Source organism: Antechinus flavipes, chromosome 5 (assembly GCF_016432865.1).
Source record: "Antechinus flavipes isolate AdamAnt ecotype Samford, QLD, Australia chromosome 5, AdamAnt_v2, whole genome shotgun sequence".
NCBI classification, from domain to species: domain Eukaryota; kingdom Metazoa; phylum Chordata; class Mammalia; order Dasyuromorphia; family Dasyuridae; genus Antechinus; species Antechinus flavipes.
The window spans coordinates 200,878,716-200,985,183 of NC_067402.1; the positions used below are offsets into that span (position 1 = coordinate 200,878,716).

General features: G+C 35.5%; 1 protein-coding gene across 1 annotated transcript; it reads left to right on the top strand.

The window, feature by feature from the left end:
• Positions 1-557: 557 nt before the first annotated feature.
• FBH1 (F-box DNA helicase 1) lies at positions 558-98,256 on the top strand. The gene is made up of 21 exons (XM_051961854.1): positions 558-573; positions 16,345-16,503; positions 26,504-27,066; positions 28,279-28,409; positions 29,238-29,373; positions 31,697-31,887; positions 39,441-39,533; positions 39,724-39,818; positions 49,753-49,921; positions 50,875-51,097; positions 71,662-71,749; positions 71,831-71,917; positions 73,045-73,181; positions 76,568-76,667; positions 76,752-76,873; positions 78,527-78,602; positions 89,324-89,521; positions 90,115-90,240; positions 91,658-91,764; positions 93,398-93,529; positions 94,909-98,256. Coding segments are annotated over exons 1-21 (3,105 nt in total). The 5' UTR covers positions 558-572; the 3' UTR covers positions 95,080-98,256.
• Positions 98,257-106,468: the final 8,212 nt, after the last annotated feature.

Here is a 106,468-nt window from a genome sequence, read left to right on the forward strand (position 1 = left end):
AGGTGCTTAATAAATGCTAGTTGACTGATCCTGAGCAAGTGACTTTTCTGTACTTCAGTTTTCTCATCTGTAAAACAAGAGAATTGCCACTGAGATCCCTCTAGGACTATAAGATCGGTCCGGCCTAAGACCTTCAACTAAAAGGAACCCGAAGGATTCTCTTCTGCGTTTAACATTAGAATAAGAAAAAGAGACGAGGCTTGTCATTGAGTAGGCAGGCTGCTTCGGCATTTCTATTGGTCTAGAGGGCAGTCAATTAAGTCTATAGGGGTATTTTAGTTTAGTTTAGTTTTTTTGGTTTATTTCTTTTTTTGCACTTGCTAGGGACGAGGGGTGGGACTTTAGAGAGGAAGTCACAGGAATTCCGAGTTCTACTTTGTAGCGGTTTGGGAAGATTGGAACCAGGCCGGAAGGAGCGGAAGGATCGAAGGGGCGGAAGGGGAGAAAGGGCGGAAGGGGAGAAGGGCCGAGGGGCGGGGCTGTCAGAGGAGGAGGAGGAGGAGAGAAGGAGGAGGAGAAAGAGGAGGAGGAGGCCTCTGCGCGGCGGTAGCAGCCACACTCCGAAATGCCCAAGTCCGTGAGAGCGGGTTCATTGCGGGTGCGGGCGGGATTTGGGGCTGAGGAAAGAGCTGGAGAGAGTAGCCGAGCCCATCCCTGTTGGGCAGCCTTAGAACTTGAACAATGACCGCCGCTTCCCCATCCTATGGATGGGTTTGTTTATTCTAGTTCTGTGAGCTGTGTGACCTTAGAAGAGTCACGTTCCCTTCATGAGTCGGTTTCCTTATCTGTAAAACGAGGGACTTAGATTGGATATCAAAGCGGGGGGAGGGGGGGGAAGGAGAACCCTTTTAGGTCCTAACATTTTAATTCTGTGTAAGACTAGATTTTGGGGAAGGAAAATACACTGATTTTAGAGAGGGGGATATAAAAAAAGGGGGGGCGGAGAAAATAAGAGGGGGAGGGCAAAAAAAGGGGGAGGAACGGAGAAAAGAAGAGGAGAGGGGGAGGGATGGAAAGAAGAGGTGGAGGGGAGCTCTAGGGAGAAAACATCACAAGCACTTATTAAGCTTTTAGAACGTTCTGGACTTTGTGCTAAGCCCTGGGAATCCATGTTCGTGTAAAAGGAAAAAATCTTGCCCTCAAGGAGCTTACGTTCTAATGGGGGAGGGAGCCAAAACGTAGCTGGGGAGGGAGCTGGCCAGGATGAAAAATGCCGGTTGGCAGGCTAGGCCCCGCCCCCAGATGGAGGCTGGTGAGGGTGGTGTGCAGGGCCAGGAGGCCGCCGGGACTGAGGGAAGCGCGGGATGAGTTTGGCGGAGTTGTGCTACCGAAACTGGAAAAGTGAAAACCTGGCCGGGTGGAGCAGAAGAGCACAAAGATCGTAACCCATCGTCTGTTGGAGAGAAACGCATCTGACGGGTCCTGGGACCTGGCTCTCCCTGCCTTTCGTCCATCTTTCCTTCTGCTCCTGCTGCTGCTCTCTCTGGGGGGCTTCTCACAGTCACCCTTTCCCTAGCAACATTTCTCATTGTTCGATGAGAGGCGGAGGGAGAGAGAAGGCACTTGGGGATAAGTTGCTGCGTTTATGGAGCAGTCCCTCAATTAGTAGGTTCCAATAGTTGGTTAGATTGAGTTAAATAAGTTTGGGAGAAGCCTGAGTTCAGTTTTTCATTTTTCACTTTGTGACTCTAGTTGGGCACTTTTTCCTTTACTCATCTGTGTTTAAAAGAAAAAAAAAAAACACAAAACTCTTTCTCTTCCCTCCTTTTCAAAAATCTTCATTATTGCCTACTGAATAGATATTAAAATTGATTTGATGCCATTTTTTTTTCTTTTTCTTTTTTTTTTTTTTAAGGTATTCTCTTTCCATAGACTGGACTATTGGTTTATCTTACCCCTCTCACTGTGCCTTTTATTTAGCCTAACCCCTTTCCCCCTCCAGGAAAGACCCTTTCCAGTCCCCTTACTAACATCCATTCTTTTCTTCAAGCCCTAGTTCAGCTGCCATCTCATTTCCCGTCTTTTCCAGTCTGTCCAACGTGTCATAGCTGGCAGTAATACAGGTGTTTATTGAGCATTTAAATACTAGATATTGTACTAAGTATTGGGACATACCAAAAAAAAAAAAAAAAAGACTGTCCTCAAAGAACTTATATTCTAATGGAAATCTCCTATTGGTGAGTTCTTCCTCAAACTTTAATTTTGGGGGAAAGTTCCAGATCATTCATCTCACATTCCTCATACTTAGCACTGTCCTTATTGGGTACCTTCCCTTTCCTTTTTAGGTTTTCCTTTTGTTTGTCTTTACTCATTAGAGGGTATGCTCCTCCTCCTGGATACCTGCAGCAGGCTCTGCTGCGGTAGGTGCTTATTTGTTGCCTGTCTAGAAGGAAGGTAATCTTAGAAGGGAAGGAATTATTGGGATAGGGGTGGAAAACAGGAAAGGCCTTTTGCAGAAAGTGGTATTTCAGAAGCTGAATCTTGAAAGTTCAAAGTGAAGAGGGAGATAATCTAGGGATGGGAGACAGTAAAAAGGCACAGAGAAAGAGCAACTTCTGTCATTTTGAGACAAAAAGACTAGTTTAGCTAATATGCAGAATGTGTGTAGGGAAGTAATACATGAGAAGACGAGAAAGATAGGAAGAGACCCAATTGAGAAGATGTTTAAAAGGGCAGACTATCTTATTTGATGTGAAAGGTTTATTAAATTGAGGAGTAGGGTGATGAAGGCAGACATGTGCTTTAGGAAAAATCACTTTACCAACTGTGAAGGGTGGATTAGAGTGGTGAGAGAATTGAGATGGGGAAACTTATTAGTGTTTTTTTTTTTTTTTTTTCCAGTACTTCACTGTAGAGGTGGGGAGAACTTGAACTAGGGTGGAAGCTGCATAATTAGAAAATTGGGTATTATTTCAGGAGAAATTATGGAGATAGAAGATTTGGCAACTGATTAGCTAGATAGAGTGAGGGAATGAAGGAGCTCTGGGGTCTGGGAGGATGATGGGGTTCTTCACAGAAATTAGAAATTAGAAATTTTCTCTCCTTGTGAGAAGGATGAGTTGGGGGGAGGGTAATGAGTTGGTAGTGAATTTTTTTTTTTTTTAAGATATGCTTAGTTCAACATATCTGAAACATCTAGTTCAAAATGTTCAGTAGGCAATTGATAATGCTGGACTGGTGCTCAGGAGAGCTACTGTAGCTGGATGAAGTAAGTAGACCTGGAATCATTGTTGGGTGGTAAAGACTGTATGAATCCTGGATTTGGAATCCAGAAGATGACTTCAAATTAGACCCCACATAACTTGCAGAGTTTGTGACCTTAGGCAAGTCACTTAGTTTCGCTGAGCCTTAGTTTCCTCCTTTGTAAAATGGGGATAATAAGTTCACCAATCTTATAGGTTTGAGGGTCAAATGAAATAACATGTGCAAAAATAAAAAAGTGCTATATACATGCTAGCTGTTACTTGTATAAAGGTAATAAATGAGAAAGAATTGATGGGGGTATAATGAAAGAATGGCGAGCTAGGAGACCTAGGCTTCATCAACAACCATTTGTCATTATGATAGTATTACTTTCCTCATCAAAGTGTAAGCTTCTTTTCCTAGTTATCCTCAGCATTTATTATAGAGTCTGTGGTAGGTGCTTAATAAATGTTTGCTGAGAGTAAAAGGGAGATAATTGTAACCTTCCCTGTTTATCTCACAGATATATGAGTAACAAACAAGATAATGCGCATGGAAGTAAAACTGTCTGTAAATAGATTATTACTATTTTGCACATAAAGAGCCACTGTGAAGTAGATAGGGAGGCTTTTGGATAGGACTTTTGAGATGATTTAATCTAATCTTTTGTGCAGCCAGATAGACTGATGTCAGGAAGACTAATTTTCTTGAGTTTAAAACTAGCCTTAGATAGTAGCAGTGACCCTAGGCAAGACCATGAACCTTGTTGGTTTCAATTCCTTACTTGTAAAATGAACTGGAGAAAGAAATGGCAAACTATTGCAGTGTCTTTGTCAAGAAAATCCCACACAGGATCTCATAGTCAAAAACTGAATATCAATCTTATCTTATTTTATAGATAAAGAAATTTGGAGGAGAAATGCCTTGGCTAAAATAGTAGTTTGTGGCAAAGTTGGAACTCTGTATTCCTAGTTTAGTCCTTCCATTGTGCCCCAGAGCTCCATAGAGATAGTTTTTTTACTGTCTCTGTCCCCAGGTCTTGTGTTTTTTCTTCATAATACTTAAAGGCCCTACCCTTGGGCAGGATTTTTTCCCCTCCAGATTCAGGCCTCCTAAAGCTCCCATACTCTGTCATCCCCCCATCAAAGTTTCGTTGACTTGTGTATGTACATCCTCCTTGATTGTTTTTTAATTTCTAAGACATTGAGCATCATTTATCAATAAGTCACTCTTCTTAGCACTAGGGTAGATGCAGAGATGATAAAACTTTAAAATGCTACATAAATATGAATTTGTATTGTTGTTGCTAATAATAACTTTGGGATAGGGAGTTAGAATTAGATTTATGATTTCATTGATAGAAGGAAGTCCCAGATGAGGAAATGTCAGCTATGAATATATTGTCTGCAATTTAGAGTCTTAGAGAATTTCTCAGAATACCGCTAGACTAAATGACTTACCTTTGGTTATGTGGCCAGTGTGAGTCAAAGATGATACTTGAGTGGTTGGTCTTGGACTTTGAGACTAGTTTCCAATCCACCATTCCAATCGCCCCTCCTAATAAAACAAGATGGTAAAACTGAACAAAAAGGCATTGAAAGCTGAGTTCTAGATCTGGATCTATCACCTACTGACCAGATGACTTTGTTATATCACTTGTTTTGGAACACTTTTTTCTTACATGTAAATAAAAGGGTTCAAAATTAATCTCTTAAGGTCCATTCCAATTTTAGCATTTTATAATTTTATTTTATACAAGTCATGCTTTCAAGCAATTTATAATCTGGATTGAAAAGATGACTTGTATACAGATAACATAGATAGTATTTGAAAGTTCTGTGAAAAGTACAAAGTACTTGCGAAATTTATGAGAGAGAGAAATTGCTTTTTGCTTATGGGTTCTGGAAAGAGTTCATCTTAGAAGTAAAATTTGGGATTGGGCCTTGAAGACTAGACTAGGAATTGGAAAGGTAAAGTCTAGGTTGGATTTTTTTTTTTTTTTTTTTTTTTGAGTAAGGCTAGTGGGAAGGAAGTCATACCATGTTAGGGAACAGGAAAGCATAGGGGATAATCAGGGAGCAGTAAATTGTACACAGCCTTTGAACTTCTATTAAAGTGTGTGTGTGTGTGTGTGTGTAATTTTTTTAAACATTTCATTTTTTATTCAATTATATTTTAGAACAACTTTTAACATTCTTTAAAAAACAAAACTGAGTCCCAAATTCCCTTTCTCTTTTCCCTCCTGCCCTCTTGAAAAGGCCGTCAATTTAATATAGATTGTACATGTGCAGTAGTTGTTAGGTGACCCAGTGAATAGAGTAGCAGGAGTCAGGAGGATCTGAATTCAAATGTGGCCTCTGACCTTAGGTGTTTGTGTGATCCTGGGCAAGTTACTTAATCCTGTTTGCTTCAGTTTCCACATCTATAAAATGAGCTGGAGAAGAAAATGGCAAACCACTCCAGTATCTCTGCCAAGAAAGCTCCAGATGAGGTTCCAAAGAGTTGGAAATCACTGAAACAACTAAATAATACATGTGCAGTTATGTAAAACATTGCCATATTACCCATGTTGCAAAAGCAAAGACAAAAAAAAATCCAAGAAAAATAAGTATAAAAAAGTGTACTTCAGTCTGCATTCAGACTCCATTAAATCTTTCTCTGGAGCAATTTTCTTTCTTTCTTTCTTTTTTTTTTTAAACTTTTTATTGACAGAACCCATGCCAAGGTAATTTTTTACAGCATTATCCCTTGCACTCACTTCTGTTCCGATTTTTCCCCTCTTTCCCTCTGCCCCCTCCCCCAGATGGCAAGCAGTCCTTTACATGTTAAATAGGTTACAGTATATCCTAGATACAATATATGTGTGCAGAACTGAACAGTTCTCTTGTTGCACAGGGAGAATTGGATTCAGAAGGTATAAATAACCTGAGAAGAAAAACAGAAATACAAGCAGTTTATATTTATTTCCCAGTGTTCTTTCTTTGAGTGTAGCTGCTTCTGTCCATCCTTGATCAATTGAAACTGAATTAGCTCTCTTTATCGAAGAGATCCATTTCCATCAGAATACATCCTCAAACAGTATCGTTGTTGAGGTATATAATGATTGGAGCAATTTTCTTGATAAATCCTTTGGAATTGTCTTGGATCATTGTATTGCTGACAGTAGCTAAATCTTTCACAGTTGTGCATACTTCAGTGTCACTATTATTGTGTACAATGTTCTCCAGGTTCTAGTCACTTCATTTTGCATCAGTTCATATGAATTTTGACAGGTTTTTCTGAAGCCATTCTTTTATTTGTTATATACCACAATAATATTCCATCCTAATCATGTCTCACAACTTGTTTAACCATTCCCCAGTTGATGGAGATACCAACAATTTCCAATTCTTTGTTACCATAAAAAGAGATGCTATAAATATATTTGTAAAAAGGAGTCCTTTTCATTTTTCTTTGATCTCAGATATAGACCTAGCAGTGATATTGCTGGGGTGAAGGGTATGCTGTTTTACAGCCATTAAGTCATGGTTTCAAATTGCTGTCCAAATTTTGTGAATCTGCAGAGTTCCAACAGTGCATCGGTGTCCCAGTTTTTCCACATTTCCTCCAGCATTTGTAATTTTCTTTTTCTGTCATCTTAACCTGTTTTATAGGTATGAAGTGGTACTTCAGAATTGTTTTTATTTACATTTCTCTACTCAGTAGGGATTTAGAGAAGGACTTATTAAATTTTACCTCTTTATGCCTGAGAAATTTTTATGCAACTCTGATAAATAGCTATACAAATCTAACACTTACTAATTGTAAATGATAAATTTATTTTAAAACAATTGTTTGGTATACATATTGTATCATTTATTAAAGATGAAAGCAAGTTTGCATGGATATGCTTGTTTTTACATAAAGAATTAAATCTTGGAGAAATATTTGATACTGCAAGACTTGGAACCTTCAAAAACTTTTTACTCTTGCCACATTTTTCATGTCTCTCTTCATTCCCATTACTCACCCCATCATTTCTTCATAGTTTAAAAAGCTTTGATTTAGAACAGTTTTTCATATCTCTATAGATAACTTTGATTTCCTCTGAAAATCAAAACGACGACTTCAGGATCCAAGGCATACTGGTCACCCTTGTCTTTTTGTCCCATCTTGTCTCTGTAGGTGATTACTTGTTCATATCCTTTGACCATTTATCAATTGAGGAATGACTCATCTTATAAATTTGACTCAGCCCTCCCTCTATTTTTGAGAAATAAGGCCTTTGTTAGAAAAGCTTGGTTGTAAAATTTTCTTAGTTTCTTGCTTTTCTTCTAATCTTGGCTACCTTGGTTTTTGTGCAAAACTTTAAAATTTAATTAAAATTATCCACTTAACATAGTTTGTTGTTCTCTAAACCTTGTTTGGTCATAATTCTTCCCTTATCCATAGTTCTGACAGGTAAAATATTCCATACTCCTTTGCTATATATATGAAATCATGCACCCCCATTTTGATTTTATCTTGGTATATGGTATAAGCTGTGGATCCATACTTAATTTCTGCTTAATTGCTTTCCATTTTTCCCAGAAGTTTTGTTAAATAGTAATTTGGTAATTTAGAATAGCACTGAATAAATCAATTTAGGTAAAATCATCATTTTTAAATATTTCTGCTTACTCCTGAAATTAATATTTCTCCATTTATTTAGATCTAATTGTGAAAATTGTTTTATAATTGTGTTCATATAGTTCCTAGGTTTTTCTTGGCAGGTAGACTGCCAAGTTATTTAAATGGAATTTTTCTTTCTAGCTCTTACCGTTGTACTTGGTTATAATATATAGAAATGATGATTTCCTTTTTTATTTACTCCTAACAGGAGTTGGCTTTGTCCAGTGGTATGACTCTGACAGAGCCCAGCTGGATATTAGAAGCCGAGATTCAGTTTCTGGTTTCCAGTGCAGATTGGGAACTGGCTTTGTCTCAAGATGCAGCCTTGGTAGACATTAGAGATTGTACTAGGTTTCTCTAAGAGCTCCATATTGCAAGTCAGTAAACACTTATCAGGTGCCTACTACCTATGCTAAGCAAGTAATTGAATATCTTTGCCATTTTCTCTCTTTTTAAAAAAGTTAAACATGTTCTGCCATTCTCTTAATGTCACCTACTAGGAGTTGACATTATCCCTTACTATAACTCCATTAGGCTTGGGTTGATATTATGGTATTTTTATGCTGATCCCAGTGCTCACCCAATCAGAAAACTCGTAGATTCTTTTGTAATTCAGGAGTAAATGGACAAGTTTTCTGATTTTATTGAATGTTTCTTTTTTATCTGGAGTTTTATATATATTATATATATACATATAATATATATATATATATATATATATATGTAATCTTTACTTGAGTGTTTCTCATTATAACTGGGCTTTGTTTGACATTTTTTATGTCACTGTTTTTGCAAGAAGTCATATAGGAGGAAAAATTCCATGTAATATTTAAAAATAAAAACAAAAACCACACACATCATACTTTTTTTTTTTTTTTGATGGAAACTCACCAGAATTTATTGACTAAAGCTGTTATTTCAATTTGTACAATTTTATACAATTTTTGAACCGACTATTATCAAGTTGCAGCTGTGTATTTATTTTTTTCTTTTTCCTTTTTTTTTTTAATAGCCTTTTATTTACAAGTTATATGTATGGGTAATTTTACAGCATTGACAATCGCCAAACCTTTTGTTCCAATTTTTCCCTTCCTTCCCCTCACTCCCTCCCCTAGATGGCAGGATGACCAGTAGATGTTAAATATATTAAAGTATAAATTAGATACACACTAAATATACATGATCAAACCGTTATTTTGCTGTACAAAAAGAACCAGAGTCTGAAATATTGTACAATTAGTCTGTGAAGGAAATCCAAAATGCTGACAGGCAAAAATATAGGGATTGAGAATTCAATGTAATGGTTCTTAGTCATCTCCCAGAATTCTTTCACTGGGTGTAAGTGGTTCAATTCATTATTGATCCATTGGAATTGGTTTGGTTCATCTCATTGCTGAGGATGGCCAGGTCCATCAGAATTGGTCATCATATAGTATTGGTGTTGAAGTATATAATGATCTCCTGGCCCTGCTCGTTTCCCTCAGTATCAGTTCATGTAGGTCTCTCCAGGCCTTTCTGAAATCATCCTGTTGGTCATTTCTTACCGAACGATAATATTCCATAATATTCATATACCACAATTTATTCAGCCATTCTCCAATTGATGGGCATCCACTTAGTTTCCAGTTTCTGGCCACTACAAAGAGGGCTGCCATAAACATCCATGCACATATAGATCCCTTTCCCTTTAACATCTCTTTGGGATATAAGTCCAGTAGTAACACTGCTGGATCAAAGTTTGATAACTTTTTGAGCATAGTTCCAAATTGCTCTCCAGAATGGTTGGATTTATTCACAATTCCACCAACAATGTATCAGTGTCCCTGTTTTCCCACATCCCCTCCAACATTCCACATTATCTTTCCCTGTCATTCTAGCCAGTCTGACAGGTGTGTAGTGGTATCTCAGAGTTGTCTTAATTTGCATTTCTCTGATTGATAATGACTTGGAGCATCTTTTCATATGGCTAGAAATAGTTTCAATTTCTTCATCTGAGAATTGTCTGTTCATATCCTTTGACCATTTAATAGTTGGAGAATGGCTTGATTTCTTATAAATTAGAGTCAATTCTCTATATATTTTGAAAATGAGGCCTTTATCAGAACCTTTGACTGTAAAAATATTTTCCCAGTTTCTTGCTTCCCTTCTAATCTTGTCTGCATTAGTTTATACATCAGACTTTAAAAAATTTTACTTTCAATGTGGAAAAAGAAACAGTGATGAATTTAGATTGTGCAGCTGTGTTTCACTTTGAAAAAACCTGAAAGATAAAATCCTCAAATTTACCAAAGGTTATTGGTAATTTCACTTCAAAAATCTTAGTTTGACTTTCCTTGGTAATCTGATTGCTTTCCTGGGCTTAATTTTCATTTCTTTGAAAATAACTCTCAGTTCTGCCTACCTAGCTCTGGTTTTACTTCCTGAACTCAAATCTCACATTCCCAACTACATATTTCAAACTACATATATATCCTATAGATTCAAACTGAATAAGTCCAAGACAACTTAATCATCTTTCTCCTTGTGCTCTGGTTTGCCTCTCCAGACCACAGCTTCTCCCCTTCCCCCATCTTACCCTCTTCCAGATTCCCTCATTCTGCTGAAGGTGCCATCTTCCCTTCTCAGATTTTCAGCCTTACTATTGTCTTTGACTTTCTCTTTTTACCCTTCCACATTCAGTCAGTTGATAGTCTTGTAATTTCTCTGTCTTCAACATCATTTAAGTTTTCCATTGTTCTTTATTCCTATTTTTCGCCACCTCATTTAGGCCTTCATCTTTCCTCTTTACTAGCTGACATTCACACATTGATTCCCTCACCTTACCTTAGGCTGGCTTCCTGACACCAACAGAAAAAAGTCACAACTACACAGCTGCTACTTGAACTCATTCCAAGTCCAAATGTAGTCTTTTTGTGGGGAAGATACATTATTCACACTTTGGTATATATCCTCTTTGGCTCTTGAGTTAATGAAGCAGTGACAAAACTCTTAACAGGGAGCTGAGAAAGTAATTATACTATGGTAATGATTTATAGTTTAGAAAATTTAAATTTAAGCTAGGGAATTGTTCAGTTACACAGTCAGTCACTGTGACATCATGATTAAAAAATAAAACTTGAAAACTTTTATTTACTATTAAGAAAAAGCAAGAATAATAATAATACAATCAGGTAACATAAAGCAAGTATGGAAATGTTCAATACATTCATAAACTTGGATCACGCTGCCCAGTGCATATAGTATTTCTCTCCTTGGAGATGAGTGAGTGGGCATTTTTAGAAACCTCACACAGGGACAGTAGGAAAACTCCTGTACTTGGGTGAACAAAACTGTATTGCAAGTCTTGATGTCTTTGGTTGGTTTAGGAACTGTCACGGAAGCCACCTGCTAGTGGCTGCTGGGGATCTAATTCTGACCAGCAGAATAGATCATGTCATGTGAGAGGATGATAATGATACGGGGCTGAGAGGCAGCTTTGCCTGTTGCCTCTGATTTATTTCATCTCTACACAGAATATATATTTTCTAAGAACAGCAAGATTATTAATGTTTAAAGAAAAGCATACATTCTTTCACAAGCAACATCTGTGTCAGTAAAAATGACTTCCAGGCTCTTATCCTGAATGCCAATGTGGGCCAGAGTGGTTCCTAAAGTCGGCCAGTTCTGTTCAGAGAGTGAGATGATGATTACCAAAACATCTTTTAGGTTTCTCTAATGTGCTGTGATTCACAGCTGGGGATGGTGGGGAGAGGGACTTTGGAGAACCAAGCCAGTGCAGTTCCCTTGAACCTTTTTACAGGATTTTCTGGGTTCCCCAAGTGCAGGTCTCAACAAGGAACAATTTGTACTACACAATGCGTCTTCTCTTTTAATTGCTCCACTTCACTTCTGGTTTTCTTCTCTTGTGTTAGACATTTTTCAGAATTTTGGCTCACAGTGACAGGGTCCTGACAAAGATGTGATATTGTGACATAGAGTTTGCTTAATCTAGAGAATTGCAGAGTTCCTTGGTTAACTGAGCAGCGGAGACCAGCCTATCACTCAATATGATTAAACAAAATGGAATTAAATGGAAAAAGAGGACTCATACAGCAAAACTCCTCAGGTTGGCTCTCTGGACAAGGTAGTCATGCTCGGCCACTTCTTCAGTCAGATTGGAACTTCTTACCCTAAAGCAGCAGCTTGCCATTTCTGCTCTGAGCCTCTCAGAGGTTTCACCTCCCAAGCTGTAGGTGGAGCTAGAAGGCAGTTGCTCACACTGCAGCCTGCTTTGGCTATTGTCCAGTGAGCTTCCCAGCGTGCTCCAGTCTTGGCTCCGGTCAGACTGTAAAACAGCGGCTCTGAACCAGTCAGCAGGCTCCCACAAAACCAGCTGAAGTTTTTCTGACATCCGATTTTGTTGATACTTTAATTCAGCCTTTTTGCAACGGACTTTTTCACTTGTCTCATATCAGAGATCCTGGTGATTAATGACTAAACTTTCTCTTATGAGGTAAAACTCACAAAATTCCACCTTTTTGTCAGACAAACCAACAGTAATCTTTCCATAGTCTACAGTTATTTGATTTACCTTTTTATCAGGAATAATGTCTGGAGACACTTGGGCCTGTGGTGACTTGCTCCAGGGTCACACAGCTTTGAATTCAGGTCTTCCTGCTTTGTTGGCCAAGGGCTCTTTTGCTGTCCTATCTGGCTGCCCCATCTTCTGATACTTTAAAGAAGTAAAGAAACTTAAAGAAATATATGCATATATATTTTTATATACTTTATATATATATTTTTTAAAAAGACCAAGTCCAAGAACCTTTGTTTTTACAAGTTGGTTTCAGTCTTTTTTTTTTTTTTAAACAAAAAAATTCCTTTTATGCAACTTTCAGCAGGCAAACTGTTGATGGATTTATTTATTTATTTGTTTGTTTTACTGTAGGGATTGTTTTATTTGTATTTATCTCCTTGCACAATCCTTGGAACACCCAATGTTTTAATTTCTTTTTGGAGATCATGATGTATAATAATAATTTTTAGCTATTTTATTGTCAAAAAGATTTTTTCCTTCGGGCATTAGGGAGGAGCTTGGTATCATTTAAAGTCCTACTTGTTTCCCCAGTACAGCGATCCAGTCTGCTTTTTTCTTCTTTAGTTCTTGGTTTTTAGCTATTCTGTGTATTCCTTAATTGGCTGCTGATCTAGGAATGAGTTAATTACTGTTTCATAGCTTTAGTTATTTTTGACACCTGTAGTTATGGGCTTTATTCATTGGGTGGAAGTTGTTATGGGCTTTATTCATTGGATGGAAGTTGTGCATTTTTCTTTGGATTCTTAGAATTACATAATTAAAGTTTTATAATTAAAAGAAACCTTGGCCATCATCTTGTTAGTTGTTTCATAAATCTCATCATAATATTTGTGATATAGTAAAATTACATTTGTTTTAACTGAATGTGTAGCTAACTGAGGCAATTTGAAACTTAAGAGAAACCTGGATTAAGAATCAGAGTATACTCCTACCTCTATTCATGTGACCCTAAGCCAGTCAATTAATCTCTGGGCCTCTCTAAAATGAAGGGTTTGTAACTAGATTCCCTCTAAGCTTCTTTCTAGCTCCAAGGCTGTGAGCTCACTGTGACTAGGTAAGTTTCTTATTATTGTGTTGTCCATATTTCCATCCCCATTAGTTGTATGATTTGCAGCTGATTAGGTTTCTATAGGTAACATTAATTCATTGATGCAAAAAGAGGTTTCATTAAGCCCATAAACTTTTTTTTTTTAAATTTTAATAGCCTTTTATTTACAGGTTATATATATGGGTAATTTTACAGCATTGACAATTGCCAAACCTCTTGTTCCAATTTTTCCCCTCCTTACCCCCACCCTCTCCCTCAGATGGCAGGATGACCAGTAAATGTTACATATATTAAAATATAAATTAGATACACAATAAGTATACATGACCAAACCATTATTTTGCTGTACAAAAAGAATCGGACTCTGAAATATTGTACAATTAGCCTGTGAAGGAAATAAAAAATGCAGATGGGCAAAAATATAGGAATTAGGAATTCAATGTAATGGTTCTTAGTCATCTTCCAGAGTTCTTTCGCTGGGCATAGCTGGTTCAGTTTATTACTGCTCCATTGGAACTGATTTGGTTCATCTCGTTGCTGAGGATGGCCAGGTCCATCAGAATTGATCATCATCTAGTATTGTTGTTGAAGTATATAATGATCTCTTGGCCCTGCTTGTTTCACTCAGCATCAATTCATATAAGTCTCTCCAGGCCTTTCTGAAATCATCCTGTTGGTCATTTCTTATCAAACAATAATATTCCATAATATTCATATACCACAATTTATTCAGCCATTCTCCAATTGATGGGCATCTACTCAGTTTCCAGTTTCTAGCCACTACAAAGAGACCTGCCACAAACATTCTTGCATATACAGGTCCCTTTCCCTTCTTTATGATCTCTTTGGGGTAATAAGCCCAGTAGAAACACTGCTGGATCAAAGGGTATGCACAGTTCGATAACTTTTTGAGCATAGTTCCAAATTGCTCTCCAGAATGGTTGGATGTATTCACAATTCCATCAACAATGTATTAGTGTCTTTGTTTTTCCACGTCCCCTCCAACATTCCGCATTATAAGCCCATAAACTTTTAAAAACAATAAACTATTTCCTGCTTTTGTAATATTTAAAGACTTTAGCTTTATTTTAGAACCATGGGTCAGAAGAAACTGAAGGGTAAATGGCTAGTAAAAGTGCCCTTAGCCAGGGATGGGCAATGTCTAGCCTGCAAAATCTTTGCTAAGGCAAATGCAAGCAAGGAATGAAAGCTCGATAAAATGACCTCCCATTGCTTGAATTATATAAGTTGGTAATTTTGTATGGCCTGAAAGTAATGTTATCAATATACAAATGGCCATTGGCGGAAAAAAGGTTCTTCACTTCTTCCCTCGGCATAGATAATATCACTTCACAATTTAAACTTACATATAACCTCAGTCAAATTTTTGTTTAGAGAATATATTGAATGATAGATATGCTAGTGTTTGATAGATTGATAGTTGTTTAGAATCTTCACAAAACAATTGCCTAGAACAAGATTATATATTATAGTATAACTCTTACTTTTTTTTTTTTAAAGTCTTATACTTTACTAGCCAGCCCCTGCAGAAAAAGAGTAGAATATCACAATATGTATTCCCAAAGTTTAGCAATCACTAACAAGTTTTTATTGAGTGTTTTGTACAAAGTACTGTTTCAGTCTTTGTGGAAATACAAAGAAACATTATATAGAGCTCTACTTTTTATTAGATCTAGAGTCTAAAAAATCTTATCCAATACTCTGGCTTTTGATAATATAGAAGGGTCTGGGTAGGTTATTTAAGTATTATTGTGAGTTGGTTCATTTTTAATTGTTTTGAACAAACTAATGATTTAATGGTAATAAAAATAAAGTAGATAATGAAAATTCTTGAACAATTGAAAAAGTTCATTTTAGCTAACAGCTAACACTGATTTGATTCAGTCTAATCAGTATTTAATAAATTAAGCTTTTTACAGAGTATTGTTTTAATTGTTGGGGGAGATGTAAAATTTTGATAAAAATATGGTTCCATTTATAGAAGCTTATGGCCTAGTAGAATATCAATCATTACACAAATAGCATGACTACGAAATAATAAATGTTACGTACATTACAGAGTTGTAAAGCAAAGCATTTTGTGATGTCCTAATGAAAAATATTATGGTTGAAAAGGATTATATAAGAGGTGACTTGGATTGGGCTTTAAAAGATGGGGAGTAACCATAAGTCAGGAATCCTTAGATTTGTATATGTCATGGAACTCCTTTGTCAGTGCTAAAAGCTATGCATCCCTTTTGAAGATGTTTATAGAACATGAATGCATTAATTGTAATGACTGGATTTGGAAAAAAAAACCCCCAAAAAGACTGGATTTGGTTCTAAAAAGAAATGAAAATTGCATCCACCTTTCTTTGCAGAAGGAAGAAACAATGGACATGAAACATTGCATATCCTGGCAGCCAGGATTAGTTTTTATAGAAAAAGTATTTGTTCAGAGATCAGTGATCTAGAGCTGTGAGAGAGCTCAGAGGTCATCTAATTTAAACCCCTATATTTTTAAGAAGACAAAAATTTAATAAGGGGAAAAAATGTATGTGTGTGTGTATGTACATATGTTTGTATACATGTGTATGTGTACATGTATATATATATAACAATACCAGTAGTATTATAACAATAAAAGACAAAGTCAGCTATCTTCACTTTGCCATATCTCAGCTTTCTTGAAGTGCTGGGAAAATGATGCTTTAGACATCAAACGGTCAAAAGATTGGTACTTGGGACAAGGAGGAAAAGGAGTAGGACAAACCACAAACTGGATAATTAGCTGCTGGGTAACTGAGATTTGATAATTTTTGCTTGCTGAGTTAGTGATAACTAATAAATATATCTTTTTTTTTTTTCTCACCCTTATTACTCTCAGTGAGACGATCTAAGCGGAGACAACTCACAGCCCTTGACTGCCGACACTTGGCCCAAAGCAGAGAAGGTTCATTTTCTCTGACTCAGCCTTTAAGTCAAAGGTGGACAAGCAGAGATCTGAACTGGAGACTCTGTCCTAAATCCGAGAAAAGAAATAGAGGTATGTATATACATTAAAAATTAAAAGAACATGTAAGAGAAATCTAGTTGCATTTCACTGTGACAGGAGAAAACATCATGTTTTGATCATTCTTCCAGGCTGAAAGTCCAGAATACTTTTTGCTTTTACTTGGCCTTAAAGTAAACAAACAAACAAATAAATGAAAACTTCATGATAGCAAAGACCGAGGTTCAGGCATTTACAGGAAATTATTATTCAAGAAACTGATACAAGGATTTTATGATTAGGCAATACAGCAAGCAGACAAAGTATATGCACGTATTCTGTAGTAATATAAACAATAGGGTTTGTCAGGAGGATGTAAGAAACTCATTTAGATGAAGAGAGGGATACATGTTACAGAGGAAACATGCTCAAAGTTGGGGTTCAGGTGGTAAAATTATAAATGCTAAAAATAGACTTGGTTGGGATCAGATAATTTGTGTCAGATGTAAGGTGGCATTCCTAATCTGACCCAAATGTGGTAGAGAATTCTCAAGGTAGAGAGTTACTTTATTGGCATCAAGACTACTTGGCCTAAGTGACTCCGTATTGGAATCTTATCATTATAACTATAACATTAAATTATGTAAGGTTTACAGTTATCCACTCTTTCATCTCCTTTACCTGCCAGGCCATCAGGTATCACCCATCCTTCCAAAATGTTTTTTTGTTCATACAGCAACTTAATTTAATTTAGATTATAGGTGATATAAGTCTGTATCACTTCTTAGTTAGCCTATTGTGATAACCTCCCAAGTGTTTTCAGCAGCTTTTTTTATTTTACTCTTTCTGTCTTTTCTATATGTTGGAACCAGATTAATCTTCTTTTTAAAAAATTTCATCATGTTTCATTGTTTGAGAATCATTCTTCATTCTGGCAATAACAACTTGGCTCTATTTAATCATACAACTTTGAAATTCTGCTAGTCTCAAACATGTGGCATAATGGAAAAACAATTGGATTTGCATCTTATCTCTTCTATACTTTGTGATCTTGGTCAAGACCTCCTTTGATTCTAAATTATTTCATCTGTAATAACAAGTATAATGTTGAGACAGCAGGGCAGTAGAAAGAGCACTGGATTAGGAACCAATAAGACCCGAGTTCAAATCCAGCCTCAGATACATATTCACTTTTTGCTTTTGAGCAAGTCATTTAATGTTTGCCTCAGTTTCCTCATCTGTAAAATGGGAATAATTACTTCTGTTTCAGGGTTATGGGGATCAAATGAGATACAATGTAAGCTCTTTGCTAATTTCAAAGCACTATAAAATGCTAGCTATTATGATTAGTCAGTCAGTCAGTAAGCACTTTTATGTCCTAGGCACAGTGCTAAGCCCTTGGGATACAAAGAAGGGCAAAAGATAGTCCCTGCCTTTAAGAAGCTCCCAGTCTGAAGGGGAGGGAGAGGACTTTTTTTCACTTTTGTGTCCTCAATATATTAAGAGAAGACCCTTTGCTCCAGCCAAGTTGCTATCCATTATCGATTGAATATGCCCAAATCCTTTATGTTTTTGTTTATATTGTTGTTCTGGAATGCTTTCCTTCCTGTCCATCAAGCTGATTTTGCCCCACTTATAAGAACTAGTCCAAGGTCCATCTCCTTATTGAAGTTTTCCTTCCTACATTGGTCTTTCCCTAAATGGAAATAATTGCTGTCTGTGCTTTATAAGAAAAAAAAATTACATTTATAATATTCATTAAAGTTTCAGGCACTTTTTTATGTACATTATCTTAGAGGCTATTATGGTATGGTGTATAGAGAACTGAAATCAGGAGAAGATATCAGTCCTTCTCTGGCCTAATCTGTGTTCTTAATAGGGTGTTTGGCAACTCTGTAAGACTTCTACAGAGTCTACATTCTACAGAGAATGTGCTAATTGTATCATTAGAAGAGATTTCCTTATACCAATGAAATCATAGGTTCAGTCTCAGTTCTATTTTCTCATTTTTATATGAATCCTATGGTAATGAAACTTAGGTTCAAAGAAATTAAATGATTTATCTGTAAACTCACAGTTAAACTCAATTGTAATTTTAAAATTCTTTACTGTATATAATTCTTGTATTTCAGAATGTGTATAATTCTTGTATTGTAAGAAGTGATACAGACTTATATCACCTATAATCTAAATTAAATTAAGTTGCTGTATGAACAAAAAAACATTTTGGAAGGATGGGTGATACCTGATGGCCTGGCAGGTAAAGGAGATGAAAGAGTGGATAACTGTAAACCTTACATAATTTAATGTTATAGTTATAATGATAAGATTCCAATACGGAGTCACTTAGGCCAAGTAGTCTTGATGCCAATAAAGTAACTCTCTACCTTGAGAATTCTCTACCACATTTGGGTCAGATTAGGAATGCCACCTTACATCTGACACAAATTATATAATTTCTTGTATATACTGTATATAATATCTTGTATTCTTGTATTAAGAAATATATAATTTCTTGTATATACTGTATATAATATCTTGTATTCTTGTATTATTATCTTAAGCTACATTAGTAATTCCTCATGGAAAAGGACTATGGTAGTACACATATATATAGACATGACACACACATGCATTTACTAAGTGGAAGAAAATATTAATTAGTTTTGATTAGACATACATCAATTCTAAACCTCATTTTTTCAGACAGTTTTGACTGACTTAATAATTATTATTCTTAGAATAGAGCTTTAATTTAAACATTTCCCCAGATCACATTTAAAGTCCATTATCTAACCACTACATACCTGTCAGCTTGGCTAAGATGACAGGAAAAAATAATGATGAATGTTGGAGGAGATGCGGGAAAACTGGGACACTGATGCATTGTTGGTGGAGTTGTGAACGAATCCAACCATTCTGGAGAGCAATCTGGAATTATGCCCAAAAAGTTATCAAACTGTGCATACCCTTTGATCCAGCAGTGTTTCTATTGGGCTTATATCCCAAAGAAATACTAAAGCAGGGAAAGGGACCTGCATGTCCCAAAATGTTTGTGGCAGCCCTGTTTGTAGTGGCTAGAAAGTGGAAAATGAATGCATGCCCATCGATTGGAGAATGGTTGAGTAAATTGTGGTATATGAATGTTATGGAATATTATTGTTCTGTAAGAAATGACCAGCAGGATGAATACAGAGAGGCTTAGCGAGACTTACATGAACTGATGCTAAGTGAAATGAGCAGAACCAGGAGATCATTATACACTTTGACAACAATATTTTATGAGGATGTATTCTGATGGAAGTGGATTTCTTTGACAAAGAGACCTAACTGAGTTTCAATTGATAAATGATGGACAGAAGCAGCTACACCCAAAGAAAGAACACTGGGAAACGAATGTGAACTATCTGCATTTTTGTTTTTCTTCCCGGGTTATTTTTACCTTCTGAATCCAATTCTCCCTGTGCAACAAGAGAACTGTTCGGTTCTGCAAACATATATTGTATCTAGGATATACTGCAACATATCTAACATATATAGGCCTGCTTGCCGTCTAGGGGAGGGGGTGGAGGGAGGGAGGGGAAAAATCAGAACAGAAACGAGTGCAAGGGATAATGTTGTAAAAAAATTACCCTGGCATGGATTCTGTCAATATAAAGTTATTATTAAATAAAATAAAATAAAATATTTAAAAATAAATTTTAAAAAAGACCATTATCTAATTGGAAACCTATTTGCTTTTCCCAGAAAAGCAATTAAAATTTCGTTGAACTAATATCTTTTGTTTTTGTAGCACAGTAATGACAAGAAGTAAAACCTTACTTCAGCCAAACTAACTAATACAACAACTTTCTCTTGTCTGATATTTAGGTGACAATCCACACACTCTGCATTGAAAGGAGAGAAAAGTGTGTTTTTTCACCTCTCTTCCAGGGCTGAGATTAGTTAATATCGTTGTGCAGTATACAATGGCATTTTATTCTTTTTATTTACATTGTTAATATTACATATGTAATTTTCCTTATTTTTAAAAAACTTTTTTCTGCTTTAGTTTTTTAAAATTTTCCTGTTTCTTTGACTTGCTCATATTTATTTCTTACAGTACAATTTGTTTAGTCTTTCTCTAGTTGGTAGATACTAATTTTATTCTTACGTTTCTACTACCACAAAATTAAATTTTATGCAAAAGGGAAGAGGTCATGGGGGCTATATATTAAAAATTTCTCCCTCTGACCTTCTAGAGATAGTGAAATCTTTGGGATAGAATATGAATGTTTAGTCAAAGAGTAAAGATATTTGTTACAGCAGTCTAAAGAAGAGACATGATATCTTGAAAAAATTTTAGGCTTACTTATTTTTTTAATCATTGAAAATTCCTTAAAAGAGACAACTCATCATCTTGAAATCTAGTTAAGTTGTATAACTCTTGTTTCATGGTGAATGCTTTAAAAGATATCTTTGGTTGGAGGATATCTGAATGGTTGGAATTGGAAAAAAATATACACTTTAAAAAATTTCTAACTTAGCAGTAGAGAGAAAAAAATTCCAACGGCCCTTGATGGTCATTACATTTTTTTTGGTGGGGGTTTTAGTATTTGCTTTAAACAAAATCTACTTTCTCATCATATAGTCAACAAAACCCACTTCACTTCTGTATTCTGAGCCCGTCATCTCCCTATTATGAGACTGATAGGATAGTGTTTTGAGACCCTGCTTACTGCACCTCTGGAATAAGGCAGTGTCTCCCGGGGTGTAAGTTCTCCTGTTGAGCTTTTCTTTCTATAGTGGGGCTTATAGCACATGTCCTCGGTATAGATGTAGTGGCCAATAGAATAAGTCCTTTTCTGGATACCCAGCCTTTGTCTAAGAAAAGGCTGGCTGGCCAGTCAGAGGGGCTGAGGAAACAACTCTGTAATGAGTGGGAGCACTGTGAATGACATGTAAGACTATCGGAGTGCTTCAGGGCAAACTCTTATTGAAAGCAGTGGGGAAGGGGGGAAGGAGAGAGACCCTGGCACACAGTGCAGCTGTGCCCACTGTCATGTATGAGGGTTGTATTCCATCAGGAGCACGGAGGCCATTCCCTTTCGATTTCCATTCTGTCCTCAGGCTGAATCTGGCTTTTAATTTCCTCCTCCCCCAAACTCCTTTCTCTCCTGTTTATTCAAGTGAAATGCATTTCTGTGTCCAACTCTGTTTTACTATCAGTTTTACTTCTCTTCTGCATTTGTTCTTCCTCCTTGTTGGTACAGATGTTTGGTACTTGATTTTGGGAGATAATTTTTTTTTTTTACTTTACTTTTTTCCTCCTCTTTCGACTCCCCTCACTTCCAAGTAGTTCTCTTCTAATACTCTCTCTCTCTCTCTTTTTTTTTTTTTCATAATATCAAGACATAACAAAGCTATTCCTAGGCCTCGTCTAATTGGATTCCCTCTTTGGTTCCTTATAATGAATGGATTTAGGTCACATGAATTAATTCCCCATTTTTGAATGTAGATATTTAATGCTTGTTTAGTCCTTTATCATTTGTTTACCTTTTTATGTTTTTCTTCACCCCTGTGTTTGAACTTCAACACAGCTCTGGTCTTTTTAATTAGGAATCTTAGAAGTCTTCTACTTTAAGGTCCTTTTTTCCCCCCTTATAGCATTATACTCAATTTTGCTGGATAAATAATTTTTGTTTATAAGCCTGTATATCCTTTGCCTTCTGGAATATGAGTTCTCTAAGTTCTCTGCTCTTTATGTGGTGGCTACTAAGTCATATGAGATCTGACTTGCCCCTCAGTTCTTGAATTCTTTCTTTCTGGATACTTGTAGTATTTTTTTAATTGACTCAAGCTTTGGATTTTGGCTGTGATGTTCCTGGGAATATTTCTTTTATTCCCATTTTTTCTTTTTTAATGTTTTATTTGTTCCCAATTACATATGAAAACAATTTCTAACATTAAAAAAAAAATTTAAGTTCCAAATTCTCTCCCTTCCTTTTGCCTTTCCCTTGAGAAGGCAAACAATATGATATTAATTATATATGTCATACAAAACATTTCCCTATTAGCCACGTTGGAAAAAAAAAGCAAGGAAAATAAAGTAAGAAAAGTATGTTTCATTCTGCCTTCAGAATTCCAAATTAGTTACGGTCTTTTCATCAGGAATGCTTGAAAGTCTTCTATTTCGTCAAATGGTTTTTTCCCCCCCTCTAAAGGATTATAATCCTAGCTCCTTTGCTCTTGAAATATGAATGATTACATTCTAAATCCTCCATTCTCTTTAATGTAGAAACTGCTAGTTTTAGTTTTATGCTGACTGTGACTCCACAGTATTTGAATTGTTTCTGGCTATTTGCAGTATTATCTCCTTGACTGAGGAATTCTGGAATTTTGCTGTGATATTCCTGGGAGTTTTAATTTTGGGATCATTTTCAGGAGGTGATTTCTAGATTCTTTCAGTTTCTATTTTGTCTTATGGTTCTAAGGTATGAGGGCGCAGTTTTTTTTTTTTTTCTTGTTAATTCTTGCAAGATGACATCTAAGCTCTTTTTAAAAATTTTTAAATTATGACTTTCAAATGGTCCAGTAATTCTTTTGTCTGTCTTGGATCTATTTTCCAGATCATTTGTTTTCCCAGTGAGATATTTCACACTTTCTTTTACTTTCCCCCCCCCCTATTCTTTTGATTTTGCTTATTGTTGTCTCATGGCATGAGAGCTTCCACTTGTCCAGTTTTAATTTTTAAGGAATTATTTATTCTTCATGAGTTTTAGTACCACCTTTTCTATTTGGCCAGTTCTAGTTGTTTTCTTAAGTGAATTTTTGTATAGCTTTTTCATGTGGCTAAATCTGCTTTTTAAGACGTTCTTTTCTTCAGTGGATTTTTCTACCTCTTTTACCATTTGGCCTATTCTCTTTTTTTAAAGCTGTTTTCTTCTTCTTCTTCTTTTTTCTTCTTCTTCTTCTTCTTCTTCCTCTTCCTCTTCCTCCTCCTCCTCCTCCACCAAGTTGTTGACTCTCATTTTTTCATGATTTTCTTACATTACTCATTTCTTTCCCTAATTATTTTCTTTATCTCTCTTATTTACTTTTCCCTATTTTGGGGGTACAAGGTAAGGAGCTCTTCTAGGAATTGGATTTGAGATCATCCATATTTTCTTTGAGGCTTCAGATGTAGCAGTTTTGGCTTGTCTTCTGACTGTCACCCTGTCACCATAATAACTTTTTATAGTTGGGTTCTTTTAAAAATTTGCTTATTATAGCCTATTTCTTGATTTTTAAGTTGATATTAAAGTTGAACTTTGTTCTAAGGGCAGATAGGTTTTTGTACAGCTATTTTCAGAGCTAATTCTGGAGTTCTGAATTTTCAGTTTTTTAAAGGAGAGTTGTTTACTACTTTCTTAGTCTATGCTGTATTTAATGAACAACTACAAGCCTTCTTTTCCCCGCCTGGAATTTTGACTAGGAATCCCTGCTGCCCTGTAGTCACAAGCTTTGGTGTGCCAGTGCTCCTCCTTGCTCTGAGACCAAAACTCAGGATTTCGATCCAGAATTGTGTTTGGACAATGCAACAGTCTTACATCCAGTACCAGCAAACAGAGTCCTGTAATATCTTTCTGGCCATTTGTCTTATGGACTTATTATGGTCGGTGGACTAAACGTTGGGGACTGCTACTGGTGATTCAGTTGCCCCAAAGGCGGCCTGATGCTGCCTTGCCCTGGTGTTATCTGGGCTGGAATGTGTTGTGCTCTCACCGTGGTACAACAGGCTTTTTCTGCCAACCTTTTAAGTTGGCTTGGACTAGAAAATTGTTTTACCCTGTCCTTTTGTTGGTTCTGCTATTCCAGAATTTATTTTGAGGTGTTATTTAAGTTGTTCAGAAGAGAATTTGGGAGAACTTAAATCAATGCCTGTCTTTCCTTCACCAACTTGGCTCTTTTACCCGTTGGTATTTTTTTAAAAGAGGTAACCAATGGAATTTCTTTTTTCTTCCCTTCTCTCCCTCTTCCCTCCCCTTTTTATTTCCATTTTGTTCTGGGGTTCTTTGATCTGGGTGGTTTTATTTTATTAAATTTTAAAATTAGATGTCTAGCTCTTGACTCATACCATTCACATGGTCCACTGATTCTTAATTTTTGTTTTTTTAAATCTTAATCTTTTTCTGATCTTTTGACTTTGTTTTAAATATTCTAGTTTTATGGCATAACTGGCTTCTTTTTGGTCATTCTAATTTTCAGAGAGTTTGTTTCTTGGGTGAGGTTTTCTTTGCTTTTCAAATTCTCTCTTCCTTAGTTCTCATATCTTTTCCCATTTTTCCTCAAGTACTCTTATTATTTTAAAAATATTTTAAACTCTTTCCAAACACTTGTGTAATTTCTTCCAGGAATTCTAGTTGAGTTTGGACCCAAGTTGTATTTTTGCTTTAGATATTTTGGAGTCATTCTTTTTTTCTGTATTTGTGTTTTGAGCTTTCTTGCTATCATAATAGCTCTTTATGGAGAGTTTTTTTTTTTTTTTTCCAACCCTTCTCATTCTTCTAGTTGCTTCCTAACTTTAGGCTTGATGTTAGAGCTAGATTCTGAAGCACTTTGGAGGGAAGGTCTAGGCTGTTTCTGTTGCTGCTTTCTTATATTATTGAATGTTATGTTATTCTACAGTCTTAGAGATAGACTGGGGACCTACAAGCTTTTAGTGCTTCTAGAGTGGTCTGAGGGCAAAGTGATTGCTACCCTCCCTGATTTGAGTTCTGCAATTTTTTTTTTCAATCTGTACAAAAGTAGACTATTGCTGGATTCTGCCCTTCTCACTCAGCTGGAAAGTTTTACTGGTTCAGTGTGGCATAATTATGGGCTCCAATTTGTTCTGGGATTCTTCTTTGCAATCTGGGGTTCCTCCTTGCAGTCTAGTCTGAATGCTGGAGGTGAGCCCTTATTTTTAGCCTGAAGTATGAGCCACACTGTTGTTTCTGTTATCATTTCTCTTCAGCTCTCCCCAGGTCTGTAACCCAGAAATGAGTAATGAGTGTCAAAGTTGGCATCTGTCCCTGTTGTAGTGCCCTGCTTTGGGTCTTGTGGAGTACGGGTCAGCATTTTCCTGGTACTGTGGTGCTAATTCACAGTGTTCCACAAACGTCATACTGCTAGCCTGACCTCAGTTGTGCATAAGGCATTCCTGTCTCTCTCTATGCTGAGCTTGGGGACCAATTGATTCACTGGACCTTTTTCTGGATTTTTAGTGTGATTCAGTTTATGTATATTCTATATCTGTTTAAAGGAGTTTTATGAAAAGGAGTTCCCACACCATTCTTATCATTTCTCCATCTTGTCACCTCCACCTCTCCAATACATCTCTTTTGATGTTTAACAAGAGCTGGTGTGCTTTTATGAACCCTAGTGATTAGGTTTTTTCTTCTTAAAAGACCCTTTAAGACATGATTTTTGTACAACAGGAATAAATCAAAAGGGCTTAGGTCTTGGCTTAGCATGGGGTCAGTGTATGTGGCTCTAGATCTATGAATGTGACTGAATATAGATTTTACATTCTTTTTTTTCCTTCAACATTCAAGTGCTCAGTTTGTATCATGTTATTTAGTATTTATTTAAATGTTCCTTAGTATGTTGACAGTATATTATACCAAACAATACATAGTAGTGCTCAATGAATATTAATTTTTCCTTCATGTATATCTTAAGTGTCTCTTCCTTAAAAATTGTTTCATTTTTATCTTTGTATCCTCAGGAACTAGGAGAGTATCTGGCACATAAACATTTTATTGACTATTTGACTGACATAAAAATGATTATTTGTTGACTGACTAGATCTGTTTGCATCTCAGAATATGTCCACCTGTACCTAAAGTCCATATAGCCATATACCATGTAAATAGTATATGGATTTAATGTTTTCCAGTCAGTCATTTCTAATCTATCCTCTAATCCTCTCCATTAACATAGAGAATTAGTAATTAATTTGTTTGTGTAGCTAATTAAGTAACTGTAGATGTTCTAGAAGTAGAATGATAAGTCATTCATTTAGTTTCTTTTTTTCCTTGGTTTCTCCATGCAGCACAGGGATTTCCGAGACGAGTGACTGATTTCTTTCCAGTTAGTCAACGATCATGCACCAGTGACATGGCAGAAAGTGGCTCCATTGATGAAAATAATGCTGCTGCTGATGAAATGGCCTTTGCTTGTGCTTTGCCGCAAGAACATGAAAGGGAATCTAACTTAACTCCTTTGGGGTCTGTTGTGACTTCTAGAAAGCGATGTCTTTCCTTTGACCAGGAAGGAAACCAAGTCACAGGAAGAGACCATTGTGGTGGTGTGGCTAAGAAAAACCCCAAGGACCAATCCACAGCTCCTGGGGAAATGAAATGGGAAATGAATTGTTTATTCCAAGTCCCATTAAATCCTGGACAAATTAAGCAAGAAGATGAGGAAAATGGTCCCGAACCTGACCTTTATTATGGGCTTCTTGGAAACTTGCCCTCTCAGGAGCCCCAGAGCCACATCTGTAGTCTTCCCAGTGAAGTCCTGAGACACATCTTTGGTTTCATCCCTATGGATGATCTCTATAAGAGCCTGAGCCTAGTATGCCAGCTTTGGAGAGAGATTATCAGTGATCCCCTGGTAAGTGCCTGGAAACTTGAAATGAATGAAACTATGTTTATCTTTAAAAAGCACATAATAGAGTCTCACCAGAAAATTTTCTCCATTGGTTGCTTTTCAGGGAGGATCCTTGGACCTCAAATTTATGTTTTTCTTTTTCATTATTGGAGTAATCTGGTCCCTATTTGGGGGCTATTTCTTGAGATGGAGGCCAGGAAGGGCAACCCAAACTCTCCATAAAAGTTTTGTAGATAATAATGTGTGATAAGACATATCAGTTTTAAATAGTTGATCTTGACTAATACAGAATTTCTTACCTTAGTATTAGATTTCTATCTTGTAACTTTTTTTGTGTTCTAATAACTTGACTAACTTTGCCTAGTCTCTGACAAAGACTTGTAGCAGATTTTGCTGAATTTATATCTTTTGCATGCCAGCTTATGGGGAGACAAGAGGATAAAAGTGAACTTGATGAGATGGTTTCAAAGCACAAAAGATTTCAGGGAAATTAGCTTAGATTTAAGACTCTTGAAGAAATAGGAGTTTTTGTCATCTTTGCATTTTTATCTTTTTGGAGCTTATTCTGGCTCAAAACACATACATTATTTTATATTATGTTTCCTTGACTCCCTGAATCTGGTACTTCTTTCAATTGATGTGAATTATTTAATTGATCTGGAAAGAAGTGATCTTTTGAGATATTCTTCATTCAGCTCTGACGGCTTTTTGAAAGGATGTCTCTGCTTTTCACTTACCTCTTAAAATATAGCCTACAACTAACACTTTCTGTTTTCTGATAGGTATTTTCATGGATGAAAATAAAAAAACTATATTTGGCTAATGTGGAAATAAATTTTGCATATCTTCATATGTTTAATGCATATCATATTTCTTAACTTCTGAATGGGTAGGAGTAGAGAAAGGGAGAAAATTTGGAATCAAAAAGAAAAATAACAATGCCTTGTTTCACAATGTTTTTGCTTTCAGAAACTTTCATGTCTCATTTTATCTTTTTAGTAGTCCCAGAAACCTTAGGTTCATTTCTCCATTTTACAGATGGGAAAATTGAGGTAATGAGAATACAGTGAAGATTATACAAGAATACCAGAATTAGAATTAGGACTTCTGACTATTTAGTAATAGGGAAGTCATACTCAACTTACGGTTTAAGTTGTAGGTTATCTTGTTGATATCCCAAGCTCTCTTGTTATCTCTGAATTCCTTATCTCACAGTTTATTCCTTGGAAAAAATTGTACCATCGTTACATGATGAATGAGACACAAGCTGTCAGTGAAGTGGAAAATATTCTTTTGAACTATGCCATATTAAAAGAGGAGAACCTGTGTGTGCTGAACCTGATACGGTGAGTTACTTAGCTATGTCAGGGGAAAATGGGATCTTGGACTAGTTTATTCTCCTACAAAGTTAAACCAACAAAAATGCAGAAAGTCTTAAAACTATGCTCTTTTCTTCTATCCCTTTCCTTTTAGGCTATATATTACAAAATATATTGGGAGAATACTTTAGTCTGAAATCTTTTTTAGAATTACCTAATTGCCTGACTGAAAAAAATCTTGCCATTACTTAGTCATTGTCCTAGTCAGAAAACTTTTTTGGAGGGCCACCCTTAATTTTTCCAACCCATTTCTAAAACTAAGTCAAAATTCAAGAAGTTTCTCTGTTTACTCTGAAGATAGAATTAGGGTAGTGACTTCTAAGAGGGACTTTTGCTTAATTCACTGGAGAATAGTATCAAATTGAGGAAATGAAGAAGTCTTCAAATCAAAGTATCTCTTCAATTTCACTTCTTTTCAGAATGAAAGAAGAATACTTTTGAGAGATTAATTAAAGAGGGTTTTAGGAAAATGATTGTCCAGGATATGTCAAAAGTTGTGGCAATTATTCTCTTTATGGAAACAAAATGTTGAGAGAACTTTTATCTAAGCTCTGTAACTATGCTTCATCTTATTGTAAGTTTTGTCTCTGAGAATATTATATTATAACTTCAAAATGCCTTTTATGAGAAGGTTTGTAAGGGCAGATTGGATTTCTATCCCTTTGACTTTTTCTAAGCAGAAGTGCTTAAAATGAGCATAATTTAATTACTAAAATGTTTCTGATAGTTTTGTATTTATTCCACAGACACTATGGTCTGTTTTATTAACTCTTTTTTTTTTTGGCTGTCCTACAGATACACAGTTGGTACCAAATATGTTCAGCATGTCAATTTTGAGGAGGCGAGGTGTTGCCTGAAAGATCATCCCCTCTTTCCTCAGGCAGAGGCGTGCCTTTGTCAAAAGATGCTTGATTTGTATAGTGCTCCTGGGGTATGTAAAGGGACTTTGGGGAGTTATAGGCAAAGATGGTATTGCTTTCTCTGAAAGAGAAGAATATATGTTGGGGAATGAGTTCTGTTTAAAACTACTTTGTGTTTTTATAGAATCTTGCTTTCCCTTTATTTGATTATTTTTTGATACTGTAATCTAAGAGTTGGTTTTCTCTGTGCCCCAGTAAAGGAGTGTGAGATCATAGAATTATATTACTTTAGACCTGAATTTTAAAAGACTACTAGTGTCTTAATCTAATGCCATAATCCTTTTTGTGGTACCTCTGATAGCTATTCATCTAACCTTCACTGGAATCCTTAATTCTGTAGTGATAAAGAAATCATTGCCTTTTGGGGCAATCTTTGTTGGATAACTTCAGTTATTTGGAAGACCCCAAGTTTCAGTTTTGCTACTTGGCACTGAAGACTTTGAGGTTGACAGTTATAATTTGAGAGGGATGAAGCCCATCAGTAGAAAATATATTGTTTTTGGGTCGAGTTGGGAGAAGATCATTCAATCTCTAGTTTTCTTTTGTTCAGCCATTTCAGTTGTGTCCAACTCTTTGTGACCCCATTTGGGCTTTTCTTGGCAAAGATGCTGGAGTGGTTTGCCATTTCCTTCTTCAGCTCATTTTACAGATGAGGAACTTGTCAATCTCTAGTATCCAGAGTTAATGGACTTGATTGCCAGTTTACAGATAGTCTATCTTCTGTGTGATATTGGGTAAGTTATTTAACTTTTCTTAGCCTGTAAAATGAGAGGGTTGGACTAAATAAACTCTAGAAGAACTAGATGATTCCTTCTAATTCTAAAACACTTAGTGATTCTGAGATATGAGTGTTCTGTAAATTAAATATTTGTCCTTGGCCACACAGTGAATGGCAACAGATTGCCCTTAGCATGTGTACTTCTGATTCTGTGGTTCTTTTCATTTGGATTAGAAATTTATTCTCAAGTGTAATTGTGAAATATGCATGTAGTCTTATCACACAATTAGTCTTAAAGCAGAATAAGCTGCCACATAATTGGTTCTATTCTGTTATTTATGAAAGAAATTGTTGATGATACCAGTGGTTAGACAATTGTTTGGTGTTAACACAAAATATTTGCTTTACAATGAGTTGGTTGCTCTCTCTGCAAATGTTAGTCTTTTATTTAAAAAGAACCTTAATTTAAAAAATGTTAATAGGGGTGTGTGTGTGTGTGTGTGTGTGTGTGTGTGTGTGTGTGTGTTTTAGTAAAAAATGGGAGGGAACATGCTTTAAGTTAAACTTTTATTTTTAGGGACTGTCTCAGTTCTTGGCATATAATACGTTAGTACATTTTTTAATTTAATTTGTTGACTGTTATGTCTATATTGAAAAGCATAGGATTTAATGTGGCAGGGTAACTGATCTTAACTTGCATGTAAGGCAGCCAGATGGTGCAGTGGAGAGAATGCTGGTTCTGGAGTTAGGAAGATTTGAGTTCAGATTTAGCCTTGGATACTTCCTGACTATGTGACCTTGAGAGGGTCACTTAATCTCTCTTTACTTCATTTCTCAACTATAGAGTGGACATTCTATAGCACTTACTTTGTAGTGTTGTAAGGGTCAAGTGAGATAATATTTGTAAAGTATGTAGCACAGTGAATGAGGCTCACCGATACTGTAGAATGCTTATTCCTTTTCCTTCCCTCTTCTTATGTTGCCTGAACCCATAAGTTTGTTGAAGCCAAAGATTTTTCATAAAAAGGCTCTTTAATGTTTGTGGAAATGAATTGGGCACAAAATATTGTTCAATTCTCTTCAGTCACGTTTGACTCTTTGTGACTCCATTTTGGGGTTTTATCGACAAATAGTGGAGTGGTTTGTTATCTCCTCCTTTAGATTACTCATGAGAAAACTGAGGCAACATGCCTCACACAGCTAGTAAGTCTGAGGCTGGATTTGAACTCTGGCACTCAATCCTGTGCACCCCGGCTACCTCTTCTGTGTGGGTGATTGTTGACTGGCCTCTTATCTGAAAGTCCCAAAGATCTGCTGAAATATAGTAACCAATGAATTAATGTTTTCTAGAGACATAAAACCATGAAAGCAGCCATCTATTGTACCACTAAAGTCAGACTCTGAGAAGAGGAGGTCAGAGCTGAAAACTGTTGCTGGACTGAGCACTCATTTCTTTCATGGCTGAGTTGAGATAGGGCCATCTTCCACAGTTTGTAAAATTGATCGGCAGCTGATGGTAGCACACCAACCTAGCACTACTTTGTAGGTTGACTCACTTGGCTTTCATTAAATGCAGCATGTATCCTCTTTTTCCTCCCTTGTTCTCTCTTCCACAGGGGATCAGTGTGTGGGCCTTAATTGCAACGATCATACTTCTCTCCAACAGTATGAGTGACATTCAGAGGCTGATAACCTGTTTCAAGAGGCCTGCTTCCCCGGTGACCATATTAGACGTCACGGAGACTCTGTACTGTATGGCGGTACTGCTGCATGCCATGAGAGAGAAGGGGATTAAGATTAGTAACAGGTGAAAAACAAATGGGGGGAGAGAGGGAAAGGAGGGAGGAATTAAATTCTAAAGCTGAGAGAACCGAGTTTGTATGTTTGAAATTTTTCAGCCTTGTCTTTCATTTAGTGAAAGCCTCCTTTAAACATGGGGAATGGAGTTTAGAACATCAGGAGATTTTAATGATTTTTCTTTTGACTGTGGTATAGTATACTGGACATTAGTCCAAAGATTGAAGAACAAGTTCTAGTTCTAACTTTTATTATGTGACTTTGCCAATCCCTCTCAGGTTATACATTTGTAAATAGAAAAACAGTATTTTTCCCTGCTGCAAGATCATTACAATTTTTCTCATTTTCATTTTTTCCCTATCTGCTGTCTCATATTTTATGCCTTCAGATATGCTTAGGTCTGCCTAAAATCTTTATTTGATTATGCTACCTCCTTAAACTGTTCTCTTGTATTTGTAACCTCTATTATCCTTTTAGTGGCAGACTTCTGGAAGAAAATTATTTTATACTCACTGCTTCTTTTTTTCTTACTATCATTTCCTAAAATTTACAATTTTTAAAATGAGGTTATCATATACAAATATAGACATTTTAGTACTGTCATATTTGAGATTTAACAAAAGGGTATAATCTGAGGTAGATCTCTGCCCAGGATAGCATTTATTTGTATGGTCATGCTATCTATAAGTAAATGGTCAATGGATTACCTTCATTGTAGGTTTTGTGGAGTGTAGAACAGGGTAGATGGCATCATGGGATTAAAAGCAACATGATTGGGTACAGAACTGAGTGCAGGAAACAATATGATTGATTGAACATTTGGTAATGGAGGCTAACAATGACCTTCCTTCTCTCATGAGACCAAGAAGTGCTCTTTTTTTGAGATTAGGGACCTAACCCTAAAATGCAAACCAGATTTTTTTTTTTAAAGGAAATGTCTGACACTGGATAGTTTTTTTTTTCTTTTTTAAAAATTTCAATAGTATTTTATTTTTCTAATTATATGTGAAGATTTCAGCATTCATTTTTGTCAGATTTTGAATTCCAACTTTTTTCTCCCTCTCTTACCTTCCTCTTTCCCAAGACAGAAAGCAAACTGGTATAGGTTATACATGTACAATAATTTTAAACATATTTCCATATTAATCATGTTGTAAAAGGAAAATCTGAACAAAAGGGAAAAACCATGAGGAAAAACAAAACAAAAGGTGAAAATACTGTGTTTTGATCCACATTCAATTTCCATAGTTCTCTCTCTGGCTGAACGTGGCATTTTCCATCCCAGGTCTATCTTAGATCACTGTATTGTTGAGAAGAGCTAAGTCTGTCATAGTTGATCATCACATTATCTTGCTGTTGCTTTGTACTATGTTCTCCCGGTTCTGCTCGCTTCATAAATTAGCCTGCTCATTGCTTATAGAACAATAATATTTCATTACATTCATATGCTATAACTAATGGGCTTCCCCTCAATTTTTAATTCCTTGCCACCACAGAAAGAGATGTTACAAACATTTTTGCCCATGTGGGTCCTTTATTCCCTTTTATGATTTCTTTGGGATACAGAACCAGTAGTAATACTGCTGGATCAAAAGATACACATAGTTTGATAGCCCTTTGGGCTAAAGTTCCAAATTGTTTTCCAGAATGGTTGGATTACTTCACAACTCCACCAGTAGTGCATTAGTGTCCCCGTTTTCCTACATCCCCTTCAGTATTTATCATTACCTTTTCCTGTCATCTTAGCCAGTCTGGTTAGTGTGAGATGGTACCTCAAAAGTCGTTTTAATTTGCATTATTCTAATCAAGTGATTTAGAGCATTTTTCCATATGTCTTTAGATAGCTTTAATTTCTCCATCAGAAAATTATCTGTTTATATTTTTTGACCATTAACTGGGGAAATGACTTGTATATAAATTTGACTCAGATGTTTATATATTTGCGAAATTATCAGAAATACTGGCTGTAAAACTTTTTTGCAGCTTTCTGCTTCTGTTGTAATCTTGGCTACATTGGTTTTGTTTGTGCAAAATCTTTTTAATTGAATGTAATCATAATTATCCGTTTTGCATTTCATAATCAAATCAGATATCCTTGAAGCAGAGTTTTATTAATGGCTTATTAAAATTTTATTGAAGTTTTTTAATTTTCAAAACATATGCAAGGATAATTTTTTCAATATTGACCCTTGTGTTGCAACTTCCCCCCTCCCTTCCCCTCGATGGCATATTATCCAATATATGTTAAACATGGTAAAAATATTTGTTAAATCCAATATAGGCATACATATTTATATAATTATCTTGCTGCACAAGAAAAATCAGATCAAAAAGTAAAAAAAAGAAATGAGAAAGAAAATTAAATTCAAGCACACCACAACAAAAAAGAGTGAAAATTCTATGTTGTGATCACCCTCAGTTCCCACAGCTCTCTCTCTGGGTGTAGATGACTGTCATCATCACAAGATCATTGGGAGAGGCCTGAATCTTCTCATTGTTGAAAAGAGCCCATGTGGAAATGAATATAAACTGTTTGCATTTTTGTTTTTCTTCCTGGGTTATTTATACCTTCTGAATCCAATTCTCCCTGTGCAACAAGAGAACTGTTCGGTTCTGCACACATATATCGTATCTAGGATATACTGTAACCTATTTAACATGTAAAGGACTGCTTGCCATCTGAGGGAGGGGGTAGAGGGAAGGAGGGGAAAAATCAGAACAGAAGTGAGTGCAAGGGATAATGCTGTAAAAAATTACCCTGGCATGGATTCTGTCAATAAAAAGTTATTTAAAAAAAAAAAAAAGATATTGTGGAATGCCATTGAATAAGGAAAATGTGAAGACTGAACTAATTCTAAGTTCTAGCTGACAGAAATGATTACTTGTTTGACCATCAATTGACTTATCTGTGTATCAGGAAATTACTGTGTACTGATGTTGGTTTAAAAAGCTTCATTTAAGCAATGAATCAAAGTTCTTTTGATCATAATTTAATAAAGTTCAACAGATTCATGTTAAAAAAATATAAAATTTTAATTAAATTCTTCCTTAAAAAAAAAAGAGCCCATGTGATGGCTTTTTTTGGGGGGTACTACCTCTTTCACTTTCTACTAACTCCAGTTCCTTTCTTAGAACCACCTTCTCCATTTAACCAAACAAGTATAGTCAGTCAATCAAAATAAGTCAGTGCATTTATGTCTGAAAATAAGTTGCATTTTTAAAAATAAAAATTAAAAAGAAACTTCTACTCCTCTTATCTTCATTCCTTTACAGCTAACCTTTTCCCTCTGTTCAAACAGTCAGACAAAAAAACCTCAAATTGAAAATGTCTAAAAAAATTATGTCTCAATGTATGCCCTCACCTCTGATGAGTCTTTTGGAATCATGGTTGGTCATTGTGATTATCAAAGTTCTTAAGTCTTTCAAAGTTTATTGTCTTTACAAAATTGTTATTGTATAAATTATCCTCTTCTGCTTATTTCATTCTGCATCATTTTAAATAAGTCCTCTCAGGTTTATCTGAAACCATTCCATTCATTATTTCTTACAGCATGATATTATGAAATGTCCAATATGATGAAATACTTTGTTCAGCCATTCCCAAAATGATGAGCATTTCCTCAATTCCCAGTACTTTGCCACCACAGAGCTGCTATAAATAGTTTTGTACATATGAATCCTCTTTGCTTTGATCTCTGGGGGTCATAGTTCCAAATTTCTTTTAAGAATGACTAGATGAGTCCACAGTGTTATCAACAGTACTTGCTTTCTTACAGCCCCTTCAGCATTTTTTATTTTCCTTTTTTGTCAACTTTGCCAATTTGAAGGATGTGGGATAGAAGGTACTTGGTAATATAAACTCTTGATGTATTTGAGGTGGTGTTTACTACCCTTGTCTTTTTTTTTTTTTCTTGATGTATTTGAGGTGGTGATTACTACCCTTGTCTTTTTTTTTTCTTTAAATTTCAACTAAATCTAATAGAATTTGTTCCATTCCCTTATCTCAACTATATATTTGTGTCTTTTTGTTTCAAGTACATTTTACATACAACATATTGTTGAATTCTGCTTTCTAAGTCATTCCACTGTCCTTCTATATTTATTTTCATTCTGTTGACATTCACATTTATGATGCCATCCTGTTCTCATATATTTTTCTTCTCTTTGTCTGCCAACATGTCTTTATGAAGAAGGTGGCAAGCGAGGTTTGTCAGTGCTCTAGGTCTGGTATAATCTGATTCTTTTCCCCTTTTCTTCTCTTCTTTTTCTCTCACTCTGGGCTCAATAATTGGTTCTTATCCTTTATTTTAAGCCTCTGTTCAAATTCCACCCTCCTTTAAAGGTTTTTTTTGGTTTTGTTTTGTTCAAGATTAATCCTTTCCTCTTTCTTTGTTCTCCTCTTTACTTCCTATTTTTTGGTTGTGACATATATGTGTTTTCTCTCCCTTTACCAGTTTAGATAAATGAGGTTCAAATGTCCCCTTATCCTCTCATTTATTTCTCCCTGTTAAAGTTATTGACTACTTGCACCCTAATGATGTGAGATACTTTTTTTCCATCTTTACTCTTTCTGTCTCCTCTCTTTTTATTCCTCTTTCCTTTCCTTTACATTCTTCTTTTAAGTTCATAATAAAATAGAACTACACTCAGGCTTGTGTCCAATTGAGTCATCTAAATAGACTCTCTCTAATGTGATTTCCTGATGGCCTTTTCTTAGGCTGAATGTTCCTTGGTTATTCTTTTTTCCTACTTTTACCTGATTGATCCTCCTTAATTTTTTTTTTTTTTTTTGCTGGATTAGTCAGCAAGTATTTAATAAGGGCCTATGTTAGAGCATAACAACAAAAATAACCTGCCCTCAAAAAAATTTAAATTCTGTAATGGGAAGCAACAACAACAGACACATTTAATAAATTAGAGAAAGGAGCTATGCCTGTGATTTCCTTATTATAGGGAACTTCCTCATTATTATGAAGAAACCTTTACCAATGCAGATCATCACCTCTCTACTGTATGTAGGGAATTGTCTGGAGCACCATCTTCACAGAGCCAGTTTGTTTCAGAAGCATATTTGAACGCTGGTCTTTTTGCTCCTGGGATCAGGAATTTATATCATCTACCTTTTACATACATAACTACACAAAGTAAATGAGAGATAATATGTGTATGTTGTTTGTAATACTCACACCTGGAGGTTATTAAGTCAAACTTCTTGGAAGGTGAAACATTTGATCTGAGTTTTGAAAGGAGACTAAGGAACCTGTAAGTCAACGAATGTTAAGTTAATCAGCTCCTTTGCGGTAGGCCCTAGAGATATGTTGGGTACTAGTTGCTAATGATATGATGATGAGAATGAAATGGGCCCTGTTCCAGGAGCTTACTGAGGAAGACCTGCCTGCCTGTCTGCCAGTCTGGCTTGGGGAGAGCACAATGTTGTGTGCCAAGGATCAAAGGCCAATTTGGCTGAAATGTAGGCTACACGAAGAAGAGAGTGCACAGTAAGCCTACCAGTGCTGGATCCAGGCTGTGGAGCTCCTGATGGAGAGGCGGGCCTTCTTCCTGGAAGTGATAGACCCTGGAGGGTTTTGTTTGGGGGAATGGCATGGTCAGATTTCTTCTGCTAGGTCTCTCAGTAGAGATCGGACTGGAAACAGCAACTTGAGGCAAGGAGAAACATCCTTAGAATTCGAGCAGCAGTCACAAGAATAGAAAGAAGGGAGAGTTTGAGTGATGTTATAGAGTGGGGATTTATAAGACATGAGAAGTAACTGAATGTGGACATGGGGGCAGTATGTCAGGAGTCAAGGGCAGAATTGAAGTCTGGGTAACTAGGAGGATGGTGAGGTTTTCTTTCTTTTTCCTTCAATGATGGTGTTTTCAACAAATATAGGGATGTATAGAAGGGAGTGAATTTTTTGTGAAAAGATAAGTTCTCTTTTGGACATGATTGAGATACCTATGATCTATCCACTTGAAAACCCTATAGGTCCTTTATGAGGTGACATTACAACTCGGGAGAGAAAACGGTGTTGGCACAAATCTGGGAGTTTAAATAGAGATATGAGCTGTTAAGATCATTCACAACGTAAAAGCAAAAAGAACAGGATAGAGTTTTAGGAGCAGACACTCAGAAACAGACTCAGTATGGCTCATAATCTAGCAAAGGAGACTTTTCTCTCTCCCTCATCCTCCCCAGTCATAATGAATCCTTGACGCCATTTTTTTTTGAAGTTTTAAATAATAAGGTGACAATATGTTCCAGTTGATATAATTTCTTGCCTTTGAAAAATGCAGACTACTTTAAACAAGGGATTTCATTTCTAAATACATACTACATGAAATGTAGGTGCATTTTAAGACCCATTAAGATAAAAGAGAATTGGATGAAAATCATCTAGGATGAGACTCATTTTGCATCCAATCTCCTTTCTAATATGGTCCTTGTAACCATTTGTCTGTTTACACTAGTAATATTGACACTAGCCTCTTTGGCATCTTTGCCTTCATTTCACTCCATTCTCTCCTTTCCACAGCTATCAAAACACTTTTTTTTTTTTTTTTACTGTAAAGATAAGACCATGTCACTCACCTGCTCAGAAACTGTTAATGTTTCCCTATTGCCTATAGAGAAAAATCTAAATACCTTTTCTGATTTTTGAAATCCATCCTGTCAATCCTGTGCTCATCTATGTCTTTCTCTAAGAAGTCTTCCCTGATCACCTCAAGTCAAAAAAGACCTCTTCTCCCTAAAGTTTCTTTAGAATATTTGCCTGGATAATTCTGTTTTTTCTTTTATCTTTTGCTTTGTATGTGGATTAGTGTGTGAAAGTCTTATCCAAAATGTCCTTCCCTTTACCTTCAATTAGATTTTAAGCCTCTGGAAAGTAAGCCCTGCCATTTTTTTTTTTCATTATTGTGTCCCTGTTGACTCTCACAGAGTCTGAAATTCAATAAACAAATTTTTATTAAACACTTGCTACAGAACAGTGCCAGCATCCCAAAAGTTTACATTGTACATAATATTCGTTTAATAAATATTTGACAAAATTGTTGAATTTGTTGCATTTTTAGGTATAGAGTCTACATTTCAGATCTGTTTTATCACCAAGTTGTCTTGTAGTGTCATAGGGTGTGTTGTAGTTACAATTCCTAGAGGGTTTCATTTGTTTAGTTTTCCCTTTCATGGTTTTAGATAAGAATAAATACATTGTTTCTAGCATTATACTTTTGGCCATTTTTTTTGTTGTTCAAATTTTTCATATTTTTTTGATAGGTTGTGTTTTGTTCTGCTGTGTTTAATGTTTTTGGGGGGCATTTTGAAAATAGTATATTTTTAGATCATAACTAGAAAAAGAGTTAATATTAAATAGTATTTTATAGAACTTTAAATCTTTAAGGGATCTTAGAGAGCCTATCTAGCTAGACTTGTTTTTTTCAGTGAGAAAATTTAAGTTCAGAGAGGACCAATGACTTGCAAAATGGAGTCATAGGATCCAAGTCTTCTGGCTCCCAAACTTGAATAAATCAATTAATTGATTATGTCTTTTTTTTTTTTTTAATCAGGATTCATTACAACATCTCGTGTTGCTTATACCTTCAAGAGAATTCGAGATTTCAGGCAATTGGGGTCAAAGAAGAAACTCCCACTATGCAAGGGTAAATATTTTTTTCATATTGAAAGGATTTTAATGTCAATATATGTTCACAAGCCTCCTGCTTATCTGCGTTTGTGTGTGTATGTGTGTGTGTGTGTGTATGTGTGTGTGTGTGTGTGTGTGTGTGTAGAATCTGTGTATGTTGTTATTTTCAATCCCTTCCTTTTTTAGTTTTTCTCTATTGATTTCAGGAAGAAAGTGATCATTCAGTTAACACATGAACAGAAAAAAATCCTGAACCACGAGATCAAACCTCTCCAAGTGATGAAAATTATGGCTTTTGCAGGTTAGAGAATTTGCTTTCTAATCTTCCCTTTCTGCCCCACCCATGTCTTCCAGGTTTAGGTATGCAGTCATGTATGTATTCTGTACTCTTTTTTATGTGGAGGATAGAGATCTGTGTGAATAGATTTGTAATTCCTATACAGCCCCATTGTTAGTGTGGGGTGAGCATTTATACCATGGACATTGGCAAATGCTACATATCAGGGCTTGATTTATTGTATTGCTGATTTTGTAGACTTAAAGTGGTGATGTTTTACAGGTTCCTTCAGTTTCCTATTTTCCCTTTTTGTTTATATTTGTTAATTTATCCAAAACTGAAACATTAAAGTCTCCTATCACAGTTGTATTACTTTCTGTATCTTTTTGTGACTTAGATAATATTTTCTTTATGAATTTGAATGCTAAGTTTATTACTGATATTGGCCTGTTAGCTATGATTACTTTCAGCATATTTTCCTTGTCCATCCCTTTTTTTTTTTTTTTTTGAAAGCTTATTTTTACTTGGTCAGATAGCAAGTTTGTAATTCCTGTTTTTTTGCTGCTTTGTCAATTAAAAAAATTTTTTTTCTCTACTCCCTGGTTTTATCTTGTGTATGTCTTTTGTTTTTTAAATGTGTTTTTTATAAACATCATGTTTTGTATGATTTTGTTTTCTTATCCAATCTGTCACTTGTTTTCATTTTATTGGATTGTTTAATCCAGGGGTCCTCAAACTACGCCCGTGGGCCAGATGCAGCAGCTGAGGACGTTTATCCCCCTCACCCAGGGCTATGAAGTTTCTTTATTTAAAGGCCCACAAAACAAAGTTTTTGTTTTTACTATAGTCTGGCCCTCCAACAGTCTGAGGGACAGTGAACTGACCCCCTATTTTAAAAATTTGAGGATCCCTCTATAATCCATTAACATTTTCCTTCATTTGTCTCTTAATATATTTTCCCACCCAAGGTTTTTGTTTTTTTTCTCCCCTGCTGTAAGCATAGTGCTATTTTCCTTCAGTTACTTTGTTTCTTTTTGGCTCTTTTTCTCCTGATTTCCTTCTTGTTTGTAATCTCTTTTCCTTTAGTGTTCCTAATTAGTTTCTTTTTCTCTCTTGCTTTTATCTGTTTATATACTTTTTCCTCACTTTTTTCCTTTTAGTCAAGTAGATTTCTCCTATTTACTCTTCCCTTCAACTTGTCCTGTTCGGTTTTTAATTTCCTTTTTTTGTGCTCTTTTCCAAAAAGAATTTTTCTTATTCTTTATTACCTATCCTCTTTATCTACTTTAGAATCTTCTCCTCTGATTCATGACTCCTATGATAATTTGGTCTCTCTCTATTCTCTGTATATATCTTGTAATCAGAATGTTCAAAGTAGTAATTTCTGGCTTTTACCTCTAAGTAGTTTTGTCCCTGTTACATAGAGCTGGCCCCATGGTTCCCCTTTTCCATTGTGCCTCACCCTTAAAACAGTGCCGCTTATTGTAGGTGTCAGAGAAGACTGCCCTATGGGAGGGCTCCTCTTCCTTCACATCGCCCTTCATCTGTCACATGATTACACAGCCCACTGCTCATCTCTACCCTCTGCCAGTTACTTTTTTTCCTTCTTTTGCTTCAAAACCTCTTAGTCAGTGCTTTCCTACTCCTCCAGGTGCCATCTACTCAAAGGAGTTTTAGCTCCCCCCTTCTGAGGTGGGAAGAATGGACTTTTCAAGAATCAACTCTCCCCAGACCACACCCAGTACAAGGTCCCCATTTCCTTTCACTGGCTTATTTTATTTTTTAAACCCATAAGAGCATTCATTAATGAAACAAGATGGGACATCTTGTTTTTGGAACATCCAGGAGACAGTGTCACTGGATAAAAATTATGTATTAGGGAGTAAGATATTTAAAAAAAACTGTGTGTGGGTGTATGGGTGTGTGGGTGGATTATGAAGGGTTTTCAATCTCAGAGCATTTTGTGTTTGCTCCTGGAGGTAATAGGAAGCCACTGTGATTTATCGAGTGGAAGGTGAAATAATCAGACCTGTATTGTAGGAATATCACTTTGGTAGCTCTTGGGGTGAGAGAGCCCGGAGGCAGATCCACCAGCCGACTCTAGTCGGCATCAGGAGTCAGATGGCTTTGTCAACAGCTTGGGGAGATAGGGAGAATTCCGTGATGGCCCCTGGATTAACCTAGTTGGTGTTAACTTTACTGGAAAGGGAGGAAGGGAGAAGGATTTATGGGGAGAATGAGTTCTGTTTTAGACATAATAAGTTTAAGATGTTTCCTGACATCTGCTTTGAAATACCAGAAAGGCATTTGGAAATGTGAGATGGGAAGTAAGCCTTGAAATTCAAGCCACATAAGTAGATTTGAAAATCACCAGCAAAGAATGATACTTAAGTCCATGGGATGAGATAGATCACCAAGTGAAATAGCAGGGACTAAGGGCCACATGGTGAGAGGGTGTGATCTTGAGAATGATCCAGCAATGGAGACAGAAGAAATAATCAGAGAAAGAGGAGTTCATGGCAAAGTGCCTCAGTTTTCATTGGAAAACATGACGAGGCTCTCAGTTGAGAGAGTGGAGGGAGGGAGAGGAACTATTAGGAAGTTTGAGGAGGAATGCAGTAATGTGTTGTGATAAGACTGCCATTGAGAGAAACTGAAACACAAAAGTCTGAGATAATCTATTGGCAAAGCTAGCAATTATCAGTCATAGAGGCAGTGATCCCTCAGTGATCAAAGACACTCCTTTGCAGTTAGAGCAGGCTCAGTCTCAGTTGTGTGCATTGTCTCCTCTCTAATCTCTTGCAAAAGTTTCTGCCAAGACTTATACAAAATAAAATAAATCCAAAGCTAAACCATCATTGTAGTGATGACCAAAACTCAACTTTTAATCAGTTAATAATCAGTTTCACAATTTACCCTTTGATTCTTGATTGTGTTTTATATCTGTAGTTTGAAAAACACATTTACCCTTCTCTTTTTCAAAGTGTACTTTTTCAGTTTTAGAAAAAGTCCTTTCAGTTCCATATTCTACTGAGTATTCAGGATTTGTGGTTTTGATTAATATTTTAGTTTTGGAAAATTTGATTTCTAGCAAGTTCAGAAATCCTTGTTTTATATTTTTATCAATAATAGTTTCCCATCAAAGTCAGCAAAATAGCCATTACAATGGCTATTTTCCTAGAAATCAGTAAAAACTATTATCCATAGGTAATGGAGGTGTTGGAGTTGTCAGGACTGTAGTGGTAAGATCACAATTTTTGTGAATTGGTTCATATAATTTTGTCTAATAGAAGAGTAACTACTAACAGACTGTTGAATGGGAGAGAAGGCATTAGGGACAAAAGACTTAAGGAGATACATCTGTCTTAGAGGTCTGTGTTGAAGTCCCCAAAAAGTGACATAAGTCACAATACCACCTGGACCAGCATTTTGATAACATATTACATTATTAGGACTACAAAAAAAGAATCACCAGGACACCAGTTGATGCAAGTTAGAACAAATGAATGGCAACCCTAATAGTAAGAAAGTGGAAACGGAGGCAGGAAGGAAGGTTGGCTATCTGAAGCTTAAGTGTTTCACCAGTGGGAAACACTATTGGCTCTTACGTTTGGAGATTTTATGGCCTTATTGATGAAATTGCAGGAAATACTGACTTTCTTCTTGGCAAATCTGGTATAGGAGAGGTTAAGAAGAGGTCATCTTCACACTGGATCAAAGGGGAACCTTTTAAAGCAATAGAAGCTAGATCTTTTTGTAATGACTTGGAGAAAAAGATGGAGCTTTCTATAAACTCTTAAGGAGTACAGGTCCACTGTGTATTTTCTTTTTCTTTTTAATTTTTTCTTAATTTTTAATAGCTTTTTATTTACCAGGTATATGCATGGGTAATTTTACAGCATTGACAATTACCAAACCTTTTGTTCCAATTTTTCGCCTCCTTCCTCCCACCCCCTCCCCTAGATGGCAGGATGACAAAGGCCTCATCTCCAAAATATATACAGAACTGACTCTAATTTATAAGAATTCAAGTCATTCTCCAATTGATAAATGGTCAAAGGATGTGAACAGACAATTTTCAGATGAAGAATTTAAAACTATTTCTAGTCATATGAAAAGGTGTTCCAAATCATTGTTGATCAAAAAAAATGCAAATTAAGACAACTCTGAGATACCACTACACACCTCTCAGATTGGCTAGAATGACAGAGAAAGATAAGGAATGTTGGAGGAGAAGTGGGAAAACAGGGACACTGATACATTGTTGGTGGAATTGTGAACACATCCAGCCATTCTGTTGAGCAATTTGGAACTATGCTCAAAAAATTATCGAACTGTGCATACCCCTTGATCCAGCAGTGCTACTGGGCTTATATCCCAAAGAGATACTAAAGAAGGGAAATAAACCTGTATGTGCAAGAATGTTTGTGGCAGCCCTCTTTGTAGTGGCCAGAAACTGGAAACTGAGTTGATGCCCATCAATTGGAGAATAGCTGAATAAATTGTGGTATATGAATGTTATGGAATATTATGACTTGAATTCTTATAAATTAGAGTCAGTTCTGTATATATTTTGGAGATGAGGCTTTGTCAGAACCTTTGACTGTAAAAATGTTTTTCCAGTTTATTGGGGATAGCAGATTTTAAAAGTCTATAATTAGAGAGTGAATTAGCCCATAGAGCATCAGGAATATCTGGTAGAAAATTTTTATGTAGCATAAGACTAACCTGGGAGTAAGAGAACAAAATCATCATCATAGATCAGTGAATACAGAGATCATGGAATCAGAATCTTTACAGAATTGAAGAGATGGATAATTACCAAAAAGATAAGAAGTTTACACAAAAAACTCATACTAACAGATTAATAGGCACCTTAGGCATTAATAAAAAAGAATGTTGTACTGAAAGAGGGCCTATAGTGACAGTTTGTGGTGATTAACATAGGAACATCTTGGGGTGTTCCCTTAATTCTTATAACTGCTCAAAATCTGGTAGGAATTACACTGAAAACTTGGTATTGGATTTAAGATTGAATTAGAGGCCCCAGAGTCAATCAAAGAATCAGAAGAAACATTCCCAACCTCAGGAGTAACATGGATAGAGGCAAAGACATGGATAATGGGCAAGGATTTACAATCCAGAATAAAGAGGTCTTCTCCCTGTCTTTCCCTTTCATGCTAAAGCTTCTCTTAGGAGTCTTGACAATTCTCTCAGGGGTCTTGCAAACTCATCTCTTGAATATCTGGCAAACCCAATATTATTTGGGAAATAAGGAGTACCAAAGTTGTCTGTACTTTGAAAACACAGATGACACACCATTGTTTGACCATCTCTTCTAAAATATCTCCTTTTACAGCAATAAAAATATACAATTACTGACCAAATTCTGGTATATCAATGTAATGGAATACTATTATCCTATAAGAAATGATGAGCAGGTAGTTTCACAGAAAATTGGAAAGACTTTACATGAACTCATGCTGAATAAAGGGAGCAGAACCAGGAGAACTTTGTACACAGTAACAGCAATACAGTGTGATGATCAACTATGATGAATTTTGCTCTTCTCAGAAATGGTGATTCCAAAATACTTGTTGGAAACTGCCATCCACATCCAGAAAAAGAAATATGGAATCCAAATGTAGATTGAAGTTAACCCTTTTCATTTTTAAAAATTTGTTTTTTGTTTTTTCTTTCTCATAGTTTTCCCCTTTGGTTCTGATTCTTCTTTCATAAGATGACTAATATGGAAATATATTTATTATGATTGTACATATATACCCTATATCTGATTGCTTGCTATCTTGGAGAGGGAAAGGAAGGGGGGAGAAAAATTTGAAACTCAAAATCTTACAAAGATGAATGTTGAAAACTATATAATTGGACAAAAAATACTCTTAAGTGAAAAAAAATACCATCTCATAAGATGAAATCAGGATTGTTTTGGTAATTGTTAAAAAGGATGGAGCTTCCTTTTTGGGTTTTTCCTTTGAGGTTTTTTCATCTTTTTCCCTACCCTCATATACATACTAAGTGATGGCTTTGAGTTGACTTTTTTTTTTTCCATGCCATCCCGGGCAGGTCTTGTGAAAAAAATTACAAATATCTTGATGAAATCGATTTAAGAAAAGCTGAATGAACTGTTCTGGCATCTCTAGGGTTAAGTTGATCTAAACCTGCATATATTTTCACTTTTATATAGTTTGCTTATAAAAGCAGTTGGGAGTTTGGTTATCTTCTTGGATAGTTCCTGAAACTTACTCCAGTTCTTTGGACATGCTGCACAGTTATCCATTGCTGTATCCAAAGTGTCCCTAGCTTGTGTCAACCTAGCAAAATCACCTAGGTCATCAGGATCCCAGAGTGAGTCTTGTAAGGGCCAATTGGTAAGCTTTCCCTATCTTTGGGACATAAGCTTGTAGGAATCTGTTGTATATATTTTATATATTTACATATATATAGTATAAAAATTTGCTGTCTCCAGGTGAAAGTAAAATGTCCATTAAATTTCCAATGGTATCATACCTCTAAGAAGAGCTTAGAATTGATTAATAGCAGCTGCAGAATGCTCATCAAATTTGGGGGTGCACTTTCCCGCAGGTGAAAATCAGAGGTACTTAAAAAGGTGATGATTTCTAACAATAGTTAAACTTCTATTAATGATATCCAGAACAAGCTTGTCTTGAAGGGGAAAATGTCAGAAGACTAGCTGTTCTCCAGGGGAGTCACAAGAAGTTAGATTTCCTATAGCAGCATTATTAGTTAGGTCCTTGAATAGGCATTAAGCCAGTAGGCTATTCACAGGTGAAGTGAAATTCTTTTAAATAAAAAAATAAATTAGAGGAGCAAATGAAGAAAGAGCAGGAGGAGGAGAAGGAGGCTGAGTGGAAGGAGGATAGGATAGAATAAGAGAGAAGAGGGCTTTTTGTTGCTGTAGCCAAGATTTGTGAGTAAGAGGTACTAGTGGAACTAATATTCATTTGATACAGGTTTTCAGTAGCCAATCACATTTTACCACAATACAGTAATATAGTCATACTTAGTCCAGAATAGTTCATCAGCTGAGCCCCTAGCAGTTTTTGACTAACTTTGACTCATTTTAACAGCTTATCCTTTTGTCATCTGCAGCTAAACTGGCAGGCTACCTCGACTCCCAAGATATTTCAGTCATTTTCCAAGAGGGTCACCGGAGGAATACTGATTCCTACTCCCATTGTCACCCTTTAAAGGGACAGTAAGTGGGAAATCATTTGCAAATTATCACAGGTGGCCCTGAAGAAGATTAATTAAAGAAGATGGCCATAAGTGACCCTATAGCGGTATACTAATAGGGTGTCTCCCAGTCCTAGCTACAGATTTATTACTTTAAAATGTCCTTAAGATTGGGCAAACCTTCCCAAGGTTTCTTCTTCAGGAATTTCAATACTCTTTGGAACACATTATTATCCTGTCTTTTCTAATGGGTGCTATTTTGCACCCATCTTGTATTATTTGGTTTTTCCTTTGTATTTGAACATCTTTTTCCTGATTGCTTACCAAACTTTTTTTTTTCCTGAATTGAGTTATTAAATTTAACCATTATGGGTCTTGGAGTTTGTAACCTAGAGTTTTTTTTTCCTGGAAAGAATCAGTTCTTTCAGTTGAAATTCCCTTTTTTAATATTTAGAAGTTTTAGGCAGTTCTTTTATTTCATACTTCATGGTTTTAAGGATTTTTGTCATTTATGTTCTTCTGTGAGATCTGTTCAGATGTGTTTTGCTTCCATAATGCTTGCATAATGAGTATATTATTTTCTTTTAATGTTACCTTTTTGCTTTTCTTTGAAATTAACCTCTTCTATATATTTGCATTCTTAATATTTGTATTTGCAGATTCTCTCTTTTGTTTCTTTGGTGAGTTTTTTTATTGTTGATTCTAGTTTTTCATTCTGCTTATATATTTTTGCTGTGAAGGCAATACATTTTGTTCTCATAATAAAAGTGTTGTGGTTTCATGTTATCTCAAATCTTATAGGATTCTCTGCCTTATCAAGTATAGGATCACTTTTCTTTGTTTCTCAAAATTTCTCAGTTTTCATTGATATCTGAACTCATTTTCTAAATTCAGAGGCTTTATTTCCTTCTATTGTTGATTTTTTTTTCCCTATTGACTTAAGTTCTTTGAATTTATTTTCTTCCTGAGTTTGATTTCCCTCTCATTTTCCCTAATTACACACTTTATTACTGTCTCCTCTGATGATGGGTTCCTTGGGTGGCTTAGTCAAAGGTGGCTTAGTGGGTTGTTGCACAGATTCCCAGCTATATCAAATTTTTCCCCCCCCCCCCAGTCCCTCTTTAAATTAGTTCTTGAGACCCAGCATCAGCACTTCACAGAGCTGTCCTACAGGAGCTTTGAGTTGTTTGTTCCCCTCCTTTTTCCCCTCCCCCAGGTAATTCAGAGATACTAGAGCTCTATCTGTCTTACCCTAGGTTCATTTGTACTTTCTTTGGGAGGTGGGAGAGAAGGTACTAAGTGAGCTTAGGATCAGTGAGTATCCTTCCTTCTCTGTGTGGCTGTGGGTTTTTTTTTTTTTTTTTTTAACACTTCCTTTGGTTTCCTAGACTATCCTAGATCATGAAAATTACTGTTTTGGAAAAGTTGGGAGAGGTCAGGAGGATTAGAGACAGTGTCCTCCAATTTGTTGTTCCTTGGAGAAGGTATTAATAGTGCAGATTAGGGGCAGCTAGGTGGCACAATGTATAGAGCACCAGCCCTGAAGTCAGGAGGACCTGAGTTCAAATCTGTCCTCAGACACTTAACACATCCTTGCTGTGTGACTCTGGACAAGTCACTTGATGCCAATTGCCTGGCTGGGGGCGGGGCGGGGGGTGGGATGGGGAGAGGGGTAGGCATAATGCAGATTAAACTTAAAAGTGTGTTGGCATTTAATTTAGTTGTTAAACATTTATCAACATACTCTTGGCTCTAGGAGACCAAGGACTTTTTCATTTTTTTGTCTTTGTTCTCATAGATTGTAGGCATTTAATAAATTCTTATTGATTGTTTGACCTGCAGCTGGACTGCTTAATATTTGTTGAGTTGATCATATAATAACATCCTTATTTTATAAATGAGGTGATTGAACCCAGAGTTGAATTAACTTGCCCAAGACTATTTAGGTAGAAAGCCACAGAACAAAGGTCCTCTGACTCCAAATCCAGTGATCTTCTACTTTACCAAGGTGGTGGGTTGAAGAAGTTTAAAATAACTAACTTTTAGTCAGCTGCTTGGTCTTAATTTGATTATTTGTGAATTGGGCTTAAGTAGCTAAAGCAAAGCTTCTTAAACTATGGTATCCCATAACTGAATGTGAGGGTTGTGAAAAATTTGTCAAGAGTAAAAGTTGCTGAATGTTCTGTGTCTTGCAGTATCAGATATTCCACCAAAATTTAATTCTTTATGTAAAAGTAAATAAGCAATCCATCTCGTTAATATGAAAATTTGCTTTCCTCTTTAATAAATTGTACAATTTTGTGTGTGTATACATATATATATATATACCAAAGAATTTAAGATTTTTTATCAGTAAATGTTTATTTTGTATACCTGTTTTATATACCTATATACCTGAGGTCACATAAAAATTTCTTGGGCAAAAAGAGGTCACTGGCAGAAAAAGTTTAAGAAGTCCTGACTTAGATTCCTAAGGATTAATATTTTCTGAGTCTACAAAAAGAACAGACTTTCAGGTATTTTTTGATGCAGAACTTTCAGATTAACTTAAAGTATTATACATAAAAAAGATGTTTCTGACCATTTCCTGGAGAGCACCTTTATATTGTGGAAATTCAAATAAATTTTGATTTGAATTGATAGCTAAGTATAATTAATAGTGCAGTGAACTATTTTTTTGAAGTATTGTAATCCCTTTTTTTCTCACAGTCAGAAGTATGCAAAATTTTCTCTTGTTTTCTAGGCACTGGAAAGACTTCAACCCTTGTCAAATATGCTGAGAAGTGGTCTGACAAGAAATTTCTTTACGTGGCATTCAACAAGAGTGTTGCAAAGCAGGCTGAAAACATGTTCCCAAGCAATGTTACCTGCAAAACTTTTCACTCCATGGCCTTCAGAGACAAAGGGAGGCTGTATGTATTGTCACTACTATTATTATTTTTTACAGATTGTTACTATCTTGTATATGTGTGTGTATTCTTTGTACATTTAACATACAAACATATATAAAACATATATAATTTCTGATAAGTATATATGACATTTGTGATAATTTATGAGTTATACCCCACTATGGTAGTAAGTGTAAGATTTGAAATCATTGTCATTATTAACAAGTAGAGAATAGAGGATGAGATTCAGTAGCTCACCATTTCAATCCTCTTACTTTTTTTTTTTTTTTAATAATTTTTATCAACAGAATCCATGCCAGGGTAATTTTTTACAACATTATCCCTTGCACTCACTTCTGTTCCGATTTTTTCCCCTCCCTCAGATGGCAAGCAGTCCTTTACATGTTAAATAATCCTCTTACATTTTGAATAGCAAAAACAAAATTTACTCAGATTTTCTCACAATGCAAGGAACATGAGCCATCACATTTTCCCCTCTTACTTGTAAGCTGCCTGAACTTAACCTTCAGTGAAATATGATGATACCAAAATGTAGCAAGATCTATGAAAGACACATATCTTCAATACTTTACATTACTAGGGACCTGTCTATGGACTTAATGTTTCTTGCCTGAGGATCATTTTTTCTTCAGCAAGGTTCATTAACAAATTCTTTTTTTTTCTTTTTAGTCATAGTGCTCTGTAGAATGTGTTATGATCTGTATCAGGAAAAAGGAAATTGACTTTGATTAAATCACAGATGCTTGAAGAATTGGTTAATATAATTCTTTATGTATTTAATTATATCCTAATTTGGTTAGGATAACAACATTATGATAAAGGCAGGTTAGGAATTAACCTTTTGATTTGTAGTCTAATATTCTATTACACACACACACACACACACACACACACACACACACTTTTATTGCAGTTTTCTATTTGTTAAGTAATTTTGGATATTTTGGTTACAGGTACCAGATAGAGAAGAAACTGAATCCTTTCAAGCTTACACCCTTCATGGTCAACTCTGTCCTTTCGGAAGGGAAAGCAGGGTTCACAAGGGCCAAATTAGTTTGCAAGACTTTAGAAAACTACTTTGCCTCTGCTGATGAAGATTTAAATATTGAACATGTGCCTATTTGGTGGAAGAACAGTCAGGGACAGAAGGTCATGGTAGATCACAATGAAAAGCAGGTAAGTGTTTAAACTGAAAAGTATGACATGTTTAGTTTTAGAAATTTAGATTTGAGGAGTATGAATGTTGACATGATGCACTGAGTGTTTCTCTCTTACATTTTTCCTAGCTATCCTCTTTTTTGATTTATTTATTTTTTTCTAATGTTTCTTAAATTTACTGGAGAAATAGCAATAGCAGATATTAAACAGCACCCGTTGGCATTTTAAATTGTGTGCTAGGTAATTTGCAGATTAAAGACTCCATCTCAATGATCTTTTGATTTCAGATCTCAAAGTTTTCTTCTTAACCTTTATATTTCAGTTTCCTGGAGACTTGTTCATATAGCAGCTGTTCTTCATGAGGATATAGTAGTTTAAAAATAAGTTGATCGATGTATTTGTTTTCACCTTTTAGAGAACTATCCCATATAATAGATTTTTTTTTTTAAACAAGAAAAAGATGAAAAACCTAGCATAACCAGTCAGTACAAATCTGTTATGTACAACAGTTGCGGCTCTCTTTTCTAGAAAGGTATAAAGTGGGAGTGTCTTCTCAGATCTCTCTTTTGGAGGTATTTGGGGTTAAGTGACTTGACTAGAGTCACAACAGCTAGTAAGAGTCTGGAGCCAGATTTGAAATTCAGGTTCTTCTGACACCAGTGCTGGTGCTCTATCCTCTGCGCTAGTCCCAGCTGCCCTCTTCAGAGCACTTCTTTCATATATGCTTTTTTTTTAGAATTTAGCAATACTGACTTGATTTTTATGTGTCTATGTTTATGTATACACAGGTGTCTTTTTATAGATGTTGTAGTTCCTGTGGATGTATATATGTTGGCTTTGCTTACTTCATTGTATATTAGTTCATATAAATCTTTCCATGCTTCTCTGCATTCATCACATTCATCATTTCTTTTAAGACATTATGTTAATGTACTATTTGGCCATTCTCTATTTATGGACACTATTTTGTTTCCTATTTTTTGCAATTACAAAATGTTTTGCTATAAATATTTTGTAGTATATGGGGACTTAGTAGTGGCCTCCTTGGACCAGTAAAATGAAATACCTGATTCAAAGTTTATGGTCAGTCACTTTATTTACATAATTTCACATTACTTTACAAAATGATTGTACTAATTCATAGCTCCACCAGCAATTACTAATGTAATTATCTTCCCTCTATTTTCATCTGACAATAGCATCTTTGTCAATTTGTAGGATATGAAATAAAACCCCAGAATTATTTTGATTTACATATTTCCTGTTATTTAAACCATTTTTTCAGGAGGTTGTTAGTAGTTTGTAAATTGGTCTTTTGAGAACTGTTTGTTCCTAACCTTTGACCACTTAGTTATTGAGGAATGATTGTTGGTCTTATGTTTATACCTATTATTTGTTTATAGTTTATCTTGGATACCAAATCCTAATGAGACAATTTGATAACAAAGGATGTTTCTTTTCCCATTTGATTACTTTCCTTCTTACTTTAGATCCATTAATTTTTTTTTTCAGTTTCATATAAACATGTTACTGTTTTATCTTTTTTAATTGCCTCTATCCCTTCTTTGTGATTTGTTGTTTGAGAAGTAAATGACCTACTTCCCATCTAATTTTTTATAACATGAATTATTATAAAATAAAGATCTTAACTGTTGTTCATCCTTTGTTTTCCTTTTTTTTTTTTTTTTGAGTCAATGGTACTTTATTTTTTAATAGTTTTTATTTTTCCAAATACATGCAAAAATAGTTTTCAGCATCTATCTTGCAAAACCTTTTGTTCCACTTTTTTCTCCTTCCCTCCCCCTGTAACTTTAGCCAACAAGCAGTCCAATATAGGTTAAATGTGTAATTCTTGTAAACATTTCCATATTCATCATGCTGCACAAGAAAAATCCAATCAAAAGGGAATAAAAAAACCAAGCGAGCAAACAACAGCAACAATGAAAAAGGTGAAAATGCTATGCTTTGATTCATAATCCATGTCTCCTAGTTTTCTCTCTGGATATGGATTACTCTTCTGTGGAATATGGTGTAAGGTGTCTGTCTGAGACTAATTTCTAATAATCTGTTATTATAATCCATTTTGACTGAAAGATTGACTGTCTAAAGAAAAGTAAAGGGAAGTATGGATCTGAGAATTTAGTCTGGTAGCATTCTGTGAAAGGCAGCAGACAGATTGGGAAGTGAAGGGATTTAAGGCAATGTATTTAATTATGAGGGGTTTTTTTTTTTTTTTTGGTAGTTTTTGTTGTTTTGCTATATCAAGTGAGAAGTGATGGGATCCTTAAATAAACTGATAGCCAGCTATATGATTAGTGAGAAAGGCACATAAAGGTAGGAAATAAAATGTAGAATTTAGAAACATCAAGTAGGTCTGGAATTTAGAATGTGTGAAAGAAAAATAATGTGTAATAAGTATGTAAAGGTAGGTGAGCTAGGCTGTAAATGTTATTATGTGAAGTAATTTGAATTTTATCTTAAAAGAAATAAAGAACTATTGAACTTCTATCAGAACTCTATAGACATATGACATAGTCTCATACTCTTTGCTAAAGTTACGCTGTTCTAATCTTTTTATTTTTTACTTACTGCTTTTGTTTTTATATTACCTTCATTCCCAAATACCCTACCTCCTCAAAGTACCACTCATTGAATTACACCTTGTAATAGTAATTAATGTAGAAAGGGAACAGAAGTAGTTCTGGAAAACTTTTTTTCTTTTCTTTTTTAATAATTATAACTTTTTATTGACAGAACCCATGCCAGGGTAATTTTTTACAACATTATCCCTTGCACTCACTTCGTTTTGATTTTTCCCCTCCCTCCATTCCCTCCCCCAGATGGCAAGCAGTCCTATACATGTTAAATGTCACAGTATATCCGAACAGTTCTCTTGTTGCTCAGGAAGAATTGGATTCAGAAGGTAAAAATAACCTGGGTAGAAAAACAAAAATGCAAACAGTTTAGATTCATTTCCCAGTGTTCTTTCTTTGGGTGTAGCTGCTTCTGTCATTGATCAATTGAAACTGATTTAGATCTTCTCTTTGTCAAAGAAATCCATTTCCATCAGAATACATCCTCATCCTCATATCGTTGTTGAAGTATATAATGATCTTTTGGTTCTGCTCATTTCACTTGGCATCAGTTCATGAGAGTTTCTCCAAACCTCTCTGTATTCATCTTGCTAGTCATTTCTTACAGAACAATAATATTCCATAACATTCATGTACCACAATTTATTCAGCCATTCTCCAATTGATGGGCATCCATTCATTTTCCAGTTTCTGGCCACTACAAACAGGGCTACCACAAACATTTTGGCACATACAGGTCCCTTCCCTTCTTTAGTATTTCTTTGGGGTATAAGCCCAGTAGTAGCACTGCTGGACCAAAGGGTATGTTTGGGCATAGTTCCAAATTGCTCTTCAGAATGGTTGGATTCGTTCCCAACTCCACCAACAATGCATCAGTGTCTCAGTTTTCCCACATCCCCTCCAACATTCACCATTATTTTTTCCTGTCATCTTAGCCAATCTGACAGGTGTATAACGGTATCTCAGAGTTATCTTAATTTGCATTTCTCTGATCAATAGTGATTTGGAACACTCTTTCATATGAGTGGAAATAGTTTCAATTTAATCATCTGAGAATTGTCTGTTCATATCCTTTGACCATTTATCAATTGGAGATGGCTTGATTTCTTATAAATTAGAGTCAGTTCTCTGTATATTTTGGAAATGAGATCTTTTTCAGAACCTTTAACTGTGAAGATGTTTTCCCAGTTTGTTGCTTCCCTTCTAATCTTGTTTGCATTAGTTTTGTTTGTAGAAAGGCCTTTTAATTTGATGTAATCAAAATTTTCTCTTTTGTGATCAATAATGGTCTCTAGTTCATCTTTGGTCACAAATGTCTTACTCTTCCAAGTCTGAGAGGTAAACTATCCTATGTTCCTCTAATTTATTTATAATCTCGTTCTTTATGCCTAAATCATGAACCCATTTTGATCTTATCTTGGTATATGATGTTAAGTGTGGGTCCATGCCTAATTTCTGCCATATTAATTTCCAGTTATCCCAGCAATTTTTGTCAAATAGTGAATTCTTATCCCTGTAATGGGCTGAGGCTTGAGTTGGTGCACTGAGGTCCCAAGCACATGAGGCTAAATAGTAATTGGACCATACTCTATGGCACCAACTCAAGCCTCAGCCCATTACATATCCCAAAAGTTAGGATCTTTGGGTTTGTCAAACACTAGATTGGTATAGTTGACTATTCTGTCTTGTGAATCTAACCTATTCCACTGATCAACTAATCTATTTCTTAGTCAATACCAAATGGTTTTGGTGACTGCTGCTTTATAATATAGTTTTAGATCAGGTACAGCTAGGCCACCTTCATTTGATTTTTTTTTCATTAATTCCCTTGAGATTCTCGACCTTTTGTTCTTCCATATGAATTTTGTTGTTATTTTTTCTAGAATATTAAAATATTTTCTTGGCAGTCTGATTGGCGTAGCACTAAATAAATAGATTAGTTTAGGGAGTATTATCATTTTTCTTATATTCGCTCAGCCTATCCAAGAGCACTTAATATTTTTCCAATTATTTAAATCTGACTTTATTTTTGTGGAAAGTTTTTTGTAATTTTGCTCAAGTAATTCCTGACTTTCCTTTGGTAGATAGATTCCCAAATATTTTATGCTGTCAACAGTTATTTTGAATGGAATTTCTCTTTGTATCTCTTGCTGTTGGATTTTGTTGGTGATGTATAAAAATGCTGAGGATTTATGGGGAGTTCTGGAAAACTAAACAATATGTTAAGCACATTTAATATTATTTGCATTTTTTTAGTAGGTTGGCCTGACTCAGGTCGGTAGATTCAGTGTTGAACCAAATGAAACAATTGTGATACTACAAAATGAAATAGTTCTAGATAATTCAACAGTTAACAAAATATGGTTTATTTATTCATAATTAGAATAGAGTTCTTTTTCAATAAGCAAGGCACTTAGCTTGGATAGATTGAGCCCCTCCTTGCTTAGTATTTCAACTCCACTTCAGTAGCCCTTTATTTCTATGGCCAAGTTTCCATATCTAGATTTCAGAGGTTTTGATACAAGAAGTTTTTGACCAATTCCCTGGTCTAATCAAATACTGGGGATGACTTTGTTGCTTTTTAGGGTGAAAAAGTTGTCTAATCCCCAAGGGGGTTGAGAAAGGGGAAACTTTGGTAGTGTAAGTGGGACCTTTTGTTTCTGTCTTTGATCTCCTTGAGGAGCTATGCTTAGCATTCGAATTTCAGGTTCAAAAAGAGCAAGGACACTTTTTTCACTTTTTTGTTGATGTTGAGTTTCAATCGTGTCCAACTCTGTGTGACCCCATTTGGGGTTTTTCTTGGTCAGGATACTAGAATGATTTGCCATTTCCTTTTCCAGCTCATTTTACAGATGAGCAAACTGAGGCAAACAGGGTGAGGTGACTTTCCCAGGTCATATAATTAGTAAATAAGTGTGAACTCATGAAGATGAGCCCCTGACTCCAAGCTTGGTATTCTGTCCACAATGCCAGCTAACTGCTTTTTGCTTCTTTAGCATAATATTAAACTTCTTTACAGAACAGTTAGAGCTCCATCAACAGTGTGCTGGTATTGGGGAGAGGATGATCAATGAAGAGGATCTTGGAATCCTTCATGTGAGAGCCTGGTCTGTTGTGATATGATGAGAAGAGAGAAAGGGGTAAAGGTTGGCGATGTGGAGAAGCTAGGATTGATAAGACTTGGTGTGGTGGTAAGCTGGAAAGAAGTGATAGCAAGTCATTTTCCTTTTTTAGGCATCAGTGTAGTCATCTGTAAAATGAAATAATTAGAAAGATGGGGCTTTTAGGGCCCTACTAAGTTTAAAACTATGATTCTGTGATTGACTGGGCTCAGTGACAGAAAGTAAAGAACAGACAAGATAATCTTTGAGGAAGGAGGAGGGAGTGGAAAAGAACTGTGAGAGAGGTAGATGATTTTATTATCTCCATTTTATAATTGAGAAAGCTGATGCAGCTTTCCTAATATCACATAGGTAGTATGTATCTGAGGCTGAATTTCAACTCAGGTCTTCTTGATGCCAGGACTAGCACTCTAGTCACTGTACTATAGAGCAGACTGGAAAAATAGCAGTGTTTACTGGGGAGATGGTAGGTTTGGAATGTCTCACAGACATTCTAGGAGATCGCTCAATAGAATTGGAATTTATTTACAAAAGGATTGTGTGATTGAACCTATGAAAACTAATGAGGTCACTAGATGAAGGTTAAATTTTCAACATTGGGTCACTTTTTATACCAAAGGCTCTTCTTTCTGCATTTCTTACCAGGAAAGAAACAAATTCTCTAACCTTATTGAAAAGCCATCTGTTATATTTTGGTATATGCTAATAAGTTTTACAGGATAGGTGATTTTGAGGTTCAGAATAATTTCTCTTGCTTATTAGTATATTGCATTCCAACTATTGTCCTTGACTTTTAGTTCTTGTTGCAAAGACTTTTATAAAATCTGAATGAGTGATTCTTGATAATATAAATTATTTTCTCCTTGATATGTCTTAAGAACCTTTTGATATGAAACTCTAGAAATTGGTGACTGTTTAGTTAAATTTTGGATTGTCCTCTTTTTGTCTCCTGTAGTTTGTATTATGGGAGAAATATCTGCTCTTTGAATTCTGGTTATTATAGGTTGCTGCTGTTGAAATAAGTCTTATCAGTGTAGAAATTATAGTTCTTATTATGTTTTAAGCACAGGTTCAGAATTTTAAAAAAAATATCCAAACAAAGATTAGAATTTTAAAGAGTTTTTTTATAGACAAAATTATATCTTTGTGATAGAAATTCTTTTACATATTACAATCTCATACATTCTTTTAGATTATCAAAGTTAAAAAGACAAATTTATAATCCTGTGCTTCCTTCAGTTTCACAAAAGTTGAACCAACTCAGTTAAATAGTCATATCATAAAACCCTTAAAGAAAAAAAACTAAACAGACTCTTAAGTTAAGGCCAATTATAGATTAAACTATATTTAGAGGGTTCACAATGTGCTGATTGACAAAGGAGATATATGCCTTTTATGTCACTTCCTCAAAGAGGATAAATCAAATTACTTTGTGAAGTCTTGGCTCTCTTTTTTTTTACTTCTTTTGTGAAGAATGTTTGAAGTTATTAAGTAAATTTTCACATCCCATTGGAATAGGTTTCAGCCAGTTTAATAACCTTCTAACTGGAAGAAAAGTCTCTAATCTCTGCAAATAATGAAAATTGATTAAAGAAAATCAAAGAAGAAAAATTATCATCATAATTGGATCGATTTGCAACCTGCTTTCTATTCTAGTTCTTATGGACAGTTTCTTTTAAGATTTTCTGGAATATAATATGGTGTAATGGGCCAGAACTCTGGAGAAAGGTGTTAACTCAGTGGAATTGATAAGACAATGGTTATCTAGTTTAGCATGGTGATTAATAGTTCTCTAGTTCAGTATGATTGATTTAATCTTACAGCAAATAATGATTCCTTAGTGATATAATGATTGGTTTATACTCAGTAGAATGAATTGATTTAATTGTAATCGAGTATATAAACTGGGAACATACTCAGCCAGAGGAGCGAAGACTTGACCAGCCTCATGGTGGCTCTCCTGCCTTCATCACTTCTCCACTAAGACCAAGGACCCTCCAGATTGCTAATCCACCCCAGTGTGAGGGCTCTAGAAAGCAGGACATTACATTGAGATGTGCAGATTGCTGAGTGGCTGACTGATTGAGACTGCTGATGCAGACTGGGAAAAACTGAAGGATACAATAAAGACTTTGGACTTTATCCCTGACTATTCTTGTAGTAATTATTCGGCTGAGACCAAGGCTGGTCCGAAGGCCCTCCAGAAAGCTAGCCCAGACATTACAGTTTCAGGTTTTGTTTCTGCACATATTTGGGGAAACTTATAGATCCCAAATTAAATAATTCACCCACTTCTGCAATCTACCTCTATTACTTTGCCTTATAGATATTTAAGAGTTTTCAATTTTAGCATTTTTTGAGTTTGCTCTGTGTTCATTCTTTCTTCCTTGCTGTTTTTGTTCTGCCTGTTCCATTTTGTTATTTAGAATCCTGCTTCTTTGAGATTTTTTTTTTTTTACCATTCTTTCTGTAAGTTTTAATATTCATCATTTTAAATTCTCCATTTAGCATTGTTACTTAATTTTATGGATGTCATAAGAGAATTTTTCACTATTATTACATCATATCTTTAAGGCAGCAGCTAGCTAGGGCTTGTAGAATTTGTCTGGCATCAATCAATCTCAAATAATTATTTAGTGATAAGAGAATTTCTGGCTCAGCTTTATTACCCTAATTAAGTTGAACATGTCAAATAAGTAGCTCTAGGGTTAATGGCTCTGGTTACTCTGCAAATTCCAGCTTTATCTCTTAACGTTTTTATTTTACTTGATATAGATCTTTTCTCTCTTCTCTCTGTTCTTTGATGTGTAAATCTTTACCTTCCTTTCTGCCCCCTAAAATGCCATTGTATCTTTCCCACCCATTTAACAAAAATTATAGTAAGTTGCAAAAACTGATGCTGAGGCCCACTGGTTTTTGTATAGCATAAGTCTGTACTTGGAATATATAAGAAGTGGTTTTTAAAATGTTTCTACATGTTAATAATTTTGATTGGCAGTAGTACCTATCAGTGAATCCTTAGACTTTCTTATATTATGGTTGTTTTATTTTCTTTTACATGCATTGTAATTAGTGTAAGCTCTGGAAATTCCTGTGTTAGATTGGTAGGAAGGAGACAGTTTATTAAATGTTTACTATGTAGTAGGCTTGGCACTAAGCATGTAAATCCTGCCCTCAAGGAGCCTGCATTATTTTTTTTTCCTTTTTTCATCAAAAATATTTAATATGAATATTATTAAATATTTAGCATGAAGCTTCTGTCCACTTAGTAAGAATGTGTACAAGTGAAGCCATCTTTCTTTTTTTTTTTTTAATTATTATTATAGCTTTTTATTTACAAGATATATGCATTGGTAATTTTACATCATTGACAATTGCCATACCTTTTGTTCCAACTTTTCCCCTCCTTCCCTCCTGATGGCAGGTTGACAAATACATGTTAAATATGTTAAAGTATAAATTAAATACAATGTAAGTATACATGTCCAAACAGTTATTTTGTTGTGCAAAAAGAATTGGACTCTGAAATAGTGTACAATTAGCCTGTGAAGGAAATAAAAAATGCAGGCAGACAAAAATAGAGGGATTGGGAATTCTATGTAATGGTTCATAGTCATCTCCCAAAGTTCTTTCGCTGGGTGTAGCTGGTTCAATTCATTACTGCTCTATTGGAATTGATTGGGTTCATCTCATTGCTGAGGATGGCCATGTCCATCAGAATTGATCTTTATATAGTATTGTTGTTGAAGTGTATAATGCTCTTCCGGTCCTGCTCGTTTCACTCAGCATCAGTTCATGTAAGTCTCTCCAGGCCTTTCTGAAATCATCCCGCTGGTCATTTGTGAAGCCATCTTTCAATAAGTTTCTCTTAAATTATTCTCAGTACTTAAATTATTGCCTTTTTCTGGGGCCTGGGAAACTAGCTTTGTATAGAAATTTACAGAAAACAGAATCATAGCAATGTGCCACCACATTATTTCTTACAGTTGGATTTTTCCAACATGATGTTTGTTTGGATAAAGAAAGGATTTAAATTATATTGCAGATATCAGATTTTCACTTTTGGAGATGACATGGATCGCCCAGAAGTAGTAAATTGTGCTTTAGTTTTTGCTACTGTAATAATAGGCATTGTATTAATAACTGAGAATGTTTGTAAAAAGAACTTTGTAATTAATAAGGCCTTCCACAATTTACAGAACATTTGAACAGAAAGATAGTTGGTGAAACATTGGCCTGGCACACATGAGCTGGGTATTCTAGCTCTGAAATTGCCTTTAATATACTAGGTTGCCTTGGCCAAGTACTTTTTCCTTTCCTGAGCTTGTTTCCCACATCTGTCAAGTGAAAGGTGTGAAGACAATGAGTATATTGGCTTATGTCACATAAGTGGTCTGGCTTATGGTTATTAGGTTCTTTCAGTGACTATTCCATGGCTCTGGGGTCCATAGGGCCCTTCTAATTCTGATTCTCAGTTCAGGTACTATAGTGACTCTAAGGTATTTTTTAGCCTAAACATTTTGGTGCTCTCCAACTCTTTCATTTTATGATTTTTTATCTTATCACTTTGGATTCTCACTCTAAGGTAGGCAGGGAAGATTGTTGTCTTCCCTGTAGTTTGATGTATTCAATTGTTTGTTATAAAAAGGAGAGGGAAATAAAAACCTTATTATAGTACATATGCTTCTGAAAATTTTTATTTAAGGATACCTTGTCAAAACCAGCCATATCTTAGGAATTAAGTAGTGTGTGTTTTTTTTTTTTTTCTTTTCTCAAAATACTTCTTAGAAACTCCCAGACCTCCAGGTTTAATCTTATATGAATAAATTTGTTTTTTTCTTTACTTAATGTCTGGTTCTACTTTGCCTAATATTGTTGATCCCATTCTTTTTTTTTTTTTTTTTTTTTTAATTTCCTAAGCTGTTATTTCAGTGGAGATTCATTTTCAGGGATGTAAAATTTGATTGGTTGAAGGTTTGGCTGTTCATCTGGTATCAAATCCAATCATTTCAAAATTTTTCTGGGTGCTCAGAATTTTGACAACTGGGCTCTGCTTCTCCTTCTGGGCCTGGACAGGCCAGCAGCAATGGAGAGCAAAGCTTATGAGGAATGAGCAGAGGCATCCCCATCTCCCACCCACCTGTGAAGTAGTCCCAGCTACAGTCCCCATTTCTGTCTCCCAAGAACCTATATTCTATATGTGCTTCCAAGAGCATAGATAAAAGGGAGCAGATGAAAGAAGGCTGGGCAGGAAATGATGGGACCCAAACTTGGAATAAAGTCACACAGGGCCTTCCACAAATAGAGACTCTAGGATGGAAAAAGGCTTTGACTTTGCAAAAAGATATTCCAAATTCCAAATTAAGAATTAGGAGGTCCCAATATTGAGGGAAGTTCCAGAATGAGCCAACAGGAACTGGGACATGGTTGTGAAGTCTATAGAATCATGAACAGAACTAGAAGGAAAGTGAAGGCTGGCCAGTCTATATTTTAGAGGTACCTTTATTATAACCTTATTTTTTCCTTCTAGAATTTTTTCCATACTTACTTTCATTTCATAGTATTTGTTCACTGTATTGAGGCCCCTTGTACTTCTTAATTTCTTTAAGATTTCTGGTAATTCTCCTATGAGGATTTTCTTGTTAGGGTTTTATTATTGGAAGAATTTTCTCCCCATTGATATTATGGAATCTATCACAATGCAGAAATTTAGAGGTAAAAACATAATTAGAGTTTCTAACAAAGCTTGGATTGAGAAAAGTTACATTGAAGAGATGATTTTTGAACATGAAATTGTCTGTAAAATGTACTAACCTACCATGCTTCCCTTGATTAAGGTTGAATTGACACATTAGAACAAATTATTAAATAGACCAAGTTATAGAATTAAATACTGAATTTCAAAATCCTATTTAGAAAAATATAAAGCTAAATTTTAAAGAAGTTATAATGGACTAATTAAGAGTATAGGAGACTTACATGGCATTAAGGTAATCTGAGGTCCAGAGCCTAGAGAATCCTTTCCACAAATTTAGCTATATCCCCAAGAAGAGTTTAAAATTTTTGAAGATGCTTTATTTGCTTTTTCCTCTCTTATTTCAAGAATGTTAAAAGTCTTCCCACAGTACTATCATTCCATGAGTCAAGTTTTAGGCAGATGAGATTGACATTAACAGAAGATAGCCATATATTTAGGAGAAATGACATAATAAAATTGAACAAAATGAAATACAAAATTCTTATAAGGTTTTTTCCTCTGCCTTCATTTTTTTTTATCATTCTTTTTATTTGATGCATTTGTAGTTGTTTTTAAACGGTACAAGAGAACCAGACTTAGTTGTGATCAGTTTCACAGCCATTTTGTCTAGACATCTCTACAATATCTTTCCCCATTTCTCCTTTTATACTATTGCCGCCTTATTCAGAATCTCAGCACTTCTCATCCAGACTGCTTTTTAATCTGTCCTTTACAAAACTGCCAAAATAATCTTCTTGAGACACTGGATTATGTCATTTGTCTTTTTATAAACTGTCAGTAATCTATAATACAAAATATCCTTAGTGATCTGCATACAATCCTAACTACCTTTTTAGCCCTGCTTCGTTATTATTCCTTAGAAAGCAATTCAAGTTTCTGCCAAACTAGATTGTTTCCTGAACTTATTGTACTATCTTCCTACTTTTATGTTCTTACATTTTCAGTGACTTTCATCCATCCATTTATTTATTTATTTAGTTACTCATTTATTTATTTATTTAGTTGCTCATTTATTTATTTATTTAGTTACTCATTTATTTATTCATTTACTTATTTACTTATTTATTTATTTATTTATTTGTTTTCACTTATTTATTTATTTATTGCTCTGTTTTTCTCTCTGATTTTGATTTTGATTTTGATTTATTTTATTTTATTTTTAAATTTTTATTTAATAATTACTTTATATCGACAGAATCCATGCTAGGGTAATTTTTTTACAACATTATCCCTTGCACTCATTTCTGTTCTGATTTTTCCCCTCCCTCCCTCCACCCCCTCCCCTAGATGGCAAGCAGTCCTATATATGTTAAATATGTTGCAGTATAGCCTAGATACAATATATGTTTGCAGAACCGAACAGTTCTCTTGTTGCACAGGGAGAATTGGATTCAGAAGGTATAAATAACCCGGGAAGAAAAACAAAAATGCAGATAGTTCACATTCATTTCCCAGTGTTCTTTCTTTGGGTGTAGCTGCTTCTGTCCATCATTTATCAATTGAAACTCAGGTCTCTTTGTCAAAGAAATCCATTTCCATCAAAATATGTCCTCATACAATATCGTTGTTGAAGTGTATAATGATCTCCTGGTTCTGCTCATTTCACTTAGCATCAGTTCATGTAAGTCTCGCCAGTCCTCTCTGTATTCATCCAGCTGGTCATTTCTTACAGAACAATAATATTCCATAACATTCATATACCACAATTTACCCAGCCATTCTCCAATTGATGGGCATCCATTCATTTTCCAGTTTCTAGCCACTACAAACAGGGCTGCTACAAACATTTTGGCACATACAGGTCCCTTTCCCTTCTTTAGTATTTCTTTGGGATATAAGCCCAATAGAAACACTGCTGGGTCAAAGGGTATGCACAATTTGATAACTTTTTGGGCATAATTCCAGATTGCTCTCCAGAATGGTTGGATTCGTTCACAACTCCACCAACAATGCATTAGTGTCCCAGTTTTCCTGCATCCCCTCCAACATTCATCATTATTTTTTCCTGTCATCTTAGCCAATCTGACAGGTGTGTAGTGGTATCTCAGAGTTGTCTTAATTTGCATTTCTCTGATCAATAATGATTTGGAACACTTTCATATGAGTGGTAATAGTTTCAATTTCATCCTCTGAAAATTGTCTGTTCATATCCTTTGACCATTTATCAATTGGAGAATGGCTTGATTTCTTATAAATTTGAGTCAGTTCTATATATATTTTGGAAATGAGGCCTTTATCAGAACCTTTAACTGTGAAGATGTTTTCCCAGTTTGTTGCTTCCCTTCTAATCTTGTTTGCATTAGTTTTGTTTGTACAAAGGCTTTTTAATTTGAAGTAATCAAAATTTTCTATTTTGTGATCAGTAATGGTCTCTAGTTCATCTTTGGTCACAAATTTCTTTCTCCTCCACAAGTCTGAGAGATAAACTATCCTGTGTTCCTCTAATTTATTTATAATCTCATTCTTTATGCCTAGGTCATGGACCCATTTTGATCTTATCTTGGTATATGGTGTTAAGTGTGGGTCCATGCCTAATTTCTGCCATACTAATTTCCAATTATCCCAGCAGTTTTTATCAAATAATGAATTCTTATCCCAGAGGTTAGGGTCTTTGGGTTTGTCAAACACTAGATTGGTATAGTTGACTATTCTGTCTTGTGAACCTAACCTTTTCCACTGATCCACTAATCTATTTCTTAGCCAATACCAAATGGTTTTGGTGACTGCTGCTTTATAATATAATTTTAGATCAGGTACAGCTAGGCCACCTTCATTTGATTTTTTTTCATTAATTCCCTTGAGATTCTCGACTTTTTATTGTTACATATGAATTTTGTTGTTATTTTTTCTAGATCATTAAAATATTTTCTTGGAAGTCTGATTGGTATAGCACTAAATAAATAGATTAGTTTAGGGAGTATTGTCATCTTTATTATGTTCGCTCGGCTGATCCAAGAGCACTTAATATTTTTCCAATTATTTAAGTCTGACTTTATTTGTGTGGAGACTTTTTTATAATTTTGCTCATATAATTCCTGACTTTCCTTTGGTAGATAGATTCCCAAATATTTTATGGTATCAACAGTTATTCTGAATGGAATTTCTCTTTGTATCTCTTGCTGTTGGGTTTTGTTGGTGATGTATAAAAATGCTGAGGATTTATGGGGATTTATTTTGTAGCCAGCTACTTTGCTAAAATTATGAATTATTTCTAATAGCTTTTTAGTATAATCTCTGGGGTTCTCTAGGTATACCATCATATCATCTGCAAAGAGTGATAGTTTGGTTTCCTCATTGCCTACTCTAATTCCTTTAATATCTTTCTCAACTCTTATTGCCGAGGCTAGTGTTTCTAATACGATATTAAATAATAATGGTGATAGTGGGCAACCTTGCTTCACTCCAGATCTTACTGGGAAAGGTTCCAGTTTTTCCCCATTGCATATGATGCTTACTGATGATTTTAAATATATGCTCCTGACTATTTTAAGGAAAAGTCCATTTATTCCTATGTTCTCAAGTGTTTTTATTAGGAATGGCTGTTGGATTTTATCAAATGCTTTTTCTGCATCTATTGAGATGATCATATGGTTTTTGTTTGTTTGGTTATTGATATAGTCAATTATGCTAATAGTTTTCCTAATATTGAACCAGCCCTGCATTCCTGGCATAAATCCTACTTGGTCATAATGTATTATCCTGGGGATGATTTTCTGTAATCTTTTTGCTAATATTTTATTTAAGATTTTAGCATCAATATTCATTAGGGAGATTGGTCTATAATTTTCTTTCTCTGTTTTCAGCTTACCTGGTTTAGGTATCAGTACCATGTCTGTGTCATAAAAGGAGTTTGGTAGGACTCCTTAAATCCCTATTTTTTCAAATAGTTTATTTAGCATTGGAGTTAATTGTTCTTTAAATGTTTGGTAGAATTCACATGTAAATCCATCTGATCCTGGGGATTTTTTCTTAGGGAGTTGATTGATAGTTTGTTCTATTTCTTTTTCTGAGATGGGACTGTTTAGGATATTTACTTCTTCCTCTGTTAGTTTGGGCAAGCTATATTTTTAGAGGTATTTTTCTATTTCATTTAAGTTGTCGAATTTATTGGCATAAAGTTGGGCAAAGTAACTCCTAATTATTGCTCTAATTTCCTCTTCATTAGTGGCGAGTTCTCCCTTTTCATTTTTAAGACTAACAATTTGATTTTCCTCTTTCCTTTTTTAAATCAGATTTACTAAGGGTTTGTCTATTTTGTTGGTTTTTTCATAGAACCAACTCTTAGTTTTATTAATTAATTCAATAGTTTTTTACTTTCAATTTTATTGATCTCTCCTTTTATTTTTAGAATTTCAAGTTTAGCATTTGACTGGGGGTTTTTAATTTGTTCCTTTTCTAGCATTTTTAGTTGCAAGCCCAATTCATTGACCTTCTCTTTCTCTATTTTATACAAATAGGCCTCTAGAGATATGAAATTTCCCCTTATTACCGCTTTGGCTGCATCCCATACATTTTGGTATGATGTCTCATTATTATCATTTTCTTGAGTGAAGTTATTAATTATGTCTATGATTTGCTGTTTCACCAATCATTCTTTAGTATGAGATTATTTAGTTTCCAATTATTTTTTGGTCTACTTCCCCCTGGCTTTTTGTTGAATGTAATTTTCATTGTATCGTGGTCTGAAAAGGATGCATTTACTATTTCTGCCTTACTGCATTTGAGTTTGAGGTTTTTATGTCCTAATATATGGTCAGTTTTTGTATAGGTTCCATGAACTGCTGAAAAGAAAGTGTATTCCTTTCTGTCTCCATTACATTTTCTCCAGAGATCTATCATATCTAACTTTTCTAGTATTCTATTTACCTCTTTGACTTCTTTCTTATTTATTTTGTGGTTTGATTTATCTAATTCTGAGAGTGCAAGGTTAAGATCTCCCACTATTATAGTTTTACTGTCTATTTCTTCTTGCAGCTCTCTTAGTTTCTCTTTTAAGAATTTAGATGCTACTCCACTTGGTGCATATATGTTTAATATAGATAATGCTTCATTATCCATGCTACCCTTTAGCAAGATATAGTGCCCTTCCTTATCTCTTTTAATTAGATCAATTTTTGCTTTAGCTTGATCTGAGATCAGGATGGCTACCCCTGCTTTTTTGACTTCACCTGAAGCATAGTAGATTTTGCTCCAACCTTTTACCTTTAACCTGCATGTATCTCCCCGCTTCAGGTGTGTTTCCTGTAAACAACATATTGTAGGATTCTGGCTTTTAATCCATTCTGCTAACCGCTTCCTCTTTATGGGGGAGTTTACCCCATTCACATTTATGGTTAGATTGACCAATTCTGTATTACTTGCCATCTTGTTAACCCCGGTTTATGCTTTTCTCCCTTTTTTCCCCTTTACCCCCCTTCCCAGTATTAAGCTTGTGAGCACCACTTGCTTCTCACAGCCTTCCCTTTTTAGTATCCCTCCCCCCGCCTTAGAGTTCCTCCCCCTGTCTTACCCCTTTCCCTCCCAGTTCCCGTATTCCCTTCCTCTTAGCTTATTCCTTCCCTTTTCACTTTTCCCTTCTCACTTTTCAATGAGGTGGGAGAAGTTTCACCATAGATTGAATATGTCTTAAGATTTTTCACTTAAAGCCAATTCTGAAGGCAGTAAGATACCCACTATATTCATCCCCCTCCATTCTTTCTCTCAGATATAATAGGTTTCCTATGCCTCTTCATGAGATGTAGTACCCCCACTTTACCCTTTTTCTGGTACAATGTCCTTTCCACATCAGTTTCTAGAACAAGGTATACATGTATTCTTTATACATCTTTATAGCCGAAATATAGTTCCCAAGATTAATCTTTACCTTTTTAGATTTCTCTTGAGTTCTATATTTGTAGATCAAACTTTTTGTTAAGTTCTGGCTTTTTCATCAAAAATAAGTGAAATTCGCTTACTTCATTGAATGTCCATCTTCTTCCCTGGAAAAAGATGCTCATTCTCGCTGGGTAAGTTATTTTTGGTTGCATACCAAGTTCCTTAGCCTTTCGGAATATCATATTCCAGGCCCTTCGATCTTTTAATGTGGATGCTGCCAGATCCTGGGTGATCCTTATTGTGGCTCCTTGATACTTGAATTGGGTTTTTCTAGCCGCTTGCAATATTTTTTCCTTCGTCTGAGGGTTCTGGCATTTGGCCACTATATTCCTTGGTGTTTTGATTTTAGGATCCCTTTCAGTGGGTGATCGATGAATCCTTTCAATGTTTATTTTTTCCTCTGTTCCTATGACTTCTGGGCAGTTCTCTTTGATAATTTCTTGGGAATTTTCTTAGTGTCCAGGCTCTTTTTTTCATCATGTTTTTCTGGGAGTCCAATGATTCTCAGATTGTCTCTCCTGGATCTGTTTTCCAGGTCTGTTGTCTTCCCCAGAAGGTATTTCACATTTTTCTCCATTGTTTGATTTTTTTGGATTTGCTTGACTGATTCTTGTCTCCTCGAGTCATTCAATTCCAATTGTTCAATTCTGATTTTCAGTGAAGTATTTTCTTCACTCACTTTTTAAAAATCTTTTTCTAATTGTCCCATTGAGTTCTTTTGTTCTGTGGAATTTTTTTCCATTTCGCCAATTTTGTTTTTTAGAGAGCTGTTTTCTGTTTCCAGTTCACTAATCCTATTTTTCAAGGATTTTATTTCTTTATCCACTCTCTCTTTAACTGACTTCTCCAGGCTCTTTTGCCAAGCCTCCCATTTTTCTTCTAGCTCCCTTGTGAGAGCCTTTTTAATTTCCTCCATGAGATTCATCTGTGCTGAGGAACAGATGATCTCCTCCTTTGGGGATTCACCTGGGGACTGTCTGTTTTTAGTCTCCTCAGGATTTAGAGTCTGCTCTCTATCTGTGTAGAAGCTGTCAAGGGTTAAAGTCCTCTTCAGTTTCTTGCTCATTCTGTTTAATAATCAAAGACAAACTAGCAAAGAAAAACAGAAAAAACTGGAGTCTTTCTTTGGGGGAGGGGCTGGGTGGTGTTACCGAGCTTCCTCTCCAGACTGCAGGGGGCAGCAGTGAGGCACTAGCAGGACTGTGTTGCGCCTGCGCTCTGAGGTCCCAGAGCGTGCTGAGTCACTGTGGGGGGAGGGGGGGAAGGGGAGGACGGCCAGGTCCTGAGAGACTCCAGCTGTTTGGGGTTGTATTCTTCAACCCCGGTGTTTTTAGCTTCTCTGCTGGGCTGCTGACTTGCTGCCAGGGCAAGGTATCCAAACCTGTAGCGAAGCTCTCCCCGCAGAGACGGCTGCAATCACTCCCCACCCCCTCTCAGCTCTGCTCCCGTGCTCTCACTGCCGCTGCCCTCAGCCTGCGCCCGATCTAAAACCGTCCCAGCCCTCCAGTAAAGACAGACCTTTCTTGGCGAATCTCAAGGATGGCTTCTCTTGGTAACTGTTTGTGGGTTTTTTTTTTTTTTTTTTTCAGTCAAGCATTAATTCAGAGGCTTGTAATGAAATGGATAGTAAGAGAAAGCATGGAGCTACACAGATGTGTGCCTCCTCTCCGCCATCTTAACCGGAAGTCTTCAGTGACTTTCAGAATGATTTTCTTAATGTAAGCATCAATCTAAATATAGCTCTTTACTGGAAACCTACTTTAATCTTTTAATTGAGAAGGTTCTTTCCTTAAATTTTTTTAGAGTAATTTGAAATTCTTCTCTACCATCTAAATAGAATATAAGCTCCTTTAGAATATGAATTGTTCCTTTAAAAAAACCACTTTAATATCCCCAATTTCAACACAGTGTCTTATACATAAGATCAAATTAGTATGTATAAAGTGTTTTGCAAATCTGAAAGTTCCATCCCAGGTTTTCCCAAAGTCTCAGTTCAGTCTTGAGTTATATTCGCCAACTGGTAGTTATTTCTTTTATTATTGCTATTACCTAGGATACACTTAAGAAATGTTTGAATATTAAATGGTGAGACTAATCCTTTTAATTTTTCATTTGTTATCATTATGTTTTCCAGTAGCTATATATGCAGACAATTTGATAACTTGGAACTGTCATGAAGTTTTTTCCCTAACTCTTGAAACTTTAGGATCATAGGATTGTAGATTAAAAGTGGGGTATTTGTAATCTTTTTTGTTACAGTGGACCTTCGCAAACTGGGGAAGCCTATGACATCCTAAGAACAGTTTTTTAATGTATAAAATAAGATATATAAGGTTACAAAGGAAACTTATTATTTTGAAATACAATAATCAGAAAATTTTAATGGTATTTTATTTTTACAAATGCATGCAAAAGTCAATATTCACCTTTGCAAAACCTTATATTCCAAATTTTTCTCCTCTTCCATCCTGCCCCTTCCCCAAGATAGTAAGCAATAATCAGAATATATATTTTTTAAATTCCTGCATCCCAGCTTAAGAAGCTCTGATTTAGAGCTTGACAGAACCTTAAGGCTTCATTTTATAATTGAATAAACAAGAGTCCAGAGCTGAGTTTAAGTAATTTGTCTAGAGTTACATACATAGAGAATAGCAGTCTGGATTTGAACCTAGGCTCTCTGACTCTTTAAATCCAAGACTTCACACTAACATTGCCTACTTAGACTATTATTAAAGTTTTTTTTTTTTAATAGAGTCTTTCTTCCATTTTAATGATTTTTTTCACATATGTCCTCCCTTTATTCCTTACAGGTAAATTTGGTATTAATATCAGTATATGGAACTACTGGGTATGTTTATTATGTACAGTGTTAGAAACAGAATCTGTAGCTCCTCATCAAGTACAGTGATCCACAAGATATTCTCTGTACCCATCACTTTTTCTTTTTGATGAGTCAGTAATCATTGGTCTGCAAAACTGTCTTTTTAATGTCTTATAAACTTTAAAAATTAACTTTAACTTTCTTCATTTTCTGTGGTTTTTCCTTTTCCTCTTTCTTGTGTTCTCCTTGTATTCTAGTCTTACTACAAGGGTATAGAGGATAGACGAGTTTACACAGAACTTGGACTTGTTTCCAATCAGAATTCTAGTTTGATTTGTAAGAAACTGTTGTAGATTATGCCCGTAGTCTTCATTTGGGAACCCAATTTTGATACAATATGCTTTGCTATCTAGAATGGTGCATATGAAGCGGCCAGACTTTGGGAGAAAATGAAAAAGTTGGAAGAATGCAGAGAAGAAGCATATCACATGACTCATGATGGTATGAGTTTACCATGAGTTTTATATGTAGAATATAGCTTGTTTACTCTGATGATTTGAACCTAATCTCTTGTCTCTTTAGGCTATTTGAAACTTTGGCAACTTAGTAAGCCTTCTTTTGGTGCATATGATGCCATCTTTGTGGATGAGGCTCAGGACTGTACTCCAGGTAATAAACAAACATAGGAATAATTCTAAAATAAGAAAAAATTGTGCTCTCGCATGTTTGTTCTCTCTTTTTACACATAGAGACACACCCACATATATATGTATGTATATATGTATATGTAATTGCTACATATATGTATATGAATATATGTTGTGGCATTACAATTTTGATAGTTCTTCTGATACTAAATGTATAGTCCTGAACAATTCTTTTAAATACTATTTAGATGTTGGTGTCTTCATCTGTAAAATGGACATAAAAACATTTTGTAAGCCCTACAGCTTTGTAAGCTCTTTCCACTTCCATTTTTATGAAGTAGCCTGGTATGTAGTGGCGTGCTGAACTTGATAGAATTGACACTTGACTTTGAATCTTGTCTTTAATTCTTTCTAACCATGTGTATGTTTTACTGTATTTGAATTTCAGTTTACTTTTCTATAAAAATGATACCTGCTTTATAGGTTTGTTATGAGGAACATTTTTTGTAGGCCTCAAAGAGCCATATAAATATGAATTATTCATGCTTAAAAAGGAAGCAGTGATGTAAATCAATCCCAAAACATTTGTGTCCTATTTTGAAGTATATCTTGTTAAGGTAAATATGCTTACTTTCTTACTTATGTTTTGTGTTATATATATTTGCTTTCTCTGAGAACCAGTTGGCTGATGGCAAAGAGTCACTAATCTTAGGATGAAAATTTTATTACGGATAATACCCACATGGATAAAACATGTACACAGCATGTATACACATGTGAATGTAATTCTGAGGCATCTTGCTGGTTTCCAATTGGGAATAAAACAGGCAGAGCATATTGGCTTATTTTCTAAGGATATTTGTACTTGGTAAATGTTTGCTTCATTGCAGATTGTTAGCGTATATAGAGAACAATTTGTAGTTGTAAAAAATATGTTCCTGATAAAGTACATGAATGACTACTAAGGTTTTGGTTTTGATTAATTTACTTAGTCCTTAAGAAAAACAAAGAACAAGAAGCTTATCTAAAATGCCCTGGCGGGAGCTCAGAAACTTTAATTTCCTCTTTTCCTTATGAAGAATTATTTCTTTTTTGGTTTTTTGATTATAGTTCCTTGATATCATGCTCTTTTCTTCTTTTTGTTTGTAGCCATCATAGACATTATTCTATCCCAGCCATGTGGAAAAATCTTTGTAGGGGACCCACACCAACAGATCTACACCTTTCGGTATGCTATTAATGCCCTTTTTGCAGTGCCACACACACATCTCTTCTATCTCACACAGGTAAGAACTTTCTCAACTCCCAAAACGTTATTTTGATGTTTTTTTAATTGTGCTTTCTTCCCTTTGCCCTTTTGTTTGTCCATCTGTGAATTAGGTGTAGGTGGTGTTTGAAAAGGAGTGGGGCTCCTGGCAGTGACCAAAGCCACACCATAACCCATGGCCATAACTTTCCTTTTGATACAGTGTGTATACCTTACCACTTTGGCTTGGCTGCTGTTACAGACACTTTAGGCCTCTCACATGGGTTCTTATATGACTCATTACAAGATAAGATATTGTTTATCTTCAAGTCTGGAGCAGCTCAGTCCGTCAAATAATGGATTTGGAACCATAGCTCTTTGAAATAAGTTTTTTTGTTCAGTTGAGGAGAAGCTTTCAGGATTGTAAGAATTAAAAAGAACTAGTCAGTCAAGCTGATCCTAAAGTTTCCACAATTTTTATTTCAGCAGATATGTATTAAGAATGTTATATGTCCTACATTGAAGCAAAAAAAAACCCAAACCCACAAGAAGCTCTGTGTGTGTGTGTGTGTGTGTGTGTGCGCGTGCGTGTACACATGCGTGTTGGGTGGCACACGAATAACTAATGAAAGTTAGAATGAAATATGTGAACAGAAGAGAACCCACAGAGAGGCCTAAGAGGATTCTTTTGGGAGGTTAGGGGAACGTGTTAGGGAAGGATTCATGAAGGTCTCACTTTTACAGTGTTTGAACATAAGGGAATGGTGAGCATAGAGAGAAGTCATGAGGGCAAGGTGAGACTGGAAAACTGCAATAGGTTAGTTAGGCTAGAACATAGATGCATGGCAATTAGTAGTGATGGAAATGAATTGTTTTGAAATTGAGGGACAAGGGGCGTCCTCACATGCTTTGAAGTTTACATGACCCTATATCAGAGCCAGATAGCTGACTGTACAGACATGAATCCTTAAAAATGGCAGAGAATAGCTGAGGTATATCAAATATTTGGTATCTGTTTAGAAAGTTCTTAGTTTTTTTTAATCTGTCTTAGATTCCTTTGACACAGTCAGATTCAAATGCATAAAATAATAGGATTACAAAGGAAATCAATTATATTGAAAGAAAGATGTAATTTTTTTTCTTATCCAAGTCATGGACCTCATGACCCTGAAACTAAGTCTACTTGGATTTCTGGGGGATCCTTGGACCCTAGATTAAGAACCTCTGTATAGAGGAAGGTAGAACACAAAAAGAGAATAGTACCATAGTGTTTGTATGAGAACAAGTCCTTAAATGGAAAGAAAGCCTAAGGGAATAGAGCTTCTAGATTCCGATTCTATTTCCAGTGTCTACTACATATATGACCTAGGGCAAGTAATATAATCTTAGCGTTTCATTTTATTTATCTGTAAAATGTGAGGGTTGAATTAGATAACCTTTAAAATCTATGGTTCTGTGAATATCTAACTTTAGATCTGTTCTGTGGTATCAAAAGAAAGACAAAAGGAAAGAACGTATATAGACGAGAAACAAATAAAATTGAAAGAATTTGGATCATAGGTGAGGGAGATGGGAGAGGTCAAAGAATCATAACATCAAGATGTCTTGTAGGTGAATTAGATTCTGTGCTACTCATTTTGTACTCTCACCCTCCCTATACTCACCCAGCTCAGTGAGGCACTTTTGAAGTATCCTGTAACTTATTTCTTAAGATTTCACAGGTATCCAGGATTTGAATTCAGGAATTCTAATTCCATATCCAGCATTGTTTTCACCACATCATACTATCAGCATCCAGATACTACTTTATTTGTCTTCATTGATTGGGAAACCATTCCCTCATGAAACATTTTTAAATGGCAAGATGGCTCTGAGGTTTCAGTCCTAGATGACTGAGAGAATGATGTTTGAAAACACACTTAATAGTTTCTTGGGAGACTACATAATAATCAGACTCCAGTTAGAGCCCCATCATCAGATTCATATCTAAAGACTTTCTTAACATGCTAAAGCATTCTGCTGGCATTGAGAGACAGACAGCTAGATGTTACAGATGGATAGAATGCTGAACCTGGAAGTCAGGAAGAATTGAATTTAAATCTGCCTCAGACATTTACTTGCTCTGTGAACCTGGGCAAGCCCCTTAAATGTCTTCCCTCAGTTTCCTCATTTGTAAAATGAGGATAATAATAGCAACTAGCTCCCAGGGTTGTTTTAAGGGTCAAATTTGTAAACCAGTTGACAAACCTATTTGCACTATGCAAGTGCTGGTTATTATTAGTAGTATTATACCCTTTGAAAAACTAAAGTCACTTTCATGTCATGTTTAGGGATGGGGGTAGGACTTTAGTGGAAAAAGGGGCCTAGTGGTAGATTGCTTATCTCTTATACAAAGACGAGTCTTTCGAAGATTGGAAAAGTTCATCCTCAGGTTTGTTATATAGAGTAGTGAATTTGTGCTCCATAGCAATCTTCTAAAACTTACCAACTATGTATATCAATGGAGAAAGTGACCACCGAAGAAATTACAAAACCTTAATAGGTACTAAATGGTAAATTTATGTACATGTAGTTTTATTTTATTTTATTTTATGTGAAAGTAATTTATTTTTTTAGAATTATCAATTTTTTTTATTATAGCTTTTTATTGACAGAACACATATATGCATGGGTAATTTTTCAACATTGTCCCTTGCACCCACTTCTGTTCCAACTTGTCCCTTCCCTCTTTCCACCCTTCCTCTAGATGACAGGCAGTCTCATACATGTTAAACATGTTAAAATATATCTTAGATACAATATATGGGTGCAGATTTGTACAGTTCTCTTGTTGTACAAGAACAATTAGATTCAGAAGGTAAAAATATCCTGGGGAAATAAAACAAAAATGCAAGTAGTCTACATTCATTTCCCAGTGTTCCTTCTCTGGGTGTAGCTGATTCTGTCCATCAGTGATCAATTGGAACTGAATTAGATCTTCTCTTTGTCGAAGATAACCACTTCCATCAGAATACATCCTCATGCAGTATTGTATAATCTCCTGGTTCTGCTCATTTCATTTACCATTAGTTCATGTAAGTCTCTCCAAGCCTCTCTGTATTCATCCTGCTGGTCATTTCTTTCAGAACAATAATATTCCATAACATTCATATACCACAGTTTCATGTAGTTTTATTTTAAAAAATTTCCAAATATCCTTTCTACCTAGGATGAGTCAGAAATTATGTTTAGCAAGGCAAATGAGTTCAATTAATTAATAATTATTATTCTCCTTTAAATGCTGAGAATTTTAGTGCATGTCTATATTTATATTAATTTACTGTTGATTAAGATTTAATTTACTGTTCATGTTGCTGACTGATAGGGATTTGTTGTATGCTGGGATGCAGCTACCAATTCTTTGGATCTCTTGACTTTTCTCAACAGAGTTTTAGGTTTGGTGCTGAAATTGCTTATGTGGGAGCCACTCTCTTGGATGTTTGTAAGAAAGTCAGGAGGAAGACTTTGATTGGAGGAAACCAAAAGAGTAAGATTCTTAATTCCTTTGCCATATGGGTTCTAAAAATTAATTTTTTTCTTTACTATAGAATTTATGTTTCTGTCTCAAAAGGTACCATTAGAGGCAGTTCAGAAGGACAAATTGCCTTGTTGTGCCGAACCAATGCGAGTGTGTTTGATGAAGCAGTACGGGTAACAGAAGGGAAAACTCCCTCAAGAATATATTTGATTGGGGTAAGAGTGAATTTCTTTTGATTGCTTCATGCACTGAAACTTTTCAGAGAAATATACTTTCTTCCATGAGAGGAAAATACCTGGTGCAAGAAATATAAATTGATTAATTAAGTTATGGAAGGGAATATTTATTTGACTGTTGGAAATTTCTGTCCTTTATCTCTTTCATTTGTCAATTGAGTGGTTATGTGAATGAGTTGACCCTCTTATGTTGACTACTCAACTCTTTTAAAAATGTAAGCCCTAATTTCACACGTACATGTTTGTTTTGAGTCTCCAATCGTTTATTATCATTATTTATTACTGCAGAATTGATCAGGATGATTATGCATAATCCAAAAGTAGCACTACCATAATTGGTTAGAGTTTTGGACTGGAGATTTGGAGCTAGAAGCCTTAGTTCTTTTATGTGCCATGGGACAAATCATTTCATGTCTTTTAAGAATGTACCAGTATCTTTTTTTTTTTTTTTTCACAAGGAATTCGAAGAGATTAGGTTTCCGAAGGGAAGCTTCTATGCTTTATAAATTTAAAACACTAATGTTTTCCAGGATCTTTTATGTTTATCATAATAAAAATAATACTTTTTAAACATTATACATACACTGAACATTGTACAAAATCTAGTTAATTTCTTCTCTTCCCAACTATCCATAACAAAACTGACTATACCATGTTAAGGAACTTAATTACATAAAAACCAAATACTTTGTTGTATAATGTCTGATATTTTCTGACCAGCTTATACTTGTGTGCTTTGTTTCCCTGAGAACACTGTGAATTCTTTCAGGACATGAACCATGTAATAAACTTCTTTTGTATCTTTTATACTAATGTCATGATAAATGTTATGGCTCATGATTTAGGTTAGGTCAGAAGAAGTTTTTATTTAGAAACACTTAGCTATGGGGAAATGCAGAAAGAAGAATCATTTCAGACTGAGCTAACAACAGATTTTTATACCCTATACTAAGTAATTTGCTTTTATCTCCAGTTAACATTGTGAATGGTGCTGGATAACTTATTACATTCTATGTTTAGTCTTACAAGTAGAACAGGACAAAATGTTTTTGTTTCATTGTAGGGTTGGCTGATCCCAGATTCCAAGAAGTGGTTTGTATCTAGAAAAAAGAAGATCTAATGTCCTTTTTTCTAGGCCTCTATAGCATCTAGTATTATAGAACACATAGTAGATACTCAGCAAGAGCTTAATTAAATGGACTCGGCCTTGCCTATTTGGGATTTATCTTTTAAAATGAAGCATGACCCAGAATTTCTCTTGCAATATCCTCCACCCAAGACATAATGAGAAATATATGTACTTAAATTATTGGCTTTATCAATCATATTTACATTGTGCTAGCATATGTTCCTAGAAAGTTCCTCTAACTAATTAGGAAACAAATATAGAACAGAAGCCTTGGCTTTGCCAGAGACTTTGAGGAGCTAATGGTTGAAGCAAAAACTCCAAATTGGCTCTCTGAAATTCTCAAACTATAGCATAGCCCAGTAATTCCAGTTAGCTGTGACTTGCTTGTTTCATGCTTGCAGTTTCTTAAAAATCACTTTGTTCAGAGTTCCAATATATTTGTGTTATTTTGTTTTACTTTTTAAAAATCTAAATCTTCCAACCTTACCCCATAACTTTTTCAGGGAACTAAATCATTTGGATTGGACAGATTCATTGATATTTGGATTCTTCTTCAGTCAGATGAGGAGCAGCGCAAACGTGAGTACTCTTATGGTCCAGGTTCAACAATAAATATTGGAGGCAAGAGATCTTAATGTTATTTTATCATGGAGTGTCTGCTTAACTGACTTACTCTCTTTCATGGGAAAGGTTATTCCTTTCTGATGATATTTAGTAAATAAAGCAAGATGCTTGTGGACTGCTGTTTTCAGAGAATTTGCTAATTTCAGATTTTTCCCCATGATCTGTACTTTTTCTGTAGCAGGAAGAGTTTTGGATTGTGTCCTAATTTTTTCACTTGGTTCCTGTATGACATTGAGCAAAGTTTTTACAGTTTCTTATCTGTAATGAAATGATGGGGTTGGAAGAGATTTCTCAGACTCCTGTCAAATTTCATATCTTTTGAATGAGGCATGAGAAATAGCCATGTACAGCAGAGTGCTAGAGCTGGTGTCAGAAGATGTAGATTGAGTTCTACCTTAAGGCAGTAAGCCTTTGTGATCTTGAGCAAATCTCCTCTCTTTTCTGCTAGAACTGTTTCTTTGCCCTCTTAAAACTGTCAGAACATCCTGAAAAGTATGAGTCAGAATGTTTCTTTTTCTTATTTAACTCCCTTAATGCCTTCTGAAGACATTAAGATTTTTGCTTCTTTTTAAAATGTTAGCACTGCATCATCAGATAACTCCTTCACAATTGTTCAGATGATTATATCTTACTGAATTTCACAATGGCTTATGTTTGCCTTACAGAGTTCCTGCTTAGCTTTGCTCTTTTTATCAAAGATGTTTGAAAGTCTTCTATTTCATTAAAAGTCCATTTTCCCCTGTAGACTCAACTTTGAAGGATAAATTAGTTTTGGTTGAAAGCTTCTCTCTTCTCCCTTTTAGACTCTTGAATCCCAATGTCTCCTTTCATTTTTGTCATCAGGTGTTTTATTATCTTCAATGCAGTTTCTTGGTACTTTGAACTTCTTTTTGGCTGCTTGCGCTGTTTTTTTGTTTTTTTTGACATAAGTTCTTGATTTTGATTACAATATATCTCAGATTTTTCTTTTTGGGGTTCCTTTCATTATGATTGGTGAATTCTTTCTCTTCTTTTTTCTGATTCATAATAGATCTGGGTAGTTTTCACTGGTAATTTCTTGAAATAAAGTATCTACACTTATTTTTAAATTAACTTTTCTTTTGGTAAACCATGACTTTCAGGGAATCTAGTGATTTTCAAATTAACTTTTGTTGAATTGTTTTTCAGGTCATTGTTTCTGAAATTAGGCACCATCTTATATTTTATTTTTTTTCAAACTTTATTTTTCTCTAATATTTCTTTGTGTCTCATAGAGTAAATGATTTCTCTTTGTTATTCTGATTTTTCAGGAATTCTGTTATTTGGGCACTATCCATTCTAATCTTGAGAACAGGACAGTGCTTTTGCTTTTCTTTGTATGCTTGGACTTAGTATTTTTTTCCCTCTTTTTTATTATAGCTTTTTATTTACAAGATATATGCATGGGTGCTATTACTGGGCTTATATCCCAAAGAGATACTAAAGAAGGGAAAGGGACCTGTATGTGCCAAAATATTTGTGGCAGCCCTGTTTGTAGTGGCCAGAAACTGGAAAATGAATGGATGCCCATCAATTAGAGAATGGTTGGGTAAATTGTGGTATATGAATGTTATGGAATATTATTGTTCTGTAGGAAATGACCAGCAAAATGAATACAGAGAGGCTTGGAGAGACTCACATGAACTGATGCTGAGTGAAATGAGCAGAACCAAGAGATCATTATATACTTCAACAATGTACTGTATGAGGATGTATTCTGATGGAAGTGGATTTCTTTGACAGAGATCTAACTCAGTTTCAATTGCTCAATGATGGACAGAAGCAGCTACACCCAAAGAAAGAACACTGGGAAATGAATGTAAACTGTTTGCAGTTTTGTTTTTCTTACCGGGTTATTTTTACCTTCTGAATCTAATTCTTCCTGTACAACAAGAGAACTGTTCAGTTCTACACACATATATTGTACTTAGGATATACTGTGACATCTTTGACATGTATAAGACTGCTTGCCATCTAGGGTGGGGACTGGAGGGAGGGAAGGAAAAGTTGGAACAGAAGTGAGTGCAAGGGATAATGTAAAAAATTACTCAGGCATGGGTTCTGTCAATAAAAAGTTATAATTATTAAAAACAAAAACAAAAACAAAAAAAAACCAAACACCCAAGATGTATGCATGGGTAATTTTTCAGCATTGACAATTGCAAAACCCTTTGTTCCAATTTTTCCCTTTCTTCCCCCTCCCAGATGGCAGGTTGACTAATACATGTTAAACATGTTAAAGCATAAGTTAAATGCAATATATGTATACATGTCCATATAGTTATTTTGCTGTACAAAAAGAATTGGACTTTGAAATAGTGTACAATTAGCCTGTGAAGGAAATCAAAAATGCAGGCGGACAAAAATAGAGGGATTGGGAATTCTATGTAGTGGTTCATAGTCATCTCCCAGAGTTCTTTCACTGGGTGTAGCTAGTTCAATTCATTACTGCTCTATTGGAGATGATTTAATTTATCTCATTGTTGAAGATGGCCAGGTCCGTCAGAATTGATCATTATATAGTATTGTTGGAGAAGTATACAATGATCTCCTGGTCCTTGGGGTTAGTATAGTAAGTGTGTAGAATACTCATGTGGCATTGATACTACTCTTCTCTATTCTCTTCTTTCTAATTAAATTAGAAATAATTTCATCCTAATTTTTTTGTCTTCTGTGTCTTTCATTTTCTTCAGCCTTAGTTCCTGAATTGATGGGACTTTGTGCTACCCTGTTTTATACTTTTTATACTTTTAGGTGAGGTTTTCATCTCTCCTTGGTGATGACCCAAGTCATTTAACTTCTTCTGACCTCTTCCTTCTGGGGTTTGGCCTTCTGCATTTTTGAAATTCAGGGCACTGGATCTTAAGGATCTCTGGTTCATTAGGATAGAATGCTTAATACCTTGTAAATCCTTGTCTTGAGCCATCCTTATCTGAGTATGTATTCCACCAACTTCATCAGAAGTGAATAATTTACTGAAAAAACTATAACTAAGACAAAGCATCTTCTGAATAGAACTGCAAAAGAAATTACATATTTGTACCAGATAAAACTTATAAAAATTGACTATATGTTAAGATGTAGAGATACTGCCAACAGGAAGTAAAAATGCATAAATAATAAATATTTCCTTTATAGACAGTATTGCAGTAAAAATAGTAATCAATTCCAGGACCACAGGCAAAAGACATAGAATCAAATAGAAACTTAACAATGAGGTCCAAAATAATAAGAGGATCTAACAAATCATAGAAATTGGACAAGAACTTTTTTGATGAAAACTAAAAAGTCTAACAGAAATTCATATTTGACTAATACCTAATACCCCCTGCCATGTTCCACAGTAAATCCTAATTAAAAAGATTGTTTTGATATGAAAAAATCATACTATTAAAAAATATTGAGGCAGCTAGATGGTATTACGTGTAGAATCATGGACCTAGAGTCAGAAAGACTCCTTTTCCTGAGTTCAGATATGGCCTCCAATACTTACTAGCTGGGTGATCATGGTCAAATCATCTAATCTGTTTGCTTCAGTTTCCTTACCTGCAAAATGAACTGGAGAAGGAAATGACAAAGTATTCTAATATCTTTGCCAAGAAAACCCCAAAAGGGCACATGAAATGTAACTTGACAATAAATAAAAACATTAGAGAGGACTTACTTCTCATAGCTAAGGCGAGGATTATATTCAAGCTGTTCCCCTTATATCCTATAAACTGACAAAGAATATAAAAAATTGGCAATAATTGACAGGTTTCAGGAAGCTTGGCTCATTTGCGCTTTGCTGGTGGAGGTGTGAATTAATATGATCATTTGGAAAGTGTTTTGGAGTTATGCAAGTAAAGTAACTAAAATGTCCCTATTTTTTGAAATCAGATTTTTTTTTTAATTATAGCTTTCTATGTACAAGTTATATACATGGGTAATTTTACAGCATTGACAATTGCCAAACCTTTTGTTCCAATTTTTCCCCTCCTTCCCCCCATCCCCTCCCCCAGATGGCAGGTTGACCAACACATGTTAAATATGTTAAAGTATAAGTTAAATACAACATTAGTATACATGTCTAAACAGTTATTTTGCTGTACAACAAGAATCAGTCTTTGAAATAGTGTACAATTAGCCTGTGAAGGAAATCAAAAATGCAGGTTGACAAAAATATAGGGATTGGGAATTCTATGTAATGGTTCATAGTCATCTCCCAGAGTTCTTTCACTGGGTGTAGCTGGTTCAATGCATTACTGCTCTATTGGAACTGATTTGGTTCATCTCATTGCTGGAGATGGCCACGTCCCTCAGAATTGATCTTCATATACTGTTGTTGAAGTATTATAATGCTCTCCTGGTCCTGCTCATTTCACTCAGCATTAGTTCATGTAAGTCTCTTCAGGCCTTTCTGAAATCACTCTGTTAGTCATTTCTTACCAAACAATAATGTTCCGTAATTAGGTTATAATTTAATTAATAATACATTAAATTTCCTTTTCTTATTTTTAATGAATATTTATTTTCCCTCTCTCTCAATACTTCCTGCCCACTGGGGAAAGGGGGGAGAAAACAAAACCCTTATAAAAAATAGACATAGACAGAGTTGGGCATGTCTAAAAATAAATCTCTCCTTCTAGAGAGAAGTAAATGTTTCAGATTTTATTATATATTTAATAATATATGTATTTTATTTATTTTAATCAGCCAGGATCTGCTTTTTTGCTTTTCTGTTTCAATTCCCTGAGAAATATCTCAGTTGAAAAACAAACCCCATTGAAAATATGTATCATCAGTCCAAAAAAAAAAAAATCCATTGGCCATGTCCATAAAGATATTTGTCTCATTTTGTATTTTGAATTCTTCACTTTTCTGTCAGGAAATGGATTTCATGTTTCATTATCAGTCCTCTGGAATCTTGGTTAAGTCATTAGATTGATAAGAGTTTAGCACAAGATTATTTCCTAACATTTATATACCATTACCTTGTTCATCTATTCTACAATTCATGAGTACGTCTTTACATTCTCATTTTTTGTCACCTCAAAAAGAGTTATAAATATTATTGTATATTCTTGGAGTTTGCTGTACTTAGGACTAATCTCTCAATTTATCCTTCCTCTGATTTTATATTTCCTATTTCCACCCCAACACCCTTTTCCCCTTTCCCTCTTGTTGATTTCCCTGCTATGTGAAATGAATTTCTGTGCCCAACTCTGTGTATGTGTGTGTGTGTGAGATTCTTTTGATCACTTCTCACTTTTGACCAAGTGAGAGTAAGATTCAAGTGTCAGGTATTTTCTATATCGCTCCATATTTGTAAAGATATCTACTTCTATACACTTATTATGTGAGAAATTTTCCCTAAATTTCCTTTCCCATTTCCTTCCCTCCACCCCACATTTTCCTCTTCCCGTCTGTTGTTAAGATTTCTTATCAAGCCATAACAGAACCACTCTCAGAGTCTTATTTAATTGGATTTCCTCTTTGAATCCTGATGATATTAAGGTTCAGAGAGGACATATGGTTATAATCTCATATTTGAATGTGGTAGTTTATCCTTTAGCCCTTGATCATTGTTCTTTTTGCATTTCTCAGTTATTGTTTTTGAACTTCAAAGACCTAACCCAGCTCTGGTCTTTTAATCAGTAATGCCTTGAAGTTCTTTATTTCTTTAAAGGTCCTTTTTCTTTATTATATTACATCGGCTTTGCTGAGTGGAGTTAGTCTTGGCTGTAAACCTATCTTTGCCTCCTAAAACATGCAAATTCTTCACTCCTTTATAGTGGGTACCACTAAATTACATGTGATCCTGACCTTAGCTTTCTTTTTGACTGTTTGTAATTTTTTTTTTTTTTTGACTTGAAGGAAGTTCTGGATTTTGGCTATGATGTGGGAGTTTTTGTTTTGAAGTTTCTTTCCAGAGATAACTAATGGATTCTTTCTATTTTTTACTTTGTATTTTGATTCTAAGACTTCTGGACAATTTCTTTTTTAAGATATTTTGAAATGAGATATAATGTTTATATTCTTTTTTGGGAGGGTTATAACATTTCTTAGGACCCAAAAGTATGCCACTGCATTTATATAACACAAATTGTTCAGCCATTCTTCCAGTGATGGAAACTCCTTTAATTCCTAGTCTTTGTCTCCACAGGTAGAACTGCTGTGAATATTATTATATATATGGAACCTTTTCCTTTTTGTTTGACTTCTCTTTGGTGTAGAATTTAAGTAATGGGGAGGGGGGTTGAATTTAATCTTTTTTTTCCTATTCCCAATTACATGCTAAAAATTAGCATTCCTTTTTTGTAAGATTTTGAGCTCCAAAATTTTTCTTGCTCCTTCCCTCCAGTCTCCCATTTTCTTCCCAAGACAGCAAGCAATCTAATATAGTCTTTATATGTACAATCATGTTAAACATATTTCCTTATTAAGTCAATGTTGTGAAAGAAGAATTGGAAACAAAAGGGAAAAACCACAAGAAATAGGGAACAAACAAATTTAAAAGAAGTGAAAACAGTATGCTTTGATTGGCAGCCAGTCTCTATAGTTCTTTTTCTGGATGTGGATGGCATTTTCTATCAGAAGTCTTTTGGAATTGTCCCAGGTCATTGCTGAGCTAAATCTAATATAGTTCATCATCATTCAGTCTTGCTGTTACTATGTACAATATTCTAGTTCTGTTCACTTCACTCACCATCAGTTCATGTTAAATCTTTTTGGATTTTTCTGAAATCTTCCTACTCATCATTTCTTATAGAACAGTAATATTCCATTACATTCATAAGCCATAATTCCCCAATTAATGGGCATCCATTCAATTTCCAATTCTTTGCTGTCACAAAAAGAGCTGCTATAAGCATTTTTGTACATGTGGGTCTTTTTCCCTTTTTAATGATCTCTTTGTGGCTAATGTGTTCCTAAACTATGTGAATACTTTTAATGTTCAAAATGAGGAAGGTAATAATGCTGTTATACTTTGGGTCAGATCATAGTTTCTAAGTTTATGATTCTTTGAACCTTTTATTTTCAGTGTGGTGCATCACTTTTTTAAAATTTTAATTTAATTTTTTTAATACAGCTTTTTATTTACAAAACATATGCATGAGTAAATTTTCAACATTGACCCTTGCAAAACCTTCTGTTCCAACTTTTCTCCTCCTTCCTTTCACCCTCTTCCCTAGATGGCAGGTAGTCTAATACATGTCAAATATGCTAAAGTATATGTTAAATATAATATATGTATACAAATTTATACAGTTATCTGGTGCATCACTTTTTTTTTTTAATAAGTTTTTATTGAATGGTCAAAGGATATGAACAGACAATTTTCAGAGGATGAAATTGAAACTATTACCACTCATATGAAAGAGTGTTCCAAATCATTATTGATCAGAGAAATGCAAATTAAGACAACTCTGAGATACCACTACACACCTGTCAGATTGGCTAAGATGACAGGAAAAAATAATGATGAATGTTGGAGGGGATGCGGGAAAATTGGGACACTAATGCATTGTTGGTGGAGTTGTGAACGAATCCAACCATTCTGGAGAGCAATCTGGAATTATGCCCAAAAAATTATCAAATTGTGCATACCCTTTGATCCAGCAGTGTTTCTATTGGGCTTATATCCCAAAGAAATACTAAAGAAGGGAAAGGGACCTGTCTGTGCCAAAATGTTTGTAGCAGCCCTGTTTGTAGTGGCTAGAAACTGGAAAATGAATGGATGCCCATCAATTGGAGAATGGCTGGGTAAATTGTGGTATATGAATGTTATGGAATATTATTGTTCTGTAAGAAATGACCAGCAGGATGAATACAGAGAGGACTGGCGAGACTTACATGAACTGATGCTAAGTGAAATGAGCAGAACCAGGAGATCACTATACACTTCGACAACGATATTGTATGAGGACATATTTTGATGGAAGTGGATTTCTTTGACAAAGAGACCTGAGTTTTAATTGATAAATGACGGACAAAAGCAGCTACACCCAAAGAAAGAACACTAGGAAACGAATGTGAACTATCTGCATTTTTGTTTTTCTTCCCGGGTTATTTATACCTTCTGAATCCAATTCTCCCTATGCAACAAGAGAACTGTTCGGTTCTGCAAACATATATTGTATCTAGGATATACTGCAACATATCCAACATATAAAGGACTGCTTGCCATCTAGGGGAAGGGGTGAAGGGAGGGAGGGAAAAAAAAAATCGGAACAGAAACGAGTGTCAATATAAAGTAATTATTAAATAAAAATAAAAAAAAAATAAGTTTTTATTGATAGAACCATGCCAGGGTAATTTTTTACAGCATTATCCCTTGCATTCACTTATGTTCCGATTTTTCCCCTCTCTCCCTCCACCCCCTTCCCCAGATGGCAAGCAGTCCTTTACATCTTGAATAGGTTACAGTATATCCTAGATACTGGTGCATCACTTTTAAAGGAATATTGATAAGTAGCCTATTTCCACGAGATGACCAGAAGAATGAAGTGACTAAAGTCAAATAATGCCTTTTCTTTAGAAAATAACTTCTTGAGTAAATTCTAATCCATTTACCTAAGTCTGTGAATAGACTTGTACACTTTTACTGGGTAGGGCTTTTACTAAGAACATAAGTATTTATGTTCTCTGAATTATATTGTAGTCATGGAAAACTTTCTGGATAAAACTTTTATTAGGAATATGAATATTTATTGTTCTCTGAATTATGTTGTAGTCATGGGAAAGGAGGCATATGGAGTAATAACTATTGCTATTTTCTCAGTCACTTTTGTGATTTTTTTCACTGAAGTGTTTGGTATCCACACCTCTTTTAGTTTTCCTGAAAATCAGTCCTTCAGTTTCTTCAAAATTATATCATATCCACTTCTCTGTCTTCTTTTTAACTTTGCTATTGTCTTTAAGGTCACTGCCATCTTTAGTCAAATAAAGTGGATCTTTCTTGATTTCTCCTTGACCCCATATATCCAATCAATTGCCAAATGTCATCAATTCGATCTCGCCTTCTCTTACATTCATTTCTTCTCCACATAGACTATGACTACCCTAATTCAGACTTCTTTCCTGGATTATGACATTAACTTCCTGATTGGTCTCCCTGTCTTAAGTCTCTCCCTTTTCCAATCCATCCTCAGTTCAGCTACCAAAGTAATATTTCTAAAGAAGAAATGTTTCTATGCCATTCCTCTGCTGGCAAGGTTCATTGCCACTTGGATCAAATACAAATTCTTAGGTCATTCAAGCTCTTCACTTGACACCAGCCTATCTTTATTTATACACTATTTATTATTTTCCAGCATAGCCACACTAGCCTTCCTGCTGTTGACTGTATCTCTTGTTTTTATACCCAAGCACAGAGTGCTAGCTTGGCTCCCCTGCTACTCTAATTGTTCTCTTTCCTCACTTCTACGAACTCTTAGAATCCATATCTTCCTTCATAGCTCAGCTCCAGTGCCACTTTTTCATGAATCCTTTCCTGATTCCCCACTAACACAGTATTACCATGTGTTTTCTTAATGTCTATCTTAAATATATGTACATATTGTGACCCCTGCACTTTGATGGCAGGGACTGGCACACAGGAGATTCTTAATAAGCACTTACTGATTGGTTAGCTAACATGGTTTCTAAACTTTTCTCTTTGTCTTCTCTTGGGAAACTGATTTATATCGGTTAATCTTTTTTTTAGGAAATAGTTATTGTCTGTGTTAATATTTGATTTTTACATTTTTGGTGTTAACTTATGTAAATATCACAATAGAATTTATTTAAAAGTTGCATACCATATTTTCTCATTCTCCTTGTTAGCAATTTTTATCTCTGCTGTAATAACTTGATTGACTGTACATAGAAAGCTTATTTGGAAGTGACTCCCACTTTGATACAGTTATGTATGTTCTGTTTGCTAAAGTACAACCAGTTTCGGGTTTTTTCTTTTGGTAATATAATAGGGTGTTTGCTGTGTCCTTTACTTCCCAATCTTCAAGTAGTCATAATATAAAGGTGTACTGTGTAATTTACTAGTCGTTGGCCTCTTTTCTTACTTCTTAGACACATTTTAAAAAATTTCTTGCTATCTTTCACTGTGTGGACCTTTTTATTGAAGTTATGTCAAATATTAAAGTTAAACTTAGAAGGTTTTATTACATTCTTTCATTTTCTCCTTGTCATCTGCAACAGAGGCATGCAAGTTATAATTATGTTTATAGTACTAAGGAGGACTTTGTGTTCTATGCCAAATTATTTCTCATTACTTTTGACTATATAATACATACACTCAGAATACATTAAAATTTTCCAATTCTAGGTGGTACAGTAATTAGTATTCTGGGCTTGGAATCAGGAAGAACTGAGTTCAAACCCAGCCTCAGATATATCCTAGTTGTATGACTCCAGAGTTGTTGCTTAACCTGTCTGCCTAAGTTGTATATAGAGAATAATATAGTACCTTTCTGTCAGGATTATTTGAGGAAATGATGTATTTGACAGGACTACTTCTTCAAAAGCATTTCCTGCTTTGAAACTTTACCAGCTACTGCTAAAACCTTTGAGAACTAAGAGTCACATTATGAAATTAGAATAGAACTTTATAGAGGGAAGATATAGCCATTTAAGTTTTATAATAATATATCAATCATTTTGATGTGTATTTTCTTTAGAAAACCTTTCCATCAAGGACCGGTTCATTAGGAGGTGGATACACAAAGATGGCTATGGGGGCTTAAAAAGATATGCTGTTGCTGCTGAAGATAAGGAACTGATGGCAAAGATTGCAGTGGTTGAAAAATACAATGTCCGGATCCCAGAACTGGTAAAAAGGATTGAGAAGTGCCATGTAAATGATATAGCATTTGCAGGTAAAGGAAAAGAGGATTTCTTTTTTTATCATTCCATTCTATTCTGCACTATTCCTAACAGAAACTTTCTCAGTGTTGGTCTAACAGCTCAATGAATGTCATGACAATGCTTGACATAGAGGGGAACCAATTGTGTGTGGTTTTCACCTTCCTTTTTTTTTTTTTTAGTTTTATAAAAATGATTCATTCATTCCACTAAATGTATTGACCTACATATTCTTAGAAATAAACTCTTTGAAATATAAGTATACCAAAAAAAAAAATCTGTCATAAGATACCTGTTTCCACTACATAGTTTTCTTCTCTACTAGCTATGACATTAAATGACAGTATAGATTCAGAACAGATTAAACAAAAATAGAGGTGTCCTGCTTTCCACTTAATACTGAATAAAGATTGTGAAAAAAATTCTAACTTTCCAAGAATGGTACCAACCATTCTATTACTTGCCTTCTTTCTTTTTTAATTCTTCTATTTTACCTTTGTTCTTTACAGATACAACTTTTCAAAGAGACATTTCAGTTCTGTATTTTTTTCCTTTCACTTTAAGCCCCTTTTCACTATGTTCTGTTTTTTTTTTTTCCTTGATCTAGACTATGTTTTGGGTACTGTTCACAAAGCCAAAGGCTTGGAGTTTGACACAGTCCAGATTTTGGATGATTTTGTAAAAGTTCCTTGTGGCAGGCATAGCCTTCCACAGATTCCTCACTTCAGAATTGGTAAGAATATCAGAAGTTTTCCATATTCAGTATAAAAATTGATGTACCAAGGACAACAGTGTTTTCACATATCTGTTATATTTTCTGTTGGATAAAGTTTATTTTTATTTTTCAAATAATATGCATTTATTTATCTTTACTCCTTTTCAGCTCCCCCTCAATTAAAAAGAAAAAATAAAAATAAAACTCTTGTAATAAAATGTATAATCAAGAAAAACAAACTTCCATATTATTCATGTCTAAAAATACATACCTTGAGTCCATTTCCCCTCTGCTTTAGACCCTGGTTTTAGCATTAGTTTTGAGTGTTTTATGATAGAAAGAATTATTTTTGGTGATGGCATTGTTACGTTGATGTCGTTTCATACCAGGTTAGTTGATGTAAGGGATTTACTCTTATATGTGATAGTTTAAAAGTTCTGAAATTTATACTTCTGGTTACATGCCATATCAGCATTATGTTAAAAGACAAGATTGTGGTATGTTACTTCATAATAGCATTCAATAAATTATTGAATTGAGCTCCTGTTGTGTATACATGTGTACTGTGGGTTTCTAATTTATAGTCAGTAAAGATTTATCTTTTTTTTTTTTTTTCCTGGACATCTTGTAGTTAAGTACATACATTTTAGTGATATGAGGAATAGTACCTCCTTACCAAGTTCATTCTTTCCTAATATTTGAGGCAAAAGATCTAAAAAGAATGTGACACTGGCTTATTTGGGAATTCATATTTGTGGGAGGACTCTGAATATATCTATTAGGTAGAACCTAGGATTCTCTCTTCCTTGTGATAACTTCAAAATATTTGTGATTTCATTACTATAGCTTTTCCATTCACAAACATAAATTGCAGTTGTGCCTTAAATTGGATGTATTGCTGTGATCACAAAAAAAAATTCCAAGGCTCATAAACTTATTTGAGCCAGAAGAACTTTAGAGATCATCTAGTCCAATTTCCTCCTTTGATAAGTGAGAGGATTGAAACTTAGAGAGACTATATGGCCTTTTCCAGACCACATAGGTAAAAAATAGTAAAAACTAGACTCAAACCAGATCCCTGATGTTTCTTTTACTTACCACCTGTCCTCTGGGAGCCATCTTTCATGTAATAATCCTTTCCATGTGTAGCTAGACTGGTCCATGGACAGTAAGCAGTCTTACCAAGCCTCTATACAAAGCCCTTCTAGTAATTATGCTCTAGTAGTATAGTCTTGGTCCCTTTGTCCCAATCAGCATAGGTGCTTGTACTTTGTACTACAGAGGGATATGTGAATAAAATGCTTTCTAAGGCTTTTTAAGCACTATATAAGGGGAGACTAGAAAAAATTTAAATCTGACTATATTTTTGTCAGTTGTTTAATCTTTTCTTTCAAATAATATTCCCATCCTTCCTTGCCTCACTCACTTTCTCTAGAATCATTTCCTGATGAGGAGTGGAATTTGCTGTATGTTGCAGTTACTCGTGCCAAGAAATGCCTCATCATGACCAAGTCACTGGAAAACATTTTAACTCTAGCTGGGGTAAGAGAAATGATAGTTTGGACTTTCCATCAGATAAAACATGGGATACATATTAACACTGTCAAAGGCCTGGAAATTGTAAAATTATAATAGAGTCCAATATTTGGGAAGATTAAAGTGTTTTATCAAATTTAATAGACTCTAGTTTATAGGATAAAAATATGGTGTCTTGGTTAAGATCTAATGGAAAATGGCAGAATAATGAAATTTTGAGTCTGCCAATGGCTCTGAGGCTGTTTATACAACAGAAATGTTCTATGCTTTTATCTCTTTTTATTTTTTTCCCCTGAGACAACTTATTCTCCCAGTTTTGCCACAGTTGCTCATATTTCTTCTTTTATGCATTCTATTCCTTTGGAAAAGATAATCAAGTAAAACTAATTTTTGTGTAAATTTCCTTTACACATGCTTTTTCTCTCTACTTCCACCTTGTTTTTGAAGCTATGATTGCTATTATTCCAGAAAAGACTTCTTTAAGTGGAATGAAAATGTTTTGACCAGAACTAAATTAAAAGTGCAATTGGTAATTTGTCCCTGGCTTGAGTATCCAAAGTTATTGCTCTTTTTTTTTTTTTTTTTTTTTTTTAAACACTCAGCAGCTGTCTCTTCTTCACAATGTCCTGACACATTCTGTGTATGTCACCATTTTCTCCTATCGACTTTGCCTGGGTTAGATTACTTAACTTTTGGCCATACCTACTTTACCACAGATTCTGTAAGAGATTAAATTATGTAGGACAGCTAGAACTGGAGGAGAAGGGTAGAGGGAAGGAGGAAGGAGGGAGAAAGAGGAGAGGGAAGGGGAAAGGGAAAAGGAAGGAAGGGGAGGGAGGGAAGGGAGGAGGAAGAGAGAGAGAGACAGAGAGATTTTATAATGAATGCAATTAATGTACGCAGCTGGATGGTGCAGTGAATAGAACCTGGAGTCTGGAATTAGGAAGATTTGAGTTCAGTTCTGGCCTCACATACTTATTAACTGTGTGACCCTGGACAAGTCATTTAATTCTGTCTCAGTTTCCTCATCTGTAAAATAAACAAGAGAAGGAAAAGACAAACTTCCAGTATCTTTGCCAAGAAAGCCCCAAATGGAGTCACAAAGAATCAGACATTACTGAAATGAGTGAAGAGCTACAATTATTAATTTTAGTGCTGTTGTAAATAAATATGCTTATTGGGGTCTTCATGTTCAAAACATAATTACAGAGAAGTATGTTAAAAAAAAATCTAGGCATCTCCCTAAGATTGCAAATTGCAGAGAAAGTTCTGACGTACATTGGTAAAAGGCATTTCCTTTTTCAGCAGTTACAACCTATTTGAAATTACTGATCCATTCCCTATTCCCTCTCTGTTATCTCTAATTCTGTAAATATTCCAAGAAACATGATGCCGTAAGAGCACAGAATAGGGAGGAGATAGAGAAGCCAAAGATTCGGATAATCCCTACAGATGGGATGGTTAGATTAGTCCTCTTAGTAATTTAGACATGGGAGGGGGGGACACCCAAGTCTTTTCCAACAGGAATGTTGTAAGGACTGACAAGATACTGTCTATAAAGGGCTTAAAATTTTTTTAAAAACTATTTCAGGAGTAGAGAGTGGCACAGATACTACTCTTAATCTCTTGTCTTTTTCAGGAGTACTACTTTCAAGCAGAGTTAACCAGAGATGTCTTAAAAAGTGGAGAGGTACTTTGTTGTGTGAGGCAGTGCAATAACATTATCCCTTCAGAGACTATCCTCACCATGAAGAAAGGTCCCGTCATTTATGTACGTAGGTCACTTGATATTTGGCCCAAGTTGATTCAAGAAATACTTAATATTCAGTGTTCAGCTGCATGTTCCACTATTCTGGAGGTGGGTAGGGTGGAGTAGGGAGATGTAGAGGAGGAAGAATTTTAACAAACAAGCAAATATGTTATTAAATACCTAACAACCTGTAACATTGAGAGAGAACTCAAATATACAAAGCACATGTAAGGAAAAAATATAAATAGATGATAAATTTTGAGTGACACATACATTTAGAGAATGCCAAAGACCACAGTGGGTTGAAGTAGTTTATTAGAAAGTTTCATTGAGTCAGAGCTAATATTACCATGAACCACCCTTTAGTTATGTGGTTTGCTCTGACACCATTGTTGAATTGGGAAATGTTTAGTGAGAGCCTCTCAATCTTCCTTGGTTCATCTCTGATTTAATAAAGTCTCCTATGATTTTTAAGAAATTATACTGAATAGTGTGTACCTGTTCAACTGGTCACCTTTAAATTGAGGGAAGTGCTAGCGAAAAAGAGTTAAAGCAATTATAATGATATTTAATATAGTTCTTTAAGGTTTGCAAAAAGGTAGTTAAGTGGCATAAAAGTTAGAGAGAGGACTGAATTAGGGATTCAAGAATATCTGAGTTTAAATCTTGTCTGAGACACTTACTGGCTGTGTGACCCTAGCCAAGTCCCTTAACCTAACAGCCACAATTTCCTTATCTGTAAAATGGGGATAATAATATCACCTGCTTCATAGGGATGTTATAAAGATTAAATAAGATAATTTGTGCTATCTCTTTGCAAATCTGAAAACACTATATAAATACTAATTATTATTATTACAAAGAACAATAATGGCCTCATTTTATTTCTACCACAACCTTGAGAAATAGGTGCTATTATTATTTCCATTTCACAGATATGATTCAGAGAGAGGTTCAGTGGATTGCCCAGGGTCTTGTAGCTAGTAAGGATCTGAAGCTGGATTTGAACTCGAGTCTTCCTGACTCCCAAATTCAGTCCTTAGTCTATGGTATCACTTAGCCTCCAGACTGATTTAACCTTAGATATTATACCCATGGTCAGCTTCCACAGACCTCTCTGAAAGTGGTAACTTTTTGTTTGGAGAATGGTTTTTTGGAAATACATTTTTCACTTGCTTATCTTTGCCAGTACAATAGAAAGGGATTTCTTTTTCATGGACATTTTTATATTAATTTTCATTGCAAAGTGTCAGATACTTGAGCAAACCAAAAACCCCAAAACCAAACTTGATGCATTTTAGGTTGTGACAGTGTCAGATTTCCCTTGGCGACAGTGTTCCTTTATATATTCTTGCACTTGGTCTTTCTTTTTGCCTTCTTGTCTTTGTTCCTCACTTCAGAGCGGCAGAAAAGAAGACAAAGGCGGGTACTTCTGCCATGCTTGTGCCGAGCAGCGCGTTGGGCCCCTGGCCTTCCTGACTGCCTCCCCAGAGCTGATTTTTTCCATGGAGCGCACCTTTGAAGACCTGGAGCTGCCTAGACATGAAGCTCAGCTTTTCATTGTCTTTTGAAAACCAAGGTGGAGCTGCTCGTCAGTGTGGAACTCTGTCATGAGTTTCCTGGAAAGAAGAAATAATGTGAGAGTTGGGGTGGGAAAGACCAGCTTCCCCCCTCCTCCTCCCCTTTCTTTCCTACCCCTCCTTCTTCCCCCCCTCCCCGAGAGTTTGCGGATCTGTGGAAGGTCAACCTCAGTGTTACTGGCGGCCTCAGCTCCTGAATCGGGAGGTTTCCAGTGACAGGACTGTTTTCTGTTTTTATACATAGTCTCAGGGGTTTGTTTGATTCTTTTCAACCAGTTCTGTCTGGTACTATTTGCCTTCATCCAGTGGCCAAAGCCCGATTACTTTAGGATATTTTCATCCATTTATAGGACAGTTTCTTAAAACCTACTCCTGTTGATGATTTGGATTCATTTGAAAGCATTCCTACCTGATAAAGATATTGGGTTTCTGAATTTGTTTTGTATACTCATTAAAACCTAATAATGTCTGTTGATTTTGAGGAGTATAGGCTTTCTGTGCTTATATTATGTGAAGTTAAATTTGTATCCCAGCACAGACAAAAACATAATAGAGTAACGGGGCTGAGGCCCAGACCGGAACTTCATGAAGTCCTTTAGCTTACTTGGCACAGGTAACTGGCTGCCATTTAGGGCAGGATATGAGTTGAGAGTGAGGACTAATGCCGAGTGCAAGCAAAAGCTACCTCCTTATCCAGTGCCTCATGTGCCAAGTACCCCCTGTGGAGGGAGCTATATCAGACACTGATACTGACACTGGTTAAGGCTTGACCTGACCTAGCTGATATATACAGCAGCTACTTATGCCATCTTTAAACACATTTTAAAAACATTTTTTAAATAATTTACCTTTGATCAAAGTATTTCTGTCACGATTTAGAAAATTAGATCAGTTCTGGTTCTGTGCCTCCCTTGAGCATAATCCTGTCACCACAGAAGTACTCATGGAGTGTAGATCAAGTGTGCCAGCCCACTCTGGGGGAAAACTTTCATTGCCCCTTTCCCCACCCCTTGGCTAGAGGACCTTCTGGGAAAGAGCACAAGGAAATGTTCCTCAGCCACCTGCTGTGTGTGCTATATAGGTCACCCAGAAGCAGCAGTCCTCTTAGAAAGGTGAGTACTTAAAATGGAAACTCCTCTCTTCCCAGCCTTTACATTCTTGATGAGCTGGGGGATCTTGGCTGAGGCAGCCCATCATAGGCCCTTTTTGCCAGCAGCCCTGTCATCCAAGTATGAGGTCAGAATATACAGCAAAAAATGGGTAAAGAGATTGGAAATGATTCAACCTGATATAAAATCAGCATCTTTATGTGACAGACATTGATGTCAGGAAGTAATGGAGTAATAGTAATGTCCCCTACTCCCAACTCTCCAGACTTTTATCAGGAAGATCAAGAACCATCAAGCTTGGGTAATGTTCTTGCATAAACCCAGAAGAGTAAGCAAGGACTAAGCATTACAAAGTATGTGTAGGTCTAATTTAGCAGCTGAAGTTTATCACCTCGAGTCATTATAGTAATTGTTCAAAATCTAGTGATTATTCCCTAGTAGAAGGAATACTAAGTCACTCAGCTAATATATTTCAGGCTCTGTTTTTTAATGGCTAAAGGGGCCTTTTAATCTGAACAAGATTTGCTGGAAAAAAAAGGATTTGGATTTATCACCCAGCCAAAGTGATCAGGCTGGCCAAAGGATCCATAGCATTTCTCTGTGCTTTTGTCACTTTAAAGCTTCAGCAGGGCTCTGAAAGTTGGTGAGATTTGTCATCCAGGTTTTATCCTTAATGATAACCTGTTAAGTTAGCATAACCAATTATTTTAATATCTGCCAGAGCTGTGTCAAAAAACAGAGGACTTTGATAAGTGATGGTAATTATTATTAAGCACCTACTTTGCAAAACATTCTGCTAGGTTGGTACTAGGAACATGAAGACAAACACAACAATTCCTTAGTCTCAAGGTGCTTATATTCTAAGAGAAAACATATGACTAAATATGTTTAGTATAAGGAAAATTGAAAAAAAGTATTTATTAAATTTTATCCTTAATAAGATGGAGAGAAGCAATGAAAGGAGGAACTAAGTAACATCTCAAAAGATGAAACAGATTATATTTTAGCAGATAAAACAAGTGTGATGTGGATATTGTTGTTGACTCCATTATATGTGTACACTTGAACAAAGATGAGAATTTTTAAAAGCAAGAATAATGAGAAAAAAGATTTGCTTTGGAATCAAAATGGGCCATCCTTGACTTAAGCAAGTAATTGGCAATGAAAAATGGGAAATGCAGAACAAATCAGACATGTATTTTGATAATTTTATAGAGAAGTCTAATCAATATAAATCTATATCCACAAAACCAAAAATTCTGAGAGAGTCTTTGGAAGCAAACACTTGACTTTTGTCAAGTGGAAAGATGATAGGCAGAGGTTTTGAATATAAACTTATTTATAAAATTTCATGGAGAAAGGATGATGGAGAAGTATAAGCAACATCTCATAAACCAGAGAGAATCATTAGAAAATATAAGTTCAACAGGAGATCAGTTAAGTATAAGTCATTCCAAGGGTATTTAAGTATAAAAAGCTAAAAAAAAACAAGAAGTACAAGAAAAATGATAAGCTTATTATAATAAACTACACTTTGACCCAATCATCACAGTCCTGTGCTAGGAAGATGGAAATGGAAGAAAACTTTCCCATCTTGGAACAGCTAGTTTGGGCTAATATTAGAGCTAAGATAATTATGAGGATTATAAAAGATTTTTATATGTATACACACACACACACACACACACACACACACACACACACACACTATTTAAAGAAGTGGAAGATAGAATAAATGCAGGGAAAAAAACCCAAATTTAAACCTCACCAATAATGAGAAAATGCAACTAAAGACACATCAACTATTGACCAGGCTGCCTACTCTCATATACAAAATCTTTGTGAGAAGAATCATTTATACATGAATCAAGGTTTTCCTTAATGAAGGTATTAGTAGGGAACAAACAGCCTTTTTGGAGCTTCCATATACATATTCACAGCACTTTTTTTTGTGATAGTAAAGAACTGGCAACAAAAATAGGTACCCATTATTTGGGGGAAATGATTAAACAAATTGTGGTTCATGAATGTAAAAGAATAAAAAGCAAAATGAAAAGTCTTTTCTGTCTTCCCTCTAATCACATATTACTGAATATGACCTAAACCAGATTAAAATGTAATTGGAAAGTCTTAACTTTTTCCAATTAGGGTGGGACTAACTTTTCAGACCATACCTTTCTTCTCCTAAAGAGACCAGGAAGTAAGACCATCCATCCTTTGACCCATTTCTTTACTTTTCTCCTATCTTTAAGATACCTGTCCAGCAAAACACCTGAATCTAGCTCATCAGTGATTTCATTAGCTTAAGGAGTACATCCTACTTATTACATATAATATTTTCCTAGAATTTTTGGATTAGGGGTTTAAACTTAGTCTTTTTATTTCTGTTCATATGAAAGCTAGTCCTGGGTTCTCTCATTGCATTCTATCTAGCATGTAATTAATCGATGTGAGCTAAGGTTGCTGACATACTAAGAACTTAAAAAAAAGGGTGATAATTTGGGAAAACATCAAAGAAGGACTAAATCACTTTTATTTTTAAAATTTATTTGTTTTAATACATATTATTTTATGAATCATGTTGGGAGAGAAAAATTGGAACAAAAGGGAAAGGCCATGGGAAAGAAAAAGAGTGAACATAACATGTTGATTTACATTCAATCTTCATAGTTCTTTTTTTGGATGCAGTTGGCATCTTCTGTCCAAAGCCTATTGGGATTGTTTTGGATCACTGAACCACTGAGAAGAACAATGTCTTTTGTAACTGGTAATCGGTTGTTACTGTTTACAATGTATTTCTGTTTCTGTTTGTTAAACTACTACTTTAATGTGATAGACAATAATATGAAAACTGAGTTATATTTTATTTTTCTTCCTTCTCTTCCCTCGTGCCCCTCCCCCTCATTTCCAAGGATAATGATAGTTGGATTAGAAAAGACAAAGATGTCTAGCAGGGAGTAGAAATTCCAGATTAGTGAAGGAAATGTTCAGTATGTAGCTTTCCTCATTAAGCTTAAGTCACTAGATCTGAAAAGACAGTATCCACTATGTGAAAAAATTGTCAATGAAAATATAATAAGCCTCTACCAGTCACAGTGCTATATGTAGAAAATGGAAGAGTTCTTGACCTCAAGGAGTTTATATTCTTTGGGGAGAAGATAGACTACCTATATGTAAATAAGATTAATTTGGGGGAAGGAGGAAATTAAAGAACACTAGGAAATGAGAGACTAAAAAGCCTGTAGAAGGTGGAGCTTGTGTTTTGAAGAAAACTAGGGATTCTCAGAAGCAGAAATTAGGGTGAAATGCTTTCTAGTTGATTATATGGCACATCTCATATTTAAGCATATAGGCAAAAGTATGGAATATGGTTTATGAGGAGTCACAAAAAGGCCAAATTAAATGTATTCTAGAAAGCAGGAAGGGAGAGAAGAAAGATTGGGTCTAGTTATGAAGGGCTTGATGTGCCCAAAAAAGAGTTTGTATTTGATTCTAAAGGCAACAGAGAATCACTGGAGTCTATTGAGTGGAGGGATGAAATAGATCCCTAAAGGGATTGTATAGAGGATGAATTAGAGGGAGATTTAGCAAACTACAACAAAGGTGATGAAAGCCTGAATTGGGAAGATTGTGGTGTGAACAGAGGGAAGAGAGAGACTCAACTGTGTTTCATTGACAAGATTGGGCAATTCTTTAGATGTGTGGAGTGAGCAATTAAGTTTAATGCTGATATTATGAATTTGAGTGACTTAGGATAGTGAATCTCAACAAAAATAGGGAAGTTTCAAGGAGGAATGAGTGTGGGGAATGCTAATGATTCTGTTTTGGACATATTGAATTAGAGGTGCCAGTTTGAAGTGTCTAATAGGCAATTAGTGATGCAAGACTGGAACTCAAGAGAAACTAAAGCTGGGAGACATCTGCATGAAGATGATAAATTCATGGCTACTGATAAGGTTAGAGAGAGTATAGAAGATAGCCTTCGTTGGTCAGAATCCACAGTTAGTGAATGGGATGTGGATGATAAATCAGCAAATGGGATTGAAATGGAGCTGTAAGACAGGAGCTTAACATAGAGATTTGCATTAGGAACACACAAGAGAAAATGTCTAGGATTAGTTACTACAATAGTTTTCCTAAAAACATTGATCTAATTATATCATCCTATTCAAAAAACCTCCAGCATCAAATAGAAGTCTCTCCACAACTTGTTCCCTTCCTACTTTATTCATCTTTTTGCTGTTCTTAACCATCCATTTCTCTACTTTTTCACTCTTTTCCATTTCTGGAATTCTCTCTTGCCCCTCTACTACCTGCCTTCCTTCTGAATTACCCTCATGGTGAGCTTTCTGCAAGCAGCCTTTTCCAGAAGCCTTTCCAGCTCCTAGAGCCTTTCTGCCAATATTTTGTCACATGTACACTATGTATCAGCTCCTTAAGGACAGTGATGATATTTTTGCTTTTTTTTGAATCCTCAAGGTCCAGCAGTATACCTAGCACATACTAAGTGTAGTATGTCTGCCTCTGGTTCTTTTCTGCCAGGACCAACCTATTTTTTCATGGGGATTTTAGGCTGTCTAGTCATTTAAATTCCCCCCATATAAGTATTTTAACAAATGGAACTAAATATCAATTGTTGCAGAGAGCAGAAATAAGCCTGTTGAAGAAAAACCATCATATATGACAATTAAGAGATCATTGGTGACTTTGAAGAGGTTATTTCAGTTAAGCAATGAGTCAGAAGCCAGATTTTAAGGACCTGAGAAGTGAAAGTAGGGAGAAGAAGTAAAGACAATAATGGAGATAGATTTTCTTAGGAGTTCTCCAATCCTAATTATGCAAATCTTGTCTTTCTTCAAGGCTTATTTCAATAATACCTTCTTCATAAAGCCTCTTTCAGACACTCCAAGTCAAAGTGATCTTCCTTTTTTGAAGCCTTGTCTTATTCATTGCATTCATTTGATACTTGGGACAACACGGGCCATAGTAGCAAGAATTGCAGGGTAAATATTCCCAGTTCCACCCTAATCCATCTACTATAGCTAAATTCTTCTTTGAGGCCTAAGATTTCTTATTTTATCTAGCTGCCAGAGCCTTTTTTTATATATATATATATGTATATATATATATATATATTTTTTTTTTTTTCCCCTGAGGCAATTGGGGTTAAGTGACTTGCCTAGGGTTATACAGCTAGGAAATGTTGGGTGTCCGAGACCAGATTTGAACTCAGGTGATAGGCATGATATTTTGAAAGGAATTGATTCAATTTTATCCTCATTGGGAAAAGCAAGTGGTTTGTGAGCAGGAGGTGCTGCCTGAGGAGCTTTTTTTGTGTTTCTGTGGTATGTAGTTAAAGGTATGATTAACAACAACCACAAAGCTAAAACTCTGTTGATTGGATCTAGGCATAAGGACCTAAGGCATAAGGATCTAGGCATAAGGGTTGATGAAAAAAATATTTCCTTTGAGGAAGAAAATGATAGCTCTAGCTTTCTGCAAACACAGCAATCTCAGAGACAGAGAGAATCTTCAGCTGTAGAGACAGAATGTAGAAATAGGGAAGCACAGCTAATTTCTGGGAGACAGAATCATATGTTTGAGGAGTGTTTTCTCTCCCATTACAGAGTATCCCCTTTATTTATGAGGGATATTTGATTTTTTTACCTTGTTGAAAAATAGCATGGTATAATGAGGTGGAATCAAATTCAGATAGAAATGGAAGCATTGATGTATATGCAGGTTGAACAGTTTTAGAAATGTAATGTTATCTATATTTCACTGTATTTTTTATTAATTTTGTTAAGTATTTCCCAACTATATTTTAACCTGGCAACCAACCACACATGAGGGCTGTGAGCTGCATATGGCTGACAAATACTTGTTTGATCCTTCTGATAATAGTTTACAGACAGCTGGCTTCAGGATCAGGAAGGCCTGAAAGTGGCGTCTGAAAGACGTTCTCTGTGACATTGGGCAAGGCACTTAAGCTGTCTGTGTTCTTATTAACTCTAAGACAGCAAATTGCAGAGAAAATGCTGACCTACATTAGTATAAGGAATTTACTGATCTGGGTGATTTCTATTACCAATGAAATGAGTTTAGTCTATGTCTTTATTCCTATTTATTCTGCCATTTGATTTATGGTTCCTCATCTGCTGGTAGATAATGTACCAGATAGGGACTTGAGCCATATCTATACTCAAATAAATATGATATTCCTCAACACCCCCTACTGAATTTGGGATACAATCTATCTGTTAGCCTTTGCTCTCACTACATCACTTATCCACTTCCTTATGCCGTCATTCACTTTTGAAAATAGCTTCTATACTATTTCTTTAATGTAAGTCATTACTGATAATATAACACATCTTCCTGCCCATGTATGGTGGAAACATTGCCTTTTTTTTTTTTCTTCTTTTTTTTTTTTAAATTTTTATTTAATAATTACTTTATATTGACAGAATCCATGCCAGGGTAATTTTTTTACAACATTATCCCTTGCACTCATTTCTGTTCCGATTTTTCCCCTCCTTCTCTCCCCTAGATGTCAAGCAGTCCTATATATGTTGGATATGGGAAACATTGCCTTTGAAGAGATTTTGGTATCCTGTGATTTACAGTCACGGGACATCTTTGGGAAAATATTGATGTCAAAAATATGGTTTTCTATTTTAAAGAATTTAGGTTTGTGGAATCAGACAAAATCTTTTCTCATCCCTTTTAGAAATGTAATTGAATATACTCTACCCTCAATATTCTACATCCAGGCACATACTTGTACCTCTAAGGAGCCTAAATACTCAGAAGGTTTGAGGCTGAGCCCAGAGCTGCGAGGGAATAAATTTAAACATTTAGCATCAATTAGTTTTTTAAAAAGGGTATTTGCTTCAAAAATAAATGGTAATCAAAGCACAATCATTTTTCCTCAATACCTCTCTTTCTACTCTACCACTTTGGTTTGTAGAGGGAGTGGGCTCAGACTTGGCACAACAACAACTATAGTATGAGGAAGGAAGGAAGGAAATGTTTATTTAGCACTATGCTAAATGCTTTACAATTATCATCTTATTTAATATTCATAACAATCCTGGTGAAGGGGGAGGGGAACTGTTCCCTTTAAGGTTATCATTCTGAGATTGTGTCCCCTTTTCTGACCTCAGAAAGCAGGATCTCCCAGGCTCCATGGAGTCTAGAGAAGACCCATCCCCTCAGGATAAGAGAAGCTATACTATTCAAGGGCAAACCAACTCCCTAGATCTTTTTGAAATTCTAAATTCTCATTCAATTGAGAAATACTGGTCTGATCAGCTTGGGTTGTCCCAGCCCCCACCAAGATACACCAAGCTTCTTAGTGCTAAGCCTAGCATCTTTGCAGAGGGCCCTAGGTAGCTTGCCCAGCTGCCAGGACCCTTCTGCCAGCTGAGAAAACATTCTCAGCACCAAAACTCCATTTCCTTAATAGGTTTTTGCCACTATAGAAGTCAGTCCCTTTGCAAACTGGTTTCTATCCAACAATAATTTTGCAACTAATAATTTGAATTCTTCCACTTTTAAACCTGCAGCCAATCTAAAGGGAATATTGTAATAACTCCCTTATTGCCACTAACCTCTTGACCACCAGGAATTGAGAGCATTCAAACCGTATCACTGGGAAGCAGGTACTGTTATTTTTCTCACTTCAGTTGAAGAAACTAAAGCAGTAGTGGTTAAATGTCTTTTCTAGGGTCACACAATCAGTGTTCGAGACTTGAATTCAGGTCTCCTTGACTTCAGACCCAGTGCTCCATACATGGAACTATCTAGCTGTTTTAAAAGTTTCAGTCTCCTTGAAGCCTTCTCATATTAAACTTTGAATATTTAAGTAGAAACAGAGTAAATCAAAGCAGATAATGATCTCTTGAGGACTTCTCCTAGACTGAGTAGAGAATTAAGATAGACATCTCAAGGAAGACTCACAGGGACAATAAATAGATTGAATAGAAGGAACCTTATATGCTATCTGGTCCAACCTCATTCTACTTACCAGAAAACTAATTACTTGTCCAATGTCACGAAGATGATAAATATTGTAGGTGGCATTTGAATCTAGACCTGACTCAAAAAGGTCAGGTAGGTGATAGCTAGAACTGAAGTCAGGAGAGTTCAAATCCAGCCCTAATCCCTCACTGGCTGTGTGATCCTGAGCCATTTAACTCTGTTTGTTTCAGTTTTCTCATTTGTAAAATGAGCTAGAGAAGAAAATGGCAAATCACTCCAGTATCTTTGCCAAGAAAACCCCAAATGGGGTCACATGGTCTCAGATATGAATGAAACAACTGACTAACTATCTTTAATATGGTATATCTTCTAGGAAAATATAGTGGTGGTATTGGGATCCCCTGACCTTGGGGACTTCTGTTATAACAATGAGTCAGTAGTTGTGGTGTTCTCTTCTTTTTTATGATATATAATGGTTCTCTCTGGGAGCAGGTTTCTTGGGGAGGTTTCTGGAGTTTCAGTTCAAAGTAATAATCACTTCAAATACAGCCAGCTGATAAAATCCAAATGTTTATTTTCTCCTTCCAAGTCTTATCTCTTTCCTTGGGCCGGGTTAGCTTTCTTAGAGGCCTCTCTTCTTCCTTGGTTCCAAGAGTTCTTGTAGCGCTCTCTGAATCTCCAGTTCTCAATCTCAATCTTGGTTCTGCTCCTCCAAATCCTTCGTTCTGCCCGACTGCAGTCTCTAGTTTGTCAATCTCCGGAACTGACTGACTTCACTAACTCAGCTCCTTTTTATGCTCTTTTAGAGGTGTGAACTCAAAGGTTGACTCTTTCTCAGAGAGTGGGATTGTGGGTTTCTGACTTGTGAATCTCATACTGAATTCTGATTTGTGAATCTCCCAAAAGTATGAACTCCATTGAGTACTTAAATACATTAGTGAGTTAGAGAATTTAAGTACCATATTAAATTAGGCAACTTTGTAAGGATTCTAACAAGTAGTCCTAAATCTTCTGGCTTTGGAGTCTGCCTCAGGAAACTTCCATACCTAATCTGTCTGATTCTGACCACTCCTTCCTTAATCATCTGGCTCCAGGAAATGCCCACAGATCAAACTCCTGAGACAATAGTAAATAGACCACTCCTCAATTTATTGCTGACTGCAAGATCATCTGTTGATCAGGGATAACCAAATCCCAGAGACCACTCCTCCTTCCAACCTGTGAGCCATAGAATTAGCATATCAATGCTAGAAAACTGAATAAATGTGTCTTCTTGCTTCTGTTTTTCTACTTTCTTTTCGGAAATTCAACCTATTTTGTAATAGTGTTACAATAAACTTTGTCCATTGACTAGGAGATAGATTCAAGCCTGTGAATTCTTTTGAGACACCTCGCAACACCAATCTGTGACCCCAAACTTTTGGGATGCCCCTTCCCAGCCTCAACATCTCTGACTCAAAAATCGAAGATTTTTAATAAATCATGTTTGGAAAAGGAAGAAATGTCACACTCTGAGGGCATGGGGAGGTAGCAAGCAACTGGACAAATCACACTCCATGACAGCTCTTCAACCTCATATTTATAGCATAGTTCTGGGTCATGATCATAGATATTGGGTGGTTTGGAAATGTGTCCATGGGCAGGCAGACATTATCCAGTGTTCTCAAAGTTCTCATAGCTTTTGACCCTAGTCAAAAGGAACTTCCAAAGAGAAACAGAGGCCATTCAGAAACACAGGTTTCTTATAGGACTGACAGAATATTGCTACAATATCCCTTGTGAGATTCCATTCTCAATTGACTGGGTGCATCGAAATAATGTTTGACAGTTGTTGCACAGGCTGACAGACACAAATGTAGAATGGTTGAAACCGGCACTGGAATAGAGGGACAACAAAACCAAGTTGAGGAACAGACAAGCTGAGAGTAGAGCTAAAAACTGAGAACAAAATGATAGATGTGGGGTTGGTGAGATGAATAAATTCAGTGTCCATCTGCTGCCTATGCTTTTAGTCATGAGCTGTTGAATGGAGCTGGAGGAAATCATGCAACTGTGATGACTGGGTCCATGACTGCTATGGGCCAGAATTCTGAACTTGAAACAAAGGACTCTTACAGGTACTAAGTCAGTGGAATTGGTAGAGACAACAGTTATCTAATTTAACATGGTTCAGTATGATTGATTTAATCCTACAAAGAGGTGTTATGGGCCAGAACTTGAAACAAGTTACTAAGTGGAATTGAGACAATGGTTAAATCTAGTTTAGCTTTGATTTAATCTTACAACAA

What these genes read in the sequence shown, in the direction of transcription:
- FBH1 (XM_051961854.1), top strand. An exon ending in AGATGAGGAGCAGCGCAAAC is followed by an intron (nt 78,603 to 89,323) that starts GTGAGTACTCTT and finishes TATTTTCTTTAG; the next exon opens with AAAACCTTTCCATCAAGGAC. An exon ending in AAATGATATAGCATTTGCAG is followed by an intron (nt 89,522 to 90,114) that starts GTAAAGGAAAAG and finishes TCCTTGATCTAG; the next exon opens with ACTATGTTTTGGGTACTGTT.